This window comes from Cupressus sempervirens, chromosome 6 (genome assembly GCF_028749045.1).
Source record: "Cupressus sempervirens isolate cs-2001-9-10 chromosome 6, ASM2874904v1, whole genome shotgun sequence".
Taxonomy (NCBI): domain Eukaryota; kingdom Viridiplantae; phylum Streptophyta; class Pinopsida; order Cupressales; family Cupressaceae; genus Cupressus; species Cupressus sempervirens.
In genome coordinates, this window is record NC_143123.1 from 532378363 (window position 1) to 532522541 (window position 144179).

The window sequence follows — 144179 nt, forward strand, 5'->3', positions numbered from 1 at the left end:
CTGGTTATTTTGAGAAGGATATTTCGTGAGAATGAGGTCTAAATGAACATTGATGTCTAAATCACAAGGTGATTAGATAGATCTAATGTCTAGGCATATGAAATATGTCCAGATATCATAGATGTATGTATTGAATTCATGAAATTGCCCAATGTATTAGGCACTAATTAGTCACAGGATCATTTTCTATACTGTTGCATATTGGAGGTTGTGTTGAATCAACATCATTAATCAAATTTTTTCCCTTTTATGTTGAAAGTTAGTCAATGTTAACCCACACTTAACTTTCCAATTTCATGAGTCAGGTTATTGACTATTTCATGCTTATGAAGCATTGGTTAAGTATAGAAGATTTTGGAGTTTTTATCTATTATTATGGGTTCTAATTATGCTCATTGCACTGGTCACATAGTCAAATCTTAAGAGGTTCACCCACCTAGGTTTTGCAAAGCCTAAAGTGAAGAAGGAGTGTAGCCTTATAGTTGGCCCAAGTTCTTGGTGAATTGTGTCCATTATTGGAGATAGTTGTGCATAGATACATTCTTGCCTTGCATACTTGGTTATTAAAACATTGTTAAATCAAGAGCCAATAGTATGAATGTATGTATGTATGTAAATATATATATATTGACCAGGAAAAATGGGCAAAGTTAATGGCATTGTTAATGGGCATTATATTTCCCCTACATACATACATTTTATATATATGTGTGCATATATTTATACATATTTCCCATTAACTCTACATTATTTGTGTGCAAAATTTTGAGGTAAGTCACTTAGCACGAGTTGAGTGAGTTGTATTGTTTTATTATTTGGATTATACCCTATGTATGCAATTGGATCAAATTTTCTATTGTGCTAAGATGTAATTGTTGGAATTCTTTAGAATAACTAAGAGTGGGGGTGAATCAGTTATCCAAGGTCTAGATGTACAAATAAAACTTTCCATAGCTTAGTGAACTCATATCCAAAAAACATATTCATGGATGCATCCATTAGATCATACAATCACTTAAACTTTGTAGGTTACTATCAGATCAACTTTACAGAAATGTAAGCATGAAACATAATAGATTCAATAACACATTTGACACAATGATTTTATGTGAAAATCTAATTTGGGAAAAACCACCAGTAGCATGCTACTCATTCTCACTTTTCTGAAGTGATGCCTTGTGAAAGGCCAACCTTGTTAAAAGTTACAATACACATTATTAAATGTGACTTGGTTAAAGGATTTCAATCACCCTGTTAGGAGTGAGCCTTGTTAGAAGACTTTAGATCCTTCACTTTGAATGTCACCTAGTTAAAGGATTTACAAGTGAATATTAGGTCAACCTTAATACAAAGGATTTACCCTAGACTAGTAAAATGATTAGAAAGTAATAGTAAGGCTTGATCTAATAACAAATTACAACTCACTTGCAAATTATAGATCTTTTTTTTCAGTCCTCTATTCTACTAGGCTTTTATGCACTTCAACTCTGATATCTTGTTTACCCTTTAAGAATTCATACTCTTAATCCTTCTTTCTTTTCTTGCTAATAGAAATCTCTTATGTTTGGTCTCTAAAAGAAGCAATACCTTAGACCTCATGTTTAACTTAGGTTCTTGAACATTGATCAACCTTGCTTCTAACCAGCCATCTCTATAAATAGAAAATTAAGATATTTTGTCACTCATCCTCTATTGTCCATTTTAGGGTTAGGTAGGATTAGGTAGGATTCAATGAATCTACCCATCTTTTTATTTTAGTCCCTCTTAGAAATTTCTCCTTCAATCCTTTTTGAATTCACCTAAAAATGGTTTACCATGAATTATGTGCCACCAACTCATCATAGTTATATTCCACATGCTTCACAAAATTCAAGAAAACAAAATAGTCAGCTCAAATTCATTAAATCCACGATTTAACGTGAATACTGGCACTTAGAATCAATATGTTGTCACTCAACTTCCATACTATTCTTCCACTTGTCTTCAACTAGATCACTCGGTAAACATTAAAGTTTACTGGTACTTGGCATCAACTAAACTTTACTCGGCTTACATTGTATCACTTAACATAGAGTGAACTTTGACTTTTCTCAACTGCAATTGATTTTCTACTTGGCTTGTACTAACTTCACTCAGCACCTACTACCCACTCAGTCAAGCTTGGTAGACTCAATTCTTCTTACTTGTTCTAGGCTTTGTCAGTATATCCAACCTTTACAACTTGTAAACACCTAAATTTGTCCAAAACTCATTCCTAGCCAATTAAAATAAATATTCATTATTTATTTAATTCCCCTACCTTAATTAAATAAATTTTACATTTATTTAATTATGTTTTCCTTACCTTGATTTAAATAAACTAAGGTTTATTTAAATCTTAACCCATTCACTTTAAGTAAGTACTTCATTTACTTAATTAATCCCTTTCCTAATCCCACTAAGAATTAAATATTACATTTAATCCTATTTGAGCACATGGCTCCTACATTTAACCCTCACCTAACCTCACTATCCTAACTAACCCATCATGCTAAACCTACCCACTTCCTTAATCATGCTTGCTTTGCATAATCATCCTAGCTAGTCACCTCTTAATCCTAAGTGTGTGCTCACACATGTGTGAGGAATCTTCACACATTTGTGAGAGATGTTCACACTTTCCTCACCCCTCATGTCTTGCATGCCTCTTGCACACTTGTCCTCTTGCATGAGAGTCAAGGTGTCTCACACATGTGTGAGAAGCCATGCCTTCTCACACCTCTTGCACACTTGTCCTCTTGCATGAGAGTCAAGGTGTCTCACACATGTGTGAGAAGCCATGTCTTCTCACACCTCTTGCACACTTATCCTCTTGCATGAGAATCAAGTTGTCTCACACATGTGTGAGAAGCCATGCTTCTCACACCTCATTGATCATGTCACCATTAGAGGTTGCTCACACATGTGTGAGCATATTGCCCCCTTTGAGTGGTCAAAACCCTAATCCATGTGGAGTCTACTTGGCCTCCACCTCATGGACACCTCATCGATCTTGAGAGATCCTAGCCCTCCATCTTGCATTCAATCTCAACCGCCTGTTGCATCCATTTTCCTATAAATGGAGAGCCCTCTCCTCATTTTCACAAGACTATATACCTCATTGTTATGTTGCATGAGTTGTGAGCAACCACATCCCATGAGCAAGGAAATCATCAACCACTTGATGATTTTATGAGGTTTTCATATGTGTTATTTTGATTTCATTAATACTCTTGTTTGTTTCATGTTGTTCATTTACATGTCTTCTTTCATATTTTGAGGTTTTGCATGATAATGTAGGAATGTGCATTAGTTGCTTAATGTTATTCTTTAGTTACATTTTTATGCAACACACAACCTTAAGTAGGTAATCAATGCATTATATCATCACTATCTTAACTAATCTTTGTACTCCTTTTTCATACCCTAACTCAAAATTTTCTCCAATTACTTTTGTTATCCCATTTGATCAAATCCTCCTCATCAATCAAACAAATGATAGTATTCAAATAAACTAAATAGTTTCCTTAACGGCAAGTAGCAGGTTTGACATCAGTGACAAAACAATGATTGAAACACATTCTAATACTTGAATCAATATATTTTTAATAATCTCCCTCTTTGGCATTGATGGAAAACTAGTACCAACAAAAATATCAAAAAGAAAATAATTTCTTGTATTGAAATCTCTCCCTCTATCAACTTTCATCTTTTGTATAGGTTACAAAATTCTATTCTGATCAACAAACAATCAACTCATCCTTATGACTCCCTCTTGATCACTTCCTCTTTCTAATATTCAACTATATGTCTCCTTAGCACTATCTCCCTCTCACTAGGTAGATGTAATCATTTCTTCCTCTATAGTAGTTATCAGGTACACTATCTCCCTCTAAGTAGATATTCCATGTTTCTTCCTTGTTCTCACTATGTTTGGTATTCTATATTTCTCCCTTTCTATATTTCTTCCTTTCTATATTTCTTCCTTTGCATTTCTTCCTTTGTCTTTCTATATTTCTCCCTCTTTGACAACAATGACAAAGACTTGTCATCTTAATATGCAAATATGAACATTTTCAATTTCTCCCATGGCCACCTAGCTTGTGACTGATCTGTAACTCTAGCTCTTTGATTACTTTAAGAAGCCCCTAAAATAAAATCCACTGCATCAATGTGTAACATATGTCAATCATCTCAATTGATGCAGGAAACTTCTCAAATAGCCTTGGATATGGGTATCACCCCTATTTTAGCTCTTAGATACTCATGAGCATCCTTAGGTAATGCTTTTGTGAAGATATCAACTATTTTCTCTTTTGTATTCACATATTCCATCTTCACCTCTTTTTCTTGAACTAACTCTCTCAAGTAATGATACTTGATTGCAATGTGCTTAATTTTTGTATGCATCATAGGATTCTTTGATATATTTATAGCACTGGTATTATCACAATAAAGTATCATAGGTTTAGTGATTTCCTCCTTCATACCTTTGAGTAGTTGTTTGACCCATACAATGTTTGTACAATTTACTATAGCAACAACGTATTCAGCTTTAGCAGTAGATTGAGATATGCAGTTTTGTTTCTCACTAGTCCATGTAACTAGCCTTTTCCCTATGAAAAATGCTTCTCCACTAGTACTCTTTCTATCATCAATATTTCAAGCCCAATCAACATCAGTGTAGGCTCTCAACTCAAACTTCTGATTTTTCTTCTATTATAGACCATAGTCTTCTATACTTTTTAGATGTCTCATTATTCTCTTAACAGCCATCAAATAATTCTCCCTGGAATTAGTAGAGAATCTTCAAACTATCCCAATAGACTATGCAATATCAGGTCTATTATGCACTACATATTGCAATTTTCCAATCATAGACCTATATAGTATTTGATTCACCTCAGCTAAATCATTATTCTTTGACAATTTGTGTCATGTCACCATAGGTGTGCTTATTGGCTTGGAATCTTGCAATCCAAAAGTTTTCAGTATCTCCTTTACATATTTTGAGTGACTAGTGTATATACCATATTTCATCTGATGTACTTGCAAACTCATAAAGAACTTTAACTCTCCAAACATAGACATCTCAAATTCTTTCTTCATTTCATTTGCAGAAGCTTTACATAAAGTATCATAAATTTCAAAGATGATATCATCAACAAAAAATTTAGATAGTAAAATACCTTTTCCTTTTTCTATCTTCAAGTATAGATTATTATTATCATCAGCCCTCTCAAATCCAATCTTCACAAGATAATTGTGAAGCCTTTCATACCATGCTCTTGGTGCTTTCTTCAAACCATATAAAGCTTTGTGTAGTCTACATACCATGGTTTTTTGTTAGTATCAACAAATCCTTCTAGTTATTCTATATAGACCTCTTCTGCCAATATGTCATTTAGAAATGCAGATATAACATCTATTTGATAAACTTTGAAACCTTTGTATGTAGAGTAAGCAAGTAGAGTTCTTAGTCCTTCCGTTCTTGTAATATAAGTGAATGTTTTTCCATGGTCTATCCCTTCTTCTTGTGCATACTCCTTGCAAACTAATCTTGTCTTATTCCTTGTGACTTCACCATTTTCATCTAACTTATTTTTGTACACTTACTTGGTGCCAATCACAGTTTTATCTTTTGGTATAGGAACTAAAGTCCACGTCTTATTCTTTTTAATCTATTCAATCTCTTCTTTCATGGCTTTACTCTAGTCAACATCTTCTAAGGAATCTTTCATTATTTTAGGTTCATGCATGTTAAGCAAACATGTATCACTTCTCAACTTGTCCCTTTTCATTGATCTTGCATCTTTATCTCCAATAATTTGTGCAGTAGGGTGATGTCTTTTGACATAGTTTGACAATCTTGGTTCTACTCTATTTTCCTCATTTGGTCTATCAACTTTTGAATCACTATGTACTTCTCTATCAGGTAATTCAACATGTCTTTCATGTACACTAATCTCAGAATCAAAAAGTGTCTCAACTTCATTCTATAACTCAACACCTAACTATAGTCTGGTTCCTAAATGCAACTCAACATTCATTATATGTGACTCAGCAGTCACTGAAACTTCTTGTTGATTGGCAACTTGATTTACATCATCTTCATCAGCAGACATACTTTCGTAAAAGTATACAAATGATTTATATTCCTCTGGTTCCTTCATAGGTTCAGCCTCATGTACTTCTATATATTCATCAAATTTTACATTTGCACTTTTGACAACTTTGTTAGTATTAGAATTTAAACACTTATAAGCTTTACTTCTTGTAGAATAGCCACAGAATATACCTTCTTCACTTTTTGCATCTAATTTACCATTTTTGAAATCTTTGAGAATATAACACTTGCTTTCAAATACCTTAAAATATTTTACAATGAGTGAGTATCCATACCATAGTTCAAAAGGTGTTGAATGAGTACCTTTCTTGACTTGCACATGGCTCAATTTATAGACATCTATACTTACAACCTCTCTCCAATATTTCAAAGAGACATTTTTCTCCATCATAAGTGTCCTAGCATAGTCCATTACAAATAAGTTCCTCCACTTAGCAATTTCGATTTTGTGGAGGGGTTCTAGGTGCAGATGTCTGTCTTTTGATTCCTCTATCATTACAAAACATCCCAAACTCATTTGATGTAAATTATCCTCCTCTATCAGATCTCAAACCTTTCAAGCTTTTACTTGTTTTATTTCTTAACTCCTTCTAAGTGCCACTTAATCATCTGCAAAGCATCAGATTTCTAATTTAGAAACATAATTGACATCATCCTAGAATAATCATCAACAAATAGCATAATGTACTTATAACTTTTGTAGCTTTGCACATCAAATGGTCCACACAAGTCAGTATGAACAATCTCCAAAATTCCTTTTGAGGTATAAGTCTTACTCTTAAAACTAGACTTTGTCATTTTGCCTAACTAACATTGTTTGCAAATTATATTATCAAGTTTCTTCAACTTAGGCAAATCTCTAGCTCTTCTCATGTTACTGATACTAACCAAGTTATCAAAATTAACATGACATAACCTCTTGTGCCATAACCACACATCATTAAATTTTATAACTAGACATGTAGCATCATCCATATCAAGATAGAATATATTACCTCTAGTTTGATCACCTTTTCCCATTAGTTTTCCATCAATATCATGTCTCTTAGCAATCTTGTTCTCAAACTCAACCTTGCAACTTAAATTGTTCATTTATGACACACTCAACAAATTATAGTTAAGTCCTTCAACATTATAAGCATTGTCACATAAAATCTTTTCTATGAGTTTGATAGAACCTTTTCCTTTTATCAGACAGGGTGCATCATTACAAAACCTTACACTTTTTCCATCATAATAATTCAAGGTTATGAACTTACGTTTATCTCCACTCATGTGATGTGAACACCCACTATCAATGATCCATCTATCATTCTTGTTCACACAAGACACTAATGCAGTTGCCTCATCAAAATCAAAATCATCCTTCATTGCAACATACACCACTTCATCATCATGGTCATTGGATCCATCTTTGGTTTCCTCTTCTACAATGTAGTAACACTTCTTGACTTTATCTATGTAATCTTTTTTGTCCTCGTCTCTTCTACTTTTATACTTGTCTCCACCTTATAGTTCTTCCTTAGACATCTAGCAACAATATGACCAACCTAATTGCAATTAAAACACGTGATAGGTAACTTACTTTTGAATTTTCTTTTACCTCTGTGAAATCTCTTTGTTAGTAGTGCTTCAAGCTATTCTACATCCTCCTCATCTATATCACTATCATTGGAAATATATTTTACCTTTTCCTTCATCTTCTCGATGGGTTCCTTCAATGATAGCTTAGCTTTGAAAGCATATTCAATATTGTCAGATTTGAAGTTGTTAAAATTAGATAGCTCAAAATTAGTGAGCCTACCTACCAGACCTTCAAGAGTCATATTAGAATTGATATACATCTCAATTCTTCTATTCCAAAAACTCTAATAGCATATATGGGTAGCAGTGTTCTCAAAACTTTTCTTAATACAATCTCATCATCTATCTTACCAGTAGATCCTCTTATAGCATTAACAACATATTTTATCCTAGAGTAATACTGAGTAACATTCTCACCTTCGTGCATCCTCATATCATTGAACTTGCCTCTAAAACTTTAAAATTTGGCTCTCAAAATATATGCATCACCTCCATAGATGGTGTATGTTCAAAATATAAGAGGGGTAACTAAGAAGGGAGGGGTGAATCAGTTACCACTAAAATAAATCCTAGATCCCTTAAATGTCAGTACAAAATAATCTCTGAAAATTGAACTTTGTTGATGCTTAGCAAACACACAAAAAAATGTTGTAACTCGGCAAACCAAAATGATCAGCAAATACTTAACATGAAAATCTCAAGATGTTATCTGAGATTACTATTAGTTTAACTTAGGTGCAAATAGATAAGAGAAATAGCATGAACACACTTGACACCAAGATTTAACGTGGAAACCCCATTTGGGAAAAACCACCAATTGCAACTAGTTACTGATTTTCACTCTTCTGAAGTGAGCCCTGTTAGGAGCCAACTCTATTAAAGTTTAGAAAACACATTGTTAGGTGTGACTCTATTAGAAGATTTAATCACCCTATGAGGAGTGGCCTTATTAGAGGTCTTTGGAAAATTCAATAGAAACGCCCCTTGTTAGAGGATTTACAAATAGTTGTTAAGTCAATTCTGATAAGAGATTTAGATCACTACTACAATGATTAGAGAGAAACAATGAGATGACCTAATTATGGATGCAACTAGATTGCTAATTATAGATCTCACTTCTAGCTTGTATACTTGATCCTTTTTTATTGAATGTATCTTTTTAGCTCCACAAGGATATTCTATTTATCCTTCTAATTCACTTCCTCTTAGCATCATTAAATCTTCAATTATATTCTATACATGTTTTTTTTTTAATACTAAACTTGACCTTATATTTATATCTTTCATATTGTCAAGTTGGCTAGAATATAACTTAGAATAATTAATATTCATCTTCTCAGTTGATTAGAACCAACAAACAATTCAATTAAACTCAATATGCCAAAACAATTTAAATCCTTTGTTAGCTAACCCTGCTCGGTAGACACTAACTCAGAGTGATTTTCCTATGTTAACCAAGTGAACTTGGTTAACATTACATTTATAAAAAGTTCCTTTGGTAACTGAGTGAGCTCGGTTAACACTAGTTTTATCCAATATTTCCTTTATTAATTTAGTGATCTCGGTTAACACTCAACTTCCACAAACTTTTCTTTGATGCCAGAGTGAACTTGGTAGACATTGTCTTTTGAACTAGGAAAACTCTAGAATTCTTGGTAGACACATAAAACTATCAACATACACTGACTGGCAATAATATGACATTTTGTGTAACATCAAAAACAATACACAATTAATCAATTGTTCTAAAAATCTCCCTCTTTGGCATTGATGGCAACACAACATGTCATAATAATAAAAATTAGAGCAAGAATAAAGTAAGGAATTATCCTTAATTTCATTCTAATTCTCATTCATGAGAACTCCCTCTACCAGTGTGAACTATTTTTGCCTTCAGTTTCTCCTTCTGTCAAAAAACTTCTATCTGCTACAACTTCTTTTGATAGCAAACTCTGCCTTTGATATTAGACCAAGTTCATTCTCCCTTTTAACATCTCTTTCTCTTTCTATTTACAAAATTTCTATGAGATATGATAGCAAACTTCTCCCTCTTTGACATCTCATGCCAAAAATAATATTTAGTGAATGTCAATGTACCTCAGGTATTGATTCATTTGCAATATGCCCTTGTCAATACTGCACCAATTGATTGATCTTCAACATACTCTGGTTGATCCATCACTAAACTTCATCTAGTGAGCTTCAAATATGGGAATGACCCCTAACTTATCTCTTAGATATAGAAATGCATCCTTAGGTAATGGCTTGGTGAATATGTCTAAAGTGTGTTTTTTTTATTCAAATATTCCAATCTTACTTCTTTATCTTGTACCAATTCTCTCAAGAAATGAGAATCCTATAGCAATGTGTTTTGTTTTGGTATGCATCACTGGATTCTTTGATATATTAATTGTACATTTGTTATCATAGTATATAACTACTGGATCCTTGATCTCTATCTTCATACCTGCCAATAGTTGTTTGAACTAAACAATATTTAAAAAATTAACTTATTTTGCCACATATTCTACCTCTATTATGGACAGAGAGATACAATTATGTTTCTTACTTGTCCAAGACACTAGTCTTTTATCAAGAAAGAAGGTTCCACCAATGGTGTTTTTTCTGTCATCAACACTTCCTGCCCAATTAGCATCTATGAATACTTTTAAATCCAAATTGCCTCTTATTTTCTACTGTAAAACATATTCTTTAGTACCTTTTAGATAGCTCATGATTACTTTGATTGCCATCATATGATTTTTTTTGGGATTTGCTAAGAATCTTTCCATCATACCTACTACTAATGCAATATCAGGCCCTGTATGCACTACATACTACAATTTAACAATCATTGATATTTATGTCGTCTGATCTACCTCTTTGGAATTATCATTTTTTGAAAGCTTGTGTCTAATTGACATAGGGATCCAACTGGTCTTGAATCTTCCATTCCAAATTTATTTAGTATCTCCTTGATATATTTAGATTGAGTAATGTAGTTACCATCTTTCTTTTACTAGATCTGCAACCCAAAAAAGAATTTTATCTCTCCAAGCATAGACATTTCAAATTCTTTACTCATTTCTTATGAAAATGCCTTGCACAATTCATCATTTCCTGTAAATAAAGTATCATCAATGAATATTTCTACCAACACAATCTTTTTGTTTAGTCTTTCTTTGATAAACAAACTACTATTATCATTTGTTCTTTGAAAACCAATTTGTATCAAGTAGTTATGAAGTCTTTCAAACCAAGCTCTAGGAGCTTGCTTCAGACCATATAATGCCTTGTATAATTTGAAAACAATGTCTCTTTTGCTAGGATCTACAAAACCTTCAGGTTGTTTAATGTAGACTCATCAAGAATTCCATTCAAGAATGCAGATTTTACATCCATTTGATAAAATTTAAATTCTCTATGAGCTACATATGCTAGTAAAGTTATAACAACTTCTAATCTTGCAATAGGAGAAAAAGTTTCACCATAATCAATACCCTCTTCTTGAGAATAGCCTTTACATACTAACCTTGCTTTGTTTCTAGAAACTTCTCCATCTTCATTTAGCTTATTTTTGAATACCCACTTTGTGCCAATTACATTTTTATCCTTAGATCAAGGAACAAGAGTCTAGGTTTTGTTCTTCTCTATTTGGTCTATTACCTCATTCATTGCTTCAATTCAACTTTCATTATCCAAATCATCTTTAATATTTATAGGCTCAAATTCAGCAAGTAAACATGTGCCTTTTAATTTGTTTCTTGTCATTGTTGTATCTGACTTGTCTCCAACGATCTGATCAGGTGCATGATGCCTTCTGACATATCTTGCTAACATAGGTTCTTTGGATTTGGAATTTGTTTTACTAATTTCTTCATGAACTTTAGTATCAAGCTCAGTTCCCACTATCTATGACTCGAGTCCATTAGACTCAATTTGCTCTAGTAACAACTTGGTAGCTTCTAACTATGACTTGGGTCCTTTAGACTGTGACTCGAGTTACATTGATTATAACTCGATAGTTGTTGGAGATTTTGGTCATTCAAGAGGTGAAGCCTCCTATCTACTTGATAGATTTGGTAGGGTATCAGGTTCATAGTAAACAAATCTTTTGTAATCCTCAGGCTCTTTGTTTCTTTCTTCTTCACTCTTTTCTACAAACTTGTCAATTCTCACATGTGCACTTTCTATGATTTTATGAGTAGATAAATTCAAACATTTGTATGTTTTACTTTTGCAGGAGTATCCTAGGAATATGCCTTCATCACCTTTGACATCAAATTTACCTTTCCTACATTCTTTTAAGATATAACATTTGTTTCCAAATACTTTCAAGTAACTTACATTAGGTTTATAGCCATACCATAGTTCATAAGGAGTTTGATTTGAATATTTTTTCAATTGTACTCTCTATTCAAGGTATGCACTATAGTGTTTATTGCTTCCTTCTAGTATTTGATTGCAACATTCTTTTCTATCAATAGTGTTATTACACAATCCATGATGGATATGTTCCTTCTCTCAGCTATACCATTCTGTTGAAGTGTACCAAGGGTTGATACTTGTCTTTTAATTCTTTTTTCAATGCAAAATTCATTGAATTCATTGGAGATGAATTCACCACCTCTATCTGATCTCAAACATTTTAGCTTATTTCTAGTTTTGTTTTCTACTCTTGCCAAATACCACTTGAATTTTTGAAAAACTTCAAATTTTTCTTTTAGATGCATTACAGTCATCATTCTAGAATAGTCATCAACAAAAAGAATGAAAAATTTATCTCCACTTTAACTCTCTATTCTAATTGGTCCACATAAGTTATATGAAAAAGTTCTAAGACTTCTTCAAAATGATAGTTCTTACTTTTGAAACTAGTCTTTCCCATCTTACCAATTTGACAGTTTTTGCATAGACCCATATCAAGTTTCATTAAGCTAGGAATACCTCTTACTCTTATGTTTTTGCTTACCTTAACTAGATTATTAAATTTCACATGACATAATATTTTGTGCCATTACCATCTTTCTTTTACTTGAGCAATAAAACATGAACTTTTACTAAGATCTAGATAGAATAGGTTACCTTTTGTTAGTTTGCCAAATCCAACCAGATTCCATTTCTCATCCAACAGTTTGGCCTTCCCATTCATAAATTCTACCTTGAATCTGATGTTATTCAATTATGCTACACTTAGTAGATTGTGCTTTAGTCATTCAACCCAATAAGTATTATCACATATAAGTTCATTGGTCAAAGAGTTACATCCTTTTCTTTGTATGCAACAAGGTTCATTGTTTCCAAATCTCACACTACCATCATCATAATGTTTCATGTGCTCAAACTTTGTTTTGTCTCTAGTCATATGCTGTGAGCAGCCACTGTCAATAATTCATGTATCATTTTTTCTAACATGAGAAATAAGTGCTATTTTATCTCCTTCATCATCAAATTCATCTTTTATAACAATACATACCATTTCATCTTCAGTATTATCAGAATCTTTATCCATAAAACAGGATTTCTTAACTTTGTCCTTGTAGTCCTTGTAGCTTTTGAATTCCTTCTTGCCTTTGTACTTATTACTTTTTTTTCCATCCTTGTTTTCTCTGTTTTGGCACCTTGCAGCAATGTGACCAACTTCTTCATAAGAAAAGAAAATTAGAGGAATCTTACTTTTGTACTTTCCTCTACCTTTGGAATATTTCCTTGCAAGTAGGGCTTCAAAAACTTCAAGATCATTGTTTGAACTTTCTTCTTCTTCTTCACTTCCTGATTGATTGGCTTTTGATTTCTTACCTCTTTCCTTGAGTGAAATATTGGCTTCAAATGCAGACTCAACACTTTTGGGACTAGGAACATAGTTGTCATAGTTATTTAACTCAAAAGTTGTCAATCTTCCAACTAGAGCATCCAAAGTTATATTACTATTTGGATCACATCTCATCTCTTGAATAGTAGACACTCTAATTTCATAGATAGGAAGAAGGGTTTGGAGTACCTTGCTTACAACTATTTTGTCATTAATGTCTCCTCTAGATGCTTTGATTCTTTCCACATATTTTGCACTGTTTTCATCGTCTCCCATCTTCATCTGATCAAATTGTCCTATGAACTTTCTATTGTGGCTCTTCTTACATTGTCATCTCCTCCATAAATGGTTTTTAGTTTGATCCACGTATCATGAGCTATAGTACAGCTTTTGGCTTGATCAAATTTAGCATAATTAAGAGCAAATGCAATGTCAATCATCATGATGTTATGATTTTTCTTTTCACCAATATCTTCAACTGATAATATTTCAGTGGGAGTCTTGTATTCAATATCAAGATACTTACAACCTAAATCATTGATAGTTTCTAGATGTAACCTCATAAGCCCTTGCCATGCTGCAAAATTGTCTCAGTTCAACTTGAGAATCTCTCTTCTGTAAGACATCCTGATCTTTAGCTTAGGTCTTTGAAACCTTCTCTGCAAGCACCAATTTCTCTGATACCAATTGTTGAAAATATAAGAGGAGTAACTAAAAGGGGAGGGGTGAATCGATTACCACTAAAATAAATCCCAGATCCCTTAAATATCAATACAAAATAAACTCTAAAAACTAAACTCTATTGATGGTCAACAAACACACAAAAAAATGTTGTAACTAGGTAAACATTAAAAATGTTCAACAAATACTTAACATGAAAATCTTAAGATGTTATCTGAGATTACTATTACTTTAACTTAGGTACAAACACATAAGATAAATAGCATGAACACATTTGGCACCAAGACTTAACGTGGAAACCCAATTTGGTAAAAACCACCAATTGCAACTAGTTATTGATTTTCACTCTTTTGAAGTGAGCCCTGTTAGGAACCAACCCTATTAAAGGTTACAAAACACACTATTAGGTGTGACGCTATTAGAGAATTTAATCACTCTATTAGGAGTGGCCTTGTTAGAGGTCTTTAGATACTTCAATAGAAATGCCACCTTGTCAGAGGATTTACAAATAGCTATTAAGCCAACCCTATTAAGATATTTAGATCACTACTACAATGGTTAGAGAGTAACAATGAGATTACCTGATTTTGGATAAAATTGAATTGTTGATTACAAATCTCAGTTTTGGCTTATATATTTGATCCTTCTTGATCGACTATATCTTTTCAGCACCACAAGGATATGTTGATTGTCCTTCTAATTCACTTCCTCTTAGCATCATTAAATATTCAATTATCTTCCATGCATTTTTTTTTTAAATTCTCAACTTGACCTTATATTTATATCTTTCATATTGTCAAGTCAACTAGAATATAATTTAGAATAATTAATATTCATCTCCTCAGTCAGCTAGAACCAACAGACAATTCAATTGAACTTAATATGTTAAAACAAGAAAATCCTTTGTTAGTTGACCCTACTCGATAGACACTTACTCAGAGTGATTTCCCTGTGTTAACCAAGTGAACTTGGTTAACACTACATACTCACAAAGTTTCTTGGTAATTGAGTGAGCTCAGTTAACATTGGTTCCATCCAATATTTCCTTCATTAACTAAGTGGGCTCGGTTAACACTCAACTTCTACAAACTTTTTTTTGACACTCGAGTGAATTCAGTAGACACTATCTTCTAAACTAGGAAAAATTTCGACTACTAAATAGACACAAAAAATTGTCTTCAATACCTGAGTGAGCTTGGCATACACTAACCGCCAATGATATGACATTTTATGTAACATCAAAGACAAACAAAATTAATCAATTATTCCAACAGTGTGAAGAGCATCCCACATCTTTTTTGCACTATCACAACCCTTGATGTCATCAAAATTAGCATAACTTTGTGCAGAGGCGATCTCCAACATTGCCTGATTATGTTATTTCTTCTTTTTTAGATCTTTAATAGTTAGGGCTCTAGCAGGATCAACATGCTCAGTGGAAATGGTAGATTATGCATGGTCTTCAAGACTTCCTATATGTAGCTTCGTCAGACTTTTCCATATAGGAAAGTTGTCCCTATTAGACTTGGGTACCTCTCTTTTTGACATCTTGATCTTTTACTTCTAATACCTTCAAACTAGTCCTCTTAAGTAGATGACTCTAATACCAATTGTTAGAATTCTTTAGAATAACTAAGAGGGGGTGAATCAATTAATGAAGGTCTAGATAGACAAATAAAACTTTTCACAGCTTAATAAGCCCATATCCAAAAAATATATTCATGCATGCATCCATTAGATCATACAACTACTTAAAATTTGTAGTTTACTATCAAATCAACTTTGTAGAAATGTAAGCATGAAACATAACAGATTCAATAATACATTTGACATAACAATTTTACGTGGAAACCTAATTTGAGAAAAACCACTAGTAACATGCTACTCATTCTCACTCTTCTAAAGTAATTCCCTATAAAAGGCCAACCATGTTAAAGATTACAATACACACTATTAAATGTGACTAGTTAAAAGATTTCAATCACCCTATTAAGAGTGAGTCTTTTTAGAGGACTTTAGATCACTCACTTGGAATGTCACCCAATTAAAGGATATATAAATGACTATTAGGTCAACCTTAATCTAAAAGATTTACCCTAGATTGGTATAATGATTAGAAAGTAATAGTAAGGCTTGATCTAATAATAAATTACAACTCACTTGCAGATTAAAAATCTCTGTTTCAGTCCTCTATTCTACTTGGCTTCTGCACACTTCAGCTCTAATAGCATGTTCACCCTCCAAGCATTCATATTCTTAAGCCTTCTTGCTTTTCTTTCCAATAGCAGTATCTTCTGTTCGATCTCTGAATGAAGCAAGACCTTAGACCTTTTGTCTAACTTAGGTTCTCAAACATTGGCCAACCTTGATTCTGACTAACCATCTCTATAAATAGAAAATTAAGATTTTTTGTCATTCATCCTCTATTTTCCTTTTTAGGGTTAGGTAGGATAAGGTAGGATTCACCAATCTTTTCATTTTAGTCCCTTCTAGAAAGTTCTCCTTCAATACTTCTTGAATTCATCTCAAGATAGTTTACCATGAATTTTGTGCCACCAACTCATCATAGTTATCTTCCACATGCTTCACAAAATTCAAGAAAAAAAAATAGTTAGGTCAGATTCATCAAATCGATGATTTAACATAACTATTAGCACTTGGCATCAATATGTTATCACTTGGCTTCCATACTGTTCTTCCACTCATCTTCAATTAGATCACTCGAAAAACACTAAAGTTTACTGTGCTCAGCATCAACTAAACTTTTCTCGGCTTACACTATATCACTCTGCATACACTAAACTTCGACTTTTCTCAACTCCAACTAATTTTATGCTCAGCTTACACTAACTTCGCTTGGCACCTACTATCCACTTGGTCAAGCTTGGCAGACTCAATTCTTCTTGTTCTTCTAGACTTTTTCAATGTATCCAACCTTTGCAACCTTAAGTAGATAATCAATGCATTGTATCATCACTATCTTAACTAATCTTTGTACTCATTTTTCATACCATAACTCAACCTTTTATCTAGATTCTTTTGTTATCTCATTTGATCAAATCCTCATCACCAATCAAACAAATGATAGTACTCAAATTAACTAAGTAGTTGTCTTACCAGCAAGTAGCAAGTTTGACATCAGTGACAAAATAATGATTGAAACACATTCTCATACTTGTATTAATCTATTTTCAATAGTAATAAGTACCCTAAAAAAGATCTCTCTATATACATACATACATACATACATGTATATGTATATATGTATGTATGTATGTATGCATGTATGTATATGTATGTATGTATATTTATGTATATATGTAAGTATGTATGAATGTATGTATATATCCATGGAGATCTAGGGTTTTGTTGTCATGCCCTTGTGATCATTGCCTTCAGTTTTCATGCCCTTGTGATCTTTCCATGTTGTTGTCGTGCCCTTGTGATCTTTTCATCTTGTTTGTTTTATTGTACCTAATCTAATAATAGTTGTACACGAATTTGTAATCAACCTAGCTAATCAACAACTAGACCCATTTAACTAGGTTATGACTTGTTTCTTTCTTAAAATGTCTACTATTATATGTTATCATAAAATTTCTTGTGAACTCTAGCCATTTTCCTGGTCTGTATTATTTTTGTGGAAGATCTTGAGGTAAGTCGCTTAGCACCTTAAAAAAGATCTCTTTGTATATATACATACATACATACATACATACATTTATCTATGTATGTATGTATGTATGTATGTATGTATGTATGTATGTGTATGTATATATGTATGTATGTGCCATTGTGATTGTTGCATTTCATTGGCATGCCCTTGTGATCTTGGCATCTCATTGTTGTGCCCTTGTGATCTTTGTATATGTATGTATGTATATACATATATATGTATACATACATGCATGCACACACATATGTGTATGTCTATGTATGTATGTATGTATGTATATAAACAAAGAGATCTTGGCACAACAAAAAAATAATAAAACTCACTCAATAGGTAGCATGGCCAGAAATGTGATGGCAACACCTATTGGTAAGAATATTTCTCTTTTTCTCTCTCATTTTTATATGTTTATTTCACTTGAACTATTATTTCTTAGGGGGCGTTTTGTAATATTGGATTCATTTTATGCAAGAGGCAATGAGGACATTCCCAGATGTGCCCGTGTTGGATGTACAAGAATTAATAAAGAATTTCGATGAATTTCTTGTGAGCAATGAAGATGGAGTTCCCCTGAAAGTAGCAGGAGGCAGTGATGACATTTTAGGTACTTTAAATATTGATCATTTCTTAAATATTTTAGATGTTAATAGGGAATTTAGATGTCGGGGCGACAAATGAGCTTCCACCTTCATGTGGGTGGCCCTGCTTAGTAGAGAATATTAAACTATTCTTGAAACCAAGGGAAGCTCAACATTAACCTTATATGATTGCATGATAACTAACTATGTGAATCTCTTGGTTTTAGGCAATGCAAAAGGAGGCCATAGTTCAATATACAATCTCAATTCATATGCATACAACATTAGGTGCAGCTAAAAAATGCAACAAGTTTGCATTTTTTATTAAAGGTCTTTAATTAAGTGTTTAAAGTTATAGGCCATCATAAACATTCTCTTGGCCATAGCAACTAGAGTTCTAATGTCCATGATGGTCTATGATTTTAAAAACTTAATAGACCTATTAAATAAATGTAATTGTGTTACATTTTTTCAGCTACGCCTATTGTCCATGCATATAGAATGTAGTTGCATGTGCATTCTTGATTCAAAGTGGCAGATTCTTATTTTGGATACAATGAAAAATGACATGTACCAAAAGATGGGAAAATGATGCCACTTTTGTAGGTTTGGAACCTTTTTTGTACTTTAAAGATTGATCATTTCTTAAAAATTTTAGATGTTAATGGGGAATTTAGGGGTTGGGGCCAAATGAGCTTCCACCTTCGCATGGTTGGCCTTACTTAGTAGTGAATATTAAATTATTCTTGAAACCAAGTGAATCTCAACGTTAACCTATGATTGTATAACAACTAAATGTGTGAATCTATTTATTTTAGGCAATGTAAAAGGACACTATAGTTCAATATACAATCTCAATTCATATGCACACGACATCAAGTGGAGCTAAAAAAACCCAACAAGTTTACATTTTTGTTAGAGGTTTGCATAAACCTATTAAATAAATGTAAATGTGGTGGGTTTTTTCAGCTCCTTCTATGTCCATGCATACAAAATGCAGTTGCATATGCATTCTCGATTCAGAGTGGTAGAATCTTATTTTGGATGCAACGAAAAAATGACATGCACCAAAAGATGGGAAAATGATGTCACATTTGCAAGTCTGGAACCATTTTCTATACTTTAAAGATTGATCCTTTCTTAAAGATTTTAGATCTTAATGGGGAATTCAGATGTTTGGTTGGGGGTGGGGGGTTGGGAAAATGAGCTTCCACCTTCATGTGGTTGGCCCTGATTAGTAGAGAATATTAAACTATTCTTGAAACCAAGTGAAGCTCAATATTAACCTATGATTGCGTGACGACTAACTGTGTGAATCTACTATGAGCTATGAGAGCATCATAGTTGACTTTGAGCCAAAAAATTAATACAACAAGCCATTGCAATTGCAATGACTTCTTTAGACGGCTAGTAGTCACTCCCACCAAATTGTTGTCACATACCTATCACTTCCACCAAATTGTTGTCACATACCCATCACTATTGTGATGACATGTGTCAATAGCTAGCCATTACTTTCCATTGCACGTACGATAGTGGCCCCAATAGCTAGTCATTGCAATTGTGACAATGTACATATGAACTCTTACCGTGGTCTTGTTCCAAGGCATGACATCTTTATCCATCACAATTGTGATGGACTCCCTTGTCATGACAATTTGTGAAAGAAAAATCCTGACACCCATCCGATGAGAGCCAAATCATGATGTGGTCACTTGGGTAATGAGTGGTCATCACAATTTAGGCCCAAATGTACTAGTGATCAGATGATCAAACATAACTATGGCTTCTTAATATTTCTTTTATAAAGTGGACCCACCAGGGACACATGGCAGTTTGTCACTTCTCACTTTGGTTAATCATCCTCTTTTACAAATGGCATTCATTGATCTATCAGATATTAGACAATTATGTTTTTTGCCTATTGATATATCAAAAGGGCAACCCATAGGTACACCTGGCAATCCCTCGCATTCTCACATTTCTTAAAACTTGAACATTTTGATTTTGTTAGATAGTGACAAGTATAGATCACCTTTTGATCTGACGGTTGGGAAGAAAACCTTAATGTTGTATGTGTAATACTGAGTGAATCAGGACATGCTACCTGGTGTTTTATGATGACATCATTTATTCTGAAGCTCGCAATACACTTGGTCCCACCAAGTCCATGTGTCATCATGTCACCATATTACATTTGTTAAATACCCTTCACTTTTCTTTAGCAACTTTGCGACTACCATCAATCCCTCTTTGATCGAGCAGCTAATATTTTGTACTACGATTACTGCACTTAGGTGGTCCCATCAAATAGATATCAATTCCTCACTTTGTCACACTTTTTAAATATCATGCAATTTGAAGTCACAACAATATTATGATCATTGATCTACTTGCTAATCAACAGTTGAGATTTTGCATACTTCTCCATCCTTTTTAGGGACCCACAAGGACACATGGCAACTCCTTGTATACTCGTATTTCTTAAACCTTGAGCACTTACATTTTGCGAGACAACAACCTTTTATCTTCAATTTGATCAACGATCAGGAAGTTACAGGAAATGTACTTGGCTTGAGTTGAGAACTAATCATGGCATGATAGCTAGTATATGATGACGAGATATTATGAGAGTCTTTTATGGGCCCACAATGTCCACATGTCAAGGCATCACATTCTCACATTTGTTAAAGTACATACAACTTTTTAAAGTGGCAAGCATTGATCTTGACAGGATTTGAGGGCTGAAATTAAAACTGAGGATTACTACATTTTTTGGTCCCACTAGACAGGTGTCAAAATCTTGCATTGTCACATAAAATAAAGAGACAACAACTTCATAAAACAACAAAGCGAGTATCGTAGATCTGTGGTAGATCAATGGTTGTTAAGAATAGCTCATCACCTGAGCTAAACAAGTATATTTAACTAGAACGTGAACTAACCAGGGAGTACCCAAGGGTAGAGTAAAACCAGAACTCAGAACAACTAACCCTATTCTTCAAATAAAACACTAGAGGAGAATTTGCTATGCAAGAATGCGGATGAAGATTCAAACGAGGGACCTGCGATGGATCTTGCCCTCTATTTCTCCCCATTGTTGGAAAGCTTGTTTTGACCTTTTGGGTTGCAAGAGAAAGAAAGGGATTGTAAGGAAATCATTGAGGCCGCTTGCGACACTTAGACCCAAGTGGATTGAGGCTCGATATTATCAGGACACGTCATCCCCTAAGAACCAAGGTTTGAAGGAGGTAGAAGCATGAGTAGAGGAATCAAAGAAATCAACAATGTCATACTTGTAACACCCCACCAAGGAACTCAAAAGAAACTAACCTAAAGTTTCACTAAGTTTGTCAAACATTTTTTTTTGAAAGATAATAACATCAATAGATAATATAGTGGAAGCAATAACTCACATACATACAACCATCATAAATAGATTACATCTCTTAAGGGTTCCATGATGTTGAATCACATTTAAGTTTATTAATACTAAATCCAATATATAACAAATCCACATCAAAGAATAACTACTAGTATAAATCCATTTAAATAATATATAATTACAGGATGCCACTTGGCAATAATCAAAATGCACAATCATCCATTGTACAAGTCACAAGGTATGAAAGGCTAAAAGAATATATATCATCAATAAAATACATCATCTCAAAAGATCTCTGATAATCAAGTACAATGTAATAAATTATAACCATCCAATAGAAATATAAGATCAAATAGAAAGGAACATCTGCACAAACACATCCAACAATGACGTCCGGTTGTCGGATCTCAATGGTATAAGAAAAATGCACCACCACCCAAACTCATGGAACTTAAATGGCCCACTCCCACCACACTGAGGAGATAAACTCAAGTCCCATACATAAATCAATCCACAAGTCATAAACAACATCTAGGTCAAGGAAACACCTGAAAGAAAACTATCTCAAAAGGTACCAAGACATAAGTATCATCTAAACACAGAGGCAACAAATGACATGTAGGGAATCTACTATGTAAGTGGGCAAGTGTCATCACATGAGCCAACTCTAAGGTTACCCTGGAAACCTCTCTAGACTTCGGCCCCCTAGTGTCTCTATGTGGCACTAGTATCCTCTCCTATAGATAAGGCATACTAACGAAGCAAGGTCGCAACCAAGCATCCTCTCTACTCCCATCCTAGCCTGTACTAGCACTCAAGGCATGGGCAAGGAAAAATAATGACTCTTATTAATTTATTTTAAAACCTGTTTAATAAAATTTTATCACTTATTAAAACAACTTACAATGGGTTACCTGGGCAGCCACTTTGGGTTTTGACCTCCATTGCAAGCCACTTCCCAATGTACACATAGATTACCTACCCTAGGCTCATTAAAGTACAAATCATAAAATCATAGTTTTCAGCTCAGTCCTTTACAAGTGATTGGAAAGCACCTATAGATAAAACACAGTAACCACCTTAGTCCTTTTCAAGCAATTGGAAAGCACCTAAAAACCAAACCACAATATCACCGTAGTCCTATACAAGCAATTGGAAAGCACCAAAAGATAAAACACAATAATCACCTCAGTCCTATACAAGAAACTGGAAAGCCTCCAAAGATAATTGATCGAAGATTTAAAGGTTACACCAAAAAAGTCACACCATTCACCTCAGTTCTACACAAGAACTGGAAAGCACTAACAAACATTTTATCAAACTCATAATAGACAACACGTGACACATCACCATGGTCAGGTATAAAAGATTGTGTACAAAACATCATTATAGAACAAAAACCTTAAGCCTCTAGTAAACATCTCGATTTGGTCAAAGAACTAAGTCAAAAGCCAAACCCCAAATCATACAATATGACATACATCTCATCAAAGTTTTAACTATTATTTTCATAGTTGAATACATTTTTCAAACATAAGAGTTCAGTATACAAATAGGGCTTCAGTTTTTCATCTTTTCAAAGTATTATATTTGTTAAGGGTTTTCGAGTTTACAAAATCTCAAAAGGACTTAACAACTCATATAGAAGTCATTTAAATATAAAACCCCCATTTTGTGTTAAAAGAACTATCGATTAAACAACACCAATATCCATTAAAATTCTCTAATTAAAATATCATTATATTTTCCAAATTTTATGGATAACCCTATAACAACACTTTTAGTAATTATTATTAAAATTAATTATAATTATTAACTATCATTATAATTAAATTATTAATAAATAATATTTAATCTATTAATAATCATTATCCTTAATTTTAATAATATAATAAAAATTATGAACAATTAAAAATAACACTTAATCTTTAATAAAAAAATCAATATTTAATATATATTTAAATAACATATATTAAAACTAGCATAACTTTAAATTATTAAAGAAATTTAATAAAAATAAATAAAATAAAAAACAAAAAAAAACTTTTTAAAATTTTTTTTTTAACCAAATGTTAATAGCCTGTTGATTGTCTATTGTACGCAATAGTGTTGGCTATCAATTGGCAGCCTTGGTTGCTTTTGTAGTCGGTGACCTAAACATGAATGGAAGGGTGACGAGGGGAGTCATGGCCCCCGCTCTCCCTATTTAAAATTATATATAATGTTTTGAAAACATAAAAACGTTGCTCCCTCCCATCATATGGAATTTTCACATTTTTCTCAATATGTAATATGTGATAAAAATTATCACAGTAAATATATTACTATAGTAATTTTTATTACCATATATAATTTTTTTAATAAATTTCTAATACATATCTAATAGGAAAACTATGGATAACCAATCAAATTTTACAACTCAAATCTTGGTTTATTTTCCAAACCTTACCTGATTTTAATCAATGAAATCATGAATACAAGATTTGAAACAATGGTTTCAATTAATTAAATCGTTCACAAACATTTTCAAGAATGGATAACAATAAATTTCAACACAATGGTTTTAAAAAGATGAAATTCATTCATAGACATATTCGAAAACAAAGAACAATAGATTCACAACAAATGATTTCAACCCAACTTAAATTCCGAATATAGATCCACAAACACGGAGAAGACAGATATTTCATAGGACAAATCTACTACGCAAAACACACAAGATCCTACCTGGATCTGATGGATTTGATGCTAAACAACCGACTACACAAAACTTGAAAGCAATTCCATTTTCCTTCGAAACCCTCTTCTCGAAGAATGGCTCCTCCAATCCTCCGTTATAGAGAAATGAACTCTAATTTCCTAATAAAGAGATTTTCCCCAAATTAAAGGCTTTGATTGTACAATCACGCGAAACCACTTTTCCTTAATTACTTTATTATATTTTAATTTTCATGCACAAACTTTTTGCAATTAATTAAAATAATCTTTATTAATTTTATGCTCTCTCTATTATTATTCCCGAGATGTTTTAATTAAATATTTATTAATTCAACTAATAATATTATTTAGAGTTTATTATTAAAATGAAACTCCTAAATAAATTATTATTAAATTAAATAAATATAAATACACTAAAATTAGAACTTTAATAAAATCTTTTAAATTTAATTATTTTATTTAATTAATTTCTCAATTAATTAAATATTGATTTTTCTTTATAAAACTTTTATTAAATTAAATCATTTAATTATCTTTTAATTTGATTTAATTATAACTGAAAATCACAACAAACTCAAAAGACCAAATACGAAAACTCAACTGAAGGACTAAGCACAAATTCAAACTCTAAGGTCAAAATCACAAATTCACATCACTTGACGAATTCAGACGGGTAAACAACTCAAATAGTTGTCCTACTTTGGACAATTGGCTTAAGGTTAGCATTTGGACTCAAGAATTATCTACCCACTTATACCATTGCGATACTACGATAGGGCATGCTCATCCAAGCAATTTAGGGAACTCGATGCCCAATACCTGCAATCTGCGTAAAATTCGAGCATGTACATATGCATATAATTCTAAACTAAACAAGCAATGGCGGGGAGTGGTGCATCATGTAGATCTTGACTAGAAGGTGACTATGACTCTCTCCTTCAACCAAATCAAGAACGTCAATCATAAAGTAAAATAGACAAGTACACCATACACATGCAAGTATGGAGTAAGTAACCATAGAACTATCATCATGAGATAACTGAAAATCACTAAATGAACATACATGTATCATCATTGAAATAATCATAAACACATGAAATAACTAATAACTCAACACATATATCAACTGAATATGAAATACATCTAATCAAATCTAGTAACCAAGTACCACTAATCATAAACATAATCATAAAACTAGCCTAAAAGAATCCAACAAACTGACATGAAAAGTAAACTACGAGTAGGCATTACAATACTAGAGATAAGTCATTCAGTATTGTGCGATGAAGAACTTGCTTTGGCAGCAGCGTCGCTTATGCCCTTTTCGACGGCAATGGTCCACAAATCTTTTTCCTCAGTTGTAGCATGCTTAGCTTCCAGGGTCAGTTGGCGGCTACGCTCCAGTAGGGGACGATCCCTAATCTTGTGTTCAACGGACTATCAATGATAGCAAGTGTTCATAAGATTTAGGTAAAGGACCTTTCGGGTGAAGGTGGTACCACTAATCTAAATCTCTACAGTTTCCTTGAGGTCCCTAGAAAGGGTGACCTCAACACAGACCCTGCGTTGGGGGCAAGCATTGTAAAACTTGTTTGGCTCAAGGCATATCACCTTGTTGAGAGTTTGTGCAATACGCTGCAAGAACAACCAACATGGTATTGGGAGCCAAGGAAACTCAACCCAAACTGACACTTTAAGCTTGCGATCATCAGAGACATCAATGTCTCGAGACCATCTCAAGAAAACTAAAAGGGAAGATCTAACAGACCAGGGGTCACGTGAAAACACATGTTCAACTTGGCTAGGGTTACCAAAATGAAACAAAAAATAAACCCTTGGTAAGGCTTTGAACACCCTCAAGGCAGACCTCTTGTGGTGTCCAAACCTTAGAAACCCACTCTCTAAGCATGCTTTCAGAAAGAGTAAGACTAACAAAATAACCTATCAGAGTTTGTTGCTCGAGCCATGCATGTGCAAAATCAAAATGAGGAGAGAAGTTACCTTGTGGAACACCTTGGGAACGAACTTGCATGGTCATTTGCTCGAAGGAGTCATTAGCACCAACAATAGTAGCTCCAACACCAATATCAACTGTTGGGCCATAGAAGGTTGAGGCCATTATAACATAAAATTAATTCCCGTAGTAAATGTGGTATGACAAATAATAGAAAAAAAAAAAAAAAGTTCAAAGAAAAACCGTACAAACCCTAATAGGGCACATTAGCACTTGTGTTACTTTAAAAAATAAAAATTCAAGCTTTTTAATTAAATCGTATTTCAGATTTTACTTAGTGACATTTCCAGCATGGAGTATGGGTCATAGATGAGGGCGGCACGACTTTTAATCGGGTCAAATAAGTTTAGTGTAGCGAGTGCCGTGTGCATGTGGATGCATGGAGGGGAAGGTTGGGCATCCAATTTGATGCCGATACAGCCAGCGACCCTTTTCTCAGTCCTCAGTCCTTTTTGACGGTGTTCATGTCTGGTCCGAGCAGACGACACGACCAATGTGTCCACTTCACACCTCTTTCTAGAAAATTACATTTATTTATTAATTTGTCTCCTTCCCTTGCCAAAATCCACGACTTCAAGTAGGTACGCACGCAGACAAATCCCGGCCCCAGCGAGCGTGAAAACCCTCGGGAAATCCGGGGTAATATATGAAAACAACGGACAAACTGAAATTTGAGCAATACCCACATGACACGAAGGCATTACCACTAACGGGCAAAATATCCATCATTTCTACAGTAGCTGTAAAGCTCTAAATTGACTGTGAAAACATTAAACAAGCTCACATTAATTGAATGTCATTCGGCGCCGGAACATATGTGGCAAAAGCTAAACATACAAGTAACTTTGTATACGACAGAAGGATGGAATCTGACGAGAATTTGGAATACAGCTTAAAATCTGCTAATCATGAAACTTCTAGATTTAAATGCGGCAGCGTGTATATCTGAATTTTGCTGCAGACATATGTTTGACAAGGTCAATTAGCCAATTTGCCGCAAATATATGAGAATTATCCTCCACTTTATTTTTAGGTTCGTTTTGCTACTCTTTTGGCTAAGTGAATTGGGATATTATGTGTGAAGGAGCGTTCCACAATGGACGATAAGCATAGGTTTTTGTTCTATTCTTGAAGCAAAAATCACATACGATAAACTTGCAAGCGAATTAAGGCCTATATGACTTTAAGATATTGAGGATTTGCTTTGAAAGGATAGATTTGGTCATAAATGAGGCCAGAAACTGTTGGTCTTGAATATCAATTGATTCATGAAAGCATCCGGAGTCTCTAATGTATGCTTTTGACGAAGTGGCACTACTTGCAATATTCAATTGCTGATTGTAAGTTGATCGTAGCATTATTTAGATAAATTGATGGTTTTAATCTTTTTTCTAATCAAGTTCTATAGAAGAAGGTTCAACATTAAGGATTGAGGTCAATTGGACGGCCTCTGTGTCTAGTGGGTTCATAGCTGAAGTATTTTTCCTGCAGCTCTCGGTGCCATCGACTGCTTGGTCTCATAGAGGCTATTAAAATCTTTCCCCTCATTTCATAATTTCACTGCTTATGCTGACTGATTTAATAGAAGTTTTCAAGGTAAACTTGGGTCATCTTGCACTGAAAGGTAGCTTGATGTAAGGTGTTTTGAACCGAACCTTTATTCATATGCAGAAACCTGTTTGGATTTTTTTGTTAAGGTTGGCATTAGCTAAAATGAAACTTGAGAGTACTTTAGCATGGGAGGAAATTACAAGGCCTATGACGGCTTTACATTTGCTGGTGGGTGTTATTACCCAATAGTTGACGGCGTTGCCCATCGTTTGATGCATTGACAGTCGGTGAACAACCTTTCGTTCCAGGTGAGACTCCTTGGTATCTACTATTTTTACTTTTTAGGGCTAAAGAGGACACTAATTAAGCCACCTTCAATCTCTTGGCCACTAAGATGACTTTTCAATGGTGAACAGTGCATATCCTTTGTTGGCTCTCTGACGAGAGTTGTAGCTAATAAGCAGTGGTTTGCATTTGAGTCCTGAGCTTCAACTCAAAATCCCAAAAATTAGCATGTGCTTTAAGTACACCCTGCTTGTAGTTTACGTCTGACAGCAACTATCAAGTAATCCATCCACGTTAATTTTGGATTAACAAGTTTCACATATAGAGCAATAGAGCGCAACATCCAGGCCCCATACTTAGCACTATTCAAATGAAGAGGAAATTTCACAGAAACTGCTAAGTGCACCCTGCTCGTAGTTTACGTTTGTCAGCAACTATCAAGTAATCCATCCACGTTAATTTTGGATTAACAAGTTTCACATATAGAGCAATAGAGCGCAACATCCAGGCCCCATATTTAGCCCTATTCAATGAAGAGGACATTTCACACAAACTGCTAAGTGCTCAACCTGCTATTGCTTCAGAACGCTTCCTCACCGGGAGATTTTTAGGATGAGTAAATTTGGACCTAATGATACAGATTTCCTTCACTACCTCCCAAATAGCTTTCAGCATGTTTTCTTGTTTTACCCTGAGATAGTTCAAGAGTGCGTAACACCCAAGTCCCACATATCTCCCGACTCAATCAATAGTTTTAAGAGATCATTTCTCACAGGCAACTAATAAATCAAGCCTTATGTTGCATCCTAGGCTGCAATAGTTGAGATGACTATGTTTGAACTCAAATAATACAAAAATTTATTACTACCTCCCTATGGCTTTTGGCAATCTATCTTGGTTTATTCCGGGATAGTGCAATAGAGCATGATGTTCAGGACCCACACTTCTCCCAACATAATCAATTAGATTAAGAGGCCATTTCCCATAGGCTGCTAAATTACGTCAAGGTTTATATAGTATATTGCATCATAGCAATTCTGCTCTCCAATTATTGAGGATGAATAAGCTTGTAGTTAAATAATAGTAATTTCCATTTCTACCTCCTCTATGGCTTTCAGCAATCTTATCTTGGACTTCTGAGATGTGCACTAGAGCATAACCCTAAGGCTCCATTTCTTCAACTCAATTTATAAGGTTAAGAAGCCATTTTTGTCCATCTGCTAAAATACATAAAGCCTTTTATTGCAACAGAGCTGATCTACTCCAAACATTGAAGATGAATAAGGATGGACTTCAATGAAATAAATATCATTTACAACCTCTCAACCACATGTGCACATAGTTCTCAATGAATTTATTTAGGCAATTGTGGTTTGTACTTGAACCATTTAGGCCACATCCTGGAGAATGACCTTTCTTTTTGTTTATTTTCACTAATGAAATATTTTTAAAATCCCTAAAAGCATCTACCTTACAGGGGTAGACAAAGTGACAGTGGTATGTAATAATTTTTTTAATCTCTGAGCAATATTGCATGTTATTTAAACCAATTATGCAGTATCTTGTGTTGGTTTATTACAACATATTCTTGTAGGTCTAAAATCAGCAACAAAAAGTAATCACTGAATGAATTTGTCAAAAGATTTAGTGCATTGAAGCAATCTCATGAGTTTGTATATGAAGGAAAACTATCTTGCGGTGATTAATTTAATAAGGAATCCTGTTGCTGATATTCAACGTTGTAGAAATTTTGTCTGGAAATTTTGTAAGAAAAATTAGCTTTTCAATTATCGTAGAATAGCCTAATCACAAGAACTTTCTCCAACTTTTCCATCTGTATTTTATTGTATTCTATTTGTACTGAACTTTTTCGCCCACGTCTTTCAAACATTTCTTGTTTTACAGATCTATCAGAAATTGTGAAGGAGCTTAATACTTCAGGCAAGCATGGATCTTAGAAGGTTAGAGAAATGCTCAAGCAATTTGAATATTGAGTAGAGAAATGAAAATAGGATCCAAGGCAAGGAGCTTTACAAAAATTATATTTTACAAGTATAGAATGGGTTCGGAGTCCAAGCAGTTCTCCAGAGACTTAATAGGACAATCTTTCGGGGAAGAAAGTGATGGAGCTTCACAATCTGTCACGTTGATGGATTCTGCATCACAGCAGTCTGGTTTGACTGAGCTAGAAGCAGAGCTTGAAGCAGAGTTGGAGCGTATGCAATACAACTTATTTGCTGAAAGTTCTTCTGACACAGTGATTTCAGATAGTGAGGTAAATAAATGTCCTAAATTTTTCTGTAGAGTTAGTCTGATGGATCTATCAAAGCAGAGCCTGCTGCAGGAAATTTAGATGACACATTGATGCAGATTTTTTCTTTGATCTGTAGCAGATGCAAAATAACATAACTTGAAAAGAAGAAACAGTAGAAAAGTTCTAACAGAGACTATAAAGGGAACCAAATACAAAACAGAAAAAAAAATGTCTCCATTACTCGGGCTAAATTACATGTTCTGTCTTAAGCTCTTCCTGGAGAATCCCCACTGGAAACAAGAATAGAAAACAGCTCTCCAAAAGAAACCCCTGAGACTCTTGTTAATCCCAGCAAGTCACCCCTCTAATAAACAAAACTGAAAAAAGAGGGAAGAAAAGCACCTAAATGACCACTAAAATTCCAAAAATATGTAAGCACAAGGAAACGGATGGAAGTGGAGTCATGCACATTGAAGGGGGAAAAAGCCTAGCTAGCATGCCCTGCCTTTCTACCTTGTCAGGCACTTCTATAATCTTTCACTTAATCGTTTTGTCTTCTTTCAGCCTGTTGTTGGACCACAAATTGTCCTTCTCTGCTAATTTATTGTTTTTCTATTTTCCAAAGTTTTTTGGGGCTTAAACTTACACACCTTCAATTGTCCTCCTCCATTGAAAACTGTTTTGACTTTCCTCACTGTTTATCTTATCTTTTAGAAAGAAACTTGTGCCACTCTTCCGCCATCAGTTTCTTCAACTTTATCCGTTTTTATAAGGATGCCTTTCTTTCCTAGCTTTGTATGATATCTATAAGTATTTTGTTGCTCACAAGGCAACTCTTCTTTCGTGCCATCCTCCGTTGTTCTCAACTCCTTTATACCTGCAACAATAGTAGAGCTAGACAATAAGCTATAGTAAACAAACCTTAATCATTTTTGTTTCCTCTCCAAGGAAGAGATGGTCCTCTGTCTTTCATCAGTTATGGCCATGGAATTTTCAAGACATCGTCTTGCTGCTTCTTTACAAAGTTTTCTAAAATCAATCACTTTATCAAATATGGACCCCGGAGAAATCTCCTCCTCTATTGCTTCATCTCTTACATGAACTGCTTCCACAACTGCAACATCTAGGAACCCTCTTGGTGTCTCCTTCTTATCCAATCTGTTGGGGTGAGTTTCAAAGTTATAGGTGGATCCGTAGTTGGGTTTGAAGTGGCCGGGTAATTTAATTTGTCACTGACTATGGCTGCGACTGACTATGGCTGTATCCTTTATTTCAGTCTTCTAAATCTTTTCTCCTTCCACATATCATTGATATTTTCCCCTTTATTTGGGGTAACAGTGAACACAACTCAACATCTTCATCCAACACGCTCTTCATTTTCATTCCATTAATCTATCTTCTCTCTCTCAAACTCTTTGCAAATCCACATTTGAGGGGCTTCCATCCCCCAGTAATTTTTCCAACTCCTTAATGGCTTTAACCTTTCTTTGTTCTAGCAGCTCCGTCCCCTAGTCAATCCTAGACTTCTATGGCTTTCTTGTCTGAAAAATAGCTCATATTCACAAGGAATATATTTATTCTCACCAATCATTTCACATTCTCACAGACCTTGAATGCTTTTTCTTCAGGTTTCCTTTTATTTGATTTCCCATTATTGTTTGCCTCACATTGCTCCAACATCCACCACCATAATTCCTCCAACTCAAAGTCAACTTTGGAACATCCTATACTTATCTTTTGTTTGCTTTCGTCTCTTCATTTGTTTGATTTTTTATTCAAAGTTGGTTGTCCTCTGTTTCACCTCATAAAAAAAAGTCCACCTTTGCATCCACAGCCATAACTACAACTCTCCTCTGAACTAGGCACTCTTTCCAAAATCAAGGCTATCCCACATATTCTCTACTCCCTCCCAGTATCTTTAGATGCTTATAACAAACAATGATGTTTCCTTCTTGTTCTGAAGTGGATGTCATTGATTACAAGGCAGCAACTAACAGAACCATAAAGCAACAAACAATAGGAAACTTCATGGTCAAAAAAAGCCAAAGGGAGCTAAGTTTCCAACCAAAAGAAATTTCTCTATACTCTGGGCCAAACTACATGTGTTCTCAACCTCTTCATGGCCAATCCTCAGTGAAAACATGAACAGAAAACTGGTTTTAAAACGACCTTAGAACTCTCATTACTTCATTCCAATGACCCCTAATAAACAAAACTGAAAAATATTTTTTTTTAAATCACCTAAATGGCCACTAAAGCAGCCATAAATGACACTTGCAACCAAAATTCCAAAATTATCTAAGCATAAGGAAACTGATGGGAGTGGGAAGATCTGCATTTAAGGCACCTCACATTACACATCATTGATTTCATGCTCCATGAGTTATGATAGCTGAGTTACCCCAGCCATTGATTTTCTTCCAATACAGTTGAAATAATATGAATTTTACGTGCGACAACCTGTGCTTGAGTTAGAGTTTTTAAATGGCTTAGAGAGGGGAGCTGTATGGTTCCATTTTGTTCAATCATCTGTTGTTTTCTTCCACTTTAAAATAATTGATATTAAGACTACTTAAAGTAATAATGCAAACTACCTGATGTTTAGATTTGAATTTTAATAGCTTTTACTTCAGTTATATATTGTAACGAAGAGTTCATCTAATATCAGGTCTATTTATCGTCAATGAATATTTTAAAGTATTGTAAGAGTGCATTTGACATTTGATCAAATACAAATACGTATCTCACTAGCTTTAGCCTGACCCGTGTAACTGCCATCTTGGGTTTTTTGGCTTCTCCAAGTGCTTGCATGTTTTGTTAAATCTTAAAACCTATTATTTCATTTGACTGGACTATCTGGGCAAATCTGTTCTATTGGCAATTACATTCTATAGAATTAATCCAGAGGACTATATTTATATTCATCTTAGTAAACTGATTGTGAAATAATGTTCACATTTTCTAGTAACTGATAGTTCTATGATTCCATTCTCTACTTCTGTTAATTGTTTCTGATTCTTCTCAGAATAAAGCGACAAGAAGGCTCTTTGTGCCCCTCCTCTTTCAATATGCTCTTGTCCTCCTCTCGGCTTTTTATTGTAACTTACCTGCCATGTTAGTCTTTTTGAATTGAAATTTCTGGCAGTTTGCTTAATGGATCGCATTCTTTGGATATAAGGTTCATAGATGATAATAATCTTGACATGTTTTAAACTTTCAGGCATATGTTGTCATGAAGTGTGAGCGTAATATTGAATGGTCTGAAACAAAAGTCAAAATTATGATGTCCTTTATTAAGGATAGAGTAAGCTTGTTGAGATGGACCTGAGGTAACTGCTTCTTGTGTGCATGATCTTCTGGACTTACTGTTGTTGAAGTTCTCGATGATACCAGCAAAGCAACAATTCTGAACTCTTGTCTCAGGTTATACTGGCAGCAACTTACTGTCTAGACAATTTTGGCATCAGATACACCCTTGCCTGAAGCGTTATCATCTAGATTGATGACCTTTGTTATAACTTATGAATTATGCTTGTAATTAAAAACTTATACCAATTCTTCACCTTGGCACTTGAATTCCTTTAGTTGCATATGTTTAATCATTAATGTGATTTAATTTCATATCATTTATAGCCTTTGATCCAGACTAATTTGTTTGACATACCACATCCAATTCTTATTAGCTTATACGCTATATTATGTGTTTGCTTTTCATGGGAAACAAGTTTCACGTCATCTAACTGCATTGAGTTGCCAATTTACTGTGCCCAGTTGCCAGTAAACTGCACTGGTTTCCAGTCGGCAAACAAATAAGAGTAAATCAGATCTCTGTGTCAAACTAGATATCCAAATTAAGTCATATCAAATTTTAACTCCCAACTAATATTTTTCGTTTTAAAGGCTGCAAATATCTTATATCCGGCTCAATTATCAAGCAGCTCTAGAATCCCAAAATTATTAGATGTACCATTCCCTTATAAATAGATTGAAGGAGAGTTTGGTTCTCATTTAAAAGAAAATTCTTCTTTGGTAGGGTTCTGAATCATATTTCCTGCAAACTCTGCTGATTTTTTCTTATTGGCATCATTGACTGCATGGCACAGTTGTGCAGAATCTTGAGGTAAGCCACTTGCAATGGTTTCAATAAATGTATTTTTGGTTATCTGTATTTAGACGGATATATTTCTACTTTAGTAGGGTTCCTTAATATTTTCCTGCAAACTCTTCACATTTTTCTTATTGGTGTCATTGATAGCTTGAATGATTGTGCTGAATCTAGAGGAAATCACTTGCCATTGTTTCAAATTTTCAATGAATGTATTTTTGGGAATCTGCAAGTGGACAGATCGTATTTTGTTGTATTTTATTTTTAGAACATTTGTTTTTTGACACTGACAAGTCAAAGCGCCTAAAATTGTCCAATTAGTGGTTTACAAAATGTTGCGCATTCAGTTCAAAATGGAAAAGCCATCTCCACTGAAGTTTTACTTTATGTGTAGTGATGGTTATAGTCTGTCTATTTAAATAGAAGAAACAACTATATCAAAATAAGTACTTTTAGTGTGTAATTGCACTTCACAGGCATTTTAGAGTAAGAAGCCCAGAGAATAGAGCAGGGGAGAGGAGAAAAATTACAAAAGAACTGCCATTTTGTATGTCCCAGGCTGGGTAATTCCCAATATGACTTGGGCAATAAATTTGTATAAAAATCTATTTTCCCTCTGGTGGGTGCTTTTAATTGTCATTTGTGTGACGTTTTCAGCCCAATTTTGTTAGTTTTTGGTGTTCGATTTCACAGAAATCATGATTGGTACAAAACAATTGCACGGTGATTATGTGTAAGAAACATTTTAAGCTTGGGACTTTCAATAAATCATACATGTTTCAATTTATAGAAATTTTTAGATGCTAGATTTTCTATTGCTAGAGTTGGATCATTATTTAAATTTTTTTTTTCAATGTTTTAAAATTCAGTTCATGTGTTTTGCACAAAAGGTTGAAATTGCCAATGGTTGAGAACTAAAAAAGAAAAATCCTCCACCATGTCTAAGTCTACAAGTACTTTATGGACTGAAGTCTGCTTCTATCCTTTAAAACTCCTTCCTACGTCTAGCATCATCATATCTTATGTAAGCATTTTTTACGACTATTACATTGCAGCTGAGTAGATGAAAGACCAAGTTGATTTCCAAATTATAAACATCTGCCTCAGAAATTTTCAATAGGCATGCAAGACACAGTAAAAAGTCAATAAAATTCTAATTGAACATCTACAATTCAGAGGAAAGTAATAGACTCAAACAAACTGAATCATGATAAGGGATGTAGCACAGAGTGGCATACAAATACAATCGATAAAAGATTTGGAATATTCAAAACTGAGTTTCAAGCTTTGGGTTACAACTAACAAACAGGAAAGTTGTGTACTGCGGTAGTGTTGTAAACTGCATCCTCATACATTTCCAATTTTACATGCTCTCCTAGCCCCCACTTCAGTGCTCATGACTCCATGCCCCCTAATTCGATTGCTCTTGCTCATCCCAAAGCCTAACATTATTTGCATTGTGCTATTTTGTTTCCCCCGGCCTCTAATCCAGTCCTTCAGGACTAGACTAGCACACCTATGCTATAATTCCCCTAGACTATGGTGCTAAGTGACAGTGTCCAGCCAAAAGACCCCATTTTTAATATGTGTTAGCATTGACAAAGGCATCCATGGTTGATTTCTTGTGTTTCTTTCACGAGTGAAGATGTACAAGAGACCCCCTCCTAGCATTTACCTTTCGTGAAAGCTTCAAGGAGAATTCAATGGAGAAGGTGCATCATTATGATTCAGCAGTCTTTGCTTCAGATTTGAGGATTATTTCGAACATAATTGTTATAGGGAAGGTTGAATCCTCCCATGGCATGACTAAGGCAAGTCCTTAGACGACATCAAGCACCATTTTTCTCCCTCTTGTGTGCAAGTTTGCAGATTCAAAGGTAATATGTTGCAAATCTAGAGAAGGTGGAGTGAGACAAGAAGATTCTGATTTGGAAATAAGGACTGAGATGCTTCCAACTTTCAAACATAGTCTTGTGGTTAGTGACCTAGTCTAGCACTTTTTTGGAGATTTTTATAAGGACACATCAAAGTGACGTTTCGGTTCGAAGTCCATGATGGATACAATTTTTGGGTCTACTAGGATGATGGCACTTGACAAATAGTCCTACCATTTTGAGCCCAAATTTCAATGACAGGTCCCTTTCTAAATCTACTATCCAGATCTATATTCTATATTTCTTTATCAAACTTGTAGCTCTCTATCACAAGTTCATCTCTTTTACCTAGTCCTAGTTGCATCAAAATAACTAATATCAATCAATCAAACTAAATCAATAAGGTTATTGCATTAATTGAAAAAACTTTGTGTTTAGCTGTTGTTTGTCTCCTTTGGCTCAAAGTTGAATCAAGTGTTGATCCTGTTAGTCCTAAGGGATCAGATTACTAAAAGGGGAGGGGGAGGGGATGGGGGGTGAATCAGTAATCAACTTTTAAACCTTTAACTGGTAAACAACTTAATATCAACACATGAAAACATCCACATATTTGACATAGAGATTTTGGTATCACAGAAACCCAACTTGGATGAAAACCACGATGAGGATTAATACCCACAAATTGTGTACTCTTCTGAGATACGCCCTGTTAGGAGCTTAACCCTAATAGGAGTTACAAAGACACTGTTAGGTGCCACCATGTTAGTGGATTTACCTCTAGCCCTGTTAGGAGCTTTACTCTATTAGGGGTAGCCTTGTTAAAGGACTTTGAACACTAATTAAAGTGCCACCTTGCTAAAGGATTTACAACAAAGGACCTATTAGGATCCACCTGGTTAAGGGATTTTGACTGTTGTAATTGTTAGGGAACAACAGAAAGAATGATTTCTATAACAACACTACCTTTGCCTAGTGAGATCCACTAATGCTCAAACTCAGTTCTCAACATAGTTAACATCTTCCTAACTAGACTACACTTTGCACTTCTTCACCGCACTTGCTCAACCGCGATTGACAACACAAATTGTTCATCCTTCTGCAATATATACTAGACTTCTAAGTCTATTCCCTTAATTAAACCCTAAACATGCTACTGATATGAAATTCAAACATCCCGCTCACATCTATCACACCACAAGACAATTTTTAAATTAGGAAACTCAATTTCAAGACCATACCGACGGATTCATGAACTGTGGTGCGAATAGGTCAAATACATTTTGATCAAACTTTTGCTTCCTCTGGAGTCTTCTCCATATACAGTCCTCGAACAATGTGATGCCAAACCATCACGTCCAAATGCTCATCCACATCACTAGATCAGTATTGACTCATCTAGATTCACAACAACCATAACACCAGTTAGCAATCATCAGCTAATTGATTGTTACTCAAGAACTCATTCTTCTTTAACCTATTCAACAAACCTATAACTGCTATGCAAGTCGCCTTTCCATCCTGGAACTACTTTACTTGTGATGATAATGAGTTGCTATCATAACTACATCAGCTTCAGCTGCTTCACTGACGTCATATCATCCTACGATCGCTCCACTTTATTCAATATAGATTTGAAAAATCACTTATCGTTTGTCACTAATTGTTCTAGTAATTGCACTATTAGTTCATTGATCATCTTAATCTTTGCTTTGGCATCAACGATTGCCATATGCACTTCAAGAGGCATCCCTAATGCTCTCTTAGCCATCACACCCACTAAACCTTACTGCAACACTTTGCTCATCATAATTATGCTCAACAATATACTAGGAACACTAGGTCAATAGTTGACATCAATGACAACACAATAATTGATTATCATGCAATCAAATTTGTATCATGACATTAGTGACATCATATATGACATTACTAACATCACCAATCATCACACTTTCAACTCTATTTGTTACGCCAACAATCTTCTCCTTTGGCATAGATGGCAACACCTAATACACTTCTATGTTCAATGTGCACAAACTTGTTTAGGAACAATCAACAATAGAAACAAATTGTTTCCACTTCTATCTAACATCTTCAGATGCTCTCCCTTACACTGAACTTCTCTCCTCTTGCATACATTATCTCCTGTTGTCTGCACATTCTTCTCCTCACTTGTTCAAGCCAAAGGATTTTTTTTGATTCGGTGAGTCAAATCAGCGATAAAGGGTTTATGAAATAAGTTACTAAATTTCAAGGGTTTTTTAAGTTTGCCAATTCGTGGCCGATTCGATTCCGATTCATGGTTGATTCACAATTCGATTCGGCCTTTCTAATTTTGATTCTCGTTACTTTGATTTACTCATGTCTGGCTGTGCAACGTGCATAAGAGTTTGAAGAAACTGTTACACCCAAAATTAGTTTTCTTATTAGGACTTTGTTCAACTTGGAAAGAGATACAACCAGTGCAATGCTTCTATAGGGGCATCCTCTATATGACTCTGAAATAAGAGACAACAATCTTAGGAATAGTCAAGAAAGACAATTATAAAGCATCACGAATCTTTTGTATTAATGTTAAGCCAAAAGCCCAGGTTGGTGTAGAATGTATTTGGATGTGATTATACAATCTTTAGACAGCCACTCCAAGATTCATCAAGGATGACCAACAAGGTCGAGATGAAGGGTGTAGGTTGATGGTCAACAAACAACAGGTTACGTACTGCATGATAAGAGAAAGAAATTAGTAACTAATAAACAAATAATAAAAATAAGCAATCTAACGAACTAGGTCAGCTTATGGTAGTCCAAAGTATATGTCTTGTTTTTCAAGTCGAGTGATGGGTGATCGAGTACATATTGCCCACGCAAATCCTTGGCCAAGGTAGGCAAGCAGCATGCTTGTTGTTGTGATCACTAGAGGTCAGGGTTGCTAGCAATTGGTAGAAGGTTGATGGAAGGTATCCATAGCCTAGCTTGTTGCCTAGCTGACACTAACACCAGGATGCTCAATGGCAAGACAGTGGGGTCCCAAGCCTAATTCTAAGGTAGGGAGGGTCTTTCTCAATTGAGATTGTGTGGGGATACTTAAAGATCAGCGGTTGGGAGGTTAAGCCCTTGGCAATGCTTCTCCTCACTACTAGATGCCAAGACTTACACAATACAAGAATATGATCTACATGCATGATAACTTCTTTATCAGGTACCTTACTTTTATGTCTTCGCATTTCCAATTGATGTATGTTGTAGATGGTTAATATAGTTAAATCAGTTATTCTTTTCAATAGATTAGGATTCAGTTAATCCGTTATATCTATTGTTCATTTCATTTGAATATACAAATAGATGTTAATGTTTGTAAGGTAGTCGTTATAACTATCCTTAATGTGATTCTAAAATGAAATATTTTGTTAAATTAAATAGGAATGGAAAAGTATTCCCACCTATCACACAGGTGACCCGAGTTCATTCCTTGGCAACAACACCAAAATGTAGAATGAAAATGCTACTTAAATTCACAAAATAATTAGGACATGTATACAAAGAAACAACATTGAATGTACCTCATTACCACAGTACCAAGTTGGCGAGGGAATGATTCACTTTGTTCATACCAAAACATCATGAGTACATCAACAATATTTCAAAGTCCTTATAAAAGGGTTGGTTGGTTGGGTAAACCAACTGACACATTCCCTCACTTCCTAACTACCCAACCCACTCAAACTTAACAAGTACTAAATACAATAATACTTTATTATGGACTACACTTGTTACAAATAAAATCAAATGTGACTGGTTACTACTTAAATCATTTTAAATACACGAGTATATATAGAAATGCTTGAGAATGGTTCTTTATTATATATATACATAAGTACATATATATAAATGTATTTAAATTAAGAAATTTTAATATAAATACTAATGAAATGTTGAGGAATTTAATATGAAATTAAATTCAGGAAATTGTATATATATATTATAAATGATTTTAAATCGATTCAATGCTAATCATATTACCACTATTCATATGTTGTGACTGTTGTTGAGAATCAACTATGTGATTAATCAGGGGTTATGATTGTTGAAGAGATGTGGAGCCATGTCCATGTGGAGACATGTCCCTCTATGGACATGCCTCCGCTTGTCCACTAGAGTTCAAGTTTGCTAGCAGTTGGTAGATAGGTTAATGGAAGCTATCTATAGTATATCCCTCCATGGACATGCCTCCACTCGTCCACTAGAGGTCAGGGTTGCTAGCAATTGGTAGATAGGTTGATGGAAGGTATCCATAGCATATCCCTCCATGGACATGCCTCCACTCGTCCACTAGAGGTCAAGGTTGCTAGCAGTTGGTAGATAGGTTGATGGAAGGTATCCATAGCCTAGTTGGTTGCCTAGCCGACACTCTTAACACCAGGATGCTCAGTGGCAAGAAAGTGATGTCTCAAGCTTAATCCCAAGGTAGGGAGGGCATGTTAGAGTAAATTATTTATTACTCTAGGTGCTTTAGCTCTCTTAGGTGCATATAACTAATATTTTATATTAATTATATTGTGCAAACCTAGCTTTCTTTCCTTTTGGGTTTCGTTCACCTTAAAAGGTTGAACTATTGTATTTTGTTTTCATAACTTAGAATACATTTTTTGCTCTCACTTTTCTGAGAACTTCTAAGCTCTATTTTTTCCGTTTTTCGGCTTCTCTTCATTGCAGGATATTTGCATGCAGGTGTTCTTGAGGGTCTGTGAAATTGGATTTTTCAACTTCTACATGGTATCAGAGCGGGCCTGTTGCTTCCTCGTCTGAAGATTCTTGAAATCACGATTTGCAGTTAGAAACCCCAGTTTCTTCGGAGTTTTTTTCTTCAAAAGGGTGAAAGGCGAATTTTCGGGGCACTTTGGGCTCAAACGGATGCCGCCATTGGATCCGGAAGGCCGTTTGCAGTCAAAATACATAAAAAACTTGTTTTTGGCCTCAGGGCGTCTGGGAAAATTTTTTAGCCCCTACGGAGGCCGTACAGACACGTTTTTCAAAAAATATATAAAAATTGGCATTTTACAAATGTGCCACCAGCGCGCTGCCTGAGCTCCACTCTATGGCCACCACCGCCCCGCCAACCGCCCATCGCCGCCAGCTGCACCACCGGGCCTGCGCTCCGGCCCGGCCGCCCCAAGAGCGCCTCCGTCGGAGGGCGCCACCGGGTTCTCCTCCCGGGCGCTACCTCCTCTGGCGGCACTGCCGCATCTACCCCGCCGACGAATGCTGACATCAGCATCCCGACATCTGACATCACAAAACAGTCGCTGACGTCACTTGCTGGCATCTTTTCTTAGCGCATGCTGACATCACCTTTCCAGTGGGTGACATCATTTTTAGGCAAACGGATTTTTTTCCCAACGACTTCCTGGAGATGGCCATACGGGCATCAATTTTAAGCCCGTGTCTGTAATTTTCCAGAGAGCTTATTTTTTGGAGCAGCAGTTGGTTTTTTGCTCATAACTTGAGCATACGGACGTATTTTTGCGATCCGAAAGAAGTGCCAGAAAGCTGACTTAGAGACGGAGACAATGATGCTGGTTTCGTGTGATTCCGAGTTCATTTGAGCTCCCAAATTTGGCATTGAATTAGAGGCTTTTGTTTTACTCCTCTCTACATCCATATTCCAGGTTTTTTTCTTAGTTTCTGTGTTTTTCCATAGTTGTTGCTTTGATTTTGGGAGATATTTTTATTCGTTGTGGGGGCGCGCATTTTCTATTCTGTAATTTGCTTCAGAATCAGACCCTTCTACTTCCGTCTTTTCTTTCTCTCAATGTCGGATCCTTCTGTGATTCGGCTCACGTCGCACAACTATCACACCTGGAAGACACAGATGACCAGGCTTCTCATGTCGAGGCTTATGGTCCTGCCTCGATGCGAACCAGCCAGCTCTTACGCGCCCTTATGAGGTTCTTCAGCACAGAAACAAAATGGATGAAGCCATGGGACTGATTGCACTCAACATTTCAGACAGTCTGTTATTTCACCTAGATGGTTTGACCACTCCACGGGCTTATTGGCTTAAATTTCAGACTTTGTTTGGTCAAGTGAATGAGTTCCGAGCACTTCAACTTGATGCAGAGTTGACATCTTTGACACCTGACAGCTTTCCCCCCATTGAGGACTTCTTGATGAAGTTCAAATCTCTGCGCACAGTTTTGCAGGGATGTGGTAGAAACAAAACAGATGATGAGTGTATTTTTTTGATACTCTCAAAGTTGCGAGGACAGTATCAAATCTTTTCTTCTACTTTCTCCACTATGGATGCCTTGGGTAACAGACATCAGATGCCCTCTTTTGAGATTTTCTGTGATAGGTTAACTCGTGAGCAATCCAAGCTCACTCAGATGGATTCACTTACAGGTTCACCATCACAGGCATTACTTGCCAAGGATACACAGGAGCAGAAGCCGAAGCAGATATTTGATTCCTCTTCTCAGCACTCTACTGGTCCATCCTCTTCTTCTAAGAAGAAGGAGAAAAAGAAGACTGAGACTCCTTCTTGTTCCTATTGTCAAAAAGGAGCTCATGATGAGGCACATTGTTTTCAGAAGAGATTTGATGGCTATGAGAAATAGATTGCAGATTTGCAAGCCCTTCTTCAAAAGAGCTCTATTTCATCCCCATCCTCTTCTACCTCACAGGGGTCTGCTTTTCAGTCTTCTTCCACCTCTTCGACATCTTCACCGGATTTTAGACAGGGTCATGAATTACGGGCTTCCATTGCCTTCCCTTCCCAGGTCCCTTGGATACTAGACTCAGGTGCGTCTCACCATATGGCATCTTCTCAAGGGGTCTTCTCCTCTATTGAGCCTTCTCCGATTCCTCATATTCTCATGGGGAATAACACTGCTCTAACTGTTTGCAGGAAAGGTTCCGTTCGCATTCAGGATGGCACATTCAATGATGTATTGTATGTTCCATCTCTCTCTGCCAACCTTCTCTCGATGTATTAGATTACACACAATGGATCAGGGAAGTCAGTTGAGTTCACTGCAGATTCAGTCTATATTCGGGATAGTGCAACAAGAGGCCTTATTGCTACAGGGACAGTTGATCATACCACCTGTCTCTACACCTTCTCGCTCTTTGGTCCACCATCTCCATTATCGGAGCATTCTTCTTCTCTTTCGCGAGAGCATCATGTGGTGCAGTCAGGACACGTGAACCTTTTTATTGTTCCTGAGTTCACCACACCTCATTCCGTTGAAGTCTTTTCTTCTTCAGCTCTACCAGACCCTCCAGCTCCACTCATTGAGCCTTTCGGAACACTTATTGCGGATTCTATAGAGGACGGTCATCTCCTCTGTCATGACAGTCTCAACACACCTGCATTGGGGATTCCTTTCTAGGATCCTCATGTCTACTCTTTTGAGCATTAATTAGGCCTTCCTATCATTCAATGGTTTCCTTGTCCTATGCCCTTGTTTCTTCCGCATTGGAGTTCACTTGGTTCGTTCATTTCTACAGGGACTTCATCATTCTGGGGGGGCTTTGCTGTCTCATCTCTCTCTCATGGGGGGGTTGTTTATGGTTTTGAGAGAGTCTCTTGAGCCATAAAATTTTTGTTATTTTTTTTCAGCATGTTTGTTCTATCTCTTTTTGGAGAGGGGTTTTTCCCATTGGGTTTTCTCCTTTGTCTCCGGTTCACAGAGATTTCCTTGTATTGGGTACTTGATCAGGCCTTGTTGCCGAGACCTAATTTTTTCTGCTTTCATAGCTTTGCTAGGTTAGCTTCCTCCTAAGCTTCGCTTAAGGGGGGGTGTTAGAGTAAATTATTTATTACTCTAGGTGCTTTAGCTCTCTTAGGTGCATATAATTAATATTTTATATTAATTATATTGTGCAAACCTAGCTTTCTTTCCTTTAGGGTTTCGTTCACCTTAAAAGGTTGAACTGTTGTATTTTGTTTTCATAACTTAGAATACATTTTTTGCTCTCACTTTTCTGAGAACTTCTAAGCTCTTTTTTTTCCATTTTCTGGCTTCTCTTCATTGTAGGATATTTGCATGCAGGTGTTTTTGAGGGTCTGTGAAGTTGGATTTCTCAACTTCTACAGGGCATTTCTCAGCTGAGATTGTGTGGGATACTTTAAAGGTTGGCGGTTGGGAAGTTAAGCCCTTGGCAATGCTTCTCCTCACCACCAGATGCCAAGACTTGCACAATACACATATATGATCTACATGAATGATAACCTCTTTATTGGATACCTTACTTTTATGTCTTCACATTTTCAGTTGATTTATGTTGTAGATGGTTAATATGGTTAAATCAGTTATTCTCTTCAATAGATTAGGATTCAGTATATCTGTTATATCTGTTGCTCATTTCATTTGAATATATAAATCGATGTTAATGTTTGTAAGGTGGTTGTTATAACTGTCCTTCATGTGACTCTGAAATAAAATATTTTGTTAAATTAAATCAATTAAATAGGAATGGAAAAGTAGCTTGTTACAGATAAAATCAAATGTGACTGATTACTACTTAAATCATTTTAGATACATGAGTATATATAGATATGCTTGAAAATGGTTCTTTACTATATATATGCATAAGTACATATATATAAATATATTTAAATTGAGAAATTTTAATATAAATACTTATGAAATGCTGAGAAATTTAATATGAAGTTATAATTCAGGAAAATCATATATATATATATATATATATATATATATATATATATATTGATTCAACACCAATCATATTATCAAACATATATATTAATGACCGATTACTATTCATATGCTGTGACTGTTCTTGAGAATCGACTATGTGATTAATCAGGGGTTATGATTGTTGAAGAGATGTGGAGCCATGTCCCTCCATGGACATGCCTCCACTCTTCCACTATTATAAGTATGAAGACCAAGCGGTAGATTGAACACTACAATACATATAATATACAGTTTCAAAGTGTTGTCAACTCCATCAGTGACCTTAATGATCATAGTAATATTTGTTACAAGATACTGTTTGTATCTGACATAGTGTTCAAGCATATAAATTAAAAGGAGATGAGTAATTCTGAGAAATTATTTCTTGCATCTATCAACAGAAAGTTCATCAAATATATAAATAAATACACAAATCGGATCAAAACGTATCGTTAGCTTTCTGTTCCAAACAAAATTGAAGTTATTACATAACCTTCCTTCAAATGATCATAAAAAATTATACAAGGATTTTTCAAATAGTACCTATGGACATATGTTTCTCATTATTATTAATCTACAAAATAAAATCATTCTCTGTCTACAAGTCAAATTGTACCTTTACCTATTAACATATAAATGTTTTTCTACTGGCTTCACCATTGCACCTCCTTTTGGTTAAGGTGAGTATTTAATTGAATACGGTGAGAACTTGAACTTCAGTATAACTGGAACGAATCATGTATCTTTGGTTTCTGACAAATTAAGTTTGGCAATAGGATCCACTCTAGCAAATGAGTGGTGCAAGTTAATAGTGGAATTGCGTTGTCTTCAAACCAAGGAACATTACTATATCATTCCACACATATGTATGTACTCCTGTATTCAAGTGAAATACCAACCAAAGAAAGAAACTGCACTCTTTAAACAATTTTTATTTTCAAAATTTAGAAGATATGGTAAAAGTAGAAATTTTCATTTTGGAATCCTGTTACCAATTTGAATCTTCTGACATGCATATTCTAATACAATAGGAGACATTTCATTTGACGTATGCTTGTGTATAAATACAAACCAGAGAAAGAAACTGCAGTCTTTGAATAGTTTCTGTTTCACAAATAAGAAATCAGAGTTGAATTAGATTTTTTATTGGAAATCTATTACATATTTAATACTCTGACATGCATGTTCTCATACAATGGGTCATTTCATATCTTGAAACAGATGATTGATGAAGATGCTACAATAAATATTGTGCATGGGGATTTAAATGTTAGTGTCGTTCCTGGCAAGAAAGGTGACAATGTTGACAGACAGAATCCTTTCCCAAATTATGCTGTTTCACCAATTGAATTGGAGAGGCGCCTGCATGAACTTTTGGAGAGTAGACAAAAAGAGCAGATAGAAGAGCTCAAGGTTAAACTGAAAAGTGCAGAAGAAAAACTTCTTGCAAAAGAAATGGAACTCTCTTTGTGGAAGAAGCAGGCTCACAAACTATCAAAGACATCTGTTGCGCTAAACAATATGCCAGGCAATTTTCTCCTCTTCCAGATTCAAGTTACAGTCTTAGTTTTGAAAATTTCAGAAATAACTGTAAATTTCAGATTTCATTGTGAGCACTGTTAATTACCAGTTTTAAAGTTACAATCTGCTCAATTAGGGACAGGGAAACATTCTTCTCTTCTTATAATATATTAGATTTTATGGTGCTCCTTTGATGTTTCCTACATACGCTAGTCCAACAAGTAAGTTTATGGTGAAGTCTTTCCATCTACACATCATTTTATTTGCCTGCCATGTCTCAACAGATCTACTGTTGGTACTGAAATTAGCATTTTACATGTTCTCTTTACCATTGAAAGTGTATTCCAATTCTGCTTCCTAGTTATCAATGTGCTCTGCTTAGGTTTTGTTTGCTTTGGATAATATATGTTTTTTCATAACCCCAATCTTTAAGATTTGTTGATTTATGTTGAAGAGTTGTATTCCTAGAAACTTTATCTGTCCATCTCACAGACCAACATTAAATAGGATTTACTTGAAATGTTCGTGCTCTAGGCTTCCTCATTCTAGTTTGTGATGTATAATTTTTTGATTTAGGAAGTAGAGCCGAAAAAACTGCACAATATGATCTGAATTTGGAACTTGAAGAATGGAGGATCAGACTTATCCAAAATCAAGTTTTTGTTGTGTTTATTATTTACCTTGAATATAAACACTTCAAATGTTCATGCTCTAGGCTTCCTTATTCTAGTTTATGATGTATAATTTTTTGACTTAGAAAGTAGAACCGAAAAAACTGGATAATATGATCTCAATTTGAAACTTGAAGAGGAGTGGAGGATTAGACTTCTCCAAAATCGAGTTTTTGTTGTGATTATTTTTTACCATAAATATAAACAAATATGCTGTAACAAGTGCCTCCATTTGATTGTAGCTAGATCTTGATTTCTTGTTCTAGAATTTGATATCCTATATACCACTGGTGTGAGCTTTGTTCTATCCTCTCTTGAACAAGGAAACCTCACTTGCTAAACCATAGGGGAGTTGTAGGATTAAATATGGAAACCCCAAGATTTACACTAAGGTCCAGCGACTTTATATTGGGTATAACCATAGTTCCACTGTCATCAAAGATAGGCGTACGTCGGAATGGGGGGACAAAGGGGCCTCAGTTCTGGGATGGCAGAGGTCCAACAGCGGGGTGGGGTGGGACAGGGGCGCGGCGGGGGAGAGTGTACATATGGTACTTAAAATGCAAGATACGAAAAGATGTATCAGACATAAAGATGTAAAATAGTAAATTACTAAATACTTGAACATTGAACATTGAACATTCAAATTTTCAATGTTGAATTACTAATTAGAAATTAGAATACTCAATGCTACATAATGATGAAAATTTAAATTGTCGAATCAAAAAATGGAAGATCTCTATTATATAATATGGTATCACAAGTATTTAATCATAAAGATGATCACAATGAGTAGAAAGATATCAAAACAAGTAAAAAATCAAAATGACAAAATGTGGAGGCCTCAAATTATTGCACAAGAGGTTGGCAAACTCCTCATCACTAGAACTATTGGACTCTCCAATGTCAAGATCTGCCAAAGGAGCCCTACATCTAAAGCATCCTCATCCTCATCAATCTGTGATGATCCCTCTGCCTCTACATCACATTGTGTTTTTGGGCTCTCCTTGTACACGTGTCCTGGAAGGCATTATGTACAGCCACTAGCTTCTTTGCTCTCTTAGAGGTAAGTTCGTTCCTCTTAAGAGAGTGGATGAAGTTATAAGAAGATTAGTTCCTCTCAGAAGTTGAAGAACAAGAAACCTGAGACAAAAAATGAATGGCTAGTGTAGCATGATATTGATTTGGTCCATGCCAAGTCCACCACAAAATTGGATCGTCGTCTGCCATAGTTCTTATGTCTACTTTTGTCGCAACCTTTTAACTCCTAAAAGAAGCAAATCTCATCCACTCAATGTGAACCTTTCCACCAATTTCAACATCAATAATTCTATCGGTGCACTTAAGGAACCCTTTCTTCATTTCATCACCTTGAATCGGTGTACCTCCACTAGGCATAGGCATGTACCACTTCAAATTCAATGCATTAACTGGCCATGTGCAAGGGAGTGTTTAGATTGTCCCATCTGCGCTAAATAATAGGCCAAATGTGGTCATTGCAGAATGCTAAAGTGGGGTCCTCTCGCACAACTGCATTCATCTGGCCAAGCATAGAATCAATACTCATACACCTCTCCAAGTTTATGTGCATCCCCATCCCCATATCTAATGACCTGGAAAAGTAGATTGATGATAGAGACTATGTATTTTGCATCACTCCAAAATGCGACACTCTTCACTATCTTCTTCACTCTCCTCCACTTCTATGTCCTAGACCCATCCCACTAATTCCACTCATTTTCCATAACCATGAGTTGTAGTGGCTCTTGCAATTCAAGAATTCTCTCCAAAAAAATAAAATAGGATGCAAATCTAGTCCCAACTAGTTTCAAGAACTCCTTCGCAAAGCTCCTAAAGAGTGCGTGTGAAGTGTAGTGGTTGCAAATATACATTTACACATCTTTGGCATCATTAATTGCTCCTGTAATTTACTCAATCTTTTTCCATGTCCCTAAGTGCATTGTTCATGGCATGCACACAACATGGAGTCCAACAAATATGCACATATGCTGCCTCAATAAACTTCCTTGCAGCTTTGCACTCGTGTTGCATTTGTCACTACTTGGACCACATTTTGTGGCCCAATCTCCTCAATTGTTGTCCGATGGATTTCAAACGAAAAACCAGCATCTTTTCAATGCTTTGAACAATCAACAACGTTGAGAAAAAATGGGCCATCTAATCATGTAACTATGATATTGATGTGCAGGGATGGTGCCTTGTTTCCATCCACCTATCCACCCATCCATAATTATGTTGCATCTAAATTCCTCCCAACATGTCATTGTCGTCTCTATCAATGAATTAATCTTGGCATATTGGTTATCCAAGATTGTGGTCCTTAATTTGTGCTCACTTGGTGGCACAAATGATGGTCCTCCCCCCTTCACTATCGTTGACATCATTTCCTTATAAATTATAATAAGGAGATCGAGCTACATGAAATGGGATGTCATTGGCAAGAAAGTACTTGCCAATGGAATCATCTATTTGCTCTCTAAATTCCACAAATCAGCTCTAGGGTTACTTTTAGTTTGCATCTTGCATTTCCCCCTACCATGTGATTCAACCATAGCACTATAAGTAGATGAAGATCCCGAGACTGACCTTGACAATGTTGTTACTCTCTAGTGTTATCTAGGTGTAGAAATATGCGGTTTCCCCTGCATTTTCTGCTACTACATCTGCTAAATAGTTTGATTATGTTGCTTATCAAACAAGGTAGTAGGTGTTGAAGTTCCCAAGTCATCCGGAACACCCCATAGCTTGTTGAACTCAATTATGTAATGTAGGTTGTTAGCCTCCTTAAAAAATCTACATGCTCCCACACCTTTTCTTAGCCAAAAGAGGAAGTGTGCATTAACTCTATTGATGCTCCCAAACCTTTATGTACCACAATGTTGCATTTGCATTTCCTTGTGCCACCACCTGATGGCGTTGGAGTTGTCATTCTTGTTGCAAATTGTCTGAGAGGAGATTTGGGATCATAAGAACATGTAGGCCGCTCTGCCAAAAGTGTGGAGGGGCAACAATAGTAGTTGGTGCACTAGTTTTGGAACTACTTTCCCCTTCCGAAGTTGACCCATGCTTATCCCCCTCATTGGGCTTATCATCCTGCTCAGATTCATATTTTGATTGGCTTGTACTGTGGAAAATGAGTTTCCATCTCATTCTCACTCATTTCATGACTGTGGGACCTCATTTTAATACTGCATTTGACAAAATGAAAAAAAAATCAATAAAAACATAGTTTCAGCCTATACCCTACTTTAAAATTAAAAATATAAAACTCTATATTTTAACAAATTGAAATTTTATATTGTAAAACAAAATCTAATCACCTAAATTGATTGAGAAAATGAAACAAGAATTTAGAAATGAAATAATTATAAGAAATTGAAACAACAAGAAATGAAAGAAAAATGAACATTGATTTGAAAATCAGAATATAAAATAAAAGATTAGTTAAAAATCTACCTTTTGCTTGAAAAACCTCTTCCACAAGGTGGAATTTTCCTTTTCTTCTTGCTTCTTGTCACTTCTCTTTTACTTGCAATCACTCTTTTCACTACCCCAGTCACCCTTTTCTTAGCTCTTCACTCTTCTTGTTCTAGAAAACAAATACAAATGAAAATCTGAATACAAATGAAGCTTGGAGTCCTTTTGAAGGAATAGAAGACAATAGATGGGACCCACATACCCATAGGCTTCGAATACGACCAAAGAATTAGTTTAAAATGTGTTTTTTTAAACATGCTTTCTTATCTTGTCATGACAGGGGATGCTTGGGTGTACCAGAATGCTCGAGGGAAGTTTTGGCATCCCCCTTAATTCCGAGAAGACGGGAATGTCCCTACACTTCTAGCAGTAGGCAGAAATTCTAGTGGCACTGATGGGAGCACCATAGAGCTATCCCTACATCCGAGGTGCCTCGTTCTAGGAATGCTCAAGATTTTTTTTTTTTTTTTTTTGGGGGGGGGGTGTCGCATCCTCAACATACACTAGGTATTGCTTAGTTTTATGAAATGATTTGATGGTAACCATGTGGGGACTTGCACTATTTTTTCATGGACATCAACTTTTCAATGCAAATGATTTGGCAATTTGAGCTCTTCAACTACTTCTAATAAAACAAAGTACAAAAGGATTAGATTTAAGAAGCTAAGCTACTTTACTTCCATCTCTACCAATGCAAGAGACTATTAATGATATGTGGTGAAACTAAACCAATTCTTTGCTTGCTACCTTAAAAAACTACACAAGAGAAGGTGCAATCTAAGGGTACATAGATGATTGTCACATTGTTAACATTCAAATACCCAATTCTTTTGCAATTCAAATGAACATTTCCAATTGAAACTAGTTGCTTGTAATAAGTTCAGAATAACCTTGCATTGTTACTTGTGATCGACAAGTACCAAAAGGTATGAACTTGAGATTTCACTATGAATCAACAAAATATTTCCAATTCATCTACTTAAGCAACTTCTACTTAACATAAGCATGTCCTATTAACATAAGAAAGACCCATATCGAGTGAGAAAATAGTAACACTCCAAAATAATGCAAGTAATTCACCATGCATTCGACAATGAATCTAAAATTACTTTGATAGCATTTTAGCAATAATTTCTACAAATCCCCCTAAAGCTTCAAGTACAATGAACAACCTAGATTGATTTGAGATCTACAACCAAGATTATGCCAACAAAACCCTAATGTAACTACCACCTACAAGTATCAAATGCCTAGATTTAAGGAGCTAAGCTACTTTACTTTTGACTAGACCAATGCAAGAGATTATTAATGATGTGGTGAAACTAAACCAATTCTTGCCTTGCCCTTAAACAACTACACAAGAGAAGGTGCAATCTTCTAAGGGTACATAGATGACTTACATATTGTTAACATTAAAATACCCAATTCTATTGCAATTCAAATGAACATTTTTATTCCAAGTTAAGTGCTTGCAATAAGTTCAGACAAACCTTGCATTTTAAATTGCAATCGGCAACCAAAAGGTATGAACCCAAGAATCAACAAAATATTTTTCATTCATCTACTTAAGAAAATTCTACTTAACATAAGCAAGTACTATTCTAAGTGAGAAAATAGGAAACCGTGCAACACTCCAAAATAATGCAAGTAATTCGCCATGCATTTAACAATGAATCTAGATGAAGGGTGCTCCCCTTAATACCTTAAACACATAACAAAAATAAAGAAATAATAGCAATATGCGAGAACAAAATATGGGCTTCTTATTATTGCTGCAAATACGGAATTACAAAATTCAGAATTACAATATGCTAATCCACATAGGCACCTACATTATAGTAATCTACAAGAGAAAGTTACAAACTATCACCCAAAGTTGTCTTAGCAATCTACGGTCATTTTTGAAATAGGCAATTTTATGCTGCTCGGGAAGGTTCTAGATACTCAAACTTAATACCTTGGGGTGACAAACCCTAACAATACATATAGAGTCAGCGAAATACACCTTTGACATTTTTTTTTGAAAGTTTTGGTCGGCCCAACTTCGAAAGGTCATAACTTTTAAACCGTTGCTCTGATTTTCTATTATAACCCCTTTTCGAAATCCTAATCTTTTGATCCACAAGTTAGGATTTACTCAAGTGTCTATCCATCGAGTTTTCGGGCCTCATTCAAGCACATTTAGGCCTTCAAAACTGAGCCCAAAGTTTTTGTACCAAAAATTTATACCAAAAATCCACAATAACTTCACCGATACTTATGATATGGCATTAAGCCTCAATTGGCAGGCTGATATGACTGAGATGAATCTCCACCTTTGAAATTAGGACATTTCGAGCTCATATGACTGACTTACTGAGTAGCAAGCCTCCACAGACAACAACTTTGCATTAAGACAACCCTTATTCAAACAACTGAAATGAAATATTTTTGGTTAATGCAAGATTGCTCTTACACCCAAGATGCTCTTGCATTAGACACAGGGTAATTTAAGAAGTGACCCCGTCACGTCTTAGGTGTTCAAAGGAAAACCAAGATGATTAACCTCCTCCCTGGCTAGCCATGACGAATCTTCTATTGGCCTCCCTTTCCATTTGACCAAGTATTCTTCATAAGCTTTGTTCCTTGTACTTTTCCCAACACGATTGTCTAGTATCTCCTCAATCTCCTTTGTAGCTGAACTAGTTGTTCAATAGGAAACTCCACTTCATAGACATTTCTAGAATTATGCATTTTCACTATCTTGCCAAACTTCTTCATTTTCAGCTTATTATATGTACCCACTAGAAAACGCTCATTTCTCAAATGAACCATGACTTCATCTCTAATCTAAAATTCCTTATACCTCCATTTCACATTTGCCTTAGCCTTGTACTGTGTATTCATCTTTATAATGTGCTTCCTCACCTCCTCATGGATGTTCTTCAAATGTTTAGCTAAATCTTCTGCTTCAACACTACTTATTTCTCCTTTATCCAACTATCTCAATTCAAAAGCATTTCTGGGGCTACTCCCATATACAATCTGGAATGGTGATTTACCAGTACTCTTGTTGACAAAATTATTATATACAAATTTTGTCTGTGGTAAAATCAGATCCCATCCTTTTGGTTTATCTCCAACCAAACATCTCAACAAGTTCCCCAAACTGTGATTCACAACTTTTGTTTGTCCATTTGTTTGTGGATGATGTGATGAAATGAACTTCAAATTTGTCTTCAATTTCTTCCACAATGTTCGCTAGAAATACCCAACAAATTTGGTATCTCGATCCAAAACAATGGTCTTTGGCAGACCATATAGTCTCATTACTTCTCTAAAAAACAACTCTTCCACATGATCAACATCACTAGTCTTCTTGCAGGGAATGAAATGTGCCATCTTTGAAAACTTGTCAACCACCACAAAAATAGAATCATGCCCTCTCTAATTCCTTGGTAATCCACGAATGAAATCCATGCTGACATCCTCCCACAGCTTCTTCAGTACAAGTAATGATTGATACAACCTCGTATTCTACTTCACTCATTTTGCCATGTAACATACTCTGCAACTCTGTACAAAATTCTTGACATCTTGTTGCAACTATGGTCAATAATAGTTCTCAGTAATTAAAGCAATGGTTTTATCTCTTCCAAAGTGCCCAACCAATCCTCCACTATGCTTCTCCTTGATGAGATTCTCTCTCATTGAACTTCTTGGAATGCACAACTGGTTTTCTCTGAACAACGTACCATCTTGGATTATAAAATCCAACCACTTCGTTCTATCAAGTGTAATAAGTTTTGTACAAGCCTTCCACAGTTCACCAAAATTAGGATCACCTAGATATAAATTACTAAGTTCCTTGAACCCAACCACCTCAATCTGCATTTCTGTCAACAAAAGTTGTCTTCTACTAAAAGCATCTACAACTCTTGTTAGAGTTCTCACTCCCGTGTTTCAAAACAAATTTTTAACTCTGCAAAAACTCAACCCACTTCAAATGCCTTTGGTTTAATTTTACTTGAGTATTCAAATATTGTAAAGCTTGATGATCAGTATACAAAAAAAACTCCTTAGTAAGAAGATAGTGTCTCCACTTCTTCAATGCCTGAACTATAGCATAAAATTCCTTATCATAAATAGAATATCTTCTTTTGCATCAGTCAACTTCTCACTAAAATAAGCAACAGGTCTACCTTCTTGGCTCAAAACAACTCTTATTGCAGTACCACTAGCATCACAATCTACTTGAAACACCTTGTTAAAATATGAAGTGCTAAAGAAGGCTTCTCTATAACTTTTTGTTTCAACAAATTAAAACTCTTATTTGCTCCTACAATCCACTTAAATTCTTTCCTATCCCCTCTCATTGTTTTAGTCAAGTGTCCACAAATACTACTAAACTCTCTTATGAACTTTTTGTAAAAACTAGTCAGCCCATGAAAAGATCTTAGCTTTGTAGCACTCTTTGGAGTAGACCATTCAAGAATAGCCTTCACTTTCTCTGGGTCCATTTTCAGACCTTCTGCAAAAACTACAAATCCCAAGTACACCAACTCCTTCAAAAAACTACACTTCTTCAGGTTTATCAACTTTTCTTTCCTCAACTTATCAAACACCTTTTAAATATGCATCAAATGCTCTTCCAACATTTTACTAAAGATCAAAATATCATCTAGATAAACAATGACAAACTTACGCAGAAACTCCTCTAGTGTCTCATTCATTAGTTGCATGAAAGTGCTCGGTGCATTGTTTAGCCCAAAAGACATGACTAACCACTCATATAGCCCTTCCCTTGTCTTGAAAGCAGTCTTCCAGTCATCGCCTTCTCTGATGTGAATCTGATGGTATCCACTCTTCAGTTCTAGCTTTATGAAATACACAACTCCACTCAAACAATCCATAATATCATCCATCCTTGGCAATGGAAATCTATACTTGATTGTGATCTTGTTATTAGTGTGAGAATTTGTTCACATCCTCCATTCTCCATTCTTTATAGATGCTAATACTGTTGGTACAACACATGGACTCCTGAATCAACCCCTTCTGCAATAACTCATGCACTTGTCTATTTAACTCCTCACTTTTTGTTGGTGTCATTTTGTGCACTACCTTATTTGGCAAATTGGCTCCTAGAATCAAATCCATCTAGTGACTGATCTTCCTTACTGGTGGTAATACATCAGGCACATTATCAAATACAATATCTAGAAATTGTTCCAACAAATCTGCATCTTCTGTAGGTACCTCTTATACTTCTTGTTTGTCATCTTTTGGAATTACTGCAAAACACATAAGCTCATGCCTCATACCCTATAGGAACTTCTTTCCATCAACAAAATAGACTCTAGCAACACTATATACCTTTTCATCTATATCCTTCAATGGCTTCAGCTTATGTTTCATTCCATCCTTTGTCGGAGTGTAGGTATTTGCACACCCATCAACATGCCTATCAAGCTGCCATGACCTACCCAACAACATATGACATATGTCCATAAGTATGATATCACACAACACCTCATCTTGATACCTTCCAATCTTGAACTCCATTGACCATTGCTCACATCACAACACTTATCTTCACATTTGCACCTTGTGCGAAACAAGCTCCTTTGATCAGGTTCATTCTCACCACTCAACAGGACTCTTCTTTTAACTAGAACTTCTCCTCTTTCATCATCTTCAGAATGCAATGATCTAGCATCTTCATCAACATGCACAACTCTGGCTTGGCCTTCAGTTCTTCTATCAATCCTTCCTTTCAGTTGGAAACATTCAAATGCTCTATGCCCTTCTTCTCCACCATGAAAACATTTTCCACGAAAACCTCCTCTTCCAAATCCTTTCCCTCTTCCTCTTCCTCTCTGATCTCTATTTTCTAGTCATGGAAATGAATGGAATTGTTTCTCCTTTGGTTCTAACTACTACTATTGGCCTCATCCTTGTTCTTCTGATCATCAATTCGGCCTCCATAAGACCATCCACCAGATCTTCCATCGCAACCTCTTCCACTATTCTTGTTATCATATTTCTTGCTCAACTTCTCCTCTACTCTTAGGGAAAATTGGTTCGCCTCCTCAATATTGGTCATTCAAACCAGACTCACCTCCTAAATGCTTGGCCTCAACCCATTAAGATAATAGGCAACTTTCTCCTTGTCGTCTTCCGTGTGGCTTGTTCTGATGAGAACTCATTAGAACTCTTTTGGATACTCTTGAATAGATCTTTCCCGCTTGCTTCAACCCTTGCATCTTCTTCAGCAGATCAAGTTCATAATCCACGAGAATGAACTGTGGCTTTATTTTAGCTATCATTCGATCCCATCTAGTGATTTTGTCTTTTCCTCTTCTATTTTGCTCCAACTAGATTTCCTACCACCATATCTTCGGGTGACCCTTTAGTTTAGCCTTCACAAACTTGACCCTATTCGGATCTTCAATATCTTCATATTTGAAGTACTCTTCCAATTCATTGATCCAATCGATCGATTCCTCTGGGTTAAGATTTCCCAAAAATGTAGGAATGTCAAACTTAAGTTCCAATCTTAGAAATGGCCTAAAAAAGCTTTTCCTCCTTTGGGTTCAAAACTTCATCTTCTACTGCTTGATCAACATTTCCTTCTTCTCTTTCATCCTCACTTTCATCATCTCTTACAACAAAATTCATTCCTTTGCTCATTTGTTCTTGCAATGCTTGCATTTGCCTCTAGAGGGCTCAAAAACCCTTAGGTGTAGCATCTACAAGTCTTTGTGGAGGCACTTTTGTGCTTTTGTTGAAACCCTAGTACAAACTACCTCACAATCAACAATTTGTCTACATGTTCAATCCAAACCACGGTCATGGTGTGAACTACCTCACAACTAGCGATCTATCCACACACTTAGGAAATCCAGCTCTGATACCACTTGATGAAGGGTGCTCCCCTTAATACCTTAAACACATAACAGAAACAAAGAAATAATAGCAATTTTCGAGAACAAAATATGGGCTTCTTATTATCACCACAAATGCGGAATTACAAAATTCAAAATTACAATATGCTAACCCACTTGGGTGCCTTCATTACAGTAATCTGTAAGAAAAAGTTGCGAACTATCACCTAGAGTTGTCCTAGACAATTTATAGTCATTTCTTAAGAAAACAATTTTATGCCACCCAAGAAGGTTCTAAACACTCAAACTCAATACCTAGGGCTGATAGACCCTAACAACACATACAGAGTTAGCCAAATACACCTTTGACATTTATTTTGGAAGTTTTGGTCAGCCCAACTTCAGAAGGCCATAACTTTTAAACCGTTGCTCTAATTTTCTATTATAACCCCTTTTTCAGAATCTTGAGCTTCTTATCTATAGGCATGGATCTGCGCAAGTGCCCATCCGTCGAGTTTTTGGGCTTCACCCGAACACATTTAGGCCGTCAAAACTGAACCCAAAGTTTTTGTACCAAAACTTTATACCAAAAATCCACAATAACTTAACCAATACTTATGATATAGCATTGAGCCTCAACTAGCAAGCTGATATGACTGAGATGAACCTCCACCTCTAAAATTAGGACATCCCGAGCTCATATGATTGACTTACTGAATAGCAAGCCTCCATAGACAACAACTCTGCATTAAGACAACACTTATTCAAACAACTGAATTTAAATTTTTTATGATTGATACAAGATTGCTCTTACACCCAGGATGCTCCTACATCAAATCTGCAATTATTTTGATAGCATTTTAGCAACAATTTATGTGAATCTCCCCAAAGCTTTAAACACATTTAACGACCCAGATTAATTCAAGATCTATGACCAAGATAAATGTAATAGCACTGTTGTAACTTATGTGTTTTCCAAGTGCAGATTTGAATGTATATATTTAAGGGTACAAGAGACATGTCTCTACGTAGCCTAAGTGTTGATAATATAGCATTGATCAATAACATTTATTAATAACTATTAGATATTAATAACATTACACAATGTGTGTGTGTACGTGTGTATATATATTACACAATGTGTGTGTGTGTGTTAGTAATTATATATATGTATGTATGACTCACCTATTAATTATTAATTAGTGTTAATGATGTTTAATTGATAAACATAATTAATCTCTTGATCAAACTATTCCGACTGAAGCTACAACATTTACAATGTACCCTCGAGTAATGAGAAAGAAATATCATCTCAATATGATAGTTTGAATTAAAGAAAACAACATAATTTAGATGCTACCTTTCGGAATCATCAAGTATGATTCAACTACGAATATCAGCCATTTGATATTCATCATACTTATATTTTCTTTGGTATGTGCACTAGCATCAAGTCTTATGGTGCCTACCAAGGAAAATATCTACGCATGGTGTCTCCAGTACTATGCCTCATAGTATACACCATGTCATACCTCAATAGGATAACTTCAAAATTATCTATGAGCTATGTACTATCATGATTGCCATGGACATCAACCAAATGATATCCATAATGACAACAAGTTAAATTATTGTTAAGATCGTCATGGTACAATAGTAACCATAGTCAAAACATCAACAAAAGATTTTCACCTTTCATGACGTTTCTATAGAATCATGTAGTAACTCACATGATCTCCACCCGTGTCGCAACGTTCGCCGAATGTTCGGCATGAGGTTCGAAATTCAGCGAATGAATAAAAAAATATTAAAGTTCGAAAAAATTCGCATCAAATTCGTACGGCAAAACTGACTAGGGAAAAATTTATCACTGTGTTCTTGGAAATCGTTTGTTCTTCAGTGGCTCTCTGTTGCTTGTGGTTGCTTCGTTGGTGGAAACCCTGCCTAACTTGGCATTGCACGGAACCCCTGCGTTGGCGTTGGTTGCTTACTCTCCGCCGAAGCTATTTACCCACCGAAGTTGTTTACTCTCCACCGAAGCTAGCCGATAATGAAATAACCCCGACAAGATTATTGCTTCTTTTAACACCAAGATCTTAATACTTCAGGGGTTTGACATTTCGTCAAACAATTAGCAATCAAGGTCCGTACTACTGTAATAATCTTGTGAGATAACCCTTGCTTATTAAATCAATATTGTTACCGATATGATACTGGAGAATTTAAGCTCTTTTTAGTCTATGCTATTCTGACCCCGAAAGGGAAAAATGATCATGGCAAACACATAGAATAGGCAGTCTATAAAATCTTCATCATTTATAAAATATGAGATATTGATATTACAATAGCAAATTATATGAGAGAATGTTTGGAACCTGAGTCGCTAGGCTTCTGCTCGAATGTTCAAACTTGGTATTGCTGCTGCCTATGAACAACCAGATCTTCAGTAGATGGACCAAAAATATCAAGTCCCTGAGTTCATATATGACGCTGTCAGGTTGGGTTGCCGTTCACAGGCTGCTGTCTCCGTTTTAACCTCTGAAATAACCCCGATGCAGCAAGTTATTCTGTGCAATTCAGATATCGCTACTAATATGTGAAACCCGCAATGGATGCTCAAATAGTGGTTATTCTACTGACGGATTCCATAGGGTATGAAACCCATGCAGACAGTGAGCTTATATTGCTGCGACAGCAGTTACTTCAATGCTGGAGCAATGGCCTGAGGTCGCGCAAATCTTAACTCTTATGCCAAAGGTTACTATACTTCTATCCCAGCCCTAAACTCGTCTCCGACCTTCCACTAGGCGTTAATATATACAGCATGCACTTTTAGTCGACTGAAAGCGTTTTGGGGTTTGTTCGTAGTCTCCAACAGGGGTTGCGATTTTTAATTTGCTAATTGCAACAATTGTTCCGGAAATTTCTGTGGCGGCCGCGTTTGGTACATGCTCCAGCTGATGTGTGAAAACCTCAGATCCTACCCTCTGTTGTAGCCGCTTCAAGACTCGCAACTTGCGATTTCTTTTTTAAGGAAACCTCAAGTCTTCCGCCCGTGACGTTATAGTCAAAAAGGGGCTCGCTGATGCTCATGAAAAACTCTTTGATTGTTGTTTATAAAGAACAGCTTCCCATCTGCTAATGGAGATTACAGCTTTGGAAGTTCACGAGTAGTCCCCATGAAAAATTCGGCAAACCTGGCTGCTTCTTCAAATTCGTTAACAGCCTAGTGATATCAATCCCTCTTAATTAGCAATCACCTCCCTTCTGAAACTCGCCTCCCATACAAACTCCTCAATACTGCCCTTGAATCATGATCTAAATCCTATCCCTGACCGGATGATCTGAATCAAATCCTTCCAAAATAGTGATGCAAGAACCATGAAAATTGGCCTTAAGCCAAAATAATCGTCCTGATGAAATGACTGAATGTCACCTCCAATCTGCAATAATTCGGATGATATTTCACACCCTCAAAATTGCGTACCAATTGAGAGTTATCATTCTCAATGGCCAGTTGTGACAATTGTAGAAACCCTAGGTTCCACAATGCACCCGTGATTGAATCACAATTTGATAACAAGAGAGAGATGAACAACTGCTTGATTCGAATGGAGCCCCGGGGTGCCTATTTATTCTTTTCTCTTCATCTTCTCCAGAGACTTCTAGAACATTTTCGATCTTATCCTTCAAGTGACTTTATTAAATATTTTTATAATCCAAGTCACTTTATTAAATATAAAGTTATCTTTTAAAATTTATTTATTTAATTAAAATAATTAATTAGTCGTCCTTAAAATATTCATTATTTTGGACAACCAAATTAATTAAATTAATTAAATCGAACTGTCACCAAAAATGGGGACATGACAGATAAGCGATGGTTGCACAGAGCTAAAATGATTAAAATTTATGAAGTTTTACAATGTATATAAAACTTTACATTTTACTATAGGTTTTTCGGTTTCATTTATTTACATGAAGTTTTAATTTGTTTACTTATTATTATTATTATTAATATTACATCGCTTTAAGTTTATTTATTATTTTAGAAGTTAAAAGTTTAATTGAATATTATTTTTTTATTTTAATATCTAATATTTAGTATTATTTTAATATACTTGTTAATCTAAATTAAAAAAATCATATTGTAATAAATAGTTTATTTTAGTTATTATTAATATAATTTATTGATTAATTTGTAAATAAGTAAATTAAAGTAATTTTTTTATTAGTTTTAGAATGGATCATATATTTACATTTTTTTTAAAATTATAGAAGGCAAATTTATTGTCAAATTTTTTTCCGAATTTTTAGACCTTGCCGAACTTCATCCGAACTTTATAGTTGTCGAACACGAATTCGAACTCAAACCTTGTGACTTAGATCTCCACCATGAACCATATCAGATAGTGAATCCACCATGGATATTCCCAAAGAGTGGAGCAAGGGCTTTAACCTCAACCTTCTCTCTCACAGAGAAGGATACATTAAAGTACATCTCAGGTAATTACTGATGCTGAGACTCCTTCTTAGTAAGGGCTTTGTTCTCCACAACTCCAAGCTAGTCTCAAAATACACAAACTTTACTTTGGCAGGAGGCTTGGGGAGAATATTGATTGTTCGTTCTTCAATGATAATGCACCTTGTCTAAATACTAAAGAAAGCATCTCTCCATGGTCTACTCCCTCTGATCCACTATGATCAAAATACTCAAAAGTTGATTTGACAAGTCCTCTAGTAGCTCCCTCTATTACAGAAGTGTACATGATCTTCTTAATCATGAAAATGTCTTGCTCCAAGGGACTCATCATTTGGTGCATGATCATTTACACCATGTTAGAATTTGGATCACAACATTATTCGTAGGTGTAGTTTCTTGTACACAAATGTACTTGTTTGATTCCAAGTACATGCATCAACCTCTTGACCTTCACATCCAAAGTTGCCTTAAATAAATGGAAAATCTTACAATATAAGGAAGTTTTAAATATTTGTATGATACATTGATAAGGTATTCGTCATAAGCTTTTAAGAATGTTTAATACTTAACATTAGACTTGAATTGAGATCTCCTATGCGAGTTAAACAAATTAACAAAATCTAGTTGTTTTCATTGTCAATGTGCATATGTATTATTTAAAAATTATGGCAAAATGCACAAAATCTGCAAGTGTCAACTACCAAATGATAAGAACATAGAAACAATGTTGCTGTCCTTAATTTACATCTAGGTATACTATATCAAAACTGGAATCTCAATTGAGTCACTGGCATTAAGAGAGGCTGCCTCATGTAATCAAAACCCAATCAATCCCTCCCGTTGCCTCCTCATCGACCTGCAGAATCAGCTAGCTAATCTGTAGCTGCCAGCTTTTATATTTATTGAGAGGTAAGCATGTTACTCTTGATCAATTGAATGAAAATATATTTTGACTGGTTTCTGTCTACGGCAAAGGAATTAGCAACCTACGAAAGAGGTGAGTGGCATAAGAACCATAATCTTTAGTGCATCCTTTCAATGCTACATCCACCATCCTCTTGTGGGGGCAGGTTCCATAATTGACCATGCTTCTCTTGGGTGTAGAGGATAACAAGTGACGGTGTTGAAATTCTCTAGGTCTTTCCTACTTCCCATAATCTGTATATAAAGGTATGGCACTTGTGTTAAAGGATTGCATGCTATTGTTTAGACATTGGAACAGTGGGAGGACTACTTATTGCTTAGGAATTGATCTTTGGAGTGACAAACACGCATTGAAAGATATTTTAGTTGCTGGATTCGTCCTAGACAGGCCAATTCCAGATTTGGATCTGATCTGGATCCAGATTCGTGCTTGGATTCAGGCAGGATCCGTTAGGATCTGCACAAATCCACAGGCAAAATCATGGATCCTGTCCAGATCCTCAAGGATCCAAGCCACAGCCTGAGGATCCACAGATAGAATCAAGGATCCTGCTTGGATCCTCAAGGATCGTGATTTCATTTTGCAAATCAGTAATTCAATGTGAATGCGTTGATTTTCTTTATAATCATGAAATAAATCAATTATCAAGTATACTAGATTCGTAGATCCATACTAGAATCATAGATTCATACTATGAAATGATTTGGTTTTAGAATTATGTATATTTGTCTTATTTTTGTGTGTGTGTGTGTATTTATCTATTTATATATATACACACGAATCATAATTGGGAAAAAAGATCCCGAATCCACGGATCCGATTCATGTGCCCGAATCAGATTCGTTTAATGAACTGGCAACTAAGAAAGATATCGATTCTCAAGCCAAACTATCCCATAAGATGCCAAATGAGTTTCCCTTCTCCAAAGTTTTACATTTGTAGGGCAGAATGTGAGTGGTAATGTGGGGGTTGACGCTTTTAGTAGGAATGGAGTTGATCCCTTTCTCAGAAAAATTGTAGATGCTGACAGTAATCCTAACATTGCAAGCAATTAGTTTTCTAATAAATTGATTTCTATTTTAAGGACTCCAACTCTGTATTTCCACAAGGTCTAGTATGGAAAACAGATTATGAAAATACACTCAAATGGCTTGGAGGGACACTTTGGAAGGGACGAAACTTACGTTTAAGTCAGGGAGAAAAAAATGGCCTCAACTATATGTAAATAAGTTTGTTTTTACTTTTAGATGTTAAGTTTCTAGAAGTGGACAGCAGAATACAGGTTTGTCCAAACTTTAATATTACTTAAGGGACCATAGATTGACTATTATATGGATATTTTTGTAGGGGCTGCCTCATACTTAAAGATGTAATGATTCTATTTTCGTTGTTGTGGATCAATTGTATAAGATAGTTCACTTCATTTTGTGCAAAAAGACTACTAATGCAACTAAGATTGTGCATTTTCTTTCTAAAGAGATTGGCCGCTTGCATGGGCTGCCCAAGACTGTCACTGGTGACTTAGTTCAATGTCTCTGGATGACTTTTGGAGGGCTGAGCAGATAAAGCTTGACAGAAAACTTCAGTATATTTCAGCCTGTCATCCTCAGATGTATGGCGTGAAAGTGTTGAACTGGAGCTTTCCTTGATGCCTAATTGGTGTGAATTGAAGACAATGGGATTTGATTTTGACAGAAGCTGAGTTTGTTTTCAAATTTAACATTAATAGATCTACCAGTAAGTCTCCCTTCCAAGTTGGTTTTGCAAAAAAATCCCAAGGGGGTGGTTGATCTCATTGACCTTCCTAAAGAGAGATGGATTAGCCAAGATACAACTTTGTGAGGCATATCCAGGATGTGCAACACCAGGTGAAGCACCTGTTGCTACCAATCAATGAACAGTATAAAAGACACACAGACTTGCAGTGGAGAGAAAAGCATATCAAATGGGTCAGAAATCATGTTTTACTTGCATAAAGAGAGATTTCCTCAAGAAAATTATAATAAAGTTATAAACTGAAGTGAAACAAAATTGGCCCTTACAAAATACTAAAGCAAATTAGTGAGAATACTTATTTATGGATTTGCCTGAAGAGTTTGATATTTAACCCTACATTGTCGCGGATCTTGACCTCTACCTTTCAGGTTGTGAGGAAGTTCAAGATCAAAACATACTAGGACATTTGACCAGTCAATGGGTCTTGGAATATAGGGAACAGATTGAAATGATAGTTGACACTTAGGTTACTGCTACTAGATCCAAGAATTATAAGATGTTTAAAGCAAAATGGCTCATTTGACCTGACTTCAATATCACTTGATCACAGAAGAACAACTCATGAAATCAACCAAATCAGGATCATTTGCACCACTAGGTTCGTTTTGTTGTGAAAGATGGACATTGGGAAGAATGACATAACTAACCTTAAATACAGAAGCTCACACCAGTCTATTGTTGTTCCCTGTTTGTTAATCTTTCAGTTTTGTTTTATATGGGATGTGCATGTTGCCATTAGAGTGATTTTTCCTGCTTTTATTTAAAAGCCTTGTATATTAAAAAGAGGGGATGGGTTAGCTACATTTGATATGTTTCCTTTGTGGACTGAATAAATGGTATGTCCTGTGAATCCATAGAGCATTGTCATCTATAGTTGAATTGTGTCACTTTTCCCCTGTTTTTCAGTGTCAGTTTGAATAGAGTATGTGCAGCCTGCTTCACATTTTGGTTGCCTCAGTTTCAAAAAGACCAAGAGTAATAATCCCATTGTTTTACACTGTTTGTTCTAGTTTACTATATGAATAATTATTTGTATCTGTCCTTGTTAGCTGTTATAATGATTGTTTACTGTTGTTCCATGTTTGTTAATCTTTAAGCCTTGTTTTATATGAAATGTGTGTGTTGCCCTTAGAGTGATTTTTACTGCTTTCACTTAAAACTAAAAACCTACTATACTGAAAAGAGGGGATTGATTAGCTGAGTTTGATATGTTTCCTTTGTGGACTGAATAAATGGTGTGTCTGTGAATCCATAGAGCATTGTTATCTATAGTTATGTTGTGTCACTTTTGCCATGTTTTCACTGACTGACAGTTTGAATGGAGCATGTACAGCCTTCTTCACATTTTGGCTGCCTCAGTTTCAAAAAGACATTAGTAATAATCCCATTGTTTTGTTCTGTTTGTTCTAGTTTACTATATGAATGAGTCATAGGATCAGAAGATCCAAATTTGTGTGTTGAATCTGTAGGAACATGTCCATCTGAGCCATAAGTGCTTTAGGCACAAACTGAAGCATTTTTCTTAGAGATCAAAACAATTGGATAATTAATCAATAATGTCCTAAACTTTATCTGCAACAGTTATTGGTCAGCTTCAATGGCTGCAGAAATCTTAGGCAGAACTCCTTGCTGAATATTGGATGAATAGGATCACCATGAAAAATGCTCCTAAATTAGAATCTGGTGGAAAATGTGATTTTTTGAAGGGCTTAAAATGTGATTTTTCTAGTGATCTCTCTTGGTGTGTAAACTGTCAATATGTTGCTTGCAAGCTCCATGCCACTGGCACTAACAGTAGCTACACTCTTGAGTAGAAACATAAGCTTCATTCTTGAGTAGATGCAGGTCATTCCCATCGCCTTGTCAGCAAGTTAAAAAAGTCCCCCCGGCTCAAAAAGCTCTTATGCAATGATCAACTATGAGAAGAAGATGATCAGAGTCTGTTGTTACCCATGCTTTCTTCATTGTTTCAGATATTTCTATCTCTGGACCTTTGCCAACAAACAACAAATGAAATTTGATGGGCATATTTGAAGTAATAACCTATTTTCTTTGCCACACAACCTTTAGAAAGGTTTAAATCCCTAAAATGAGAAGAAACAAATAAACAATCAAAGCAAGAGAAACGCAAAATCTTTGAAACCAATAATATATATGTTTGATATAATCTTGGCCACTTTTTAAATTAAAAAAAAGAAAAACTTCAAAATCTGTTAGAAATTATGTGCATATACGCGATGCATCTTCTTTCCTGGAATAAAATCAAGATTTATTAATTTTATATAAAAGAATAGCTCAAATTCATTTAGCTGAGTTAGGAAGATGCCAACTTCAAATTTCTGCTTTTTCAATCAAAATCCCTGTAAAATTATCTTAGGCATGCCTCCATTGTATATGCTTATGATAAGGTGTGCATCCACTGAATATGCTTATTATAAGGTGTGCATCCATTGATTCTGTTTATAACAAAGACAGACATCCATGCATCCTGTTTACAACAATTTCTGAATTGTTAGATATATAGCTGGCATTTTGTATAACTTTCATTAATGATTTTTTTATATAATTACAGGGTATATGTCGAATGCATCTATTACTAGCAATGGAGATCCAATGAAAAGTTTATATGGCTCCACGTCTTCCCAGGAAAATGGAATTCAGGAAATAAGCATTGTATGTGATGCAGATTCTTTGAGTTCAAGCATCAATCATGTGGACAACTCTATAAACATGAAATGTAGCCATCAAGGATTTGTAAATGTGGAAAAATGTAACAGAAAAAAATCTTGTAAAAATGATTCCAATCTACCCAATAATTTTGAAAACACTGCAGAAATTTGGCATACCAATTCGGATCTTGACCTCAGTCAATCTACCACATCTAGCAGAACACATCCATTGCAGCCTTCTCACTATAGTAATGTCTTTGAAGATGGTAAACTGTCCAAAAGAAAGGAGAGTCCTTCATTGCTCACAAGGAGAAAGGTTGGCTTCTTAAATGAGATTAAAACAGGATCCTCAGCATGGTATCCTGAATCAAGAAAGGGTAATAATGTTTTTCATCATAGTAAAAGACTTCCTTCTCATCCTTGTTTCAGCACACCCATTGGAAGTGGCAAAGGAAACAAAGAAACTCTTGAAAGAGATTCCAAATTTCTGCAGAATATGTCACAAAATGAAGTATGCAAGGTCCCTGTGGCTGATGGGGTGCCATTGTCTCCAGTTCTGAGTAAGATAAAGCAGTGGGAAGCTCTATCAAGAGGTGAATCTTGTGTACTACCATCTTTTAATTTGGATGATGAAAGCATTCCAACCAACAGCGATCATGCTATGCTTTCTGTGACACAAAACGGAAAGGGACAGAATCATCATTTAGAAACAAGTAATCACAATTGCTTTAAAGTTAAGTCACTGGATCATTCTAATAAGAGTATTAGTAGTCCACATGATAGCCTGAATTTCTGTAAAGGAAAATCACAAGATTGTGCTAATAAGATAAGTAATAGTTCACATAGTAATACCAATATTTTTAAAGAAATGTCACTGGATAATGTTGATGAGCGGAGTCATAATGTTCAATTAAGTCTTGTGTGTAATAAACTTGAGACATTTATGGTGGTTTGAACACTACTTCTAGGAACAAGAGTGTAAAGAGTTAGACTATACGTTGCAATGTACTTGAATGGCATGTATTTTTAATAAATTTTGGGGTCTGGTCAAGGGATTGAAATGTTTTGTGAACCATCGGCTAAAATGAAATTAAAGAAGGAAACTACAATCATGTAAGACGTTTTGAATTTTATTATAAAAACTTGATGAACATAAAATTTATTCCGCTATTTATATTATGATAGAAGACATGCAGATCTGGTGGGCTATTTTCAGAATAGTTGTAAACTGTGATACATTCTGGCTGAAAAAATGATATATCACAAATCTATTTTAGAATCAGTTTGAAGTCTGTTCTTTTGAGGAAGAAAAAATGATGATCCTTCCCACTCTATGCCCAGTGCTGAAGTACGTACAGCATCTCAAATGAACTGATAAGAGTTTGTGTAACTTTCAAATGCCTCATGTTCTTGTAGCTAGCATATTCCCCAAATTTAAAGGTTATCAAAGTTTCAGCTTGAATGTACATCAATGCATGCAACCTCACATTATTTATTCATCCCTCTCCAAAATTTTCAGTAGTAACGAAGTTTAAACTCTGAATGAAGTTCTGTTCGTTTTACAGTCTACCATTCAATGAAGAACATTTTTGTTTGATTGCACTCTTCCATCTTATAAAACAAAGAAATGCTTGATTGTGCCGAGTGTGATGTACCTTAGACACTTTAATTTCTCATGTGTAATTGTTTGATTTTGTTTTACTTTTTTTTAATGTCATATATGGAAAGTTATGGAAAGGACAGCAGCTTGTGTGGTCATCAATAGCAGTGGTCTACATATTTATTTAAGCATCTCATGGACTGAAAAGAAGCACAGTGGGACGAAGACTCAGTATGATAAGAAATCTTCATCAAAGGGTGGAATATTTTTGACACAAGAAATTGTAATACTTTCAAGTTGGCGCTTGAGAAACTTTCTAAGAGGGAGAAAGTCCTGTTGCATGGCTCGCATGGTCACACACTAACAAATCTGGTTCAGTGTGCACTTGTTGAGTGCAAAAGGGTGAAAAATAAGAAATCTAAAACAAATTGCTTTCTTGTTAATGCTTGTTTAGAAGAATAATGCAAAGAGGTGAGGGGAACTTTGAAAGAGTCAAACAAGGACAAAATTAACATTAAAGCTTACACATATTTTAAGAAAGAAAAAAGTTGATTTCAGTGTCACAAGATGTGAAGAGGTAATCTTTCTTGGGAAAACAAACCCCAAGTTAGTTTGGAAAGAGTGCAGCCGAGAAAAAACGAAAATGGAAAATAATATTATTATTTCTCAATGGTTTGATTGCAAGGGGGTTTTATAAATAGGATTTTAAGCTTGACAATCCCCTTTTGTCAACTCTGCTATTAAGTTTTTCACATGCATTAAATTAAAATGGGTATTGAGAAATTAGGTGTTGGTAAAGCAAAAGTGCTTTTTGATCTCCAAGGAAATTATCTACATCACACATTACAAAGATCTTCAACAACATCAACAGGGATTTCCTTGAGATTGGAAAACTAATCTTGTAATTAGTTTTACAAGAATGGTGATGTCAACAATCCTTCCAATTATAGAATCGTTATGATCAATAATTTGTTTGCAAAGTTATTTGGAATTAGTTTTACAAGAATGGTGATATCAACAATCCTTCCAACTATAGAATCGTTATGATCAATAATTTGTTTTAATACAATCAGATTTTAACAATCCATAATAGTTATGATACTGAGTTTCTAGATTAGATTGTGTAAAGATTTTTGTCATCAACATTTCGAATCACACTACGTGATCTGTGATTCAAAACGTTGATGACAAAAATCCAGAAACTCAGTATCATAATTATTTGTTTGCAAAGTTATTTGGAAGTAACGAACCTATTGAAAATTAAGAAATAGATTCGGTCTGCAACCTGGTGTGACAGAGAGAGGACAACTTGGGGCTCCGTACCTTTTACACTTGGAATACGACATACTCAGACTTCGCAATGCTCTTAATATTTTATTTTTATGCTTTTCTTTGCTTTGGGTCTAATGTTTGTGTCTTTATTTTTTCTTCCCTATTTCATGGCTGGCTTATTTTTTTCTCTGCTATTTTGCGGCTCCCACATGTGTGAAATTTAGTAGTGCCTCCTGGAGTTCAGCTCTTTGAACGTGGATCTGATTTATTTGATTTAGTATATTTAATGGAAGTAAACAAGGATGTGCAAGCATCAGAAGATGATAATAAATTTGGGAAAAATAGTTGCAAAGAATAAAATGGTGGAGAAAAACATTTGCAATCGGAAAAAATGGAGAAAGAAATTCTTCAAAACCCTTGTATAAGTCTGTTCTGACATAGGACTCTGAGAATCTCTACCCATCTGCTGCAATTTTGATGGAAGTAGAGGTAGAAACGGTAGCATCGACCCTGCAAACCCTGGACAGGGAGGAAATGTTAAATTCTCTTAGAGTACGTGTAACTTGTAAACCATTTCTCCAAATGAAGACATGTGCACCGCCATTTTAAATGAATGGTCAAGGCTTAAAAATATTGCAATATTTTTTTGTAGCCATGGATTCTCAGGTTTTACCATCAAGAAAGCTAAATCGATGATTGACTAAACAAAATATGGAGAAAGAAATTGGGCATATATGTGAACTTTTGTAGAATATTTGAAAGAGGTTTTTTAAATATATTTTTTGAGAACCATGTTATGCAATAAAGGGCACCAAAAAACATCATTTTGGAGCATTGGTAAATCTATGTTTAGGGCTTTCCCATGGTCTACAAAGGGTAATATTGAACTAGTTATTACCTATTCTTAACCTAATTGGGTTGAACTTATAAATCCCCAATCATTATTGCGGTCTTTGTTATCCAAATTCAGGAATCCAAGATCCTTGCCACCCTTGAATGCAAGGGTTCTTATCTCACTTTCTCTTGAAGTATGCATCCTTGATAAGATTTTACTGGGCCTAAAGGGATTTGACCATGAGTGGTATTTGACCCTACTCGGCAATATAAATACTTGGTTTCATTGTAAAAAGAATGGACATTATAGAAAGAACTTCCTTGGTCTCAATATTGGCCTAAAGGGGTTCAATATTTTGCCTAATCAAAACCCAAGTAAGATTAATAACAATAACACTAGGAAGACGATGAAGACAAATAATAATGAGGTGCTTATACAGAAGCAAAATATTCAAGACTGATAAAAATGAGGGCGAAATATCTAATTTTGAAAACACTAAATCTCTTGTTGGTTTGAATATCAAGGGCAAATTTATTTCCCTTTATAATCCCCTCTTTGATGAAGTCTACAAAATTATTCTTAACTCTAAAACTCTTAAGTCTCATCGCATGCCCTTAAGTCTAGATCAACCTAATATGCCTATGAATTACATGAATGCCCTTGTTAGAAAGAATTCCCAACAATTAATTTTAGAGAGTATTAGCGGAAAGCATAAGGACCTTACATTTGGATTGATAATTGAACTGACGGATGGTGAAAAGAAAGGTCAGGTAGAAAATGATAATAAGAATGCAAATAGTCTTAAAGATCTTGCAATGACAGATAAAGAGAAAGATGGTAGAAATGAAGAGCATATTGAAAATGGTAATAAGATTGTAGATGGTTCTAAAGAAGATAGATTCACTTAAGTAATTAGAAAGAAAAAGAGAAAGATGTTAGATAGGAATTCTATATCTAAAACCAATAGCTTAAATAACAAAGCAAAGAGACCAGAAGTGCCTAATTATTTCAACGGGCTTTATAGACTACAAAAACACTCTTAATCTTATTTATGATGAATATTGTGAGTTGGAATGTAAGAGGCCTTGAGATGTCAGATAGGAAGTATGTCTTTAGAGATTGAAGAAATAAATTGCAGAACATAGATTGTGTCTTTTTGCAAGTTATTAAGGTAACAAGATATATATCACTCCATTCTTATGCAATTTGTGTGGAGCTAGGCTAAGCATTTATATCTTCTTGTGAGAAAGTAAAGGGGGGAGTAATTATTCTCATTAACCCTAATTGAGAAGATAAAATTGTTGACAATGGTATTGTTGACGATGTAGTGCCTACCCCTAAGTCACATTTCAGTTATCATTTCCAAACTCTTTTAGGCCAGTTTTATACTTGATGTTTAGTAGCATTACTTTCAAATTTTCAGATATTATTTCAAACTTAGTTGATTATATGATGAGATTACTTGGTACTCTATATTTCATGCATGTATGATGATTATTCAGTGTTTTCAGTTATCGATGATGATTAGTTAGATGGTTTATTATCACATGTGCTTTCTTATGGATACTTACCCCATACTGCATGTGTATGGTGTGCGTATTTGTTTTTTTTATGTATGGTGTTTCTGATGTGGTTAAGGAAGGGAGTCGTAGTCACTTACTAGTCGAGATCTACACGATGCAACACTTCCTGCCATTGTCTGTTTAGCTTAGAATATTGTGTCTGTACATGCGTGGATTTTATGCAGGTTGCAAGTATCGGGTATCGACTTCCCTGAATTGCCAAGATGAGCATACCCTATCGCATTATCTCAATGGTAAGAGAGGGGAGATAAACTCTTAAGTCCAAATTCTAAACCCTTTAGCCATTTGCCCTAATTAATAATTAGGACAAGTATCTGAGTTGAGTACCCTCCGAATGCGTCGAATGATGTTAATTCGTGATTTTAACCCTTTGTTTGATTTAGTATGTGTTTTTCTATGATGGGTTTTCATATGTTGTTTTATGAGTCCTTGGTGTATTTTCTATTAATTAAGTCTAATTAAAAAGATTAATTAATGATTTAATTTAATGAAAAATTATTATGACATTTTAATAGTTAATCATATTTAATTAATTGAGAAATTAATTAAATAAAAGAATTGAATTTGGAGATAAAAGTCCAAGGATAAATTTAGAATGTGATAATATTTAGTTAATTTAATAATAATATATTTAGAGTTCATTTTTAAATAAATGCTAAATATTATTGTAATTTAAGTTAATTAAATATTTTATCAATTAAGTTTATAAAATAAATTAAAAGTAAAAAGATATTAAATTATTATTAGATTCTAGATCGCATGATGCGGGCATGAGTTAAAAATAAAAGAAACTAATTAAAAGATAAAATAAGTGAAAAATAATAATGTTATTTTAATTTCATAAAGTGCGCATGGGATTAAAAGTAATAAAGATTAAAAATAGAAGTCAAGAGGGAAACTAAATTAAGTTATTTAATAATTTCAATTTAATGTGCATAAAAAGATTAATGCAAGATAAAGAAAGAGAAATAAAGTTAATTTTGAGTTGGAGTCTTGTGAGCAAGGAGTCCTCTCGGGTGAACGCACAATTAGTGCCCCGATTTGAAGAGAAAACTCCTTATCACAACTTTGGAGTTTCATTTTGAGAGGGGGAATTTGGGAATGAATTTTGGAGACAAATTTGGAAGCAAATTTTGGAAAGGAAAATTTTGGGAAAGACTGTTAGAAAGAAGTTCTTGGATAGAAGCAAATTCTCCCGCAAATCTTCTGGGTGTTGCAATTTTAGCATCAGAATCAGGTAGGTTCTTATGTTTTGAATCGCATAGTTAATTACGCTATTTAAATAATTCTGTCTTCTTCGTGCCTGTGGATTGTATATCTGAATTCTCTGCGATGAAAGTTTATATATTTCAATATTGTGAATTATTAATTGCTTATCGATAATTTCTGTATACGTGAAGAATAGTAGAGTTATTGGAAAACCCTCGTTTTATAGAATAAAGAAAATTAGGATTCAATTTGGGAAGGGTTCGAATTTAAAATTAAAATTAAAAAATTTGGATGGTTGATAATGTTTCTCCATCAGATTATAGATGAGATCAATTTAAAAATAATAATAAACAAAAATAAATAAATAGATTTATATTAAAGAAATTGTTTGATAATTTTAAAATATTTATAAAAATTTTATAAACTAAATAAATTATTTTTTTTTTAAACAAAATTATATTATGGAAGAAGCGAATTTAATATAAGTTAAAAGTTAAAAATTAAAATTAAAAAAAAAATGATGATAAAAAAAAAAAAAAAACATATAACTATGGGGGGGTCGTTGACCCACACCCCAAATGGACTGTCGGCCACGCCTATTGCAGTATGTACTGCTGCGATAGCAGGTACCACTGACATAGCAGTACCTTGCACAACGTATGGATGTCACAAGATAGCGATTTAAAATCGCTAAGTTTATTTTTTTAAAACTTGTAAATGTCGTCCCCAAAAACAATCAATTTCGATTGTGATTTAAGAGTTTTAATTTTTTATATAATATAAATTGCAATTTAGTTTTTTTTTTTTTAAATAAGTTTTAATCAAATTTAATTTATGTTATTAGTATTTTTACTATTCAACTTTTATAATATTTTATAATTTGTTACAATAATAATAATTGTAATATATTTTAATTAAATATTGATTAATTAAATTAAATATGATTTAAATAATATTTAATTAAGAATAGAAGTTATTATAATAGAGAATTTAATTATTGATTTTAATAAGATCGTAATTATTTTATTTACATCATTAATGGTTATTTTTATAACTTAATAGAATAAAAGATTATTCTCAAAATTATTATGTTAGAAAATTGACTTTTAATCTAAAGGTAACCTTATATATATATATATATATATATATATATATATATATATATGGGTCAAATTAATTATCGAGTAAATTATAAGGGTAATACTGAGAACCTTATACACTTAAAACAATCATTGAAGTGCAAATTGAAAACCTTATATTCAACTTAACCATGTGATTTAAAACAAGCCAAGACATGTATTTGCATCTTGTTTCTTATGATGTCTATGTTCGGGGTTTTGGGTTGATCTAGCTTTGATCGGTTTAGGATGTTACCAGAGGCTCGGGGGTGTATGTGATTGTGATGTTATGGTGATTTGCTCTCGATCTTTATATCCGACCTTGGTAATGTGATGCTATGCTCTATTATGGATGATTTTACTGTTTGTTATTGCTTCCCAGTTTCTTTGTGTGAAGCTAAGGTGTTTTAAGTTATTTATTCTTGATGATGTCATGTTGTGACATGTTTGACTTGACCTTTTTGGAGTCTTTGATCAGTATTGTGATCTATTATTGGAATACTTGTTGGTTGCTCGTTGGAGAACCATTGGATATTGTGACTTATCATTGATGCCTTCAGTTGCTGATAGAGAACTGTTGTGATCATTATGATTATCATTGATGCTTTTCAGTCGCTTGTATAGGGTTGAGGTGATATTTGTGATTTGTGATTTTATGAGCCTAGGGTAGGTTATCTATGTGTAGTGTCGAGAAGTGGCTTGCGATGGGGGTCGGGGCCCTAAGTGGCTGCTAGGGTAACTCATTGTAAGTTGATTTAATAAGTGAAAACATCTCACCTAAATACTGACTTAAATGAACCTAATAGGATAATTGTATGTTCTCTCCCATGCCTTGAGTGCTAGTACAGACTAGGATGGGGTAGAGAGAACGCTTGGTTGCGACCTTGCATTCCGTAGTATGCCTCATCAATACGAGAGGATAATAATGGCTACAAGATCACAGGGGACCCGAGATTCCTAGGGGATTGCTCGAGTAACTTCCGACGTGAATTGTGCGATGACACTTTCCCGCTTGCATAGTAGGTTCCCTACATGTCTTTGTGTGCCTCTGGTTCTAGATGTCTATCTGTGTTGGAACCTTTGAGTTAGTATACTTTTAGAATTTCCCAGACTTAGAGAGTACTTGTGTTTTATGTTTTGATACCTTGTTGGGACTTGAGACTATCTCCTCAATGCGATGGGAGTGGACCATTTAGGTTCCACGCGGTCAGGTGGTAATGCTTTTACTTTTACCATTGAGATTCGTCCGTAGTCACCGTGGCTAGAGCTTTCTTGGTTGGCATTTACCTTCACTATGTTCCTAGATCATTATGATGTATGGTTAGATTTTATGATGCATGTTTTATCATTATGGATGTATGGATGTATCATGTATGGTGGATGATTTCATTTATTTTACTGTACTTTGTATCATGGATTTGAGGGTGATGTATCTTTATTTTTACATATGTATATTATTTTAAGCCTTTCATACCCTGTGACATGTACAGTGGATGATTGAGCATTCCGAATTAATTTGCCAAGAGGCATTCGGAACAAATGTATATTGTGGACATTGAACTTTATTATTATTCTTTCATGTGGATGTGGTAGTTGTTAGACTTAGAATTAATTAAATTTAAATGTGACTCAACGTCTTGGGATCCTTAAGGAATGTAACCTGTTATGTACGTTGATGATTACATGTTATTGCTTCCGCTACTATGTGTTTGATGTGTATGTTATACATTCTTACTTTTATAAAAAGAAATAATGTTTAGCAAACTTAGTAAAACTTTAGGTTAATTCTTTTTTATCCCTTGGCAGGGCATTACAGAAAACTAAGCTACCTCAATCGGGCAAGTGGTGAGCGAAGAACTCAACATTAGTAAATTTGAAACTATTTTTTGACGAGGGTTGGTCAATTTTTCGACAAGAAATGGTCAAAAGATTTTGTCATATAATTTCATCAAAATTTTGATGCGAGAAAGGGCTGTCCATTTATCAATGAATGACGTCATCGAAAATAAGTTCAATTTTTGATAGGAGGTGGTATCAGGTACCTCACAAGCATCAAAACATGTACCAATAGATGTTGAAACTTCGATGATTTCTCGTGGTTTTCAAAAAGGTTTTCATGTCATTGATGATAGGCCCTATTGAAACCTCTATGTAACACCGTTGAAACTATGATAAAATCCTTGGAGATTCTGACAATGTTGCCATGTCATTGACGACAATGTCATCAAAAGATCAATGAAAGATCGTCGAAACTTTGACGAGAGCCCTATTTCGGAAAAGAAATTGATAATGGATCCTACATAAGAATGTATAAATAATTGTTTGTCCATGTTGAAGAGTAGACATTACTACAAAGAGACTTTCAACAAACTCAACTTAGATGTATTGGAAGCAATGAAGAGTTATTACAAGAAAAAGAAAATAAAAGAGTGATTTAATGTTGAAACTTTGTCATTAGGAAGGTTTGGTTGTGATATAAAAGAGTTGAAGGTAATACAATAACAATGGGTGCTCCAAATGGCACCCAAGCGTATTTTCTAATTAACTGGATTGGAAATACTACAGTGGACACATATTCTAATAATTTTTACCTTCACATGTATGTTCTTCCTCACCGTGTTGCTTGGAGCCAATGCACAAGAAAATTAAAAATTTGGTGAAGTTGTTGTTCATCTAGAGTATGCCCCACTATTTAGATTCATAAAGTTTGGTGGATTCTTATGATGATTTTTTTCTTTATATATGGTGGATTCTTCTAAAGAAACTTTGCATGGATTTTTTATAAGAGGAACTATTTCCCTTAGGGAGGATATATCTAGACCAAAATGAAGAAGTTGAACATAGCTCATAGTAGAAAAGAGCAATGGTTAGGATATGGTTTAGAAATAGAGAAATTTACAAAAATAGAAATTCATGAGCAAGAGAGATATAGGTACATGACCCTCATTCAACACCAAACATGTAACAAAACAACATTGTGCAAGAACCTAAAAACATTTGTCATCCATACTTTCCTACTAGATTCAAACCATAAATAGATTTGGTCCTTACCTAGAATTACCCTCAAATGATGGAGAGATACTTTCTTAACCCTAAAACCTCAATTTATCATTCAATTATGTTGCTCGGTACCCTACAACCAAATACAACAAAATTGTGATCAAATAGCTTTACAAAAAATATCGAAAAGTTTCAAGATATGTTCCAGTTTTGTTGCATTGGTGAATGTGCTATATGCATATTAGGACCTATAGTGTTATAACAACTTTAAGAAGACCAAGATCAACATGTTACCAATATGGTTGCAATTGAATGAAAGCATGACATATTTCAACAAAGGAAACAAAACATTACTTTTTAAAACATCACAATGTTGAATGTACCAATAGTCAAAATAAGGAACTCGACAATAGAACTACAGTGTAAATAGTGAAGAATCATTGTCTTTAGCCACTAAAGCACCCATATGTTGACTGCATAAAGAAAATTTATTTGGATTAGTTGATAAATATTTTCAATCTACAATTTCCACTTGAGACCCATTTTGACACTATGTATTGAAATGATCAAAATGATCTGCAAGCCTATCAACAGTTTCAACATTCTAAGTTACAATTCTTTGCTCCCAAATGCTCCAATGTGAATGAATCAAAATTTGAATAGGTAACAACTTAAACTTACTTAGAAGAAGACAAACTCTGACTTCATGATTTTTTATTCTCATATAGTGTGAGATCATGTTTCACAAAATTGCCCAACTTTTTTGCCAATAATTATACTCTTTTTGGGTATTTGTACTTGCTAGACAAAGCGATGGGAATGAGATCCATATAGGCTTGAAAAATGGAAATAGAGGATCTGATTTAAAATTAGGCACCCATTGACTAGACTTAATCCCTTGCAAAATTAATCCTTGAATCTATGCACTTCATCCTTAAGCTCATTAGATTTAAACAATTAAATTAAGATTTTATAATTTGAATCAATAACAAACAAAATCTTTGAAACTCTTCCATTATTCTTTTTCCCATTGAAATATTTTTGGCACTCTTAAAGAAGGATTTGAAAATTCACCTATTAGTTTTGATTTCTATGGTATCATAACGTATGGAAGAATTACATGGTTTGGCAGATGTATCTTCACTTTATAATGCAGGTGCCCATGTCTATTAAGTTTTGATTGATCCTTATCGAAGCCTCTATGTTTTAACTTTACCTTCTTTGTTTTATTTGACAAACTCAAATTTAAGGGGCTCTTTTCAAGTTACTTTCCTTTCTCTAACATTTATTCCCATCGCGATCATCTATGTGTAAACATCCAAGATCTTTCCTTTGAAAATGGATTTCATTAGGAAAAGATGCACATGTTATTTGCATGTCTTGAAACCTGCAATCTTCTTTATTTCCATTTCTATGTTTTTTATGAGCCTAAAAATGATCTATTCCATTTAATTTAATAAGGTAGACTCAAGGAGTACCATGGCATATATCAAAAAGTTTCTATATCCATGGTACTCGAGAGCAAGAGCAATTATTCTATTTGTCATTTGTCAACCACTTGGGATATAATGGGTGAAATCTCCTTTTCATGAATTGGATGAATAGTCCTAGATCTTTCTTTTTTCTTTGCCAAAATGAACTATGATGCAACTTAAAAAAGTAAATTTAGAAAGACTTGTGTTGGATGACTATTATCAAATGGCAAATTGCAACCATACATTTAAAGAAACTACATCCTTCTTTATCGCTAAAGGCACACACAATGAATTTGTGTCTATTGGTCCTATAGAGGGATTACAAATACATCAATATATATCTTTGTTTGTCTTTTTCTTTCTTAGATTCTATACATCTTATACACACATACATTATACGATTCCTATCTATGCCAACATTTTCAGTTACTTCTTTCATTATACAAATATCTAGTTGTTGGACATTAATAGATTTATCTGATCTTATCTTATCTACTTCTATTCTAGATGGCATTATTTAAATATTAAAATCTACAAGTCTTTTCTATTCTAAGTGCATTTGGATCTATATATGATGATTGCGTTTGCACTTACTCTATTCCTACCAACATCATACTCTTTCAAAACATTGGCCTTTCCTAAAGTTGGCTATTTAGAGGGAATATCCTTGTAAATCTCCTTTGGGATTAGCAAAAACATTGTCCCATTGTGTATTATATTGTCTGCACTAATCCATCTTAATTTCATTCGCCCACAATTAATACTTCAAATATGTTTTTGTAAGGAAATTGATAACATGTGGATGTGTGTGACAAAATATAACAAAAAAAGGTTCTAAACCTGCAAAGTGACATTATTTCACATCTTTTGATGCATTTCCTTTATGTCTTTGGCTTCTCTCCCTCTTATCCAAAATAAGATTCAAACACTCTGAATTGAGAATGCACATGCAATTGTGTTCCATATGCACGTAAGAGAGTAGGTGGAGCTGAAAATATACACCACGTTTACATCATTTTAATAGGTCTATAAGTTTTTTTAAATTTTATAGACCATCATGAATGTTAGAACTTTAGTTGCTATGGCCAAGAGAATGTCCTTAGCAAGGCAACAAATAAAAAGTCTTGATTCACTTGCATGCTGAGGACATTACCCTCACCTATAAGAGTCCAAATTATAATGTTTGTAATGGTCTATAACTTAAAATACCTAATTAATGACGTATAACAAAAAAGAAAACCTGTTGCATTTTTAAGCTCTACTTAATGTCCTATGGATATCAATTGAGATTTCATATTGAACTAGGACCTCCTTTTGCATTGCCTGAAACCAAGAGATTGGCACAGTTAACCTCTAAAACTATCTCCATTAATTTGGTCCACTCAAGCATAATATTTTAATTTTTCTTTGAAATAATTCTCAAAATAGCATTTTATCAAAACACGGACTAGTGAAATAAAAAAAAGAAGCATTGGATTTCATGATCAAAGAAAAGGATATCTATGTGGAAATTCTTTAGTACAAACAAGAAATGGCAAGGAAGTTTGAAAAGACCAAAAGTTTTCTTGGAAAAGTAGAACCTAAATACTTCAAGAAATGTCAAAAATTAATCAAAACATTTTGATTTGAGAAAGCATTTTCCAATTTAGAGTATAATTAATCAAACATGTGGTGCAATAAGTATTGGTCAAGGTTTGGATAAATATGAAAAGATATTGACAACTTGCTAATAGGTAAGGATGAAAAAACTAGTAGAGGTCATTGTAGTTTTTTGTCTAGGCACATAAATAGTAAAGGATATCCAACATATTGACTTCCAATTTATTTTGAATATGTTCAATAATAGGATCAACTCATAGATAGAAAACAAAGTGTCTGATGTAGATGCAATGAAGAGTTTAAGTGTTGCTTCAATTACTTTAGATACCTACAACATACCAGCTTTATCAACAAGAGTTCATAGAAATAGAAGACAAACAAATCGTTATGAATTTGAGAATGGATATTATTTTCATTCCAAGCTATGAGCCTATGGTGGAGATTATTAGTGCATACAAGACCAAGTCAAACATAATTCTTATGAGTTGTAGGGATGAATTTTCACTCATGTCAACTTTTAGAAAATTTTGTGTAATATCATAGCAAAACATCTATTTCTTTCTTTATACATTCTCCTTATCTTAGGCTTAGAATTTTTCTCCTTGCTTTTGTTTGGCTTTGTAAAGGTTAATTAACCAATACTTTTCATGCAAATATTTGAAGGTTATTAAAAGCTTATTTAAAACATGTAAAAATGAGTTGGTTATTATCCAAAAAGTTTTGGTAGTGATAAGGAAGTTTGTCTATATAATCAAGTAAAAGCATTGTTTGATGGACTTTTGAGACTTTTTGATTGGAGCTGTATTTTGTTTTGAAGTAGTGTAATTTCATTTAATGTATACAAAGAAGATTTTGACAGTATTACCAATTGTGTAATGTGTTCATATGTTCTTGTCTCATATTCATCATATGAGAACATGATTAACTTTTTTTATTTCTACTCTAGTTCATAAAGGAAATAGTCATTTCTATTGAATTTACTTCCATATTCTCTTATTTGGTATTTTTGGAGTGTATATGTGTTGTTTATAAATCATATTTTCACCAGTGTGCATGCTTATGTATAGTCTTGGGTATTCAATGGTGAATCTAATAGAGCATTTTTTAATAAAATATTTAGAACTATTTGTACATTTGTTATAAGGGATCTCAAGTAGTCAAAATCCTTTATTTCAATTGAAAGTTTCATTCTTAAAATATATTCAAGGGAGTTTCCCCTCCTAAATGTAGAGGAATATCACACTCTAAAGTGGTTTGTCCTATAGTTGTATTTAGTTTTTCACACTTTCATTGGGCACATTGTCAAGAGTTCAAAGTGACAAATCTATTTACCAGTAGATAATATTTATCATAGAACAAATGGTTGTGATTCATTATGAAAATGTAGCGATAATAACTAATAGGGTAGAGATGCAATGAAACTATAGTGGCAATTGATATGGAGTCTATAGCAACAAACATCATAGACATGTTTACATCAACATGTAAGGAATGAAATTCGTTAGTGACAATGGTAAAGTTCTCCAACCACTCAATGATGGGACCATATATTGGTATTTAGTTTTGATAGGTTTAGTTTGAGCTTCACTCAATTTTGAGAATCCTTTAATATTCTCTACTTAACAAGGCCAACCAAGTGAAGGTGGAAGCCCATTTGGTCTATCCCCCCTATAATCACTCTAAATTCCCTATTAACATCTAAGTAAATATTTCATTCATTCATTCATTCATTTAAGAACTATAAAATTGAATCATTATAATGACATAACATTCATCAACATGACATACAATTCATTAATATGTATAAACATTCATCAATAATTCTTGAATACATCAATCATTATAATCACATAACAATATTCAATAACATGACATAAAATTCATTGATAAGCAACATTCATCATCAAACATGGTTGTCACCAAGAAAGAAAGGCAATACAATCAACTAAGATTACAATACATGGTATTCTTGTACTACATGTGGAAAATATGGTCACATTGTTGCCAACTACATAAGACTACCCTTTGGAGGAAGATCTGGTGATTGGAAGAATCTTGGAATGGCATGTGATCACTACCACAAGGTTGGCCACTTAAGCAAGAACTACAAGTACCTAAAGAGGAAGATCTAAGAGGTAAAGAAAAAGTGAATGTGGATGAAGTTCATGATAAAATAAATAAGATATGGATAAGTAAGATACAAGAGAATGATACATAAAATGCAACTAGCAATGAAACCTCATCCAATGTATTAGCTTAAACCTTAAACTCTAACTAAACTTATAAGAAGGTATAGAACTACATTATCATTGATACATCTTACATCAGTTCCTAAAATAAAATTGGATGTTCAGTTCATATTTGCATAATGTATGGTGCACAAGGACAACTCATGGAGTTTGGAGTTTTGCAAAGTTGGAAAGTTACATAGAGATTTTCAGTTACTAAAGAAATAATGTTTCCATAGCAAGTAATTATGTAAGAAGAGACATGATGTGTTTCCCAAGTTTGAAACAACTATATTGTGCTAACTTAGCATGCAATGGAAATAATGTTTTGACTGAGTTTATTAATGATAACAAAACATGGGGTATAGAGAATTCAATATGCCCTAATGTGCATTAAAAGGAACCTTTTGGCATATTTAATAGGGAAAATTCAATTCATTTTGTTTACCCTGCATTTCTAGAGTGAGAGTGAATTCAAAGCAATTTGTGTGAGCACCTATTTGCAGAAGATCGTGCATGCAAATTTGTTGAAGAATCAGACTAAGAAGGTGAATCTAGCATGAACCAAGTGAAGTGTGAGCATTTGATAACCAAAAACCTAAAACATGACAATGACTTCAAGTTCTTCAAAGCATGAAGAAGAAGACAAGGACAAATTCTATAAAATTATTCTAAGATTAAGTGTACAAAGAGCCAAAGTACAAGCTATATCCAAAATTTGCAACACAAACTAACAAGTTGGGTGCACTATCATCTATTCCACCTAAGGTTTTATTGGTTAATGACATATGTTCTTTATATCACTGCAAAATTAGAGAAATTTGTGAATTTGGGCTTAGAAATTGTATAAAAAACTGTGTGGATGAGAAATTGAAAGATGAGTACAAACATCTACAAACTAAGAGTCTCACTCATGCCCTCCATTTCCTAAAGGAATTTAAAGAAAACTAGATCTGAATTGTATTAAGTCAAGTTTATGATGTGATTCATATGGTCACTAGGTATCCCATAACAAAGAGGGCTAAAGCATTTCACAAGACTTCCAAGAATTAAATTGAAGCTAACATGAAAGCACAATGGGATAATCAAGGGTTTAAGGTTGTGTCAATTGAAGACCTAGAGATAAAATGTGGAGTTTATTTTGTGGCATATAAAATCTTTCTATCAAGCAAACCCAATAGTGTATTGTGCATTGTAGTTAACCTATACTATAAAATTGTGAATAAAGGTCATAAATATGACTAGTCAAGTGACACCTAAGGGAACTTGCATAGAGCATGAAGACAATTAGAGTTGAAAGATATAATACTTACAAAATTGGCTCATTACTGGTATGCATTTTCTTTTATATGAAAAATGGTTTCCCCTCTATTGGACAAGTGAATTGGACATATACCCCTATCATATATCAAATCAATGAGTTTATTCGAATCATAGGAAACAACTTTGATAGTTTGATGACTGAGTATTTTGCAAACTTTAAAGAAAGAATGAATCAAAGGTATAGAATTACCCCATAATTAGTCATAAAATATCATGATGATGTTTTCTTTCTCATTGATACTGACTATGCACTTGCAAAAGAAATAAATCCTAGGGTTGCATTCCTTGAACCCATGGATTATGAGATCAACATAGATTAGGACACCACGGCTATTAAAGCTCTATTGAATGAGTTAGTTGATAAGAATGCCCAACCATTCGAGACATATGAAGAAGCCAAGGAAATTATCAAGATGGATATTTTGGCTCCCTAGGTATTTAAGAAAACCAAGAAAATGATTGAAATTTTGGAAAGTGCACGTGGTGCAAGTGAAGACAATCAACCTTTGATGATCACTGAAGGTAAGGGTAAAGATGAAATTGGACAAGAGGATAAAAGTAAAGCAATTATTGTCACAAAATCTAATATAAAAGCATCTTGGACATATGGTTTGCACAGTTGGCGATGTTTTTGAGCCATATTAGGTAACCTTGTCCTAAGTTCACATAAAGTTTGGAGTAATTGTCTTGGACTTAGAGCCATTTTGGTGACTATTGATCGCATGTTCTTGATTTACTAGCAGACTTTCCATATTATATTGGTGATCTTGGATCCAAGGGAGTTGGCGGGTGTGCTTGTGGATTTGGATAGTTGGAATAAATGTGGACCTATGTCTAAGTGCAAGTACTCTTATGTTGTCATATGAGTTAGTTATACATTATAAACTTTGGGTTTGTCCTAAGTATTTAGCTATTTCATGTATTTAATGATTGTTGCCAAGCCAACTTGTGGCTTGAGGGTTTATTTAATGTGAGTGTTTATTTGATGTAAGAGTTGATAGGCTGACTTCTGGCTTGGGTTAGTATAATTAGAGGGTCTTGTTATGTCTAGAGTCATAATTTAGCATTGAGTTCAACATGGAGTAGCTAAGAGAATGAATTTTAGTAAAGCTAGTAGCTAAGTGTGGGCTTGGGAAATAAAAAGGTTGCTTGGTGGCTTGCAAGAAAAAGTTTATATTCTTCTTGGGGTTTCTACCAAATTTTGGGTCTAGGCTAGCTAAAGTTTGGATCTTATGACATTTGGCAAAACTATTATTGTAATTATTGATTTTTTTGTCATAACTCAAAAGGCCTTACAGCTGGGCATGTTGGAATAAAAATATTATGATTCTATTATGAGAATTAGCATTGTTGTGGATCTAAATCTCTTTGTTATTATTTATATTTTGTTGTGTGGTTAATATTTGGGGGCCATGGCATCTTCTTTGGAGACTCTCCTACCTTGCACTATGTCAAGTAGTATTAGAGTTGGTTGATCTTATGGTATTGGTGGACTTTGTGGATTTTTTGCTTTCGGTTTGTGAAGATATCGGAAGATGCCTCTAAAAAGATTGGAACTTAGGGTGATTGTAGATCTTTGTGATGTTGTGGAGTTGAGAATTACATAGAAGATTAGATCATAGTTTAGATTTGAGATGGAGTTGATGAAGAATGATATATTCATTGAGATCATCAGAGCTATAGCTAGTGTATAGAGGAATGTGGGTACTAAAGATGATTACGAGGAAGTTGTTGAAGACTTTGAGGTTGTTGGATCTAGTGGTGAAGACAAAGCTAATCAGATGTGTTGTGGTTCCACAATGCATGCCCCATCTTTGACTTCAAAAATGGGGACCCCCTTCTTTTTTTATTTTCCTTGAATCTTTTAACTCCTTTATTTGTTAGATCACAATCTCTTTTGAGAGACCTTGATGGTCAAGAGGCTCTAGGTCATGTTCGGTAGGTTTTTTGGGTTAGTGTTGTTAATTTCATTTTGTGTTGAGTTTCATTTTTTGTTTAAGTATTTTGTTTTACATCATTCACTTCTCATTCCTAGAGAATGATGGTGAGCCTTGGGATCCACTAGACCTAACATGGACTCATGATCTAGATCATAACCAAGTTAACTTGCTTCAATTGGTTTGTTTTATTCAATAAAACACTTCTATTAATTGCATTGCATGTGTGAATTCAACATGCACATCTTTAGAAATTAAGGTTAAATAAGTAGAAGTAGTTCAATTCTATGCCAATTTTGGACCATAAGGAGAGCATAAATCATCAAAATGACCATAAATAAATACATACAAGTGCTCCAAGACACCATCTTATCAAAACCTAGAAATCATTTTCAAATCTGGAAACTTTAATTTTTTGGGACATGAGCACCTTGCACAAGTGCCTAGGTGTGCAAGGTACACAGGTGCACAATTGCACAATTTTGCAATTTTGAATATGCATAAGTTCAAGGTCCCCAAGGTGCATAGGTGCACAATTTTACAAGTTGTAAAGATGCATAGTTTCACAGCTGCATAGATGGACCTAAATCATTGGAAATTTTAGAAATAAGCTGACAAGAGTGATCTAAGACCCCATTTGAGAAAACCCTAGAAATTATTTTCAAATTTGGGAACTTTAATTTTTTGGGACTTGAGCACCTTGCGCAGGTCCCCAAGGTGCGCAGGTGCATAGTTTTACAATTTTGAATATGTATAAGTGCAAGGTCCCGCAAGTGCACATGTACACAAGTTTACAATTTTGAGGTTCTCAAGATGCATACATTCAAATTTTTCTAAGGATCGCACCCAAACCCACAACTTTCAAGTTCCAAGGAGTACTCAAGGAGTCACATCTCATATATTTGCACTCAAAAACTAGAGATATTGAATGCTACTAAGATGTTATACAAGAGAATAATTGGATAAGATCAATGATTGGATTGATAATATACAAGAAAGTGGTAAGGTCACGTTATCTATGTATGAAGATATCCAAGATATGCAAGGAAGAACACACACCAAACTATTAGAAGTGGATAAGGACTATAGTGTGGCCATATTGGATATTTTTTACAACTCTAGAAGATAAATATGCTCATTGGAAGAAGTTGTACAATAATTTTTAGAATCATTTGAATCAGTATCCTCTAACGAAGATGTTAGATGCATTTACAAAGCCAAGGAGACATTGAGGGAGTTGGGCTAGATATTTTGCAGAAGGCAAGAAGTTTGTGATTTCTATAGGAAAGTGAGGGAATAGTATGAAGATTTAGACTTGTTGAATCCTCAATAAATCACTTTTTTCCATCCAAAAGTTCAAAGAAGCACATCTAAACATCATTTTGGTCAAAGGTCAACAAGACCAAGATGTTGGAAACTAAAAATTGTGGACTTGACAAATTTGTCCACTTTTGGTCATGTCACCTCCAAAGGTGCACATGTGCACAAGTGTACAAATTTTGAAGTCTTAGAGATCCACAAGGTCCTCAAGATCCCAAGATGTGAAGGTGTGAAAGTGCATTGATAGTTTTGGATCAGTTTTCGTGGCACCGATAGTTAACTACTAGTTCCATTTTTTGAGTGTTTCATGCATCAAAAATGTATTTTGGGATAAATTTAACTTGTTGAGACACATAGTAAAGGTTGAGTTTGCATCTAAAGAAGTGTCAGAGACTCTCATATTACTCCAACTCCTCTCTCTTCGTATCTTTTTCCCTTTTATAAATTCTTGAGTCATGTAAAGGTCCATGCAACATATAATAAATAAAAACAAGAGTGTCGGCCTACTTAGCACCCAGTTAGGAGTCTGTTTGTACATAATTTACTTAAAATTAGTGATTTTAGCATGTTTTTTGTAAGGAAAAATCCCTACATCTTAAAATTTCACTAAGGATGGGGTTTCCTATAAATACAAAGATGTAATATGTATCCAAGGCTGGTATTTTGATCCAATAAAGTATGTTATTGGTGCCCTCATTCTATGTGTGGTGTTTCATTCAAGAATGTGTATTTAATTTAATTTTCATGAATAGCAATGGATCCAATGGTTTTATTGTGTTTTAATACTTGTACAATCTTTTTAGTTCTGGTATTTTTCATTTGTTAGCAAATTCCTTTGTTGTGGAAAATTAGAGAAAGGATCGCCTTTGAGTTCTTGCATAACAATTTATCTTGTTTGTGCACACTTTTTGTGGCTATATTATTTGTTAAATTGTGAAACATCCATTAGTTTCCATTAATTTCCTTTGATGATTGCATTAGTTTCCTTTGATGATTGCATCGGTGGAGTTGAGGATGTACTACACCTAAATTCATTGGTTTTCTACTTGATACTTTTGAAAATTTAATTCACACACGCATTGTGGCTATGACTTATGTCCATTAGGAATTTCATTTTTAGCAATTTCCTTAAAATTTCTTGTTACCCTAAATCTATTATTGTCTTTGAACATGTGGTTAGAATAGACATTCATATAGTTGAATTTTTAGAACTTGCATTCATCATTAAAATTAGAAAATATAAAAGTTACATTGGTTTTTGGTTGCATTTCTTCATAGTTTTGCAGGATGTATACATAGCGGCAAATGTGTCCTTGTGAACATTCACATTGATCTTCAATTGAACTACCTGACAAGTTGAAAAAAAATGATTTGGAACCTTGGAGTTGGCCAATTTGATGAGCTTTGTAAGAGGAAATTTATAAGGATTTTTGGCATTGCCGCTATGTAAAACAACTACTCAAGAAAAGTGGTGCTAGAAGGAGGAAGAATTCTAGAATTTTTACAAGTCTAAAGTTTTGCAATTATAAAGGTACACAGATGCACCATTCTAGAGGTCCACAAACTAGAAAATCTAGATCCATCATCTCCCTTTCAACGAGCACTAAACTCTTCACCCATCAAATGTGGTTTTTTAGAACTCAACCATTTTCATAAACCTTGCAAGACAAAGGGGTCTCTGAAATCCATTAGTTTACACCCTAGGTCTTCTTCCTCCCCATTCCATCTCTTCCACATTAATTTATTCCACCTCTCCCCCCCCCCCCCCCCACCCCGCCCACCAATTTAGCATTCACATAACACTTCAACACAAAATTCTTCTTCCACCAACTCATTAGCCTCTCAAAATCAACCACCACCACTATCATACACCATGGCTTTTTTTAATGCCCAAAGTTCACCATTGAACCTAATGGGTCCTTTACACAACTTGCCAAAAAATCCTTAAAAATTTTACTCATGATTCATCTATTAAGAATCATGAATAGCAGAAGATCATATTAATTTTTTTAAGGAAATCTACACCCAAAAGTAGATTCAACATATGGACGTGGTATGTCACGTGCTCCCTTAAACTTTTGGGGAACATCATTCAATTGGTACCTCAATCTATCACCAAAATCAATCACAGATTGGAACTCTTTTGAGAGAATTTTTCTAGCACAATTCAAGGCCTACATTGATATAGTTATCCTACATCATTAGTTCATCTCAAGTAAGAGAGATCCTTATGAGTCTCTTTCATAATTTGATCATTGCTTCTATAGGATGTATCAAAGAATGAAGCCTCCTTACATTGTACTGCAAGAGGCTACCATCCATATCTATTTGTGAACAATGGATTCATTAACTTCTATTTTTCTAAGAAGGCTCCCTCCTGAAGACATTGATACCCTTGAGAAGGTCTTCAAAGAGGTTGTTACATTCATCAACTAGGTAGATCCCCATGGTGGAGGGAAATTTTTGTCTTTCTTCATTTTGAATAATGTAGTAGCCATACAACCATTTCTAGTAAGAGTGCCTACTATGCCCCTATTGAATCCAATGTCTCTATTGCAATAGGTTATTGCTACTCCAATTCCAACAATTATATATTCAAGGTATGAGCCCCAAAAGATTGTATTCTTTGAGCAAAAGACTTATCCACCTACTAAACTCGAGAACAATATGGCTAGTGAGTTTGAGGCCATGAAGAAGATAATGTCTCTTTTATCCAATGAACTCATTAGAATAAAGTTGAATTGCTCAAGAAACCAAAGAAATCATCCAAGACAACTTGCTACCCAAAATAATTATTCTCAAAATCATAGCAAATTATGGCCCCTAGCAATGAGAATAATGATATTACATGTATGAGTCCAATTGAAAATAGATACATATATAATGATGTATTGGATCAGCCTCCACAAATCATAGAGGAGGAGGAGAAACCTTTGAAGTTTAGTGCAACATTATTTGAAACGTATGATAAATCTATAGGAGAACAAAATTATGGGCATGATCAAGAGGAGTTTGTTTTCTCTTTCAATGAAGAGAAAGAGCATGGACACTTTGGGGAACATGTATATTGTAGCAATAATAGGAACACACAAAGTTTGAAAAGTAGAGAAGAGCCTCTAATGGATAATGTCTCTCTATGGTTACTATTGAAAAAAATTATTCAATTGTATATTGTCATTGACATTATACAAATGTTACACTCTCCCTGAGCACTGCCAGTAGTAACCAAGCTCAGAAGACTCTAGTATCAGGTGAGCAGACGTTTAGAAGAAACCAAGTTCAATGATCAAGTGAAAATTGAGATAGGTCAATCATTGAAGGATTCAAATGTTAATTAATTCAAGTCAATTACCAAAGGGGTTTAGTGTAAGCAAGTCAGATCAGTTACCAAGGAACTCAGTGGTAACCGAGTGACCCAATTTCAATATTAGTTGACCAATAGTAGAATAGTTTTTTTTTTTTTTTTGTAAGTTGACTTAGTGGATATTAATTATTTATTTGTAAAGGTATTCAAGCTGACTTGACATTGGGTTTCATAGATATGAAAGGTCAAGTAGTGGAAAAAGATAAGATGTGAATAAAGAAGGATATTTGATTAAGAGAAAAATATCCAAAGAGCTACAAAGAATATTTTGATCATGGGGGATCCAGAGGATAAATTAGAAAATTGATCTAAATCTACAAATAAATTTCTTCATCAATCAGGTCAATCATTATTACTCTCTAACAATTGTAGCAGTGAAGAAATCTCTTAACAAAGTTGACTTAAGAGTCATTTTGTAAATCCTCTAACTAGATGGCATTTCTAGGTTGAAGTGTCTTAAGACCTCTAATAGGTCACTCCTAATAGGGTGATTCAAATCCTTTAATAGGGTCACACCTAATAGTGTGCTTTGTAACCTTTAACAAGGTTGGCTCCTAACAAGGTTCACTTCAGAAGAGTGAAAAGTTGTAAATAGTTGCATTGGTGGTTTTTTCCAAATTGGGTTTCCACATTAAATCTTAGTATTTTGTGTGTTCATGTTATTTTATTACTATTTTATCTTTTTACAACTAAGTTACTAAAGGTTAATACACATTAATATCTCAAGATTGCTTTGTTAACCAAGTTACAGTGAATATCTAGTTCTAACTGAGCTATGCAAGGATTTGAGTTATTAAGAAGTTTTGACATCTAAGGGATTTGGAATTATTTTAGTGGTAACTAATACAGCCCTTCCCTCTTAGTTACTCCTCTTATATTTCTAACAATTGATATCAAAGCTATTAGTGCTTGCAAAAAAGGTTTCAAGGACCTAGGCTAAAGATCAAGATGTCTTACAAAAGAGTGATCCCTAAGCTGAACAAAGAACTTCAAAGCATGGTAGGAACTCATGAAGCTACATTTGGAAACCATTAGAGATACATGCCTAAGCTTCTTGAAGAACCAATATGTGTTGTCTCTTGATCCTTTGACTATGGATCAAATGGTAGATAAAAAGAATCATAACACAATGATAATTGACATTGCTTTTGCTTTCAATTATTTTGAATTTGATGAAGTCAAAGATTATCCTACTACTCATGAAATATGGATCAAGCTGCAAAATATCTATGGAGGATATAACAATGTGAGGAGAGCCAAAGCAAAAATTCTAAGAGGCCAGTTTGATCAAATGAGAATGAAAGAAGATGAAAACATTTCCAAATACACTGGAAGAATAAAAGTGAGTGTGAGTACAATCAAAGCTATAGGAGGAACAATAGATGATATGATAGTAATAATGAAGGTATTAAGAACTCATCTTCCTATTTTTGCAATTATAGTTTTAGTTATTCAAGAGATGAGATGTGATCCTAAAAATGATATAACTTTGGATGCACTAGTGGGAAGGTTAGTAGCTTTTGAGTTGGATAACTTTAATAACTATATTCCTAGATCTTAAAATATAGAGTCAACATTCAAAGCCAAACTAACTCTTGGTAGAAAGGGAGGAAACTCAAAAGGAAAGTAGTCTGACAGTGAAGAAGAAGAATCAGATAATGACCTTGAAGCTATTGAAGCCCTGTTTGCAAAAAGGTTACCAAAAGGAAAAGGTAAATATAAAGAAAAAATTCCACTAATTTGTTTCTCTTATGAAGGAGTTGGACACATTTTTATAAGGTGTCCAAATAAGGAAAGCAAAGATGAGAATAAATTCAACAAGTTCAAAGGAAAGAAAGATTTCAAAAGCTACAAAGACTACAAAGAAAAAGGCAAGAAATCTTGTTATATTGCTAAATATTCTGACAGTAATGATGAAGATGAAATGGTATATATTGTTATTAAAGATGAGTCAGATGATGAGGATAATGAAAAGATGGCACTTATTTCTCATGTTAGCAAGAATGGCACATGGATAATAGATAGTGGTTGTTCTCATCACATGACTGGTGATGAAACTAAGTTTGAACACTTGGAGCACTATGATGGTGGAAGTGTTAAATTTGGAAATAATGAAACATATTATGTGAAGGTAAAGGATGCATTGCATTGACTAGTGAACTCAAATGTGACAATTCTTACTGGGTTGAAGTACTAAGGAACAATCTTCTAAGTGAGGCATAGTTGAACAACATTAGTTACAAAGTAGAATTCATGAATGGGAAGACCATGCTTCTAGATGGTAAAGGAAACCTAGCTGGAAATTTATTCTATCTAGATATCACTAAAAGTTCATTCTTTTTGGCACAAGTAGAGGAAAGTTAGCTAGGGCATAAAAGAATGCGTCATGTAAAATTTGACAATTTGGTTCCTATAAGTAAGAACAGAAGAGTAAGAGGTATTCCAAATCTAAAGAAACCTAAAATGGCCATATGCAAACAATGTCAAAATGGAAAGATGGGTAAAATACTAAAGAAGTTGTAGAACTAGCTCATACAAATCTTTGTGGACTAATAGGCATAGAAAGTTATAGTGGAGATAAATATTTCATTTTGTTTGTTGATGGTTATTCTAGGATGATGATAGTAATGCACTTGAAGGATGAATTTGAAGCTTTTCAAAAGTTCAAGTGGTATCTAGCTAGAGTTGAAAAAGAAATAGGGAAGAGTTTAAATGTCTAAGGCTAGATAAAGGAGGAGAATTCATCTATAATGAATTCAATGAATTCTTCAATGAAAGAGGAATCAAAAGATAGGTTTTTGCACCTAGTAAACCTCAATAGAATTGCATAGTAGAAAGAAGGAATAATTCCATCATGGATTGTGCAAGAACACTGATGAGAGATAAAAATGTTGCATCCAAATACTTGAAAGAAGTAATCAGCATAACAGTTCATACCTTGAACCAAGTTCAACTGAAGAAAGGTACAGATCATAGACCTTATGAATTATGGTACAGCTACAAACCTAATGTCTATTATTTCAAAATATTTGGAAGCAAATGTTATATCTATAAAGAGATAAGGAAAGGAAATTTTAATTCAAAAAGTGAAGGCATATTTTTAGGTTATTCTATTAAGATTAACCATAGACATAAATAACAATTACATGCAAATATAGCCAATATTATAAAATAATAGATCACACAGAAGAGAGCACAAGACACAAAGATTTAACGTGGTTCACCCAATCCCTGGGCTATGTCCACCAAAATTAGGTCCAATATTATAAATACCTAATGATTACAATATGTAATCCCTTATAGCCCAATACAGCTCCAAGAAGCTACAATATCACCACATTATGAAATCCCTAACCCTAAGCCTTTTTATACAAGTTTTTTATCACTTACAAAATTTAGGCTAGAATAAATCATCCAATAGAAAAATAATAACCAATGTCTTTTATAATATAAGGTCATTTTTTACTTTTGGGGCACTACCCCCAAAAATTCCCCAGGGGCATTGCCCCTTGACCCCACCCTCTACTGCGATAGGGAGCACACCGTGGGTGCTACCCCTTGATCTTGTCTTGGGGGTGCTACCCCCAAAACCTCGTAGAAATAATCTGGGGAGAAACTATATCGAATAAACCTCTAAGTCTAATTAGACTCCACATCACAACAATCTCCCACTTGGAGACTGATCAAACTCCATAGCAATAACCTCCCACTTGGATACTGATCGTAGAACTGCTAAACCTGCAACTCCCATTGGTATATCAAACCACCCTGGACTTTTTAGTTCTTTTATTCTATTCAGTCTAGAAGACCAACCAAAGTTGAAGAGAAGTTCAACTTCTCCCTTGTTATTGCCTTGGTAAACATATCTATTGGGTTATCATATATATGTACCTTCTCCAACTTTAACTATCCATCATCCAAAAACTAAACGATTCAAATGGTACAACAATTGTATGTGTTTTGTCTTTGAATGCATAGCAAAATTATTCACAAGATAAATGGAACTCAAGCTATCTTGTGAAAAAATAATTATCCCTATGTGGGGTGTCCCAATTCTTCCATGAAGAACTAAAGCCATACCATTTCCTTGGTTTCCTTCATAGCAGAAACATACTCTACCTCTATAGTGGATAAAGCATTAACCTTATGTAATCAAGAAACCCAGCTCATTGTTGCCCCACCAATAGTAGATACATAATCTATAGTACTCCACCTGGTATCAGTATCCCCTACCAAATCTGAGTCAACATAGCCTTGTAAATTAGTAGTATGGCCCCCAAAATATAAACACTTACTGGATATTCCTCTCAAATATCTAAGAATCCATTTAACTACATTCCAATGCTCAATTCTTGGAGGATTCACATACCTGCTAATGACTCCCATCATATGTGCAATATCTAGCCTTATACATATCATAGCATACATCAAGCTTCCTACAACTGAAGCATAAGGTACCTTAGACATCTTAGCTTCTCTTCTTGATGATGAAACTAAAATTTGCCTTTATTTTGTGGTGTTTAAGATACTTTTTTGATACTCTATTTGTCTTTGTTAAAACACTTATGGACCTATGTTTACCGAACCTTTGATGAACCTATGGGGTAGAAACTATGTCATCTTTTGCTCATATTATATCTAGTATGCAGTATTTCACATAGTTATCAAAATGTTTGTTCTTATGTTTGAATTTAATTTGATAAATTTTTATTTGCAAACATGATTTGTGTCATAACTAACCTATTAATGAAGACTAAAAGATGATTGGAGGGATTCAAAATTTAGGTGTCAACAGCATTCAAGGAAAAGCGAGTGCTAAGGAGCAACCACGGTGGAGAAAGTTGTAACAGTTCCAAAAAATATGGTAGTAAGTCAGGAGGAGCTATGAAGATTCATTGCCTTCTTTGCATTTATTCTATGGTGAGTGGATGTTAAGACTTATTATTCCTACCTTAAGCCATTATTTATTCTTCCAGCCTTCAGTTGTTCTTCCTATTTTATCCCCTACTGATTTAAAGCTAGGACATTTACTTTTCTGTTATGAAATAAAGTGTTGATCTCCTATTTATGTAGGAATCGACCCCCAGTGTGTTAAGTTTTTTAGCAAGTAAGAAGAATAGTTCTAAGAGCATATTGTTAACTTTTACAGTTGTGTTTTACAGTTCTATGTTATGTAATGAATATCTAAATGGAATGAAATAGTTTTCTTTGGCTTCTATCCTATGTTAATAGTTTAGAGAAGCCAACCAAGGGGGCCCACTTGGGAGGTGGATTAGATTAGGATAGAATAGATTTGTTTTCAAGCATTAGTAGTATCTTAAGTAGAAGTAGTAAGTTCCTTCATGTAGCATCACACTCTGTGAATGTTCCTGCAGCACATGTGAGAACAATTTTAGTGGATAAGCCAAGTTGGAACATTTGTTATCTTTTCCATTGTATTTCCAGTATTCATAGAGTTAAGCATTTTATCTTCTTGCAGTAGTGGTGTAAGTTCTTTTCCTTGCATTTTTACTTTCCTGTAGCATAAGCTTAGTGACTCATTAAGAGACCTAGTGCACATACTGTGCCGACCATTTGAAGTATACGTCCCTAGGTTGATAAGATTAAATGCACCTCATGGTGGGGGAAATAGTCCTTAGTTTGAATATATTATTCCTAAGCAAGGCCTAGTGCATGACTATGATACACCTATTATGAGGCGATTCATTTTTGGTGTCGTTGTCGGGGATGGTGTCAAGCTAGGAGCATTTTTGAGTCATCGTTTTTAGTTTTAGTTCTTTTTACCAGTGTGAAAAGCTTAATTGCATGCATTAAAGAGGAAGATGATGAGATGAACCTGGCAAATTTCTTCCACAATGATCTATTAATTTGAACAAAGAAGTTGAAGAAGAAGAAGTTGAGTTACCTTTTGAAGACGCAAGTCCTATTTTTCCCACAGCATCATCATCAAGAGCTAAACCCATAGATATATCCGGTCTCCAACCTTTCACTAAAGTATTGGCCAGTTTCCTTGATAACACTACCATGAATCCACCAGTTGTTAATCATCCAGTGCCCAACGTTCCTTTTCATTAGTAACCTCAAAATCCATTACCACCAATCATGGCACAACCTACTTTTCCATTTCCATTTCCAAGTCTTGTAACCAATACCAATCTCAAGAACACACCTCCCACTACTCTTCCAAATTTCTATGGCCTTGCAACCAAAGACCCTGATACTTTCTTGTTTGAGTTTGACATACTTTGTCATAGTTTTCACTACAACACTAATGCCCATAAGCTTAAATTATTTCCACCAACATTGAAAGAATCAGCTCTATGATGGTTCGTGGACTTAGGAGCCAATGCAGCCACAACTTGGGATGAAATGCAAGCTCTGTTCTTGGAGAAGTATAAAGAATATTGCAAAGCATCTGGTACAAGAAGGGATGATATCTTCAGGATATCACAGAAGGAGGAGGAGACAATGGAAGACTATGTTTCATTTTTTCTATACACATTGCAAAAGAATCGTCAACACACATTGTCTGAAGACTCACAAAAGCTAGTCTTTTTGAGAGGTGTGAATGATGACTGTTTGGAAGCATTGGACCTGATGGCTGGGGGTGATGTATATCCAGCTTCTTGGGATGACCTCAAAAAGATCTATTAGAACTATTCAAGGTCAACTATGAAGAAAGGTTGAGGACCACATTCTACAGTCACTAAAGGGATCAGTCAAGGCATTTCAAAGCTTGAGATATCCAATCTATTGTCAGATTTCAAACAAGACATTATTAATGATGTTGCCACATAGCTAGACATGATGACTACAAAGAAGAAGCAAGAAAAAGACAAATTACAACTAGCTGAGTACTGTCCTAATTGCCGGAAGCAAAAGAAGGATTGCCAATATAAATAGGTTGCAAGCATGGAGAACTAACATCTTCCAACTAAATACATCAAGATAGATGGAGATGATGAGCAAGTATTCTTTGTTGCTCAATTCCAACCATGGGGCCAACATCAAGGTATGCCTCAAGACCCCTTGCAAAGTTCAAATTCATATCGTAGTCAATGGAAAAACTGTAATACCCAAGGTCCTCCACAAAATCAATCCAATTGGAACAATGCTGGGAAAAATAACCCACAACAATCCCAATGGCCTTAGAATTCCCAACAACACTATCCTAATCAAAAAAATAACCAATGGCCATAGAACCAATAGAACTACTGGCAAAACTAGCAGAACCAATGGCAACCACCCCAAGGGAATTGGCAATCTACAAACCAATGGAAGGGATCTCAACAATGGCCTAGCCAAAATACTGGTGCTCCACAATTACCCCCTCCAATTCAACAACCTACTTTAATGCCACCACCTACAAATCTTGGACCTCAAAAGAAAACATAGTTACCTGCACAATCTCAGCCAAATCTAAATAGCCAACAAGCACAGTAGCCCATGTATAGTGTTAATACCTAGCAGTATCCTGCTTATGCTTTAGGTGTTGCGGATATACATATGAGATCTAGAACAACTTTGCCAGTGCCTAAACCACCGCTTATGACTGAAATACCAAACTCTCCTACAGCATCAAAACCTTCGGTTGCTAAACTTGTTGACTCAACTAATGTTACCTTGACAATGCCAGTTCAACTAGCATTAGAACCTCATTTTCCAGAACAACTGATACAAAAGAAACCTGAACAAACCAAGGAATAACCTTTTGACATTATTGATCAGTTGAAAAATATACATGTCCAAATACCACTATTTCAAGCTATTAAGGACATTCCAGTCTATGGAAAAGCTATTAGGGAAGCCTGCTTGAAAAAACTTGGAAGGAAGAAAAAGGACCCCACCACAGTCCATATTGTGGCACAATTGGCTGATATCATGCTGGGAAAGTGATTACACCAAAATATTCTAATCTAGGAAGTCCAGTAGTGAATGCCAGTATAAATGGTCAGTTTGTTAGAAATGCTTTAATAGATCTTGGAGCTACTATAAATGTGATGACCAAGGATACTATGAAGAAGTTGAAAATAAAAGGATTAAGGCGTACACCAACCATTATGTAGCTTGCAGATAGTTCCACTCTCACTCCTAATGGGATGATAGAGAATATTTTTGTGACCTTAGATTCTCTAGAGTATCCCACAGACTTTATGATTTTGTCCCCTAAAGTCAATCTATTTGGTTATCCTGTCATCTTTGGTAGACCATGGTTAGCCACAGCTGATGCAAATATAAGTTGTAGATCAGGGAACATGACCATATCAAATGGCCAAGCAAAAAAACAATTTGATTTATATCCTCTAGCCCAACCATTACCAAATTTGAGTACATTTGTTTGGCCAGATTTAGGAGATGAAGAAGAAGAGTTAAATTCTATAGTACAACTCATGATGTTGCATAGACAATCTTTTCTAAGATTGCAAGAAGAAGATTTAGTACTCTAGAGTATCCTCACTAACACTTGTGTGGTAGAGAAAGATGTATCTAAAAGCTCTGTGTTAGAATTAATCACATATGAGGAATGTCATAAGAATTTTACTTTTCTCAAAGAACCTGAAATTGTTTGTTCACTCCTCCCTTGTGAATTAGAAGTTGGTCCAATCTCTAAAGTTTCTATGATAGAATCTACTACTACTGTTGAATTGAGTAAAGGCCATAAACTACATGTTAATCCCAAATTAACATCCACACATATGGAACAGTTAAAAGGATTGCTTCAGAGGCATGAGAAGGCTTTTGCATGGGACTATGGTGATATGAAAGGATTGAGCCCTACATTGTGTACTCATAGAATATACATTAATGCAAGTTGTCTACCACTCCTGTAATGCCCCACCAAGGGATCCAAAAGAATTAACCTAAAGTTTTACTAAGTTTTGTCAAACATTTTTTTTTAAAATGTAAGAAAGTAAACGTACACATCAACACAATAGTAGCGAAAGCAATAACATACAATCAACTGTAAACATACATAACAGGTTACATTCCTTAAGGACCCCATGACGTTGAGTCACATTTAAATTTAATTAATTCTAAATCTAACAACTACCACATCCACATGAAAGAATAATAAGAAAGTCCAATGTCCATTTAATATACATTTGTTTCGAATGCCTCTTGACAAATTAATTTGGAATGCTCAATTATCCACTGTACATGTCACAGGGTATAAAAGGCTAAAAGAATATACATAAGTAGAAATAAAGATACATCATCCTCCAAGAATCCATGATACAAAGTACAGTAAAATAAATGAAACCATATACCATACATGATACATCCATCCATCATAAAAGATATAAACATCCAACATGAAATACAACTATCCATCTATCATAAAACACAACTAATCTAAGTGCGTGGTTCCTTCCAACCATCAATAGCATCATTAGACCATCGTGGGTCCTAGCCATCCCCCACGCGTAACATCCCAAGCCACCAAAGAGATCATCGGTACTATCATAATAGGGATGTCACACCTAAACATGCTACAACATATGCATAAAGAAATCTAACATACTAGAATAAAGCATAAGTAAACAACATCCTCTAAATATGATAAACAAGCATACCAAGAAGCTCCAGACACGGTAGCAACAAACGGATCTCAAATGGTAAGAGTGAAAAAACACTATCACCCGACCGCGTGGAACCTAAATGGTCCACTCCCACCGTGCTGAGGAGATAGTCTCAAGTCCCAACTAGGATACCAAATCACATAAAACAAATACTCTCTAAGTCCAGGAATCCTAAAAGTATTCTAACTCAAAGGGTTCCAACACATAGATCGACATCTAGACCCAGAGGCACCACAAAGACACACATAGGAATCTACTATATAAGCAGGAAAGTGTCATCACAAAACTCAAGTAGAAGTTACCCAAGCAATCCCTAAGGAATCTCGGGTCCCTAGTGATCCCTGCGGCCACTAATATCCTCTCATATTGATGAGGCATACTACGGAATGCAAGGTCATAACCAAATGTTCTCTCTACCCCATCCTAGTCTGTACTAGCACTAAAGGCATGGGAGAGAACATACAATTAATCTTGTTAGGTTCATTTTACTCTCATTTAGTGTAAATGTTATCACTTATTAAAACAACTTACAATGAGTTACCCTGGCAGCCACTTAGGGCCCCGGCCCCCATTGCAAGCCACTTCCCGACACAACACATAGATAACCTACCCTAGGCACATGAAATCACAAATCACAAAATCACCTCAACCCTATACAAGTGACTGGAAAGCATCATAAAGATAATCCACAATAACCACATCAGTTCTCGATGAGCAACTGATAAGCATCAAATAATAATCATAATGAACACAACAGTTCTCTATCAGCAACTGAAGGCATCCATGATAAGTCACAATATCCAATGGTTCTCCAATGAGCAACCAAAAAGTATCCCAATAATAAATCACAATACTAATCGAAGACTCCAAAATAGTCAAGTCAAAACGTGTCACAACATGACATCATCAAGAACAAATCACTCAAAACACATCAATCCTCTCAAAGTGACTGGAAAGCAACCCAAGTATAACTAATCGATGATTCGAAAATGGTTATCAAATATAACTGATTGAGACTCAAAAATGGTTAAGTCAGGTATCTCATATACATACACCTCAGCTTCACACAAGGAAACTGGAAAGCAATAACAACAGTAAATACATCTCATCATAGAGCATAGCATCACATTACCAAGGTCAGGTATAAAAGATCGAGACTGATATCAGCATGACATCACAAACACATAACCCTCGAGCCTCTGGTAACAACCTAAGACTGGTCAAACTAAACAACCTCCAAACTCCCAAAGCATAAACAGTACAAAGAACACATAATACGACAGTCCACAATTTGGTTGAATTAGAAAACACATAGTTTGAGTTAAACAAGAGGGTTTCAGTCTCAGTGTTGAGTTCAAGTAAATAGTCTCATATTTCAAATTGGTTGATAATATATTGTTGAGTTAATGTGAGGTTTCCATTTCTAGTTGAACATAATTTTTTTAAACAAATAGAACTCATAGTCTACCCTTACAAATTACTCCCTTTCACATTCTTATAGTAGAAGTAATCACATCATGATTTTATCCTTAATTCCAATTAGTTCCGATATCCATTTTAATGTATGTTTCAAGTAACTAAGTTTCATAGTTGACCCCCTATGAATTAACCCAATCTGGTTCTTATTATAACATGACTTAAGAGTAATTATAATCATTTATTAAAATAATAATTAATTGACTATTAAATAAAAATAATCCCATATCCTCTTAATAATAACTTAGTTTAAAATTTGATTACGATTTAAGTTACTTAATTAAACCATTATTAATAATTGTTCATTTAAATATATCATTATTAAACAACTATTAGTTCCATATAATATCCAAAATTATTTATTAACATCTCATAAATTAAAAGCCTTTTTAAATATTTAATATACATTAAATGGCATAAGATTAACATTAAACAATATATAATAATAAATAATTTTGATATAAACTAAATCACATATAACTTTAAAAAAAAACTTAATAATAACAACTTATATAAAACTTTACAACGATTTACAAATCGTTGAATGCTTGTAATTAATGATGGTGTTGTGAATACAGTCGCCCATTATGGAGGAAGCCGTGCGATTTAAAATCACAGGCGGCCCCCATACATTAATAGCCGTCGTAGAATGTATGTGGGGTTGGGTTAATTTCCCTGCCCCAAAACATATTCAATATTTTATTTTATTTTACATAATTAATTTTTTTTTAAAAAAAATTCGCTTAAGTATATAACTTTAGTTTTTATTTAATAATTTTATTTATTTATTATTATTTATATATAATGTATATTTTTAATGAAGATTTAAAATAAATAATTTTCCTCTTAATAAATTGCCATAATTATAAATTTACACATGCTATTTTATTATTGTTATTTTTAAATATATTTAATTTTATAATAATTGTTTTAAACAATTCTCTTTCCCTTCATAAGCACAGATATATGTATATTTTATTATCATTATTTTATTTTTATTTTATTTTTAATTGTCATTTTAATCTGATAGAAAAGATAAATTGAACCATTCGAATTTTCAATCTAAAATTTTCATTTAATTTAAAATTCAACCCTTCCCCAATTAAATCCAAATTTCTTTAATCTATCAAATAAGAATTCCTGATCACTCTTCTAGTTTTTTACGTATGCTGAATATATTGACAAGCATTTAATAATTTATAATATTGAAATATTTAAGCTTTCATCACAGAGAATCTACAAGCACGAAGAAGACATGAAGTAGGAAAATTGCGTAGTTAATCAGTGATCACAAGACCCTACCTTATCCTGATGCTAATTCGAAAACTCCGAAAAACTATGAGAGAATTCGCTCCTCTCAATAACTTTTCTTTGAAAACTTTCCTAGAATTCTCCTTCTGAAATTCGCTGCCAAAAGATGTCTCCAAAATTCCTGTCTCTCCAAAAATGAACCCCAAAGTTGTGATAAGAAATTTTCTCCTCAAATCAGGGCACTAATTGTGCGTTCACCCGAGAGGACTCCTTGCTCCCAAGTCTCAACTCGAAATTAACTTTTATTAATCTTTGCTTTTCACTTTTCATGCACATTAACCAGATTATTAAATAACTTTATTTAATTTTCCACTTGAGTTCTATTTTTAATTAATTTATAAAATTTGGTTCCATGCAATTAAATATCTTTATTGAATTCACATGTTTTATCTTTTAATTAATTTCTATTATTTTAAACTCATGCACGCACCATGCAATCTAAAATCTTTTATTAAATAATTATATTTTCACTTTTTAATTTATTTTAGAAACTTAATTGATAAAATGTTTATTAACTCAAATAATAATAATATTTAGCATTTACTTAAAAATGAACTCTAAATATATTATTATTAAATTAACTAAATATTATCACGTTCTAAATTTATATTTAAAACTTTTATCTCCAAAATTTAATTATTTTTATTTAATTAATTTCTCAATTAATTAAATAAAATTAAATATTAAAATATCATAATAATTTTCCATTAAATTAAATCATTAATTAATCTTTTAATTAGACTTAATTAATAGAAAATTTCACCAAAGACTCATAAAGCAACATATGAAAACCCATTATAACAAAACACATACCAAATCAAACAAAAGGGTTAGAATCATGAATTAATGTCATTCGACGCATTCGGAGTGTACTGACTCAGATACTTGTCCTAATTTTCAATTAGGACAAATGGCTTAAAGGGTTAGGATTTGGACTCAAGAATTTATCTCCCCTCTCTTACCATTGAGATAATGCGATAGGGTACACTCATCCTGGCAATTCAAGGAAGTCGATACCCGGTACCTGCAACCTGCATAAAATCCATGCATGTACAGACACAATATTCTAAGCTAAACAAGCAATGGCAGGAAGTGGTGCATCATGTAGATCCCGACTAGCAAGTGACTACGACTCCCTTCCTTAACCACATCAGAAACACCATACATAAAGAAAAAAAACATGCACACCATACACATGCAGTATGGGGTAAGTATCCATAAGAAAGCACATGTGATAATAAACCATCTAACTAATAATCATCGATAACTGAAAACACTGAATAATCATCATACATACATGAAATATAGAGTACCAAATAATCTCATCATAAAAATCAACTAAATTTGAAACAATAACTGATAAACTCAAAGTAATGCTACTAATCATAGGCGTAAAACTGGCCTAAAAGAGTTCAATAATGATAATAGAAATGCAAACTAGGGGCAGGCACTACATCTCCATCAACCCTAGAGAAGGATAAATCCAAGCCTTAGAGAAATAGTCAAAACTGAATTGCAAAAATTGCTTGACGTTGGTTTCATTTATCCTATATCTGATAGTAAATGGGTATCACTTCTCGTTATAGTGCCTAAGAAAGGAGGGAAAGGGAGAATTTGTGTAGATTATAGAGAATTGAATAAGGCTACTAAAAAGGATCATTTTCCTTTACCCTTCATAGACCAAGTTCTAGATACACTAGCTGGAAAGAAGTATTTCTCCTTTCTAGATGGGTATACTGGTTATAATCAAATTAGTATTGCTCTTGAAGATCAAGATAACACCAAATTTACATGTCCATGGGGTACTTTTGCATATTCTATTTTACCATTTGGTCTATCTAATGCTCCTAGAACATTTCAATGAGCAGTTATCAATATCTTTGTTGATATATCACATGATTGTATGGAAATCTACATGGATGACTTCACAACATTTGGAGTTACTTTTGAAGAAGCAATGATGAATCTTTAAAAGGTTTTGGTGAGATGTCAAGAACATTCTCTGGCACTGAACAATGAAAAGTGTTTCATGCTCATGTAGGAGGGCATGGTACTTGGTCATTTCATATCTGCTACAGGAATAAAAGTGGACCCAACTAAGATAGAGGTAATTCAAATAGCTACAAAATCAAAAGATGTAAGATCCCTTCTAGGACATGCTAGATATTATAGGCATTTTATAAAATAGCTAGTCCTTTGTATAAGTTACTTACAAAAGAAGTTGAATTTAGTTGGACATCTGAATGTGACGAAGCCTTCCTGCAACTTAAGAAACTTTTGACCACAGCCCCAGTTTTACAAGGCCCTTATTATAATTTACCTTTTCACATATATTCGGATGCCTCTAACTATGCCATAGGTGCAGTCCTATAACAGAAATCCCAAAATCTTGAAAATGCCATCTATTATATCAGTAAGAGTCTTCATGGCCCAGAGCTAAACTACACTGTGACTAAAAAAGAATTACTAGTAGTAATTTATACCCTAAATGGAATTTGACATTACATAACTGGTTATTCCATCTATGTTCATACTGATCATGCAGCAATCAAATATCTCATGAATAAACCTAGTATAATAGGTAGGTTAGCAAGATGGTTACTATTGTTACAAGAATTTGACATAACCATAGTTGATAAGCCTGGGAAAGCCAATGTTGTAGCTAATTATTTATCAAGATTCCATCATGATGATACTGACACTACTCTGGTAGATGATGCATTTCTGGATGAGCATTTGTTTCATATTGCTGTTCAAATTCCATGGCATGCAAATATTGCTAACTATATTGTAGCCAATAAGATACCAACACATTTTTCTTATAAGGAAAGCAAGCTGCTTGTAGAGAAAAGTTTTTGTTTCTCTTGGATAGATAATCTTTTGTTCAATACTAGACCTAATCAAGTTATGAGAAGATGTGTGAGAGAAGATGAGACATATGACATTCTACATGCATGTAATAATGAACCATGGGGAGGACATTTTGCAGCCAAAAGGATAACTTTCAAAATCCTAACAATTGGTTATTATTGGCCTACACTTCATAAGGATGCAGTCAACTATACAAGGAAGTGTGACCAATGTCAAAGGATGGGTCAACCAACAAGAACAAATGAAATGCCTCTTAATCCTCAAATGACATTCACACCATTTGACAAATGGGGAATGGACTTCATTGGTCCAATTGATCCTCCATCCAATGGGAAGTCCTATATTCTAGTATGCACAGACTACCTAACAAAATGGTTTAAAGTTAAGGCTATGAAGCATGCCCATGATGAAAATTTGTTGAATTCCTATATGAAGAGATTTTTAGTCACTATGGTGTTCCCAAAGAGTTGGTTATTGACCAAGGTGCACAAGTTACTTCCAACCTGATCTTAGAATTGATTTAACAGTATAACATCAAGCACCAAAAATCTAGTCCTTATCATCCACAAGCTAATGAACAAGCAAAGGTTACAAACTATGAGCTAGAAAATATTCTAATAAAAACAATCCATTTGCATCATCAGGATTGGACCGATAGATTACAAGAATCTTTTTGGGCTTATAAAACAACCTGGAAGACTACTACAGGGTTCACACCATTTGAGATCCTATATGGAAAGGTGGCAATGCTTCCAATTGAATTTGAACATAAAACTCTAAGGACAGCCTTGGCATTGGATATTGATCTTTCTCTAGCACAAAGAGAATGCCTTTTGCATCTTAACTCTTTGGATGAGATGTGTAAAGCCACTTTGGAACATACTGAACTGGTACAAAAATAAAGGAAACAATGGCATGATTCTCATATTATTAGTAAAAAATTTCAAGTTGGTGATTGGGAATTATTATATGACTCCCACTTCAAGGGTATGTCAAGGAAGCTACAGACACGATAGTTAGGACCATATGAAATCAGTCATGTCTTTGAGAATGGAGTTGTGCAACTAACCACAATTGATCAAGTGCCTTCCAAATTGTTAGTCAATGGTCACCGACTCAAGTTCACTAGTTTTCAATTTGCATGCTCATAATAATAACTTTATGTTCGCATAAATTTTACTTTCTGTTCATTTTTTTCTTTCCATCTCATATCTTTATCTTCCACCCATCACCTCATCTCATTTCTTAATCTTTCATGTAGCCACTTTCCACATCATCAAATTTTCCATGTTTTCAATAAAATTTGCAAATGCTAATGGATGTTGCCATTGACATTATTTCTGCCACCTTTTTGGTATGTGTGACAATCAACTCAACAGGTATAACATTTTCAAATTATCTTTCATTTATAAGTCCATAGATTTCATCAATTATATTTAACACTACATGAAATATATAATGGCGGCGTATGCCAGTCCGTCACTCATACTGATCTGACAAGTGAGGACACTTGTCTAAAATTAGCAAGGGGTAGGGGAAGGTCATATTATCCAATGGCATGTCTGATTATCCGTGATGATTTTCTAAATCTTCACATTAAACCTTATTAATGAAAATTTGTTGCCACAAGTACGCAAAGTAAGGTGTTGTACTTCCTATTTTTGAATGATTTTTTGTGTCAAGCTATGATGTGACCTATTTTTAAATGTTTCATCATTTGAACCCCATTTCTGGATAATTTCCACACAAACTTATGATTTACCTTCATTCAAAGGTTAATTATTGTACATAACAATTTCTTATGGCAATTAATTGCTTCCTAAAGTAAAGCAGTGTGATGAGTCTGAGGAATAACATAGAGTTTGAAGCTTGAATTTAGAAAAAGGGGAGAAAATAGAGTAGCAGAGGAAGTGTTGAGAAATGGGTGGGAATTTGCAAAGGAGAGAGCTAGTAGAGCACACTGTGGTGCTCTCTGATGTAGAAGCTGTGAGAAGATTCAATGCTTGTGGATGGCTAGGTTATTGTTTAAGTTTAACAGCATATGATGAAGAGGTGGCTATAGAATTCACCATGACATTTGATGAGGGTGAAGCTTCTTTTTGGGGCTTGATAGTAATTGCAACAAAGGAGTGCATCATAGAAGTAACAGGATTACCTGCAGTTGGAGAGCACTACCTAAGCAGGCATGACGCTAGGTCAACAAGGGCCCAATTTATTAGACCACATGACCCTCAATTGGATGTCATGAAACAAGGATGTAAGAGGCTATCATTGTCACCACTATACCCTAAATTGGTGATGCACATTATCAGGTATTTCACTTGTGAAGCAGATTTTCTCACTTGCATGCACATTATTTCAAGCTACTTAGTCATAAGGCATAATATTGCTGTGAATATTTCAAATTTCTTGTATAATATGCTTTGCATTAGTGCAAAGGAGACTCAGAAAGGGAAAGAGAATTATGTTACTCACCATGCTTTAATTAACTTGTTAATAGAGAGGTCTCTTAGGGATGTATCCCCTTTAACATGGGATGAATTTGTGCAACTTAAAATCCTGCAATCCCAAGCTGGCCCTAGCGAACAGCATAGTGAGGAAAACATAGCTTCCAGTTGTGAGCCTGTAGAAAAAACATTCAAGGAGCTGAAACTAAAAAGACTCAAGGAAATGAACAAGAAACTACCCCTATTCAAGAAAATATGCCTCCACCTGTATAAGAAATCCCTAAACCTACTACTAGCAAAGCTAAGAGGAAATGAAAATTACTAGAAGAAACTTCTATTCAGCAAGAACCAAGTCCTACAATTGTAAAAAAAAAGAGGAAAAAGAAGGGTCCTACAACAATTGATCCTGCAGTGGTGACCCCAAAGCAGAAAAGTAGGCAAAAGGTTGTAACATAGGAAGAGACCCCTGTACGGAGAAGCCCTAGAATGAGAGGACAAGTTTCTAAGGATCCTATGATGTCTAAAACATCCACCAAGGAATCTCCCATGAAAATTGTTTCTGATCATTCTCCCCCTTATCCTGAGATAACAAATACTCCTGATAATCTTATTGCAGAGTGTGGAAAAGAAATTAAAGAAAGTATAGATGATACCCTAGCAAATTTACTAGACACTTCCAGCCATAGGGATGAAATAGTTCCTAAGTATATTTATCTGAATATTGCCTTAGTTATAGATAGATCAACATGGATCAATATTTTGGCAGAGCATCTATGGCAAGAAAAAAGAAGGAGGAAAAGGGATCATGAAGGAGAAGACAATAGTGTTGTCACCTTGCGGAAGCTCTTTTTTCAACTTTATGGACAGTATTTGTTTGCTCAAGCATTATGGAAATAAGAAAAGAAGAAGATGAATAAGATTATAGTATCACAAAATGAGGAAATTGTAGAATTGAAAGAACAGCTAGAAAGCCAAAAATAGTGCATGGACCATACCCTTAAGCTAGCTAATCAAGCCCTTTCTTGTAGGCCACCACCTAGAGTCTATGCTCTCTGCTTGAAAGAGAAATTTCTTTTGTTTTAGTTAATTTTAACTCTCAAGAATGTGAATGTAGATTTTAAGTCAGCACAGGAATTTTATGGGTTGTATCAAACTTTACCCCCATGGCAACAGAACTTATTGTGTGAATTATATGTTCATAATTTTGTTATTCCTATAGAGATTGAGTGGAATCCTTTGCTTTATGTAGGAGATGTACATTTAAAAGCTCTCATGTCATGGATGTCCAATGAAGCGAATTATGATAGGCACATGAATGACTATAGAGATGAGGAGAGAACAAAACCTTTACCTTTGAGAGCAGAAAGTAGTAAGCCAGAGGAGATGCTCTGGGATTGGTTTACATTGACCTATGGAAACAAGAATCCAATAGTAAGGGAGAAGATCTTTGCTGCCAGAACTAAGGTTTATGCTGAATATAAAAATTTTCCCTACTCTGCATTTTAGAGAGCCATGATCGGTGTAAGGAGTAGGTGGGTAAGACTACCTAAATCTCTTATGAAATCAAGGCCACATAGCCCTATTAACTTGGAAGTCGCGCTATATTGAGTTCCAAAATATTTAAAAGTAGGAAAGTAGCCAAGATCGGAGTTGTGGTGTCCTTTAACAATGCAACCTCCAACGTTCCAATGGCCCTTGTATGATATCAATGTTGATAGACTTGATAAGTTGCAGGAAGATCACCGAAGAGAAGTGTGGGAGAGAACCAGGGGATTTTACTACACTTTTAAGAGCAACAAAAAGGGGAGGGTAGAAATTGGAGAGTTCAAGTCTCTAACAAAGAAGTGCAATGTTTGAGGACAAGCATTAGTTTGGTAGGGGGCAGATGATGAGACTAAAATTTGCCTTTATTTTGTGGTGTTTAAGATACTTTTCTGATACTCTGTTTGTCTTTGTTAAAACACTTATGGACTTATGTTTAACAAACCTATGGGGTAGAAACTATGTCATCTTTTGCTCATATTATATCTAGTATGCAATATTTCATATAGTTATTAAAATGTGTGTTCTTATTTTTGAATTTAATTTGATAAATTTTTATTTGCAAACATGATTTGTGTCATAACTAAACTGTTAATGAAGACTAAAAGATGATTGGAGGGATTCAAAAGTTAGGCATCAACAGCATTCAAGGAGAAGCGAGCACTAAGGAACAACCACGGTGGAGAAAGTTGTAACAGTTCTAGAAAACACAGAAGTGAGTAAGGAGGAGCTATGAAGATTCATTGCCTTCTCTGCATTTACTTTTTTGTGAGTGGATGTTAAGACTTTATTTTTCCTGCCTTAAGTCGTTATTTCTTCTTCCCGCCTTTAGTTGTTCTTCCTATTTTCTCTCCTGCAGATTTAAAGTTAGGACATTTACTTTTCTGTTATGGAATAAAGTGTTGATCTCCTATATATGTAAGAATTGACCCCAGTGTGTTAAGTTTTTTAGTGAGTAAGAAGAAAAGTTTTGAGAGCAAACTGTTAACTTTTAGAGTTGTGTTTTACAATTTGTGTTATGTAATGAATATCTAAATGGAATGAAATAGTTTTCTTTGGCTTCTATCATGTGTTAATAGTTTAGAGAAGCCAACCAAGGGGGCCCACTTGGGAGGTGGATTAGATTAGGATAGAATATATTTATTTTGAAGCATTAGTAGTATCTTAAGTAGAACTAGTAAGTTCCTTCCTGTAGCATCACACTTTGTGAATGTTCCTGTAGCACATGTGAGAACAATTTTAGTGGATGAGCCAATTCAAAATATTTGTTATCTTTTCCATTGTATTTCTAGTATTCATAGAGTTGAGTGTTTTACCTTCCTACAGTAGTAGTGTAAGTTCTTTTCCTTGCATTTTTACTTTCCTATAGTAGAAGCTTACTGACTCATTAAGAGACCTAGTGCACATACTGTGCCAACCATTTCAAGTATATGTCCCTGGGTTGATAAGATTAAATGCACCTCATGGTGGGGAAAATAGTCCTTAGTTTGAATATATTATTCCTAAGAAAGGCCTAGTGCATGACTATGATACACTTATTGTGAGGCGGTTCACTTGACACATCTCCTTAGTCAATTTTAAATTATCAGGTAAAGATGTGTCAGTAGCTTTAGCATTCTCTATAGAAAAATATTGCAACACCTTCTCAATATAATCAACTTACGATAATGTGAATTTTTTGTTCTCCCTATCTCTAAAAATTTTCATACCAAGGATTTGTTTTGTTTCCCCCAAATCCTTCATATAAAATGAATGTTCTAACTATTCTTTTAGCCCTTGAATGTGATCTATGTTAGATCCAGCTACAAGCATATCATCAACATAAATATAAAATAATGTAGCTATCATCATCCAACCTCTTAAAATAAATATAATGATATAAATGTCACCTACTATATCCATGCTCATGTATAAAACTGTCAAATTTTGGTTACTATTGCCAAGGTGCTTGCTTCAAGCCATATAGACTTTTTTCCAATCTACACACTAAGTTTTCCTTACTTTTGACCTCAAATCTCTATGGTTATGCCATATGTATCTCTTCATCCAAATCACCATGAAGAAAGGTTGTTTTAACATCAATTTTTTTCAAAATGCAAATCATTAGTAAACAAAATACTTAAAACAGTACGAATATAAGTCATTTTAACAACATGAGAGAATATCTCATCAAAATCAATGCCCTTTTTCTATGAAAATCCTTTTACAACTAACTTGGCTTTAAATCTTTTATTACCTCCATCCTCTTCATTCAACCTGTAAAACCATATATTTTGTAAAGCCCATTTAGCTATAGTCAATGTGCATAAATCTCATGTCTTATTTTTTAGCAAAGAGTCCATTTCTTATTTCATTGTAGACTCCCATTAAATCTTTGTATCCAGCTGCACAACTTCATCATAACATTTAGGTTCACCAGCATCAATAAGTAAAATAGAATACAAAGAAGGAGAGAATCTTTTTGGAGATCTACTTAGCCTTTTTGACCATCTAACATTCACTAGACTATGTGATATTTTTTGATATGGTTGTTGCAGATTATGAGGAACTGTTGGAACATCATCTTTTAGAGTATCATCTAGTACTACATAATCATTTTCTTTCTTCTCATGTTGCTACAATAGATCTTTGTACAACACTTTCTCATTGAATATGACATCCCTACTTCTTACAATTTTTAAAATCCCTTAGCCTATAACCAAATTCATCAATGTCATATCCAATAAATACACATTTCTTTGACTTAGCTTCTATCTTGGTTCTATTTTTCAGAATCTATATGTGCAAATGCTTCATAAACAAAGGTTCTGAGAAAAGAATAGCTCACCTTCTTACTAGTCCATGCTTCATCTAGAATACCATATCCCAAAGGAGTAGAGGGGCCTCTATTATTCAAATATACAAAAATATTGATAGCCTCTACCCACATGTTTAAGGGAAAGCCAACATGCAACCTCATGCTCCTTGCACGCTCCATTATTATCATGTTCATGCATTCAGCCTCTCCATTTTCCTGTGGAGTCCTTGGAATGGTTTTTTGTCTATGAATACCATTAGTGGAGAAAAAAACTTCAAATTCATGACTACAATACTCACCACCATTATTAGATCTGAGACATTTCAAGTTTTTACCAGTCTCATTCTCAACCAAGCATTTCCATTTCTTAAAAGTTTGAAATACATCAGATTTTTGTCTAAGGAAATAAACCCATACTTTTCTAGTTTTATCATCAATAAATGTAACATAATAATGAGAGCCACCAAGGGAAGATACCTGAGGTAGTCCCCATACATCTGTATACACAAGCTCTAATTTCTCATTTTTCTTTTTCCTTCCCACTCTTCACAAAACTCACTCTCTTTTGTTTTCCATATACACAATTTTCACATAAATCTATACTAACACATTTTAGACCTGGCAAAACTTTCTTTTAATGAAGTAATTTCATACCTTTCTTACCCTGCTCAACTGTAGCAACTATTCCTAGACATTCATTTTTCTATAACACAATCAAAGTATAAGGAGTAGTATAACCTTTACAAAGATATAAGGTGCCTACTTTCACACCTTTTGAACCTTCCAAATTTTGTCATTAAAAATAACTTTACAACCCTCATCACTAAGTTTCTCTACTGAAATTAAATTCCTACTCAATCTTGGAACATGTCTAACCTCATGTAGTAGCAAATGATTCCAATTCTGCAACTTAATCTTAACTTTTCTCTTTCCAACAATCTCATAGGGTTCATTATCCCCCAAATAAACAAGCCCAAAATCCCCTTGGACATAATACATAAAATAACCTCTATGGGGTGTAGCATGAAATGAGGCACCGAAATCTAAAACCCATGAATCATCAATACTTTTTAAAGAAAGAAGAAAAGCATCTTCTTTAGATTTTTTACTTACCACATTTGCCTCCTTGTTCCCTTCTAGTTTATCTCCTTAATTTTTCTTTCGAGTCTAGCAATCTTTATTCTTATGCTCTAGTTTACCACAGTACCAATAATCTCTTGGTCCCTTGGATTGAGACCTCTTTCCCTTTAACTTTCCTCCTGATTTTCCATGATTTCCAGAATTGTTTCCTCTCTTAGTCATTGTGCCTCTACTTTGTGTGTTCAAAACACTTCCTGATGTACATCTACCTAAGGTTTTCCTATGAGTTTTCTCACTCAGAATAACACCAATCACATCATCAAATTTTAGGGCATTAGATCCAGAAACAAAATTACTCATAGTCATTAGCAAGCCATTCAATCTTTCAGGAAAAGAACACAAAATCAAGAGAGCCCTAATTTCTTCATCAAAATTGACATTCATAGAAGAGAACTAACTAGTAACAATATTAAACTCATTTAAATGACCTACAACAGATCCACCTTCTACCATAATCATATTAAACACATGCTTCATGAGAAATACCTTATTTGAAGTAGAGGGCTTTTCATACAATTTTGCTAGGGTTTGCATCAATTCTTTCATCTTTTCTTTTTTAAAGTTAAATTTTACTGATGGTGTCAGGCATAACTGAATGCTTCAAAGTGCCTTTTTGTCTAAAATCTCCCAGTTGTCATCTGTCATAGTTCCCTATTTCTTCATTTTTCCTTCCAATGGCTTCCACAAATCCTTTTGATAAAGGTAGTCCTCCATTTGCATTTTCCATAACTAAAATTTCTACCCATTAAACTTCTTAATCTTCAACTTACCCTCATTTTCCATCGCTCCTACGCAATCGTGAGACCTTCCTATAGAGGGTCGCTAAAAGATAAATGATGATAGTCTAGTTTTCAAAAAAAATAAATAGTCTGGCTCTAATACCACTTGTTAGGATTAACCACAAATAGAAATAATAGTTACATACAAATATAACCAATACCATAAAATAATAGATCACACAAAAGATTTAATGTGGTTCACACAATCCTTGGGCTATGTCCACCAACATCAAGTCCAATATTATTACTATCTAGTGATTACAATTTGCTATCCCTTATAGCTCAATACCACTGCAAGAAGCTACAATATCACCATACATTATGACATCCCTAAGCCTAAGCCTTTTAAAACAAGATTTTTAACACTTATAAAATTAGGGCTAGAATAAGTCATTTAATAGAAAAATAGCAGTTGGTGCCTTTTACAATATAAGGTCATTTTTGGCTTTGGGGGCGCTAATGCAAGAGCATCCCTGGTTGGCTTGCAATCCTACATGTTGGAAGGATTTTGGCTTGAAAATGTGGACTTAGTTACCAAAGGAGTGGTGCTTGGTCATAATTGGGTATAGTTTTGGCTGGGGAGCTCAACATACTCTATGGAGCTCAACAGACACTAGGAGCTTGGCATACTCTTTAGAGCTTGGCATGCTCTAGGAGCTCAACATGCTCTAGGAGCTTGACATTACTTATTGTTGGTGTAAATAAGTATTTACTTATTACACTTACTTAAGTTTACTTAGGTTAATGTATTATTTAATTATTTTGCATTATCTTATTATTATTTTAGGTGAGACACTTAGGAGTTTGTGTACTCTCATAGAGTTACGCAACTCTAATTATGCACATGGTGTCTACAACACAAGAGTATGCATCACTCACTGATTTTTCATGTTGACAACATAGTTATCTGCACTCCTCATTTAGCACATGTTGTCTACACCACTGATTTGCGTGCTACACCATTGTAGGCTTATCCTCACATCATCGCACTAAATCATGTGCTTAATGGAGGATAACCCATATCTGGTGGACATGTGCCTAGTTGTATGACATATCATGATGCTGACTTCTATGCATTCTAGAAGCTCTCCTGAGGCCTTTATATTCAGGCACTCCTAGTGTACTCAAAACCAATTATTGAATGAATATTGTCATTCTGATCATACTCTATCTATTTTGGTCTATTGTGTGCTTGTGTTGAGTTCTTTAGTTCTTGGGTGAATTTTGGCCTAACCCAAATTCTTACATGGTATCAGAGCTGAGGGAGATTCTCATCACGTAGCCATTTGAGACCGTTCATGCTTCAGCACTTCAACACAAATCCGGAGGATTCGCAAAAATTGGGAGCATCTAGAGCCAGATCTGACCTCACTGTTGCATCCAGAGCATCGATTCAGTGAAGATTGATTATAAAATTTTCCTATATTCGACTAAAGTTGATCGTGAGGCAAAAAAAATTTGCAAATCGAAACCCGGAGGCCCCGATTCGTAGTTCAGGTATGATGGTTTTTTGATCTAATTATTAATTTTTGGATCTATAAATTCTCTGTTATTTTTGAAATTATTGTACGACAAAGGGAAAAAATTTTCCTTACCGGCCAGTGAGACCCCGGCTCAGCTCTTTCTTTTTTGGAGGATCATTTAATTTATTCGCAGGGTATTTATTATTTAATTGGCGGGCATATTATATCATTTTTTGGCCTTTATAAACTTGAGGGCTATACTTGCTAAATTTGCCAAAGCTTTCAAATCCAATGGGGCGGTCAATACCACTAAACATAATCTGACCACAGGCCACACCTTTCTAGCCAGCACATTAGGAAATCTAGGAGAGAAGTCACCCTCAATGACCCACAAAGTACATCCGCCGGCAAGTCTCCACTCTCCGGCACCCGCCTAACTTCCCAACAACCTCACGAAAGACTTGTTTGGTGTTAAAGTCTATAGCATTCTTTTTAAAGTATCCTCAGACACAAAGACCCATGAATGTGGGATTAAAGGTTGTAAATTCGGCACCATTTTTTAATACCTCACAGTAATTTTCGGCATGATAGTTGAGAAGCTCCAGCCACCATGTGCGATTTTTTGGCAATGCAAAACATGACCACTTGCCTGTAAAAGAATTCTTCTTATAGAGATCCTGGCATCAAGAAAGGTAAACCCGACTGCATTTTTTAGCAACAGAAGTAGAAAACCTGGCAATGCTGCTATACACACTGTCAAGACTCTCGCACCACCGGACATTTTTTCCTTCGCTACAACAACCAATCCACTCTTGACATGTGGCATATTTTCCACCTCCATATAAGTGCCACATAAGCATCGACTCATCTATCACATCTGCTGCCACACAGATTGTTTCATACCATCTGTATGATTTGTACAATTATGATGTCATCATGACATCATGCTAACATCATCGAAGGCCAATGTGAAGCTGATGTCATTCTGTCCCTGAGATTAAATGTGACAGCCATCAAGACGTCATTCCAGGGCAATATTGAACTATTGCGACAGCCTTATGATCGTCAAATTTAACCTCTCATTTTGCTAATGCAACCCCTCTCCAGTTTGATTTTGGTTTTTGCAATCCGACTTTAAGAGGCCATAACTCAGACATTCAGACTCCAAATCAAGTGCAATTTTTTTTGAAATTGGGTAAAATTTTCTAAATTTCTCAGTGGTGTAGATATTTTTAGGTTTTGCTGCATGAATTGTTCAAAAATTACATTTTTTGGTGACCATACCTAGATAATCTTGCATTTTGCAACTTCAAATGCTCCGTACGGGCACATCTGGAGTCAAAAATTGATTCTATTTTTTTTTGAAAGTGCATTTTTTTTGTCTACTTTCTAGATCTAGCATCAGATTGTAGGGTTGTGTGGACAAAATTGTCACTTTCAGCAATAGGGCCTTTCTTTGCTTTGTAATGCTTCAGAATTGTAGCACATTGTAAAGTTTCTAATTTGTACTCCATTAAGAGGTTGTAACAAACAAAATCAAAAGTCCACGAAGGCCAAAATTGCAAGTGGCCCATTGTGATCGTACTACTGATAAAGTGCCCAAAGAATCTATTTTGGGGGGGTTTCTTGATTTAGTGAAAAGGGGGGGTGTTCTTGGTGTTGTGGTCTCTCTTTTTTGCACTTTTCTTTCATTTTCTACATTATGGGCAACTTTAAGTTTCCTAAATTAACTCCTCATAACTATGCTTTGTGGTCAATCAAAATGTTGTATCACTTAATGCATAATGGAGTTTCACAATATGTAGATGGTACTCTTCCTAAACCAACAAGTGATATTTCAAATTGGGTAGCCATGGACAGGAAAGCCCTAGGTGATATATGTTTGGGGGTAGATGATAAGATCATGTATCAAATCAAGAAATGTACTACATCAAGGAAGCTTGGGATACCCTCGAAAGCCTTTATGTTAAAGTGTCCGAAGAGGATGTGTTCAAAATTGAAGATGAGCTTGTTTCCTTAGATCCTAACTTGTATGACTCCATACAGGACTTCATCATCAAGGTGAATGAATTAAGGATGAAGCTTACTGATTGTGGGAGTTCTATCAAAGATGACAGACTGATCTATCTCATCCATAACAAGTTGTCATCAGAATATTCCACATTTGTATCTTCTTTTAACACCTCAAAGACTACCTTAGGGTCTACCTACAAGAAAGTCACTTTTGATGAATATGAAAAATTGTTGGATGATGAAGAAAAGAAGTTGAGATCAATGGGGATTCTCAAAACACCTCAGTCAAAAGCATTGGTGGCCAACAATGAGGGTTCTCAAAATTCAGTTGGTCAATCTTCAAGTAAAGGAAAGGGTAAGAAGAAGTGGAAGAAAGACAAATTAGAGGATACAGAAAAGACAACACCTCAATCCAATCAACAAGGCAAGTCCTCAAATTCAAACAAGAAAGGGGACAACATCAATAAGGAGAAGAAGAAGTGTGCTTATTTCAAGAAATCGAGTCATGAAGAGCATGAGTGTTATCTTAAAAAGGTTGATGAATTGACCAACATCATGAAGAAACATAATGTTCCATTGCCTAATGCTTATAAGGATAAAGGGTCATCTTCAGATTCAAAGGGGAAAGGGCAAGCACTCATGGCTAATTCAAACTCTTCAAAAGAATGGATATTTGACTCAAGTGCCTCATATCACATGGGTTCTTCTAAGGAGTTTTTTCCTTCATTGAATCACTCCAAGGTACCACAGATCTTCATGGGGAATGATAGCAAAATGGAAGTTGAAGGAAAAGGAAATGTGGAGATGGAAAATGGAGAGTTTTAAGAGGTTCTCTATGTTCCAAACCTAAGTTCAAATCTCCTATCAATCTACCAAATCACTCACCTTGGAGATGGGCATAGAGTTGAGTTCCTTCTAGACTCAGTTCAAGTGCACAATCTTAAAGATGATTCCTTGGTTGCAGTGGGGAAAGTGAATAATAACAAGAGGTTGTACTCTTTCTCTCATTGTGTACCCAAGTCTTCTTCAAAGGTCTTGTTATCACAATCAAATTCAAACATGCAATTATGGCATGAGTGGTATGGTCATCTTGACTACCACTATCTTCAATAACTTTGCACATATCACATGGTGAAAGGTCTACCTCAAATCAACTTTTCCAAAGGTGAATGTTCAACAAATTTAGTGGATATGCATCCAGAGAGGAAGTTACAAAGAGGGAAGTCTTCAAGAGCAACAGGTGTTCTCCAGATGGTTCACATGGTATTAGCAGGTCCTTTTGTATTAAAATAGGGTCGCTACGTACACACTTTTGTTGATGACTTTTCAAGGTTCACTTGGGTCTACTTTATGCATAACAAGAATGAAGTGTTGGACAAGTTTCTAGACTTCAAGACTCATGTAGAACAGAAATCTAGGAAAGCCATCAAAGTACTTCGCATGGACAATAGTAGCATCGATATGAATAGAAGACTTAAGGACTTTTGTAGACATGAGGGCATTGATCTTCAGACTCCGCCAGCATTCAGTCTGCATAAGACAGATGTTGCAGCTTTGAGGATCTAAACTCTTAAGTCTATGGCAAGTTGCATGATTCATGCCAAGTCTCTTGATCCATCATTAGAAGTCAAAGAAATCTGCAGTCCCACTCACATTCTTAATCATTCTCCTCATCCAGCCTTAGATGGAAAAACTCCTTTTGAGGCATGGCACGGAAAAAAACCTATTGTGACACAGTTCAGAGTCTTCGATTGTCCTACATGGGAAAAGAGATCTTCCAGGGGATGCAAGGCACGGTCATCTCAGCCTTGTACTTTCATTGGTTATGAAGATAGTATGAAGGCATACAGACTTCTAGACCCTGAGACACATTAGATTTTTGTGGAAAAGGATGTACATTTTGAGGAAAGTTCACCCAACTTTTCCTCTACTCCTCTTCGCACATCATACAATGTGGATACTTATAGTGATTTTAGCGATAGTGCTTCAACAACTTCAGACATGTGGGTTTCTATCGATAGATATAGCGAGAGGTCACTTCATCAGTTCAGTCCACATGCATACATCACCACAGTGATAGGTCCAGAATAGTAGGGTACATCCAATCTTCCAAATAAGGTTCAGTGATAGGGGAAAATATTCATGATCTACCTCTTCTTCTTGATGCAGAATTACCTTCTTCAATTTTCATGAGGGTTCCATCTGACTCTCTTGTTCATTCTCTACATGATTGATCCTCACAAGTTGAAGTGATTGTGGATACTTATGATCAACAGTTGTTGTAGGGTTCTTCATCAGTTGTAGAGATAGACAGCTCTTTAGGATAGGTTCTTCAACCAGTTGAGCAGGTTTCAGAGACATCACTTATCCATGGGATTATTTCCACACACAGTGGAAGCGTCTCATTTGTACCTTTGGCATTGTTTCTTCCTAAGGGGAGGAACACCATTCTGCAGTCTTGGATCAGCTTCTTCATTGGAGCAGTCACTGTTCGGCATTCTTCTTTGGGGGGGAGCCTATTCTATCTCTCTTCCTCTTCTCATCATTCTCTTATGTATATACTAGATGTATGTTGTAATGGGGGGGTCTTGATTACTCCATCCATCCATGTATCCCCTTTATCTCTCTTTTTGGGGGAGGGTTTTTCCCATGAGGTTTTCCCTCTTTCCCCACTTTATGGGAGATTGCATATCATTATGTACATGGGTACCTAATATGGCCTAGTAGCCGGGACCCATCCTGCATTTCATCCTAGATTTTGTAAGCTTAAGGGCATTCCCCTAAGTTACACTTAAGGGGGGGTGTTGGTGTAAATAAGTATTTACTTATTACACTTACTTAAGTTTACTTAGGTTAATGTATTATTTAATTATTTTGCATTATTTTATTATTATTTTAGGTGAGACACTTAGGAGTTTGTGTACTCTCATTGAGTTACACAACTCTAATTATGCACATGGTGTCTATAATATAGGAGTATGCATCATTCACTGAGTTGTCATGTTGAAAACATAGTTATTTGCACTCCTTATTTAGCACAAGTTGTCTACATCACTGATTTGCATGCTACACCATTGTAGGCTTATCCTCACATCATTGCATTTAATCATATGCTTAATGGAGGATAACCCATATCGAGTGGACATGTTCCTGGTTGTATGACATATCATGATGCTGAATTCTATGCATTCTAGAAGCTCTCTTGAGGCCTTTATATTCAGGCACTCCTAGTGTACTCAAAACCAATTATTGAATGAATATCGTCATTCTGATCATACTCTATCTATTTTGGTCTACTGTGTGCTTGTGTTGAGTTCTTTAGTTCTTGGGTGAATTCTGGCCTAAGCCAAATTCTTACACTTATGGTTTGGATGATGCTCAGCTTGGTCTTGGTTTCTGTTGGTGTCAAGTTGTCTGTAAGCTTACTTTTGGAATTTAATTTATGTATGAGTATTTAATTTGTGTTGTAGTCAACTTTTGGCTCAACATATATTTAATGTAAGGGATTTAATTTAATTTATTATGGATTGGGCCAACTTGTGGCTTAGTTGGGTATAATTAAGGGGTTTTGTGGAGTCTTTAGGATGATTATGGTCATCCAGCTTGGAGAAGAGGATGAAGGCTAGATGCAAAATTTGAAGAGCTAGTAGCTACAGCATGAGAACCAAAGGATTTCTTGGTGGACCTAAGGGTACAAGTGTGGATTCTTCTTGGTGTTCTTATCGAGTTGTAGATCTGGACTAGATGGGACTGGGTTTGTAAGTTGGATTTTGTTGGATCTTATATAACTAATATCATAATTTTTGTTTTTATTTGGCCCTAACCCAAAAGGCCTTACAGTCAGGCATATTGCATGTAATCAGTTATTTAATGAATAAAGAGTTGTGATTCAGTATTACACCTTACATTATTATGGCTTGTTTTTGTGTTTACATTGTGGGGCTATTTGTTGGGGGCTTGGACATCTCCTTTGGAGATTCTCCTGCCTTGCACTGCATCAGGTGCTACCCCCAAAAACCCCTGCAGGGTGTTGCCCCTCGACCCCACCTTGTACTATGACAAGGAATGCACATAGGGTGCTACATTTGACCCCCTCTTTGGGGTGCTACCCCCAAACTCCCATAAAAATAACCTAGGGAGAAACCACACCAAATAAACCTTCGATTTTAATTGGGCTCCACATCACAACATATTCCAATAAGAGAAAAGCATATAAATATTTGAATCTAGCTACTCACAAGGTTATAGAAAGTGTACATGTAAAAATTGATGAGTTTGCATAAAAGAGTAAAGAACAAAGTAGTGAGAAACCTAAAGATTAAATAAATTTTGTTTATTTTGAACCTGATTCTCTACCAAAGGCACAAACAAATTGAGCAACAACAAATAGCATCACTCCAGTGGTCAACACCACCCAAGTCACCTAAATTTGTAGTTCAACCTGAGTTGCATCTAAAGCGACCCGAGTTAGAGATAGTTTGAATTGAGTCCCAAATTGAGGAACCTGAGTCACATACTATGGGAATTGAGTCTCAAACAAGGGAAATAGAGAAAATTTTAGAGTTTCACTGAACCTTTGAGCATGGTGAACCAAGTGAAACAAGTCCAGAATCTAGAAGAAAGGAACTTGTACTTGCTAGATATGTCAGAAGGCATCATGCACCTGAAAAAATAATTGGAGATCAGACAGAAGGCATAATGAAAAGGAAAAAATTAAAAGGTACATGTCTACTTACTGAATTTGAACCTAGAACTATTAAAGATGAATCGAATAATGAAAGTTGGATAGAGGCCATGAATGAAGAGATTGAGCAAATTGAAAAGAACAACACCTAGACTCTTGTTCCTAGACCCAAGGACAAAAATGTAATTGGAACAAAATGGGTATTTAGAAAAAAATTAGATGAAAATGGTGAAGTATCAAAGAATAAGGAAAGGCTAGTGTGCAAAGAATATTCTCAAGAAGAAGGTATAGACTATTGAAAAACATTTGCTCCTATTGCTAGACTTGAAGGGGTCTAAACACTACTTGCATATGTTGCATTCAAAGGATTCAAAGTGTATCAAGTGGAGAGATAAAATTCTTTGTTGGTTTACAAGATATCAAGTGAAGGATGGAATTTACCTTAATCAATCAAAATATATCAAGGAGATATTGAAGATCTTCAGAATGGAAGATTCCAAACCAATTGGAACACCTATATCTATTGGACACAAACTATCCATGAATGATGATTCAAAAGAGGTAAATCAGACAACCTACAAATCTATAATTACGAAACTTCAGTATGGTGTCCACACAAGACCTAATATTGCATTAGTAGTTGGTATAGTTGCAAGGTTCTATACAAATCCTAGAGAAAATCATATGATGTTAGTCAAAAGAATTATGAGATATCTAAAAGGTACTCAAGACTATGGTCTATGGTACAAGAAAGGAGGAAACCTTAAATTGAAAGTCTTTATTGATGTAGATTGGGCTAGAAGTATTAATGAGAGAAAAAGCACCAATGGAGGAGCATTATTTCTTAGAAAGAGGCTAGTGTCATGGACCAATAACAAACAAAATTGTATCTCTCAGTCTATAGTAGAGGCAAAATATGTTGCTACAGTAGTTAATTATTTCAACACAGTCTAGATCAAGCACCCATTGTAAGAAATAAAGGAAGAAATCAAGGACCCAGTGGTTATCTACTATAATAACACAAGTGTAATCAAAATATCTAAAAATCCAATGATGCACTCTAAGACAAAAGACATTGTAATCAAGTATCATTTTCTGAGAGAATTAGTTCAAGATAAAGAGGTTACATTGGTATATGTGAACACAAAGGAGAAAGTTGCTAACATATTTACCAAACCATTACCTAAGGATGCATTTTTGTATCTCATAGGAAAGTTAGGGTTCATTCCCCTATCAGATGCTCACTAGAGTATAGATTAGTGATGCATCAACCAAACTGCATTGAAGATCTAAGTTAGAGCTCATTGTGTATGAATTAGTACATAAGGTACATTATAAACTCATTATATCAAGTCTTTGGCATTTGATGTCAAAGAGGGAGAGATTGAATATGTCATGTTCATATCAAAAGAATTGAGGTAGAACTTGATCAAATGGACTATGAAGCTAAGATGGTAGAGGGAGAATCTCAGAGGGAGTTCTCATGGATGGAGAATTAGAATGAAACTAAGGATATTATAAAATCTTATCAATCATTTTGATTGCTCTAAGTTTAATTTTATTATGACATGTTGTGTTTTCATCAATGCTAAAGAGGGAGATTGTTGAAAGCAATTATTCAATTGTATATTGTCATTGATGTTACACTCTAACCGAGCACTCCCAATAGTAACTAAGCTCAGGAGAATCCAATATCAACTAAGTAAACATTTAGAAGAAGCCAAGTTTAGTGATCAAGTGCAAACTGAGCTAGGTCAGTCATTGAAGGATTCAAGTGTTAACCAAGTTAGGTCAATTACCAAAGGGTTTTAGTGTAAGCCAAGTTAGATTAGTTACTAAGGAACTTAGTGGTAACTGAGTGACCCAATTTCAATATCAGTTGACCTACAGGAGAATAGTTTTGTTTATTATTTTGTTTATGTAAGCCAACTTAGTAGATGTTAATTATTTATTTTGTAAATGTATTCAAGTTGAATTCACATTGGGTTTCATATATATGAAAGGTCAAGTTGTGGATTGAAATATAGTAGTGGAAGAAGATATGGTGAGAATAAATAAGGATATCTAATTAAGAGCATAACATCCAAAAAGCTACAAAGAATATTCTAATCAGGGAGGATCCATAGGACAAAAAAGAATAGTGTTCTGAATCTACAAATTTGTTGCTTCATTAATTAGGTCAATCATTGTTACTCCCTAACAGTTTTAATAGTGAAGAAATCTCTTAACAGAGTTGACTTTATAGCCATTTTGTAAATCCTCTAAGAAGGCGGCAATTTTAGATTAAAGTATCTTAAGACCTCTAACCTGGTCACTCCTAACAGGGTGATTCAAGTCCTTTAACAAGGTCACACCTAATAGTGTGTTTTGTAACCTTTAAAAGGGTTGTCTTCCAACAAGGCTCACTTTAGAAGAGTGAAAAGTTGTAACTAGTTGCATTGGTGATTTTTGCCAAATTGGGTTTCCACATTAAATATTGGTGTCTCATTGCTCATGTTATTTTCATATTACTTTGTCTTTCTACAACTAAGTTACTAAAGATTCATACACATTAATATCTCAAGATTGCTTTTTTAACTGAGTTACAATAAATATCTAGGTCTAACTGAGCTATGCAAGGAATTGAGTTACTAAGAAGTTTTGACATCTAAGGGATTTGGAATTGTTTTATTGGTAATTGATTCACCCCTCCCCTCTTAGTTACTCCTCTTATATTTCCAACTATTACATCCTACTCATCTAGACATGTAGGTCTATAACACTCCAATGCATTATGAGGCTCCAACCAACACTACCCAGATAGTTCAAAAGAGATTACATGTAAAAGATGAGGTTTTGAAAGGTTTTATAGATAAAATAACAATAAATTTGAAATATCTTGGGGAATATCATTATCCAAACATGCTTTTTCTTTACAATTATTATTTCCTCCATCAAAGGATTCACTTGGAGTTGGAATGTGCTAGTTGTTAAGATGTAGTATCTAATGTGTTAGCACAAATAGATCAGTTTGTTGAAATTGCTAGAAATGATGAAATTATAGTAAGTTTTGATGTTGTAATGAGTGTGGATACCATAGCTTGAGGTTCTAGAAATCTATGGAGTTGTGAAAATTCTCAAAGCTTTAAAAAATGATGGAAATGTAGAAGATCCTGAGGTTGTCAAAAATTTTGAATCAAGAAGTCATCAAGAAGAAGATACCAATGCTTCTTATGGTGATACTAACCCCCCATGGTATAATGATAAGATACCTCCCTCAAAACAAAATATGTCATCAGATGAGATGGATAGAGTGCTTAGTTAGATCTCAAGCTCGATAAGGAGATGTCATATTGTGAGTATTCTATGCACATATCAGACCATGCAATAACCAAGTCATGCAATATTCATCCATTTGGGTTCCACTCAGAAGTAACTTGTCCTAATTTTTTGTTAGCTTGGGAGATTGAAATGGAAGGTAAGTATGATTTTGAACATGTTTCTTAGATATATGAGGGAGAAAAAACCTTGATTGATGATAGTAATGAACCTTACAATTAAAAAGGAAGGATTGTGATTGATTTTGTTAGTCCTGAGGAGCCTAAATATGATAATTTATGGTTTAGGGCTTATGATGGTGATAATAAGGATCATAAATGTAATGTTCTATCTTTTGGGTCTTGTTTTGATTGCTATATTACATCACTGATGCATATGTTCCCATGTGTGGATGGAGTTGTGTACCATGAGATAAGACTAGTAGAAGAACAAATTGCAATGTGTTAGTGTACCCCTATGGTAGGGGACTCACTAAATTAGGTGATATCTTTCCATTTTTGACCCTCTTAGTTTGATGATTTTCAGTTTGAATATGATGTGAAAGGTAAGAAAACTTGTTTTTGGATTAACCATGACCATGGAGAACTACTACCACTCTTGATTTTATCTTATTTGTGCCTAAAATTTGAACCAAGATTATCCAGATTTTATTTTATTTTTAGTACAAAGAAAAGTCATCATTTTTAAGAACTATATGGGGTGAGCTATTACTACTACACATAATGAGAAATTTATTAAGAACCAACCCATGTTCTTATTCTTCAAGGTTTTTGTATATAAGTTTTTGTTCCTTTTTCTTTTGAGTTAAATTAGGTAGGTGTTATTTTCCTTTGAGTCAGTTATGTTTAGGTTTTGTATCTTCTTTCATCTTTTATTTTTGAGTATACGAGTTAGGGAGTCAATGTGTTTTGTTGGGGCTATTCCTAACATATGGTCCATCTAAACCAGTTCTAATTTTTGGAAGAGATATTTCTTAGTCAAGGCACTCAAGGGAAAAATCTTGCAAGAAACTTTAGATAGGTACTATGGAAGGAAGTGTGGGTATTTTTTTTATCAAGATTAGATCCAAAGTTGATTGTTCTCACAACTCTACACATATAAGAGTGATATGAAGGTTATTGTCAATCCAAGTGAGCAATGATTAAGAGGTTATTTTCAATCTAAATGAGCAGTGATTGAGATTCATCCAAGTTTATTAGTATGAGTGATGGAGGTTGTTAGAGCCTCTCCATGTTTCTTCTTGGCATGTAAGTTTCCCAAAATTCAAAAAAGAGGAATGAAAATAATGAGGTAAAGAAATCAAGAAATTCCAAATGCTCCAATAGCATGCTCTATGTGTTGCTTGAGAAATTCAAAAAAAAGGAAAAGAAAGGAAGAAACAAAAGAAAAGATCATGCAAGGTAGCATAGTTTAATCGCTACCTTGTATACACAAAGGGGTTCAAAGAAAAGTCAAATGGAAAATGTGTGATATCTCTCAAATTATAAATATTATTGAAAAGGAAAGCTAAAAGATGATGCATTAAAAGAGCCCTCTAAATGGATTTGCACATCTGGCCAAGAGTGACAGAAATGGGTTTCTTGAATATTATCAAAGCTCTTGTTTATTAGTGAAGATTAGTCTCAGTTATTTCCTACTTATGGTTGCCTAAGCCTAAGAATCAAAAGGAAGACATTATGCACACACTGAACGTGAAAATTGAAGTCTTGGATTGATGGTTGAGATACTTTGTAACCTCTAATGGAATTGATGTTAAGTTTATAACTTGATTGAGTCAGAGGGTGATTTTTTATAAAGAAATTCCTTTGTCATGTCTTCCTTTTGTTGAGTCTATTTGTTGTGGTTTCACAATGCACACCCCATCTTCAACTTTGAAAATGGGGACCCCCTTCTTCTTTTTTGTCTTGCATCTTTTAAATCCTTGATTTGTTAGATCATAATCTCTTCCGAGAGACCTTGATGGTAATGAGGCTCTAGGTCATGTTAGGTAGGTTTTTTGGGTTGTTAATTTCATTTTGTATTGAGTTCCTAATTTTTGTCTAAGTGTTTTGTTTTGCATCTTTCACTTCTCATTCCTAGAGCATGATGGTGACCCTTGGGATCCACTAGACCTAATATGGATGCATGATCTAGATCATAACCAAGTTAATTTACTTTGATTATTTTGTTGTATTTAATAAAACACTATTGATAATTGCATTACATGTGTAGATTCAACACATGCATCTTCAGAAATTGAGATTTAAGAAGTAGAAGCATTTCAAGTCCATGCCAGTGTTGGACTATAAGGAGGGCATAAATCATCAAAATGGCTAGAAATAAATACATAGAAATGCTCCAAGATCCCATCTAAGAAAAACCTAGAAATCATATTCAAAATATGGGAACTTTGATTTTTTGGGACTTGAGCACCTTGTACAGGTCCCTAAGGTGCCCAGGTGCTCAATTTTACAAGTTTTGAAGATGCATAGTGCATAGGTTTTCAAATATGCCTAAATTATCAAAAATATTAGAAATAAGTACACAAGAGTGTTCCAAGACCCCATTTGAGAAAAACCTAAAAATCATTTTCAAATCTAGGAACTTTGATTTTTTAGGACTTGACACCTTGCACAGGTCCCCAAGGTGTGTAGATGTGCAAATTTGCTATTTTGAATATCCATAAGTTCAAGGTCCCCAAGGTGTGCATGTGTACAAGTTTGCAATTTTGAAGTTCTCAAGATGTGTACATTCAAAGGTCCCCAAGGATCACACCCAAACCCACAACTTTCAAGTTCCAAGGATTGCCCAAGAAGTCACACTTCATAGATTTGCACTTGGAAGTCAAAGATGCCAAATGTTGCTAACATTTTATACAAGAGAAGAACTAGATAAGATTAATTTATTGGATTGATAATATATAAGTTAGTAATAAGGTTATGTTATCTATGTGTGAATATATCCAAGATATGCAGGGAAGAACACGAGCCCAACTATTAAAAGCATATAAGTACTATAGTGTGGCTAGCTTGGAGATTTTTGGTTACAAATCCATAAGACAACTATGCTTAGTGGAAATAATTGTACAACACTTTCAAGCATCATTTGAAGTAGTGTCCTTTGAGGAAGATGTCAAATGCATTTGCAAAACCAAGGAGACATAAGTGAATTGGGCTCTAAGTTGGATTATTTTGTAGAAGGAAAGAAGTTTGCAATTTCCATAGGGAAGCGAGGGAAAAGAATGAAGCTTTAGACTTTCTAAATCCTAAAGAAATCACTTTTGATGTCCAAAAGTTCAAAAAATCACATCTAAACATCATTTTGGTCACGTCACTTCCAAAGGTGTATAGGTGCATAAATGTTGAAGTCTTAATGATGTACAAGGTCCTCAAGGTCCCAAGGTGCACATGTACGAACGTGTGCAAGTGTGTTGATAGTTTTGGATCAATTGTGATGCAACAACAGTTAACTACCAGTTTTATTTTTTTAGCATTTCATGCACTAAAAATGCATTTTAACTGGTACAAACACATAGTGAAGCCCAAGTTTGCATCTAAAAAAGTGTTAGAGACTTCCAGATCATCCCAAGTCTTCTCTCTTCTTATATTTTTCTTTTTTATAAGTTATAAGTCACGTAAAGGTCCATGCACCATGTAATAAATAAAAATAAGAGTGTGGGCCTACTTAGCACCTAGTTAGGAATCTATTTGTACATAATTTACTTAAAATTAGTGATTTTAACATGCTTTTTGTAAGCAAAATTCCCTAGACCTGAAAATTGCATTAAAGATGGGGTTTCCTATAAGTACAAATATGTAATATGTATTCAAGGCAAGTATTTTGATGCAATAAAGTATGTTATTAGTAATGTCATTCTGTGTGTAGTGTTTCTTGTTGGAAAGTGCATTTCCTTTATGAATTTTATGTTCATGAATAGTGAGGCAGCCAATGATTTTATTGTGTTTTCATACTTGTGAAATCTTTTAGTTATAATGTTTGTCATTTTCTAACAAATTCCTCAATTGTCACGAATTAGAGAAAGGATAACCTTTGAGTTCTTGCATAGCAATTTGTCTCATGTGTGCACACTTTCCATGGCTATATGATTTGATGAATTGTGAAACATCCTTTGGTTTCCATTAATTTCCTATAACAATTGTGTCGATGGAGTTGAGGACAAGTTGATCCTAATTTCATTAGTTTTATTCTTTATCCTTTTGAAAATTTAATTCACAGAAATGTTGTGACTATGACTTATGTCCATTAGGAATTTCATTTTCAGCAATTTCCTTATATTTATTGTTACCCTAAATTTTCTATTTTCTTTGAATATATGTTTAGAATAAGAAATCATATAGTTACATTTTTAGAACTTGCATTCATCATTAAATTCAAAAAAAATACAAAAAATACATTGGTTTGTGGTTGCATTTCTTCAAAGTTTTGTGGATTTACAAATGCCAGCAAAGGCCTCCTTGTTAACATTCATGTTTATCTTCAATTGAGATACTAGGTAGGTTGAAAAATAACCATTTCAAAATTTGGAGTTGGCCAATTTGATCAGATTCCAGAGAGAAATTCATAAGGATTTCTACCATTGCCAGCATGTAAAATGATTGCTCAATAGGATGGAGAGATCCATGGAAGATAGAGCTGGTATGTTGGGTAGATCTAGATCTCACTTAAAGTTGAAGCATAAGATTGATGTTTCTAATTTATAGGGTATTTTGAATCTTGAAGACTTGATAGATTATATTGGTGAATTGGATGACTACTTTGAGTTGGAGGATATTAATGACCTACTCAAAGTGATGTTGACATAGATTAAGTAGAAAGGATGGGTTTCCTTATGGTGGAAAGAAATTCAAAAAGATGGAAAAGAGGAAGGTGAAATGAAGATCACTAGGTGGACATTAATGGTTATAAAATTGAATGCGAAGTTTATTTTTGTTGATTATGAACTTGAGTTATTTAAAAGATTGCATAATTTGAACCAGAAGGATATGATTGTGAAGGATTATATTGAGGAGTTCTACAAGTTGACTATTTGATCTAGACATAAAGAAATTTCTAAAGAACAGGTTGCTAGATATATTAATGGCTTGAGATTTAATATTCAGGATGAGATTGGTATGTTGAATATTACTTTAGTTAAGGGTGCTTATCAATATGCTCGTAGGGCAAAAGAAAAGTTGAAGAGGAGACACCAAGGTAATTCCATAGGTAAGGGAAAGAAGGAACATTCTAAGAAGGATAAAGATTACTAAAGATGAACCAAAACCTATTAAATAAAGCAAGAGAACATACATGGGTTCATTTAAGGGTACTTTTTACAAATGTGGTGAAGAAGGACATTGATCTTTTGATTATCCCAATAATAAGGTTGGTGATAGAAGATTTATTATGGTAAATGAGAATGTGGATTCTGTAAATGATATGGGAGGGGATAATTTGTTGATTTGAAGAGCATTTCTTGGTAAGAAGACACTAGAACCTTGTCAAAGAAGGACTTTGTTCAAGACTCATTGTAAGTCTAGAGGCAAACGTTGGAATGTCATTATGGATGGTGGTACTACTAATAACCTAATTGTTGAGGAGATGGTTTAGAAACTTGGTTTGAAGAGAGTGAGACATCCTTGTCCATATGGGATCAGTTGGTTACAAGATGAGCATGTTTTGGAAGTGAGGGAGAAGTGTCTTGTTAATCTTTAGATTGGACAATATGGTGATCAAGTGTTGTGTGATATTGTAGATAGGAGCAGTTCCCACATATTACTTTGTATGCCTTGGTAGTATGATTGGTGGGTAGTGCATTATTGTGTTGAGAATGTGTTTACTATTGAGAAGGTTGGGAAGAAGCATTTGTTGGAAATGTAAGAGTGTAACTAAGAGGGGAGGGGTGAATCAATTAACACAAAAATAAATCCTTGCCCCTTAGATGTCAATACAAACTTATATTTATCATGCAATACCAACTAACTCATTTAACGTTAGAATATTAATGATACTCGATCAACAAAGCAATCTTAAGATTATTTATCTATTTTATCCTTTACTAACTTAGTTGCAGAAACATGAAGCATAACAAAATAACATGAGGATAGACAACACCAAGATTTAATGTGGAAACCCAATTTGGGAAAAATCACCTTGCAATTGATCACAATAATTTTCACTCTTCCAAAGTGAACCCTATTAGGAGCCAACCCTATTAAAGGTTACAAAACATATTGTTAAGTATGACCCTATTAAAGGATTTAAATAATCCTATTAGGAGTGGCCTATTTAGAGGTCTTTAAACACTTCAATAGTGAAATGTCACCTTTTTAGAGGATATACAAAATAATTGTTAAGTCAACTCTATTAAGAGATTTCTTTACTACTACAATGGTTAGAAAGAAATGGTAAAAATTTGACCTAATTAATGAAGCAACTTTCTTTACAAATTCATATCTTTGTTATGCCTTGACCTCTAGATACTTCCTAGTCAGATGTTTTGCATCTTATCTTCCATACTTTCCTGCTCTGCTTTTCAATTACATATCCATCTTATTTCATATTCCACTTATGTACATTTATCCTCACAACTTGACCCTTTTTATATATCATAGGATTAGACACATTGGCTTGAATACCCTTCCAAAATAATAATAAACATCCAAGTGATCAACCTCAATTAATAGAACATTAGTCAATTACATCTTTTTGCCACTCAGTCAACACTAAGAATGAACACTCGATTAACATTATGACTCCTTTGATGCCTGACCACTCGGTTTATACTACAAGCCCTTTGATTCCTAACCAATTGGTCAACACTACAAGAAAAAACCTCTTCATTAACCAACTGCTCAGTTAACACTAAAATATCTTCTTATCCAACTACTCAATCAATACTATGATTTGCAAGGTTAATATTGTAGACTTCTTCACTGCTCAATTAATATTGAGATGTACAATTTTAATACTACAAACTCTACATTGCTCAATTAATACTAAAATTCATGTAAACATCAATGACAATATATAATTGAGGAATTATTTTCAACAAAATCCCTCTTTGGCATTGATGGCAACACAACATGTCAACATAAATTGGTAAAAGTATGAGCAATTAGACAATATCAATAGTTTCATTTGGATTCTCACCCATACCAAATCCCTCTAATATTCTACTTGGATTTGTCTCTACTACTTTCCTATCAACACTCTGTTGTGAACTTCTAACATTTACTCCCTCTTTGCTATACATTTTATTATCTGAATATCCTTCTTCTGAGATACAAAGCTCTCCCTCTTTTACTTTGACACTTAACTTCCTTTGATCTTCCATGTTGACACACTAAATTCTTCGTCTTTGACATCAAATGCCAAAGGATACAAACTTTGAAGTTATAATGTACCTTTTGTACTAATTCATGTGTAATATTCTCTGCATTTCACACTTGAAGTGTGACAAACCACATCAACTTGATAGATCTTCAATGAAATTTGGTTGATGTCTCACTATTGTTTGCTTTAGTGAGAATTAGATAGAGGAATAAATGCTAGTTTACCTCGTACATACATGAATGCATCCTTAGGTAAAGCCTTAGCAAATATATCTTTTATTTGTTCCTTGGTGTTCACATATTCTAATCTCACCTCTTTGTCTTGAACCAATTCCCTTAAGAAATGATATTTGACTACAATGTGTTTTGTCTTTGTGTGCATCACTGGATTTTTGGATATATTGATTGTACTTGTGTTATCACAATAGATAACTACTAGTTCCTTGATTTCTTCCTTCATTCTTAACATTAATTGTTTGATCCACATTATGTTAGAATAATTGACTATTGTAGCAACATACTCTGCCTCTATTGTGGATTGAGAAATACAATTATGCTTCTTGATTTTCCAAGACACTAACCTCTTTCCAAGAAAGAATGCTCCTCCATTAGTACTTTTTTCTGTCATCAATGTTTCCTACCCAATCTGCATTAGTAAAGGCTCTCAACTCAAGATTTCCTCATTTCTTATACCATAACCCATATTCTTTAGTTCCTTTTAGATGTCTCAAGATTATTTTTACTATCATCGTGTGATTTTCTTTAGGATTAATAGAAAATCTTGTAACTATGCTAATGGCCAATGCAATATCAGGTCTGGTGTGTACCACATACTAAAGTTTTTTTTATCATTGATCTATATGTGGTTTGGTTTATCTCATTTCATTCTTTGATAGATTATGTCTAGTAGACATAGGTGTTCCAACTAGTTTAGAATCCTCCATTCTAGATACTTTCAATGTTTCCCTGATGTATTTTAATTGAGTGATGTATATGTCATCCTTCATCTAATGAACTTGTAGACCCATAAAGAATTTAATCTCTCCAAACATAGATATTTCAAATTATTTCTTCATTTCTTCATTAAAGTATTTACATAACATCTCATGTTCTCAAAATATGATATCATCTATGAATATTTTTGCAAGCAATATCTTATCATGTGGTCCTTCTTTGATATACAAATTGATATTATCATTTATTTTCTCAAAACCAATTTTTACTAGACATCCATGTAGTCTTTCATTCCATACTCTAAGAGCTTGCTTCAATCCATATAAATCTTTCTGAAGTTTACATACCATGTCTCTTTTGCTTGGATCAATGAAACCTTCAGGTTGTTTAATGTAAACCTCTTCTTCTAAAATTCCATTTAGCAAAGCTTATTTAACATCCATCTAATATATTTTGAATCCCTTTTTTGTTGCATATGCTAAGAGTATTTTGACTCCTTCAAGTCTTGCAATAGGGGAAAACATTTCCCCATAATCAATACCTTCTTCTTGAGCATAACCTTTGCATACAAGCCTTGCCTTGTTCCTTGTTACTTCACCTTTCTCATTCAACTTATTTCTGAATATCCATTTTGTACCAATCACACTCTTATCCTTAGGTCTAGGTAAAAGAGACCAGGTTTTATTCTTTTCTATTTTCTCAATTTTTTCATTCATTTCCTCTATCCAACCTCCATTTTCTAATGAATCTTTTACATATCTAGGATCAAATTCACTAAGAAAACATGTACTGTTTAATTTTTTCCTTGTCAGTATGCCTACTTTCTCTCCTCCAATTATTTGTTCAAGTGCATGATGCCTTCTGACATATTTTTAAAGTGTTGGATCTTTCTTTCTTGATTTTGAACTTGGTTTACTTGGTTCTCCATGATCTTTTGTCTTCTACTCGGGCTCCTTTGGTTAATCTGGTTGTAACTCAGGTTCTTCTAACTATGACTTGGGTTGCACTACCTATGACACGGGTTGCACTTCTTAAGGCTACAACTTGGTTGAACTATTTGTGACTTAGGCTGAAATACAAAAGAATCACTAGGTACACTTAGTTGTTGATTAGCGTCAACTTTCTAAGGTAAAGTCTTTTTTTCCTCCTCATAATAAAAAAAACTTTCTATAGTCCTTAGGCTCTTTGCTGCTCTATTCTTCATTTCTTTCTGCAAACTCATCAATCTTCACCTGTACACTCTCAATGACTTTGTGAGTAATAAGATTCAGACATTTGTATGCCTTTATTTTATTGGATTACCCTAGGAATATACCTTCATCACTTTTTGTATCAAGCTTTCCTTTCCTTACACCTTTTAGGATATAACATTTTCTTTGAAACACTCTAAGATAAAAAAAATATTAGGCTTATGCCCGTACCATAGTTCATAAGGTGTTTTGTTTGTATCTTTCTTTAGTCAAACTTAGTTTAGTGTATGAACTATTGTGTTGATTGCTTCTTTTCAGTATGTTGGTGCAATAATCTTCTCTGTCATTAGTGCCCTTGCATATTCCATGATGGATCTATTTCTTCTTTCTATTATTCCATTTTCTCTAGAGTTCTAGGTGTTGATACCTATCTTTTGATTCCTCTTTCATTATAGAATACATTGAATTCAATTGAGATGAATTCTCCTCCTCTATTTGATCTTAGATATTTTAGATTCTTTCTCAACTCTAGCTAAATAGCATTTGAAATTTTGAAAAATATCAAATTTATCTTTCAAAAATCTTATAGTCATCATCCTAGAATAATCATCAACAAATAGAATGAAGTATATATCTCCACAATAGATTTCCACACCTATTGGCCCACAAAGATCTGTATGAACTAGTTCTAAAAATTCTTTAGAATTGTAGGATTTACTTTTGAAACTTATTTTGCTCATCTTTCCAATTTGACATTGTTTGTGTAAGAATTTGCCTTAGGAAAAAATCACCCAAGATCATGAAGCTCAAGCACTAGCACAATATGGAGCAATAAAGTATGATCATAATAACAATATAATATTCAATTGATGTACACACACACTAGAAGTGCCTGAATATAAAGGCCTCTAGAATGACTAAGAGTTAGCACAATGATAAGTCTCACAACTAAGTACATATCCACCAAGAATGGATTATCCTCCATTGAGCATAGAAGTCAGTGTGATGATTGTTGGAGTTGAGGAAAGCCAACTCCGAAGATGCCAAGATCACCTGCATGCGAACCTGTCAAAGAGAAGCCATAGAAGGGGAGGAGCATGGAGCATGGGCAAAACCCTAAACGAACATGAGAGCCATCATAATGCAAACACAAGAAGAAATGTATTTACAATAAGAAATGATATGATGATCTTTTACAATGAGATAGAGCCCGAATATAAAGAGCTCATGGAAGCTTGTAGAACAAGCTGGAAGATAAGTGTGACAACTAGAAGCGAACAAACTCCCGTGTTGTCAACAACTAACCACTACATGCATTAAATATGAAATATTAAATAAATGCATGACCTAAGTAAACTTAAGCAATAGAATAAATAATTAGATATTAATTATTTACTCTAACACCCCCCCTTAAGTGCAACTTAGGGAAATGCCTTAAGCTCACAAAGCTAAGATGAAATGCATAATGGGTCCCGGCAACGAGGCCATTTTAGGTACCCAAGTACAATGCAAGAAGAAATGAAACCTCTGTAAACGGGGAAAGAGAGAAAACCACATGGGAAAAACCCTCCCCTAAAAAGAGGTAAGAACCCAGTGAAGAGCTGAAGAAGTCTCCAACTAGGGAAAATGTCCCCTAAATCAGGAACAATGAGTGATCAATAAGAAGCAGCATCACTGAAGCATGAAGAAGTCGCAAATCTGCCAAATTGCTGATCTGAAGAAACCTCCATGGAAGAAGAAGGCACGAGCCGAGCATGTCTATATGGTAGATGATCCATCTCACCGAAATGCATAGGTAGCCAGCCACTGCAATCGCCTTGTATATAGAATCAACCACTGAATACATAGTTCACACTATCGAACTATCGAACCATGGATGCATTAGAACACAGCATAACCCCCCCTTAATGCAGACGGGGTGTGATGACAGGAAACTGAGAAGGTGAGCCAAAATCTTCTGCAAACGAACCAAGAACGAGGAGAGAGGAAAAGAGGTACAGACACCGATAAAGACACGGTCTAACTGACTCTGCATGGGGCTAATGTCATGGAAGGGACACTCACTTGACAAATGGAGAATGCCTAAGACAGCAAACAAATAATCCCCCCCATGGTGCTTTATGAAAATAGTGCAAGTACACCTGACTCAAAACAACGTTCATGACCCCCAGAATGCAAAAGTGACAATTTATCTCAGTGCGAAAATGAAAAATGCTTCAAAAAGATAGCTACAATGATCAGAACTGAAAAAGAGCTGAACCAAAAGAAAGCACAGCCGAAAATAAAGCGAACCATGCCAGGAAAACGATCCTCGGGCCTAAAACACTCAAAATATCCACCATAGAGAAAAAATTCCAAAACTATGATAGAAAGAGAAGAGGCCAAAAACAAAAAAAAAAGGACTACATTTCTGAAGAGTACACAAAACCAGCTTTCCAGAAATATAAAGTTTTCAAAAAACAGACATGGGACGCAAAAGATATGCATGTCGGAGTCAAAAATAGGACTCTGGACTTCAACAGAAAAAAAAGGCAATAAAAAAGCATCAAAACCTAAAAATACCTACACCAAAATCTCTGTCTCGGAACCAGCTTTCCGGCGCTTCTTTCGGATCGGAAAAATACCTCCGTATGCAAAAGTTATGGCCAAAAAACCACAAGTAGGTCCAAAAGTGAATCAGAGAGGTGCATGCAAGGGCTGATGCAGTGCTGATGTCAGCAAGTCATGCGATTAAATTTGACGGTTTGGTGGCCGTCGCAGCAAAAAAGAGTGCCACGTGGCATGTGGCAGTATGGATGATGATGTGGCAGGGGCCACGTGGCAATGTGCCACGTGGAACGCCTGCCACGTGTCAATCACAGAACGCGGCAGAAGACGCCACGTGTCGCTGACTGTGCTGCACAGCTGGCGGGCGGAGCTGTCGGAGCGGCGGGCAAAGAACTGGCGGAGGTGGCCACAGGGGCGGCGGAGGCAAAGGAGCCGCCGGCAGAGGGCGGCGAACGGGCGGCGAACGGGAGGAGGCCGGGCCGCGGCGGAGCGCGGGTGGCGCTGCCTGCTGCGGCCGCTGCGAGCTGCGCGCAGGTGGCGCGGTGGTGGCCCGGCGGTGGCGCGGCGGCGGCGCTGCCAAAAATGTATTTTTTTTTTTATAAAAAAACCGTCGCTGCGTCCGTACAACAGTACGGCAGACTCCTGGAGGCCTCAAAAATTTGCCAAAATTGCCCTGTGTCCGAAATCGAAAAGTTTTATATGAATCCTAACTGCAAACGGCCTTTCGGATCCAATGGTGATGTCCGTTTGGGCCCAAAGTGCTCCGAAAAATTGCTGATCCCTTGATTTGAAGAAAAAATGCACAAACAAACTAGGGTTTGTGACTTCAAATCATGGCTTCAAAATTTCTTCAACGAAGCAGCAGCAGGAAGGCTCTGATACCATGTTGGAGTTGAGGAAAGCCAACTCTGAAGACGCCAAGATCACCTGCATGCGAACCTGTCAAAGAGAAGCCAAGAAGGGGAAAAGCATGGAGCACGGGCAAAAACCCTAAACGGACATGAGAGCCATCATAATGCAAACACAAGAAGAAATGTATTTACAATAAGAAATGATATGATGATCTTTTACAATGAGAGAGAGCCCGAATATAAAGAGCTCATGGAAGCTTGTAGAACAAGCTGGAAGATAAGTGTGACAACTAGAAGGGAACAAACTCCCGTGTTGTCAACAACTAACCACTACATGCATTAAATATGAAATATTAAATAAATGCATGACCTAAGTAAACTTAAGCAATAGAATAAATAATTAGATATTAATTATTTACTCTAACAATGATGAGAGGATAAGCTTACATAGGTGTGTCATGTAAAAAGATGTTGTAGACACCATGTACTTAATTAGAGTGTGAACAATTGTTTTGTCAACAAGACAACTCATATGAGTATGCATACTCCTAGGTGTCTAATCTAATCAATAATAAAATAATGCATTAATCTAAGTAAACTTAAGTAAAGTTTACTAATAATTAATTATTTACACTAACACCCCCCCCCCCCCACTTAAGTGCAACTTAGGGGAATGCACTTAAGCTTACAAAAGCTATGATGAAAATGCATGATGGGTCCCAGCTACTAGGCCATGTTAGGTACCCATGTACAAATGCAATGCAATCTCTTTCATAATAGAGAAAGAGGGAAAACCTCATGTATATACAATAGAGAAGTATGAGAAGGAAAAAAACCCATAAGAGGAAAAAGTCCCCCCCATAAGAGAGAAGAAGAAGAAGGAGACAAGATTCTCCCCCCCCCCCCACCCCCCAAAATGTAGAATGTCGATCAATGATAGCTACTCCAAGATGAATGTAGAAGTCGATCCATGACTACTAAATAATGTTTCTCCCTTTAGGAAGAAACAATGTCATAGGTACATATAAGATGCTTCCCCAATGTGTAGAAAGAATCCTGAAGATGAATGGTGTCTCTAAAACCTTCTCAACTATCCCTTTGTTGATACTGATAGTTGCCCCTTCCAACATTTTTGAAAAGAACATGGTCAAATCTAGCAAGGATGGATGTAGAACATATCCCAAAGAACCAACTATCTCCTCAAATGATAAAGATACCTCCTACAATTGTTGTGCATAAGGATCCACAATCATATTAACCTGGTATGATTGATCATGTAGAGAATGGACAATAGGGTTAGAGTGTTCCCTCACAAAAAATGAAGAAGGATCTTCTTCATCAAAGAGAAGATTTATATCATCAATGATGTCTCCTAAATGTACTATGTAGGACTCTACAAACAAACCTAAAATATATGTTATGTAGTCATCCCCTGAGTCTAGAACTAGAAGACAAGGTGTACCCAACTGTACTAAATTACATGGACCTATCACTATGGCAATGTATGCATGTGGAATGTGTTGATGCTGTGACTTTGTTTTGCATCTATCAATAGGATTCCCCATATTTGAACCTGTTGAATCACTATCGTTGTTGTCACTATCAGTTTCCACAATGTATGGAGTATGGAGAGGACTAGAGGATAAGCTAGGTGAACTTTCCTCAAAGTGAACCATCTTCTCTATGAATATCTCATGAGTCTCAAGATCCATAAGTCTATATGCCTTAACATAGTCTTCATTTCTAATGAAAGTACAAGGCCTTGGTGGTGCCTTGCAATCCCTTGAAGATATGTGTGCCCATGTTGGACAACCACAAACTTTGAAGTGTTTCACAACTGGATTTCTTCTGCACCATGCCTCAAAAGGAGTCATTCCATCTAAGAGATTATGAGGAGACCTACTAAATATGTGATTGGCACTACTTATAGCTTCGACTTCAAGTGATGGATCAAGAGACTTAGCTTGAATCATGCAACTTGTCATTGACTTAAGAGTTCTAATCCTCATTGCTGCAATACTTATCTTTTGTGGACTAAATGCTACTAGATTCTAAAGATCAATACCCTCAAGTTCACAAAAGTCTCTAAGTCTTGAGTTCACATATCTGCTTTCATTGTCCATATGAAGAACCTTGATGGCTTTCCTTGATTGCTTCTCAACATGACTCTTGAAGGCTAGAAACTTATCAAACACTTCATTTTTGTGATTAAGAAAGTAGACCCATGTGCAGCATGAAAAGTCATCAATGAAAGTGAGGACATAGTGACCCTTACTAACTGATGTCACTAAAAAAGGGCCTGCTAGAATTGTGTGAACCAGCTCAAGAAAAAATGATGCTCTCCAAGACTTCCCTTTGTCATACTTTTCTTCTAGATGCATATCCATTGAACAAGTTGAACATTCACCTGTAGAAAAGTTGATTACGGGTAGAACTTTGACCATATTTTTTGAGCTAAGTTGATGAAGATAGTAGAAGACAAGATGACCATACTACTCATGCCTTAATTTACATTGTGATTGAGATTGTGTCAAGAAGGCATGTGAAGGAGACTTACACATAAAGTGGGAGAAAGAATAAAGCCTACTTTACCCACTGCAACCACTGAATCATCCTTAAGATTTTGTACAATTATTGAATTAGGAAGGAACTCAACTTTATTACCACCTCCATAGTGAGTGATTTGGTAAATTGAAAGGATATTAGTGTTAAGGTTAGGAACATAGAGAACGTCTTTGAACTCTCCATTTTATATATCAACTTGTCCTTTCCATTCAACTTCCACTTGTGTATCATTCGCTACAAAGATGTGAGGTACCTTAGACTACTTTGATGAAGAAAAGTGTCATTTTGAAGAACCTATATGATATGACGTACCTGAGTCAAGAATCCATTCCCCTTTAGAACTTGAACTTTCCATAAATGCTTGCCCTTTTCATTGTGAAGTGGATGGATTTGAATCCATGGAAGCATTTAGCATATTAATTTTGTTCTTCCTAAGTGAGTTTTCCAACTCATCTATTCTCTTAGTCTTGCAATGATGCTCATCATGATTTGGTTTCTTGCAATATGCACAAAATAGTTTATCCTTCTTATTGTTGTTTCCCTTCTTGTTGGAAGAAGAATTGCCTTGTTGTGAGGAGGAAGATTGTTGTGTCTCTGATTGTGATTTGCGCTTCCACTACTTTTTCTTGTTGTTGATAAAAAAATTTCCACCTTGATTTGTGTGGTTCTCATTAATGGCCACCAATGTCGTAGACTTGGATGACTTGAGAATTCCCATATCTATCAACTTGGATTGTTCCAACATCAACATTTCTACAAATGCATGGAATGAAGGCTTAGTGAATGCACTTCCCATGGTCAACCTATGAGTGTTGTAACTCAAAACAAAAGATGCATACTCTGAAGGTAGCCTCTTCAAGATGTGATGAATCAATCTATCATCCTTCATGGGATTACCACAATCCTTAAGCAGTGCTCTCAATTCATTGGCTTTGTTGACATAGTCTTGAATTGTGTCAAAATTCTTAGGATCCAAGAGAAGTAAATCATCCTCAATTTGGAATCTCTTTTCCTCATCCACCTTACCATACAAACCTTCAAGTTTCTCCCAAGCACCCTTCACATCCTTAAAGTTGGAAATGTGGAAGAAGAGATCTCTATGAACATAACTCCTAATAATTCCTAAAGTGTGGTTTTCTTTAACTTGCCAATCAACTTGTGCATCAGCATCAGTGGTTTTACAATTATACCATCAACATATAGATTTAAACCTTTTTCCATTAGTCTACTCCGCACAATATCTTTCCATGTAGTATAATTGTCTGAAGTTAAAAGTGGAGTTTTAGGTGAACCCATGATGTAAAAAATCAAAAGAGCACAAGAGAGAAAGAGAGACACAAGAACACAAGACACACAACCCCCCCCCCCCCCCCCACTATTCACTCAATCAAAGAACCCCCCCAAAAATGATGCTTTTGGCACTTTATATGTAGTGCATTTATAATATGCCACTTTTCAAAATGGACAAAAGTGGGCTTCTAATTTTGTTGTTTACAACCTCCTTTTGGAGTTCAAATCTAGTATTAAGCAATGTAGCTCAGATATTCAACAATTTTGAAGTTTTATCAAAGCAATATAATGCAAAAAAGGACCTATTTTTGAAAGTGGTATTTCTATCCACACAATCCTATAATCTAATTGTAGTATTGGAAAGTAGAAAAAAGATTACAAACTTCAAAAAAAATAGAACCTGAAAATGTGTCCAGATGA

At 34.8% G+C, this 144179-nt stretch overlaps 1 protein-coding gene across 4 annotated transcripts; it reads left to right on the plus strand.

The window, feature by feature from the left end:
- Positions 1-27290: 27290 nt before the first annotated feature.
- LOC149553358 (uncharacterized) lies at positions 27291-68828 on the plus strand. Of its 4 annotated transcripts, XM_089788819.1 has the most exons (5): positions 27292-27930; positions 28262-28449; positions 30332-30701; positions 46580-46886; positions 67671-68828. In XM_089788819.1, exons 3-5 carry the CDS (start codon positions 30429-30431, stop codon positions 68720-68722), a joined length of 1632 nt encoding a protein of 543 aa, XP_089644945.1. In that variant the 5' UTR covers positions 27292-27930; positions 28262-28449; positions 30332-30428; the 3' UTR covers positions 68723-68828. The 4 variants fall into 4 exon arrangements, with proteins under 4 accessions (XP_089644949.1, XP_089644945.1, XP_089644947.1 ...); XM_089788823.1 differs by lacking the exon at positions 28262-28449 and having other exon boundaries at positions 27291-27930; XM_089788821.1 differs by lacking the exon at positions 28262-28449 and having other exon boundaries at positions 27292-27623.
- The last annotated feature ends 75351 nt before the right edge of the window (positions 68829-144179 follow it).

Coding starts and splice junctions, on each gene's coding strand:
- LOC149553358 (XM_089788823.1), top strand. CDS start 30,429: ATGAAAATAGGATCCAAGGCAAGGAGCTTTACAAAAATTATATTTTAC. Junction 30,702..46,579: donor CAGTGATTTCAGATAGTGAG/GTAAATAAATGT, acceptor ATCTTGAAACAG/ATGATTGATGAAGATGCTAC. Junction 46,887..67,670: donor TGCGCTAAACAATATGCCAG/GCAATTTTCTCC, acceptor ATATAATTACAG/GGTATATGTCGAATGCATCT.